Source organism: Diadema antillarum, unplaced genomic scaffold, assembly GCF_040938485.1.
Source record: "Diadema antillarum isolate AM-2024a unplaced genomic scaffold, OU_Dant_1.0 scf00000167, whole genome shotgun sequence".
Lineage (NCBI taxonomy): Eukaryota > Metazoa > Echinodermata > Echinoidea > Diadematoida > Diadematidae > Diadema > Diadema antillarum.
The window spans coordinates 2,263,201-2,396,544 of NW_027271056.1; the positions used below are offsets into that span (position 1 = coordinate 2,263,201).

General features: G+C 39.5%; 5 protein-coding genes and 1 non-coding gene across 6 annotated transcripts; 3 read left to right on the forward strand and 3 right to left on the reverse strand.

The window, feature by feature from the left end:
- The first annotated feature begins 15,727 nt into the window (after positions 1-15,727).
- LOC139722539 (IQ calmodulin-binding motif-containing protein 1-like) lies at positions 15,728-31,078 on the forward strand. The gene is made up of 12 exons (XM_071633828.1): positions 15,728-15,838; positions 24,009-24,171; positions 25,226-25,452; positions 25,731-25,830; positions 26,413-26,583; positions 26,907-27,015; positions 27,485-27,594; positions 28,297-28,439; positions 28,781-28,929; positions 29,288-29,419; positions 29,575-29,731; positions 30,876-31,078. The coding sequence occupies exons 1-12, from the start codon at positions 15,733-15,735 to the stop codon at positions 31,076-31,078; spliced, it is 1,770 nt and encodes a 589-aa protein (XP_071489929.1). The 5' UTR covers positions 15,728-15,732.
- A 4,418-nt stretch (positions 31,079-35,496) lies between these two features.
- On the reverse strand, positions 35,497-42,908 carry LOC139722540 (single-strand selective monofunctional uracil DNA glycosylase-like). Its single transcript, XM_071633829.1, has 3 exons — positions 42,676-42,908; positions 37,400-37,839; positions 35,497-36,461 (listed from the first exon to the last, which is right to left on the reverse strand). Exons 2-3 carry the CDS (start codon positions 37,796-37,798, stop codon positions 35,934-35,936), a joined length of 927 nt encoding a protein of 308 aa, XP_071489930.1. The 5' UTR covers positions 37,799-37,839; positions 42,676-42,908; the 3' UTR covers positions 35,497-35,933.
- A 91-nt stretch (positions 42,909-42,999) lies between these two features.
- Trnat-cgu (transfer RNA threonine (anticodon CGU)) lies at positions 43,000-43,071 on the reverse strand. The gene has a single exon. It is a non-coding gene; the product is annotated as a tRNA-Thr (tRNA).
- A 513-nt stretch (positions 43,072-43,584) lies between these two features.
- Positions 43,585-76,603, forward strand: LOC139722572 (protein timeless homolog). Its single transcript, XM_071633863.1, has 32 exons — positions 43,585-43,627; positions 46,532-46,674; positions 47,104-47,257; positions 47,903-48,080; positions 48,787-48,888; positions 49,726-49,881; positions 50,474-50,607; positions 51,428-51,692; positions 52,234-52,346; positions 52,732-52,836; positions 53,820-54,005; positions 54,604-54,694; positions 55,287-55,320; positions 55,721-55,904; positions 56,722-56,802; positions 57,268-57,365; positions 57,617-57,676; positions 58,083-58,161; positions 64,178-64,385; positions 65,136-65,284; positions 66,666-66,757; positions 67,381-67,442; positions 68,087-68,148; positions 68,859-68,938; positions 69,647-69,834; positions 70,649-70,691; positions 71,305-71,454; positions 72,188-72,256; positions 73,089-73,207; positions 73,809-74,236; positions 74,956-75,827; positions 76,452-76,603. Exons 2-32 carry the CDS (start codon positions 46,563-46,565, stop codon positions 76,601-76,603), a joined length of 4,806 nt encoding a protein of 1,601 aa, XP_071489964.1. The 5' UTR covers positions 43,585-43,627; positions 46,532-46,562.
- Positions 76,604-83,206: 6,603 nt separating this feature from the next.
- Positions 83,207-101,606, reverse strand: LOC139722541 (T-complex protein 1 subunit epsilon-like). The gene is made up of 11 exons (XM_071633830.1): positions 101,417-101,606; positions 94,524-94,584; positions 93,465-93,629; positions 92,609-92,807; positions 91,780-91,972; positions 91,106-91,255; positions 88,764-88,883; positions 87,987-88,172; positions 86,089-86,226; positions 85,232-85,412; positions 83,207-84,043 (listed from the first exon to the last, which is right to left on the reverse strand). The coding sequence occupies exons 1-11, from the start codon at positions 101,519-101,521 to the stop codon at positions 83,922-83,924; spliced, it is 1,620 nt and encodes a 539-aa protein (XP_071489931.1). The 5' UTR covers positions 101,522-101,606; the 3' UTR covers positions 83,207-83,921.
- Positions 101,607-101,925: 319 nt separating this feature from the next.
- LOC139722542 (sperm microtubule inner protein 11-like) lies at positions 101,926-104,409 on the forward strand. Its single transcript, XM_071633831.1, has 3 exons — positions 101,926-102,309; positions 103,568-103,706; positions 104,292-104,409. Exons 1-3 carry the CDS (start codon positions 102,045-102,047, stop codon positions 104,338-104,340), a joined length of 453 nt encoding a protein of 150 aa, XP_071489932.1. The 5' UTR covers positions 101,926-102,044; the 3' UTR covers positions 104,341-104,409.
- The last annotated feature ends 28,935 nt before the right edge of the window (positions 104,410-133,344 follow it).

A 133,344-nucleotide genomic window follows, 5' to 3' on the forward strand; every position in this document is an offset into this window, starting at 1 on the left:
CTTTGTTTTTGGATGTTTCAGTCATTCCAAACCCGATATTCAGCAAATAAACTTTGAATTCCTCTTAAAATGGTATGCTCTGTACTATATCATATGTGTTTTCTTGGTATCTCACAAAAAGTTAAAAGCCCAATTCTCATCTCCACCAATACTGTACCATCCCTTTAAACATCATGCTTGAAAATGTATTGAAGTTGATAGTCTTCAGTAAGATGCATCCTCTTACTAAGATAAAGGAGGTATAGTATGTGATACCTCCTTGCTAAGATGCTTATGGTGATTTTTTAGGTGGGTATTGCAAGCTTGCCTACATGCTGATCTTAGAGTGTTTGCAAGAGACATGCAAAAAGGCAATTGTCAATTGTAATGTATCCTCAAATGGGCCAAAATTAATGTCTGCACAAAATTTAATCTGAGACAACAGGTATTACCCCATTTTTCCCCATTGAGGGATTGTCTTGCAGAACCGTATCAATTGTCTTTTAATGTTTTGATAGTTTTTTTTTAATCAATCTATAATTTCATCAATTCTTATTTGTTGGGAAGAAGGTGTGTTTATGCTATTTTCAAAACTAGTGTGTGCTTTATGCTCATGAACAAGCAATCTGCTGGCTGAGTTGAATTGAGTTGGATTGCACGCGACGAATTGAGTATTTTTCAAAATATGTATTGAAATCAGTGATTTGTAGTTATTCTGTTACCACTGCTTTTATTAGGAGATACAGGATTCAAAGCAACTTGTGATTGTCCATGTATGTATGTATGAGGTTCCATATTTTTCTGATTTGATCTGCACATTTCCCCTCAGTTATATAATTTGTCATTACTTCATGTAACATGTATTAGGCAGTTGGTAATAAAAACAGCTTGCTTGTTTTCATATTTCCCCAATATTCATGATGTAGTAAATATGCAAGCCCAGTAGGAATATCATTTGCAGGTGAACCTTTTTTTTTTGATGGTCTCTACATCCTTTATAATAACCATTCAGACAATCAGATCATCACAAAATTATATACTAGTACATTGTTAGTCCTCAGCATATATGAGTTACTTATTATATCAGTTTCCTTGAAATGTGATTGAAAATAATGGGGGAATGTAACCTTTATTGACAACTTAAAGTCAACATATGAGTGTCTAAGTTGTAAAATATCTCTTATTTTGTATCAAAGGAACTTACTAGATGTTACTTTCTATGAACTATTTATATATCTTTCTTGTAACAAAGTGTATTGTACATTGAAAAACAAAACAAAACAGAAGTGCATTGTAAATCTGGCAATCTGTGTGTATGTTGTGTATACTAAATCTGATATCAGAGCTATTGTAAGCTTCTCCCTTCAGCGTGAATGTAATATAATAGGCTAGCTTGTGATGACCTATACGTGTATAAAGCGTTCAGTGGAGCTATAGAGAGCGTTGATCTATTGTATACTGTGTGTAAATGTACATACTATTAAACAATTTTTCATTACAAGGTATGTGTGTAATGTGCATGTTTCTTTATGACTCAACTTGATAGCATACTTGTCACAGAATAGTGTCTTCCTTTCTGAATCTCACGCTATTTGAGATATTTTTCCACAAACAATGTTAGTATTACAGATTCCTGCATTCTGAAGACCATTCCCAAGGTCACAATGTGTACCCCCCCCCCCCCATGAATTGATTGGCAAGGTTTCCAGTAACACAGAACTGAGGGGAAAGTCGCCAATGCTGTGATAGACAGGACAAACACTTCCTTCCACGTTGGCACGGCTATTATAATTGTGCTTTATTTACAGAAGTTGTCCAGCAAGTTGGAACAGTTTCATGGCAGCAAAGACCATCAGCGTCAGGTATGTTTGATACGGATTAACGGTTTAGTTTCAAGTCCCCGGCCGTGGCGTTTGATCTGTCACAGCACTATTCTCCCAGTGGCGTCACATGTTAACTTCGTGCCGAAACCATGCCCATCGGGTCGTTTGCCCCCGCCAGCGAAGTTGGTCTTTGCTCCACGTGGAATCGCTGAGGTGTTTTTAGTTTCAAATGCCGATCTTGGATGAGAGGGTGATGGTGGCGTAGAGGACGAAGGTGGCTTGTTCGTGAAGCGTGGTGGCGGGGTGCGCTCTGTGAGAAAGATTGCAAGAGAGATAATATCATTATTGCTGATGACGATAACGATGGGTGCCTGATATGCAGTGGACAACGGCTAGTCCTTTGTTGCCTGGGGCATCTTGCCCTTATACCAATTGTCACCGCTATGTTTATTGTTACTACAGGAGGATATTAAGATTAGATCCTGTTTTTTATTCCAGCAATCACATTCAAACTAATACTTGTATTTGAAAACAAAAACAAAAACTATCAACCGGTACTAAAACACGGAACGTAGAGTGCATTATTATGATAATGCTATTAAGATCATGTATGTTATACAGGTACATGTATATACAGCTGATGATGAGCTACCATCGTCGTGATCACAATCTTTGTTTTTGGTATTTGTTCTGAGTCGTCAGGAATAGATAATTGTCCCTTGTGAGCTGCATACATGATGTAAACTTCTGACCGGAATTAATGTCAGACGGTTGCGTCAACTTACTTGGATGTTGTGATAATCCACTTGTATTTTTTGTGTCAAAGGATGATGAGGCGGGTCCCTTTTTGGATGTGGACATTGGCTTTGGCGTGTTTTGGCCGCTTGATGCGTTGAAACGATTCGTAGCGCTGCTCCCCAGAGACGCACCTTTAGCCCCTCCTGCTGGAAGATTAGCCTTGGCTCCAAAGCCGCCCGGCGTTACATTAACAGAGCCTGGCAATGCACTTGCTGTTGGCTTTGGTGCGACGTAGGTGGTACCGCCGATGACAGGCGGCATCGGAGGTCCACCTGTGTCGGTTTGGCGTGGCTGCGATCCTGGATGAAGTTCACGCCATCCGATGCGTTGTTTGTTGGTGCTCACCACCCGACGGTGCTTACCCTGGCCGACGCTCATCTCTAGCTTTGTGTTCTCCAGAGCAGTTACCATGTCCAGGATCGCTTTCGACACCTGAATGAGTGCACCAATAGGAGATGTGAATGGATTGATGTATTCAGCGTATTCAAATGCTCTAAATGAGTAACTCGGGGTAAATGATGTTTTTCGCAATCAATTTATAATGAACTACCCTTTTTTTGGAAGGGGGGTGGCGCAAATATCTGTAGCCCTGGAAAGTGCAGTCAGTGAACATCGGCAGTTTAGTGCTTCTTCAAGAAAAAATTACCTGAATTACCTACGACGACGTTCACGCTCTCATAAAGACTTAACAATTTTGACTACGGGATCACCTCGAGTTAAACAGATATAACTTGTGTTTTCAAGATAGCTCTGAATGCAGTTTGAGAATCACTCTTTAAAGGGACACCAGTCAGAAAACAAAAGGTTGAGCTAGGTACATAACAAACTTACTCTACTATGTTTATACATACCTTTGCGGATTCCGAATAGAAGTCGTAATGTGCCGTAAAGACGGATTTGAAAATGTCAATGACAAAGCCTCCGCGTCTGTTAAGGAAATAATTATTTTCAATGTATTACATGAACAATTCTGGCGCTATGTAGTCTCAGTGCTTGTACTATGGGATAGCTTTGAAGTAAAAATCGCTAGTGTTACGATCACTTTCAAATATGAAATACATGTACATGTATGTTCAAGGTGTCAGGGTTAAACTCAGGGGCACTATTTAAAGCAAAGTGCATGGAATGTGCAATGCAATGTGAAAAAGACTTAGGAGTCAACATCCGCGATACATCAATAAATTTCTTTGTATGGTGTCATAGACCTATACTCTGTCAGAAGCGATGCAAATAATGCGTTAAAGAAAAGTCAGTGGTATCTTGATGTGACGGGTCTTAAAGGGTTAGCGTCGCTATTAATTATGGAGGAGTTTTTCCGAACCATATTATGCACAATAGCATTGTGTGATTAAATTAACAACACCACCAACAACAACAATAACAACAACAACAAGAAAAGAGGGGGAGGGGCTACCCGATATACATTATAGTGCTGCAAACGTGCCTCTCATTCAATTCACAAGCGCTTAATAAACTGGCTTATTAAACCCATGTATGCATTCTAACAACGGAGGTCAAGATTCCTGCTGATTTTTTGATACATTAATACTCTTCCTGACAATTTTTCGACATGGTGAAAAACTGAAAAAGACAAAAAGGTACATTGAATAGCTTGTCCTCACAGAAAAGGGGTCCATTTAGAAGTTGTCTGATGTTAACCCGACATAAAAACAATCACAAATAAACATGCAAGCAGGATACCAGGGGTTGAATTGTCTGGTTGCTGGTAGGAGCAGGTGAGTTGAATAGGGAGTTTGTTCCAAGGTAATCAAGGCAAATTATCAGTCTGCAAGAATCTTTAGCATATTGAAGGAGGCAGACTTAAACAGAAGAAGAAAAAGAAGAAGAAGAAGGAGGAGAAGAAGAAGAAGAAGAAGAAGAAGAAGAAGAAGAAGAAGAAGAAGAAGAAGAAGAAGAAACCACTCATAAACAACAAGATTGGCTACAAAGGAATTTCATGTATGGTATAATCTCTTTGATTGACTACTAGTGCAAGGCTTATCGCTGACATTGCCACGCCCACATCATGGTGTCGTCACAAAGCATTCGAATGAATGCCTGCATCGCAACGCGCAGTCACATAAATGTCGGGGGGGGGGGGGGAGGGGAGAAACTTTATCGACATCAATGATCCGCGTCGCCCAGCATACATACTGTTCAAATAATTTCGCCAAATCGTCCACCATCTCATCGTTGACGTTTCTCAAGTTGCCTCTCCGTTCCTCGGAGTCTCTCTGCAGCTGAATGACGAAGATGATGTTTTGCGACGATGTATGAATTATTATTTTTTTATGAATATTCAAGACCCTAATCTGTACATAAAACGGAGATCATCACTATTTTGCAACAAAAGAAATCAGCAGGGCAGATGAACTTCAAAATACACCTCGTTATCCCTTTAGCTGTGACTCGTTTTATGAACAATGTTAGCATTGTAAATTTCCCCTGTTAGGACTAAAGGGCTCTACTGTATATCGTGATCGAGGATTACTGCGATGCAATAATCATAATGAAATGTCTGTCTACGACAAATTAGTAAACGGCTTAACATTTTGATAGCAAGAGAACCCGAAAAAAAAAATTTCAATCTAGTTGATATATTCATGATCCTGCAGTCTCAACTAAGCGTCATTTTCGTTAAGCGACTTTGTTGCAACATGCATCGGATGAATTCACGCCAGTGTATTGTTTTAACGACCTCAATACAACTGTATGTTGCTTCATAGGTTTTTGTTTGCAATCATTAAAGGGATGGTGTAGTTTTGGTTGAGACCTAATTTCAGGTTTCTAACATTTTTTGGTGAGATAATGAGAAACCTCTTATGAAATATGAAAGATCATGTAATTCTATGAGGAATTCAACGTTTATTTGATGAAAATTGGTTTTGAAATGGCTGAGATATCCAAAAAAGGGCGATTCTAATAAAGTGTGGGACCCACACTTTATTACGATTGTTTTGTTTTACTTTGTTTTTAGATGTTTCAGTCATTTAAAACCCGATTTTTATCAAATAAACTTTGAATTCCTCTTAAAATGGTATGTTCTGTACTATATCATAAGTGCTTTCTTGGTATCTCGCAAAAAGTTAAAAGACCAATTCCCATCTCCACCAATACTGTACCATCCCTTTAACAATTACGATAATGTGCTTAGATGTTTATATAGGATAAATGCTATTATATGCCTACGTATAACAGTGATATAATATCCAGAAGTTGATACCTGTGATTGCAAGTCTTCGGTGAATCTGGGACTCAAATTTGTTGATTTCTAAAATTAAGGAAGAAACAAAAACGCACAATTTAACGTACTGTAACGAATCGCATAGGACTGCGGTACACTCACAGAATCACATTCTTGTTATCAACAGCCAACGCCTCGTGCACTAGTCGAAAGTTTGCTACTTTTTTCCGTTTGATAAAATGCAATGTGTACAGTAACAACATCTTAATGATAAACAAAAATACATGATCATCGGGGTGGGGAGGGGGTGCATTTCATGAAGCGTTTTATCAGTTTGTCGGACAAATTTGTTGGACAAATTTGCTCTCAGCCAGTCAGATGCAAGGGTTTCTGTATAGCTTATAACAATGTGTCAGAAAAAAAAATATATATATATATGACAAAACGCTTCATGAAATGCTCCCCTGGTTATATCATGAAAGTGCACATAATTCCAAGCTAAGCTGATTCTGCAGTCATTCAACATGTCCCACAATATCATTATAGAAAGCAAGAAAATATAAAAACTCGGAATCGTCATTCGTGCGTCAAACCCCCAACACGCAAGATTAAGAGGCTTAGATGTGATTTTTCGATAAGGTTTTTCTATTTTTTTTCAAAGAATGACAGACTGACCTCCCTTACTCTGTTGATCAAACTTCCTTCCGTTAGTTTCGTATCTGTGCGGATGAGATATTTCTATGGAGACGAAGAAAAATATGAAATGGGATTACAGATAAGAAAAACGGACAACATGAGAGGTTATACAAACGATTTCCGTCGTCTGATATCATCAATACTTGAAGAGTGTGATTGCAAAACAAGTTAACCTCTTTCTATTCAATTCAATTCTATTCAATTATATTCAATTTGCGATATTTGCGATTAACACTGCTTTTAAACAACAACAACAACAATAAATATGGGATGTTTTCATCATAATTGCAAGAGTATTCCGTGTTATGTTACAAGTGAGGTATCACAAGAAAGGTTCTCGATCTAAAGATGGACTTACACTTAAAAATTTTCAAAAATGGCGCTTAACCCATTTTCTGACCAATCCCCTTCAGTTTTTAATCCCCCTGCGTGCCACATTCACTTCCTGACTATAGATTTGTGTGTAAAATTGTGCACATTCGACTCGTTGACAGAGAAAGGGTTAATAATGGCATGTTTCAAAGACATCGCAATATTCGAATCTGTGGCATCACGGAAGTGTTTTTTTTTTCTTCAAAAAGTTACCATTTCAGAGTTTTTTGACATACATGTACAATTCACTGGAAAGTTACCATTTCAGAGTTTTTGACATACATGTACAATTCACAGGAAAGTTACCGTTTCAGAGTTTTTTGACATACATGTACAATACATTCACTGTCTTCATGCCGTCTACTATATAGATAAAGCATCAATTTTGGTTATTGCTATACAGGAGTTCTAAACATGATGAAATTACTTCGGATTTTTTTTTTTCAACTCAAAGACATGTGTCACAAAGTTTAGGTCATATTGCAGGGGGGGGGGGTCAATCAGCTCTCCCTCTCTCTTCCTCACATAAATATGGTATTACAGTATACTGTACTCTTTCTCTATCGCACACACACACACACACACGCACACACACACTTTCTCTCTATGTGTCTGTCTGTCTCTCAATCTTCTTCACTCGTGTTTTTTTTCCCTATAATGCGCCCGAGAGTTTGAGATTGACGTGGTATTCTTCAGATCGAAACAGTTTAGAGTTTGATAAATATTAGCACCATTATAGCACATTGACTTCATTCTAATCTGACACGTCACAGAACAACAAATTAATAATGAATATGTATACAACTCGATATCATCTGCACATACACAACAGGTAGAAATCCGTATGAAAAATCCGTATGAAAATGAAAAGGATAAGGAGAGACCTTTTTCTTCTGTCTTTTTTCTTTGCACAAGAGACCTTATTGCACCTCTATCTCAACAGGATACTGATACAATGTTCTAACGTGATAGGCCAGATAGGACTGTTCAATCATGTTGACATCATAAGAATTCCTATTAAAAAACAAACAAACAAACAAAAAGTTAAAGATCAGGTTACACGCACATATAGGCTTATGGAGAATTCGGTCGTTTTGAATTATCTATGGAGTAGAGATCTATAGATACTGTACTACGTATTAGAAAACTAATCCCATTGACACCACTCCTGTGACGAGTTATTGAGTATCACACGTGTTTACCGCACCTCTGCCTCTACTCCAAGCTGGTCAAAGCGGCGCACCGGTTCTTGAAGTTCGTGGGTGTAGCGAGTCATTAAATTCCAGATGGCGTCACTGTCCTAGTTAGGGAAATAAAGAAGAAATATTAAAATACTGTTACACTTTTTACACGAAAGTAGATGTGTATATCCATTAAATGAATGACGTGGCACTGCATTTACAGACATCGCAGCAGATATTCGAAACGACTGAACCTCCAATAATGAACCCAGAATAGAGAATATTGTTCCTTTCTATAATCATGCTTTTCCTTTCTTGTGTTAGATAGGTTACCAACATGTCATAAAAACAATCAAATGAAACAAACACGCAAACAAAAGAGCTCTCATAAACGGTAAGGCTCATTCAAAAAAGTGCCGGAATCAATTTGTGCAATACTGTTTAGAAAATGAACGTCTTACCATTTTGAAAAAAATTGTAACATCTATTAAATAACTATTTCCTTACAACAGATATTCCGACAACGGCGAGTGCAACAACTTGAACACCATTGTCTTACCTTCAAAGCGAGTTTAAATTCACTGTGTTGTGGCCAGAAGTCTTCGTAGAAATCTGCCAAGCAGTCTGTGACGTTCTTCAGGGTAGTCTTTGCTTCTGGGATTTAACAATGTAGTCCGACACATTAAAAAAAATAACAACCCAGATTTCTTGTTCTCTATGATGGCATTAAACTAAATCTTCCTCCAAATACTTTTACTATTTCTAAGAGAACAGAAATAACTGGACAATCATAAATTGCGTAAACATTCTCAAAAGGCCATCGTTTTTCTAATCTTTTATAATGATTTTATTATTCTTATGTTTGATTATCGTTCTTATTATTCTTATGTTTGATTATCATTATTATTATTCTTATGTTTGATTATCATTCTTATTATTCTTATGTTTGATTATCATTCTTATTACTCTTATGTTTTATCCTTTTTATTTTATCGTTATTCTTATATCTCTACATCAACATTATCACTCTTTAATCGCAACTGTTTTTAGCTATCTTCCCGTCTCCACTTCATCTAGGAACAGTTACTGCTGTCTTGCGATCACCACACCACACATTGCTCCATTTCAGGTTTATTGTTTTCTCCTTGTGATAATGAACACAATTTACTGTTTTGCCAATTCATTCGATGGATGAGTAAAAGTAACATATTTTATATAAGCATGATTATATCAACAAAGGCATGTATGGTATATAACAACAGTTTGAAATATTATGAAATTTCTACAATGTACGTGCATTTTAGCCCCTTTCCAACATACTCATATGTATCAAACGAAATAGGACCCATCCAAATCGTATTCATCCCGATATTTTTATTTGTTTATTTGTCGTTGCGTGGTGTTTCCTTTGTGTCGGAAGAAAGGAACTACGTAGGTGACAAGACTTACCCTTCAGAGCTGCTGAGTATTGGTTGACGGCTTCTTTCAGTTGATTGACCTTGGAAATCTGTTGCTTGAAGGAAAAATGGTAGTCCTCGAACAGAATGTCGCCACCGGTGACGCCAGCGACTCGTCGTTGCTGTCATAGACAAGATGATGACAATTTATCACTATCAGAAGAAAAAAAAATCTTTAAAAAAATACACGCGTAATACCAAGTACAGCAAACTAATTATGGTGATAATGATGATGATGATGATGATATAATAATGATAATAATGATAATAATAATAATAATAATGATAATAATAATAATAATAATAATAATAATAATAATAATAATAATGATAACAATAATAATAATAATAATGCTTTCAGGGCGCTCAGTGCTAAACACGGCTCTAAACGTGTTTGAGATAAGAAAAACGCAAAGTGTGCGAGTATAGTCTTAGGAGGTTCTGCACAGTATAGGAAGAAGAAGAAGAGGTTGCGGTAACTTAAATACAAGCGACTGATATATCCCGCTTCAACAGATGGTGAGATCTTAATCCATGTAAGGAGAACAATAAACTATACGGCATGCACGTCCAAAATGTTGGAAAATCAATGTCTTGACACTCCATGTATAGGCTAGACGACAAAGTTGAAAAAGATGACAGCTCACATGCAGGAATATAAAGAGAGAGAGAAAAAACAACAACTCTTGCTTGCACAAACTGACGTTTATAGAAGCAATGTACTGTGGGAATTCTCAGTGCAATAAAAGCTGTGCAAATGGCAAATTTCTGTGGCTTACCTGGTATGGGCTTCCTGTAGTGTTAAAACTTTGTGTCATGGCCGATACGGGCGTATTACACGTCTTGAGATGAATGAGAATTTTTGGTAAGAGTTATACTGTAAATCCAGTTCGGGAATGAATTACAATCATCCTTTAAAAAGAGTAGGTACAACTAAGGCAATAGTAGATTTATTGGGCTATCATGAGTAAGACACAGAGTGAGATATCATGCATGGGCTGCTGCGGCTGGGGATTCAAATATTTCTTTTCAACACAGTACCTAACCTACAGTTCTGAGATTGCTAGCTGAAGGCGGTTAAGGTACCCATGACTGCCAAGAGATACGTTTAGTTGTGTTTTGTACACTGTCAGGACTACTGGATGAGGCGCGTCCTTTTATTGCGTTTGCGCGCCGATCCCTTTGTTGCATCATAATGTACACTCTCTCGGGTGAGTGGTTAATTGGATGCGCCGTGTAGCCCATTTTTGCAAAATTTCCTGTTCTCCCGCTTGAAATGATTTCTTACTTAGTGTCATTGTATGTTGAAAACAAGCCTTAGATAGCGCGAGATAACATCTAGAACCCTAGAGCTGGACCGCGGCCACAATTAAGGAACTTCCCGCTTCGCGCACACCAAGTTGGATCTCCCTTTTGCTAGGGCTTTCAGGCGGGAGAATATCCAGATCAGAGGGTGCTTGGGGTTGGAGTCTCTGTCATTTGTGTTATAAAATGGACCCGTAGATTCATGAAATACAACCATTTTCCCCATCATGCATCCGGTACACCTAAATATACAAGACTTGAGCCATTCGTTCGGATTTTACCGGACGCATGTATGTCCATGTGTTCGGATTTTTTACCGGACGCATGTCTCATGGTGGATCAGTAAAAAATCAATGCATGACAATCGACCAATCAGATTGCAGAGATTCTAAAGCCCATTTTATAATACTAGTAATATACATTGATCTATGATGAGCGACAAAATCTCATTATAAAAGCTTGCTCATGTGAACTTGAAAGTTGCATTTAGCATCACGACTTTCATTTCCTATTGCGTGCTCATGATTGATAGGGTACAAGCTGTAGCAATGACAACTGTAGCTATTGTTCATCGAGTTCTCTACAGATCTTTTGCACAAAATCCCACCTCGTAAGAATAGAAACAGACAAGAAGAGAATAAAGGAAAAGAAATAAGGCGAGAGGACTGAGAGGAAATGATACATATAAATATGTAGACAAGGACGAAATGAAAACAAAAGGAGAAATGAAACGAAACTTGAACAAGGGGGAGAGGAGCTTACGAAACAATGTGCAAAACTTTCTGATTGAAAAGATGAAAATCTCACACGCCATTCATTGGTTTAATATGATGACCGTCTTCCAAATTACATTACTTCTCTATGTACCACATTTCTTGGTGAACACATTCCGGAGACATGCACAATGTGCAGTGAAATTGCAAAATAACACAGCTATATTTTGGTGTGTAGTTGTGTTTGACGTGGTATAACTACAGAAATCAGAAAGTGGGGAGAGATCGACGGCGGGAGAAATAAAAGGATATAAATGATTCAAAAGATTGAGAGAGGATATTGATATTTAAATAGAAGTGCATACAATAAAGTGGACAAGTGTCATATACACAGGAGTATGTTTGGGTATGTATGTATGTATGCATGTATATTTTTATATTACTTCATACACACACACACACACACACATACATATTATATCAGGGCTTGACACTTAACTTTTTTTTTTTCTCTCTCTCTCTGGTGGCTGTTCGGGCCACTAAAATGAATTTGAATTTGACATTTCGGTGGCCCCAAATAAAAGGAAATATAAATGTCAAGCCCTCTTACACAACATATGAGGTGTGATACAGTGTATATGAAATAGCAATGTACATGGTGTAAATTCAAAGTTACACATACACACACACACACACACACACACACACACACACACACACACACACACACACTTATACAATGTACATACACTTAGCCAAATTCTTCAGTTAGGTTCCATGTGAGGCCACTGTTGTTATCTTTGTGTCGGTTGAAAAGACTGTTGAATGAGAAATCACAAGCAATTAGCATGGCACATGTAGTACAAGAACACTTGCATATGTGCCCACAGCACCACTAAATGACAGAATACATAATGTACATTACACAAATTATCAAGAGCATATCTACACTTATATAATCAAGTACATGTACAATGTATACAGTGAATATCACTTTTGCAAATTTATTCAGAACAAATTTGCTTCATACATAGTCATTTAAAAAAAAAAAACAGAAGTGTCTTGAATAAGCAAGCAGACACAGTTACACATTACGGTCATCTACATGTCATGCAATATGTGCAGGGCAATGTATGATGAAGACTTATACATAGACAAGTGTCTGCTTCAGTGCTATGAAGGTACAAGTCTGTAACACAATCATTGTGTATGTTATATCAGGGAGGTTGAAACTCTTTCCACCTCCCTAATGATACTCCCCTCAACAATTTGTTAGAAGAAAGCCCACAAAAGACATCACAGTTCATTGCATTGATCATTAATATCTCACTAATACATGTATATTGTGAGGTTGACTTTTTTATTTTCTCTTCAAATGCAACAGAAGTGACTTATGAGGATTTACATTATCTGAGACTAGGCAACTGGATGAATTGACTCTGGCATAGCTAAACCACTGAATTGTCACAGGAACTTCTGCCTCCCTGCATACAGAAATAAAACTACTGCTTCATTAATGGATGCAGGAACTGGTATACTATAGGCTTCTGAAACATACAGCATGGCTCATTTGACAGAGCCTTTGATACCATGAAGTTTTACACTGTACATACCACAGTGTATACTGCTCGAGTTTGGTTACTTTGGGGAGTACGGAAAACATACCAGTTAAACACCATACACTACATGTATCATGCAACATTGCCTACTTATCACAAACACACATTTCAAAGAGGATGTGTAGTCATTGTGAAGCCCTGATATGCTAATGATTAAGACTCATCTCCCCCTTTTTTAAATTCTATGTTAATTTTTAAACAATTGTACTGATTGTTAGTGAATGCATAAAGACCATATCAATCCTTCACAAGAGTAAATACAATGATGACGACCACTTAGTAAGGGAAACTGCTAGCACTAAAAAATTTTGGATTATCATGAACATCTCCTTGAAAAACAATAAAACCATCAGCATGTGGTATTATTTCTGACGAACCATAGGAGTGTTACGGTTTTTGATTGAATACTGGAAATCCACACAATAATATCACATAATTTGATGTATATCAAAAATTTATAGGTAGGTACAGACTTTTTTTTTTTTTGTCACAACAGATATATCAAAATGGTGTATACAATACAATAGTTGTGATGATACAAATCAAGAGACTTTCATTTTCTCTTCACAGGCAGACTAACAATGGTAATGTACATTGTATACAATACTGTATTGTAAACTGTGATTGATGACGGTGGAAGCATACTTGTAGCTGCAGTACATAGAATTTATCTTGCAAGCTTAATAGATGAAGTTGCATAAAGTCTGTTAATCTCATTCAAGAATTAATTTCCATGATCCTGGTTTACTCTGGGATGACATCCATCATACATATATGAAAAAGGACAAAAGGTATCATGGATTTATAAGTTTTAAAAATGTGATAATGACTGTCTCATAGGAGTATGACTAGAGTAATGATTTGAACTGCAAATACAGCATCTAACTTGTCTGCTGCAGCAGCATCTTTCCATCCAGGGTCAAATTATGCTGCTGTGATATAACTAGGTATCAAATGAACATCAAACCATGGAGTATTTTAACTTGTGTAAATCCAACACTTGTTTCTGGACACAGGGTACCACACTGATCAGGTTGGAAAAACTGATGCAAACAACCCGTTACAGGTTCTTAATCCAAATCAGTTCCTTGATTCTCAGCAAGGTAAAATAACAAAAACCTCACAGACATTGTCTGCTTCTCCTCCCTCCACCTTGTCCACTTGAAGACTTGACCACTTCTTTACCAAGTCTTGTATGACCACAAGGGAATTCTCACACATTGTCCATCATCTAGTAAGATCAGTTCCTATGACTTCACCGCCTCGGCCTCAACTCCTCCCACTCCATCCAAGTTGGCGGCAGTGAGTAAGGCTTTCTGCCTCTCCTTCCTTGCCTCCATCATGTTGTAGAACCTGCTGCCAAGAACCAGCGTACCATAGACAGTCAGTCCCACCATACTGACTGCAAATGTCTTGTAGGCCAAGTCAGCAAGCTTCTTCCCCGACGACATACTTATGGTCAGTTAATTATGACCCAACTGGACAGACCAAAATCAGACGAGATGCAGATCAATGCTCACAGCAATGCTTGTTGTCCGTTATCTTTCATGCAGCATCAATAACCCTGTGGAAAATAAATACAAAAAACATATCCTAGTCACTTTCAAACAAAAGTATTTTCTGGTCCACTCCAATGTCTTCCGACACTTCATACGTTACAAAAATATGGGGATTCCAATTGCCACAAGTATGACCACTGAAATAATCTATGTGAACAGATACCTGACAGCTTGTTGTGCATCTTCTTCAGCTGCAGCACAATGCACATTTTACAATCAGGGAGGTGCAAGTTTCAGCACAAATTACAGCTGTTTCATTGATTGTGTTTGCACTAGGGACACCTCTGAAAGTACAAATGAAGACAGGGTAAAATTTTAGATATAAAACTGTTGTAAAATCAAACATGTGTAGTTGCTGTTAGCTATAATATTCATAGACTCTAAATCATAATAATAATTTCGACTTCAGGCTGTAATAAAAATATCTTTCTTCCGTAAAATTTAGTATAATTTCACACACAAACAAGCTCACTAGTCACTACATATAGGCCGAAAATATTAAAGAAGAACAAGAGTAAAATGCCTTAGCTATTTGGTTTTTTTTAAATAAAAAAAGTACAATAAAAAGCCTTGTGTTGAAGTTGTAAGTTGTATAAAGACTTACAGTAGATTCTAGGCCTATCTGTTCTGCAGAGCCACGGCTACTACAGTGCGATGATGCTATGAATGAAGAGAAGTGGTGATGCTGAACTGCTGGCTTGGCCTGATTTGGGCCTGATGCTGCTAGATGCTGTGATATGTGCAATTGTGCACGCATTGCATGTGTACATAACATGTTACATAATCACTGGAGTAAGCTGTGTATGACTCACAAAGAAAGCTAGTAACCATATTTTCCATATATTTTAGGTTTATTATAATTTTACAATAACGTAAAAAATATAAGCTCATAAAAAAGTATTCATCAATTTATTTAAACTATAAATGAATAATCTTTTTTGACAATTACTGAACGAGCCACATTGTTTACAACAACTTGAATGGTTCCGATTCCCACAGCGAATAGGATCGGATTTTTGCTATTTCCCCCCTCTTAATATCCAACAATGGCAGAAAATGACCCCTTAGAAGATAAAAGGGTTGAAGATTTAGCATCACATCTAGCAGAGACTACTGATAGGAATGTCCCGAACCTTCTGCTCGCTCTACAAGGTAACGTGAGATTATGATATATTCTGTAGTCCCAACTGTTGAAAACTCTGTAGGTCATAGGACTCGCTGCACTGCCAATTCTAAACCGCACTGGCTGCGTCGCGGCGACCCTAACCCTCCCTGGGGCGCTCCTCCACACAGTACGGCGACCCCATTTTACACTCGAACAAAGTATTTATGTCTCGACTAATAACTGGGAAAGAGTTCCTTATGTCCCCCCCCCTACTATTTTTTTTTTTTACTAATCAACTGCTAATGCTGAAACTAGATCTACGGGTAGATCTATAACTGAATTAAAGGTTAACGTTAAATCTATGCCATTTATGGGAAGACTTCCTTTTGAGACATAACCCTAGCATAAGTCCATAACCTTTATTTAGTTTATTATTAGTAGAAAAAAAATAGTAATTTATTTATTTTGTGCAAATTTAGTGTGGGGGGGGGGGGGACGTAACGAACTCTTTCAACTCAGTTCGGGAAACCCACTCACAAGGGGGGCCCCTCCTTATAAGTAACCCGTCCCCCTTATAAGTAACCCCGTCCCCCTTATAAGTAACCCCCGGGGCACCCCTTATAAGGAGTCTCCACGCTTTTTTGCAATGCAACGCGGCGCGGCAATGCTTGAGTGCAGACGTGGCGACTGAGTACTGTACTCAGTCGCCACGTCTGCACTCCAGCATTGCCGCGCCGCCGCGCCTGGCGACACTCACGCCAGTAATCGCTCGCATTTCAGCATTCGCATGGGTCGTTTGACATCGCATTTAAATCCATGATTTTAGATATGATGCCTCAAACCGATTTTGCTCAAATTTCGTGAGTAACTAGGAAACTTGTGAAGCTTTATGGACATAATCAAGCGAATTGCCGCAGTCCTTTCATTTTCGCGTTGCATTGCAAAAAAGCGTGGAGACTCCTTATAAGGGGTGCCCCGGGGGTTACTTATAAGGGGGACGGGGTTACTTATAAGGGGGACGGGTTACTTATAAGGAGGGGCCCCCCTTGTGAGTGGGTTTCCCGAACTGAACTGCACTCTGTAAATTCTATGAAATTTGACATGACAGTCACAAGCAGGTCGACGCCTTTTATTTGCTCTTTGAATTACTTTTAGAAAATAAATTTACAACGGCAACAATCAATATTGTTGTTTGTATAGCTATAGTGTTTGTATAGCTATAGTGACCACACGATCCTCCTGCAAATGCACCCAATTTCTCGCAAGAATCAAAATTCAAAACTGGAGATACAACCACGAAAGGAACAATGGTGCATGGTGGAACCAAAAGGACCAATAATCAAAACGCATCAATGTGAAATTTGCTGGGAAAACACGGTCGTTGTAAATCGAGATCTGGATGTGACTGAAGTGCTCATCAGCTTAGTCCCATATGCTTCACTACGTTATGTTGCAGCAAAGCATCGTCAAGAACACCCAGGCCAGGGGTGAGTTTCCCGTTGGCGAGGTGAGGTTGGCTTATTGTATGAGACTACCCGTACCATCTCATCTTTGATATCATCATTGATATTATCCCACTGTGAAATACCATGGCGAAATCAAAACGCAAACATTCTTTGAAAACTAACACTTTCTATGGAAAACACGGAACTGAAGACTTCCGTTGTAAGCTCCCGAAACATATTACCAATGATAGCATATACACTGTGTTACATCATCTCCTGAAACATGACATTGGGGATGCAGCTCTGGAAGAGGAGCAGATAGAGTATCTAACTGGAGAACTGAAAATGATATATGCAAATCTAAACGTGGAAATAGCTAGACATTACAGCAGTATTGCCATCCAAAATGGCCGCCACCATTTCAGCAGGGTCACTTCCAATGGAATTCTTTTCGACAATACGCTATTAGATACATCTATTCAGGGCGACCCGTCAACCTCCCCAAATCGGATCAGCAATACTGCCACACCTGCTAGCCCTATTGTCATGTCTGACAGTCCCAACGCCCATGACAATGACCATAGCCCCGTGGATTCTTCAATGTGTCTCCAGAATTTATCACTCCAAGTCAAACACCTCTCGAAAGAAGTGAATGATCTTCGGGTGCTCGTCAATGCACTAACTCCACAAAACAATGAAAGTGACCGGCATGTAACCGAGAGAATCAATGGCCTTACTACTTCAACGGGGGAGCATCAAACATCTGCCCAATATCCTAGTGCTGACGAACAACTGAGAGCTTACCGTGACAAACACAAAGTACAACATGCCTCGCTAATCACACCCCAATCTGTGACTTCAGAAGGAGCCTCTCTTCTAATCATTGGTGACTCAATGACAAAAAAGATAGTACCTTCGAGATTATCAAAGCGACGACGAGTTGCTAGCAAATCCCTCCCTGGTGCGCGGATAGAGGATGCATTTGAGGCAACATGTGCAGCGGCCAATCAACATCAGCCTGATGAAATACTCCTCCATCTGGGGACGAATAATCTACCCCATGACGATGACAACGAGGTGATTGTCAAATTAGCATCTCTGGCTGACCAGATAGTCGAGGAAACTAGTGCTTCTGCCATCACACTCTCATCGATCATACATCGCGCAAATGAAACAACAAAGGAATTCAGCAAAGTGGAAGATGTAAACAGAGGTCTCAAACTTCTAGCCAATAAGCACGGCTGGTCATTCATCGACAACAGCAACATCGACCCTCGCTCACACCTGTCGGTAGATGGCGTACATCTAAATGGCTTCGGCATTCGTGCTCTCGCTATAAACTACATAGCACACATTCGCGGAAACACAACGCGTATCACCGATGAGTCATCGCCGAGTTTTTGGCAGCACCATCATCAGAAATTCCGTCGGAGACCGAAAGGGAGGGTATTCCCTCGCGATTGGATGGACAGTCTGGAGACCGCCAAAAGGCTGCTGAACCCCAACCACTGAACTTTGATGGACAAGTATATGAACACCTAGTAGATGGTCACATTCCAAATACAGATTTATGTGGGCTGAAAATACGTCACCCCAATGTCAACTCGCTCCCCAGTATAAGTCGTGAGATTAAAGCAAATTATTTGATTAGTACTCAACTGGAAAATTTTACCGGATTGAAAGTAGCACATATTAATGTCTGTAGCCTCCTGCCTAAAATAGATGAAATTCGGTATATTTTGATTACATTTAATTTTGATATTTTGTGCATTTCTGAAACGTGGCTCCATGAACAAATTGGAGATCATGAGATTCTGATAGAGGGTTATGATATTATAAGAAAGGATCGTGTGTGTAAAAGAGGAGGAGGTGTTTGTTTATATGTGAGAAGTTCTTTAACTACAACCGATAAAAGTAATTTTATTGAGGAATATGATATTGAGTCAGTATTAATTGAACTGAAATGTAAGAAAATGAATTTATTTTTAAGTTGTATATACCGTCCCCCTAATGCTGGAAATGAGTTTTTTGAGATATGTACCAGTATGTTTGAGAAATTATTAATGGATAACAAGGAATTTATTATTCTGGGTGATTTTAATGTTGATTATAGTGGTGGAAATAACTCACCAATTCATGCATTAGAATGTCTTTTCTCTTTACATCAGCTTGTCCACAAGCCAACACGCGTTACCGCCTCCTCTTCTACGTGTATTGACCTTATACTTACTACAATACCCGAGAGCCATATTATAACTGATGTTGCACAGATCTCGCTAAGTGATCATTACATGATTTTCACGTGTGTTAAGTGTTCGGCTAGAAACTCAGGCCATAAATTGGCCCGTTTCAGAGATTACAGTGAATTTAACTGTGATGATTTTGTCAATGATATATGTAACTGTGATGTTTTGACAAATCATCAAGGTTTCTCATCTCAAATTATTTGTGATGATATTTGGCAAAATTGGATAAATGCATTTCTGAAAATATGTGATAAACATGCACCAATTAAACATATTCGAATAAAGAATAGATATAATCCATGGATAACATCAGAAATTATAGGTATGATGTATAAGAGAGATTACCTTAAACGCAAGGCTACATGTGCTACTTCTTTGAATGAATATCGGAAACAAAGAAACATTGTTACTGATGCAATTCGTAAATCAAAGAAAGTGTATTTAGCATCAGTTTCTGAAAAGTATAAAAACAACCCTAAGAAACTTTGGAAGGAATTACATAGAGCCACGGGTAATTCGAAGTATCTTAATAGTGTTCATAATGAAATAAGTCCTGATAAATTGAATGATTTTTTTGTAAATGTTGGGCAGAAAAATTTTAATTCTTTTGATAATGCATCATTATGTTGGAAAAACCCGAAATGTCTTTACGAATTTAGATTCTCTGATATACAAGAGGATGATGTACTAAAGATTTTACGTGAACTGCCCAAAGACAGTAATTTAGATATTTTAGATATAGATAGTAAACTTTTGAATATTGCCGCATTATATATATCTAAAACTTTGACTGGTATTTTCAATGGTTCGTTAAAGACTGGACTTGTATTTGAAGATTGGAAATTCTCCCATGTCACCCCTATCTACAAAGGGAATGGAGATAAAGAAGTTTTGTCAAATTACAGACCGATTTCGGTTGTCTCTCACGTTGCAAAAATTCTTGAAAAATTTGTCCAAAAGCAGTTCATTTCTTATTTACTTCATCATGAATTGATTACTGTTGAACAGTCAGCATTCTTACAATATCATTCAACTGTTACGTGCTTGCACAGAGTAATTGATGACTGGCTTGAAGCTCTAAATGCCCGTGAAGTAGTGGCAGTGTGTTTCCTAGATATATCCAAATGTTTTGATGCAATTTCACATGAATTATTACTTTTGAAATTGCAATATCATGGAGTTTATGGCACTGAATTATGCTGGTTTGAGAGTTACCTGAAAGGAAGGAAACAAGCAGTATGTTTGAATGGAAAGCTATCAAAGCCAAACAAAGTAACAATAGGAATCCCTCAAGGTGGAGTTCTTGGACCCATACTCTTTTTGCTCTTTATCAATGATATCACTCAGAGTGTTAATTCAGGTATCTGTAATATATACGCTGATGACGTTGCAATCTACAGCTATGGGCAAAATGTGAATGATGTTGAAATAAAGCTTCAAGCCTGCATTGATGAAATATATAGCTGGTATAGAAATAACAAATTGAAAATTAATGCTGGTAAAACAAATGTAATGGTTGTATCCTCACGTTTTAAACCTAATTTGAAGGATTTGAATGTGAATCTTAATGGAATCAGACTTAAACAAGTCGATTGTGTAAAATATTTGGGTGTTAACATAGACAGTCATTTGACTTGGGATAATCATGTAAAACAGCTGTGTAAAAGCTTAGCATATAAAGTGTTTTCTTTACGACGACTTAGTAGCACCCTTGACACTCGGTTACTTAACATCCTATACAAGTCTACCATTCAACCATGTTTTGACTATGCTTGTTCTGTGTGGGGAAACTGCTCCGCAAAAAATCGCGAATCTATACGACGCATTCAAAAAAGAGCTGCCCGTGTAGTTTCCAAACAATTTGGATATGGTGATATAAGCGTGACTGAATTGTTTAACCAATTGAAATGGCAGAGCCTAGAAACCCGACGTGACTATTTTCTTTGTATGCTCATGTATCAATGCATTCACGGTACAGCACCAGTCAGGCTTTGCAATGAAGTAGAAATGTATTTTGATAGACATGGCCTAAACACAAGAAATGCAAATTCGTTGAATGTAGTATTACCGAAGCCAAACAATGAAATGTTTAAACAATCTTTCAGATACGCGGGCTCCATTGCCTGGAATTCTCTTCCCACTGAATTGCAAAATGCACCAACTCTTTTGACTTTTAAAAGGTTTTACAAACGTACCTTTTTTAAGACATATATTGTGAAATAGCAGTTCTTAGTTATTCAATGCCTTGAAATCTATGTATACAGCCGTCACTACATTTTTATTTTGCCTAATGTCGTGTATTTGTATATCCAATGCTGATTGTAAACTTTTTTTTTCCTTTATTTGAATTTTGTGAGCTTTTCCTGCACGGGGATTCCTCGGATATTTCATTAAGTATGATTTTATATTTTCAATGATTGATTGATTAATTGTTATAATGGTTATTTTGAACTGCCGGGCTGTCACTTTTTACCAGTCACCTACCACACATTTTCATCTCTGTATTTCAGTAGGCCTATACATAGAAATGGAGGTTGTTGTATCGCATTTTTTTTTATTGACACGTTTATGTACATGTATACATGTAATGCCATCGCCAGAGTCGTATTAATGTACTGTATATTACGTTGTGTTTCTAGAATGTGTATTGTATGTGTGCATTGTTTGTGTGAGTATTTGCCTGTGATATGTCATCTTGTGTTGTATCACTGCATGTGGTGCGAGTGTGTGCTCGAGTGAGTTTTGTGTGTGGTGTGTCTGTTGATGGTGTGCGTGTGTAATTGTGTGTGTGTGTATGTGTGTGTGTGCGCATGTGTGTGTGCGCGTGTGTGTGTGTGCGCGTGTGTAAGTGAGTGTGCCGTGTGTGAACTGTAGGCTTGACCGAGTGTCTGGTGTTGTATAAATGGGGTTGCTGAAAACTGCGTGTTTCAGTCTTGTGTGTATTGATTCTGTTTGGTGTGAATAGTGGGCAGAATATACTCCAAAACTTAGCATTTTTCATATTTTTTTTTTTAACGAATTGTGCATTTGTATCCCAGTCCGGCAGTCCTTTTTGTTCTAAATCTGTTGAAAATGATTTTTTTTTCTCTTCGCTTTTTGATGGTCTCTCTTTTATAGTATATACATGTATCCCCTGTGCAGGAAAATGCATTGTTTTTACACAGGACTTCGATGTAAAACAGCTTTTAGCTGATCGTTTTTATCCTGTATAAATATGTTTCAATAAATAAATAAATAAATATTCAACTAAAATTTATCCCATTTTTATGTCGATTTCATGTTACATTTGACATGTGTAATAATAATGGCATGATATTACAAGTAACAAAATCACAACATTTTTTGGCAGAATTTTACATTCATTTACACTCTTTGATCCTATTGAAAAAAAAAGTAAGGCCAAATTGTGATATCTAATCAGTCCCCTCTCGTTTTGCGTGTGCGTCTCCAATATGTGCAAAGTCTATGGAGGTTGAAAGAAGTCCCCGGCTTTGACGAAATGAATGGCAGTGAATGGAGTGGTGGACTATTTCGCGATAATGCCAAAAGTAAATTCAGTCCTTTTTCTCCTTCACTAACACTACGGATTAGAGTGTTTTGTTACCCCTAGATTAACTGTGAAACACAGCCCGAATGCTGAATGTGAAGGGTTCCCCCAGTATAACTGTGTACAAGGAGCGCCCCGGGGTTACCCCCAGATAGGCTCAGCCTGTTTTCATTCTCATAGTCTATGTCATGATGTATCATTGTGTATTGTATCACAAAATCCCATCTTTGTCAAGTCATAACCCAAACTCCATACATCAGCAGAAGATATCATTATAGATTACTGTTGTACTTGTAGTTCTACTCAAACTCTGTGTCCCTGAAGCAACAGTTGGTTCCTACAAATTCTCCCTTTATCCCCAAACCACTTGCATAGTTGCAATTGCATTTGTACCTGCTACATACCAGCCATTGCAATTATTGCCCCAACAGGTGCTTCTTTCCAGGATGGCAGGAGGCTGCCCTTCCTGTCACCAGGAGGTTGAAAACTCCTGTGGTTTACTTCCATGGTGCTGTAAATTTTACAGGAGAATTTTTAGTGTGCACATCACTGTCTTTATATATTGACTGCACCATAATCACCTACTGTAATACAGCACCTCCCATCCCAGTCGGAAAAAGCTGCTTCAGGGATTATCTCATCAAGATACAAATGGGTGTATGTGACTAAGGTTTCAAGATGAATTAATGATGATGTCTTTTCTTAAATGATTTCCCAATCAATCATGATACCTACAATGAACATACATTATGGATACCTATCCTAAGGCACAATCCTGTAAGTATTAAATACAGCCCTAATTGTACCTAGCTGTATTCAGTTCCAGATTTCATTTTCTTCTTGAAATGGCTGGATCATGTCCTGCACAGGGATTTTCTAAATAAATTTATAGGGCTCATTTTTCCAACATCTGTCCTATCACCCTATTTGGAAATCCAGAATTTGCCTTTCTCTCTTTTACCATTTTTGCACAATCTAGATATTCTTGACAGTGTTGTACCAGGATCCCAAAGAGCAGAGAAGATAAAGAAGGAAATCTGGAACTATGAGTTGCTGCAGAGTGTTCTGATAGCTCTGAGGCAAGACTTCTCACAGATCAATGGAAAGTGGAACACAGCAGCTGCACTGGCCAAAATCCTTGCGTGAGTGACAAACATGATAATGGCTAACGTCAACTCCTTGCCCTTTTGGACTGTAATTCGAAGTGGCGAGAAAGTCACATTAACATCTAGAGCCTCTACACCAGTACAGATTTGTTTTTCATGGTAGATTCATGTATTGCATGTCTTTGTTTGTACATGATGTTTATTGTTTAGATGAAAATTAGTTCCATATTACACTGTGCATGTATGAAACAAGTAAAAGCTGTGCAAACACAATGAGGCCAGATCAGCATTGAAATTACACGTGTATACATTTATTAAAGGCGCATAGTTCCGGTAGTGTAGAGGGCGCTGTTGATGATACTGCCGATCACCGTTAGCATTGATACGAAGATTGCTGAAGTTGAGCTGTCATCAAGAGTAAAGTGCGTAGGTGTTGTTAGGTAACGTTGCCTTCGTTGTCTTCTCTGCGCATCACGCAGCCTGTAGTAATGCCAGGGTGCGTGCATATGTGCTTCTTATTATGACATTATGAAAGGAGTTTGCTAAAGTTGTAATCCCCCTCAGCCGAATCATGAGCCGAACTGTGATCGGACCACTGACTACAGTGGATCAGACTTTCTCAGACTCGGGGGAAATGGGTCACAGTGTAAGCGCTAAAGAGGGGTCGATAGCGTAGGTCTCTATAGGAAACTTGCGCCATGCGCCCGTGTACGTATTTGACTAAACCACTGGGACTATGTGCCTTTAATAGCCCCATTGTCAGAGATGAAAAAATCCAGTAGTAGTATTTCAGTGTATATATTCAAGTAATTATACTCATTGCTTCAATAGAGTACATACATGCTAGTGTTTATTTTTATCAAGTTTTCTAGAATGTTCTGTGTTGTTAGTTGATAACTGATTTCAGTTTGATTCAGTTGATTATCTAGAAAGAGAAAGAGCTTGGGAGTATAGAGTAATACCACTGCCAAAGAAGTCAATCAATATAGTAGAAGTAGGTCAGTTTGTATTGTGTGTTTTTGTTGTTGTTGTTGTTGGGTTTTTTTTTCCCACTAGAATTAATTTTTCACCAACTGCTTTCCCATGCCAGGCATTGCTCTGTTGGGCTGGACCCTCCTGATTCCCACGAGTTCCATGCAATCTTTCTACCAGAGGCTGCAGAAAGGCTTATCATCCTGTCACGTAATATCCAGCATCGCTACTGCAAGATCCCAGAGAAAACCTTGACCCTTAAAGATGACCTGATAGGCAACTTCAAGGAGGTGATTGAATCGCTACAATGGCTTTACAGCGGACACCTTTTCCTCACAACCAATGGTAAGCAACCAAAATGATACCTGTAGCGCCAATTTTGGATAGTATAGGACAATATGCTAGCAGATTTTTTATTTTTTTTAATTCATTTTTTTATTTCCATTTTTATTTTGTCTTTTATTTTTTGGCTGTGGCATGCTTAATTGTAATATATATTATACATGTAGTTATCATCAGTCAGGCCATCTTTCATGATAGCTTAACTTGCTGCATATAAAAATTGTTATACTGATCAATCTATAAGTGAAAGATATTGTATTTCCATCTGTCTCTGCCTACAGTGCTGAGGTCGAATTACCTGTTGCAGATGTTGATCACGGATGACAGAGAAACTAGTGTCACGCTGCTTGGATTGATTCAGAGTGCAGTGAGAGTGAACTCGTGAGTTTACATTGCCTCTTTACTTACTATGATGACAATCAAGTTTATTGTGGAATTAGGCCAATAACATTTTACTGCCATGAAGGTTTTGTCACATGTTCTAAATTTGGGGGGAAACCAGAGTCACCATCTTCGGCATTATATTACTCTTTAGCTGTTTGAGAGTGATTGATAAGAAGAAGTGTGCTTTTAAGTTAGTGCATTTTAGGCCCTTGCTCTTATGAGTGCTTGTGTTACAAATATCCTTTTTATGTGCCTTTTTTGTGTGTGTTGTTGGGTTTTCTTTACCAGAATGAATTGACACTATGATAGCAGATTTCTAATTGTTTCATGTTTTCTGTCATAATGAAATAAAATGAATTTGAACACAGAGAGGCACTGCCCTTCAAAAAAATAAATTAAACCAATGTGCTGTGCACATTGAACAAAAGAACAACATCAAAATCAAAACATCAAAAGGAATTAAGTAGCGTCATCATTTATCACCACACCACTAGTAGCTGCATTTCAAGCAGTCTTGTATGAAAAAGAAAATAAACTAGCATTTTGTGATCCATTCTACACTATTTCCAATGCTGTCAGAGTGGTGCTGAATACGCTTGATGAGAAGGTTGTGCACAGTCTCCTGGATGAAATCGTCTTCAAATTGTCGGCCTTCAATGATGCAGAGATTGGAGCGGCAGCCACAAGAACCCTTGTCAACATTGCGGCCAGCCATGAAGCCCTTATCAAGTTGTTGTACACAAGATACAAGTGGGTGAAACCTAAGCATCTCTATTCAGTATACTAGTATTTGAGCAAGAATAAATATGATGTATCTATTGTTCTCTTCATGGAGATACACTGTATAAGTCTGTATGATAAAGTTCAAAATTAATGAGCATGGTTCAATGAATATAGGAATTGTACTCTGAGAAAATGTGGTTCACTGATTAGCAGTATCTGACGTTTCAAGGTGTAGATGATGATTTATATTTGTAACATGAAGGTACTGCAAATTAGAGTTTTAATTTCTGATGTATTGTTCAGCTCATGATGAATAATTCATGGAGTTGATGATCTGTGGTTTGTTACAGGGGATTGAGACCTCTGTTGAGTCGCTGGACAGGTCGAGGATTTGGTCGTGATCTGAAACGCCTTCTGTCTCTTCTCGATGCAGGGTCAGCACAACAGGCTGAACTACAGGTGTGCACAAACTCTTTGATTTTGTTCGTGGAACACCTTTTTCAATTTACTATAAATTTTGAATGAGGACATTTTTCTGATGTCATCAATCCTTGACTCAATGCGGAGAAAATTCAGATGCATGTACTTTGGCATTGTTGCTTTTTGGATGGAAATCATCGAACTAATCTCTTTTTTAACTGTATAAGGCAAATACGATTTCAACATGGGAAGGTAGGATTCCTTATTCCATACACTTCTCTTTTCTCTTGAGCACACAGTAGGCTGTTGGTGTTTGTTTACATGAAGGCCACCATTTTCTGTCAGGCATGTAAGTTCAGTAATACAGTACTGCATGTTTTCCATTGTAAGTTATGACTTACCTGTAGCAACCATTAATGTACTTTATACTTGTAATGATCATAGAAGTCATCATGACCATGATCACCGTTATATATTCATATGATCCTTTGACCTTTTCTCCTGGCAGAGATTACATCGTGCAGCCACCACCTTACAGGCAATATGGCGAGGAATTCTACAGAGGAAAAAGCTGAAGAAAGCCAAACGGGGCATGTCCACACTCCAGAGGACTTACAGGTGGAGCATTCAAGTTCCCATTTAGAAGAAATCTGTTGGTAGTTAAAGTGACAAATGTGAATTGACCTTACAAAGGTCTGGATGTGGGATCACCTGCCAAAGTTTCCCAGAGAGGGCACAGACATAACGACCCTGTGATTTGAAAGGAGCTAAACACAGCCATAAAATGATGGCAAATCACATTCATTTGTTTGCAAGTCTGCATGTAGAAAGTGGTCCCAGAAAGAAGTCAGTTTTTAAAATCTTATCTAATGGACAGGATATCATGTTTAAAGGGATCGTATAGTTTTGGTTGAGACCTAATTTCAGGTTTCTAACATTTTTGGGTGAGATAATGAGAACCTCTTATGAAATATGAAAGAGCATGTAATTGTATGAGGAATTCAACATTTATTTGATGAAAATTGGTTTGGAAATGGCTGAGATATCCAAAACAGAGCGATTCTAATAAAGTGTTGGACCTACACTTTATTACGATTGCTTTGTTTTACTTTGTTTTTGGATGTTTCAGTCATTCCAAACCCGATATTCATAGAATAAACTTTGAATTCCTCTTTGAAATGGTATGCTCTGTACTATTTCATAAGTGTTTTCTTGGTATCTCGCAAAAAGTTACCATCCCTGTACCATACTGTTCCATCCCTTTAAGGTACTCTTATAAACCTAAAACTGTGCATTACAATCTTACTTCTGTTTATGTAGGCAAAAGAAGGAGGAAAAGTCGAGGGTGCACGAGTACGAGAAAGAGCAGAGGGAGCTCCAACATCAGCTGCTGATGGCAAGAAGAAAGGCCATCCGTGAGACAAGGCAGAAACAGCTGGACATGATCAGTGCCATGCACCCAGGTACAGCCAACTTCACGTAAGGATTAAGCTATTCAATCATTTTTTTGTTTCAGATACAGGGGTCAATAGAAGCAATGAATACTGTATATAGCATCACACTATGAAATTTCCGATCAAACTAGATATGAAAAAAAGAATCATCCTACATGGTATTCTATATTCATATCATGATTTAACATCTGTTGAGTTTACTGTGACATTAACAAGAAAAGTATTTTTAGGTCTTGACAAGATAAATATCTATATATAAAAAAAAGAGTCTCACTCTGATAAATTTGACTGATAAATCGTTTATTACAACGATATATACATGCATTTTTATCATTTTGATTATTCTTCAGCTGATGTAAACAAGTACCTAGCCCTGTCACAAATCCAGAGTGCAATAAGAATTCAAGCCCGGTGGCGAGGGGTGTTGGAGAGACGTAAACTGGGTCTTCGCAAGGCGTCTGCTCTCCAGGTCAAGGCAGCAATTACTATCCAGAGACATGTAAGTTTGGTGGTGCATGCAATAGCAAAAGCTATTTGTATGTGTGTGTTTGTGTGTGTGTGTGTGCATATGTGCATGTGTGTGCGTCAGAGTGAGTGTATGTGTATATGTTTCTGGATAATATTATGTGTGTTTACTTTCTACTTCATCACTATTGTTTTCAACATATAATGTCAGTCATTGACAACTGACAAGCCACGAGCCACAGAAAGTGATTTCCAGTTTATTTTTTAAAACAGAACCAATTCTTCTATAATCATTGAAACACTATATCAGTAATGGTCACAAATGCTATAAAGCTATGTTTTTGTTACCGATGAAGTCACCTCTGCTCATTGTTTTACCTCTCCCTGCTCAGGTGAGGAGATTTCTTAAAAAGCAAGAAGAAAAGAGGAAAGAACCATTTCTATGGCAACCCCCTCCAGGCCTGGATGATGAGAGGCGCGTCGAACTGCAGAGAGAAATTGACGAGAAACGCAACAAGGAAAAGGTAAAGTACTGCATACAATAAGAGAGAGATGGGAAAGAAAATTAAATTACATTATTGTTACATTTTTTTTCTTTTTTCTTGAAGAAGCCATCCTAATTTTGATCTCCTCTTCTTCCTCCTTCTCCTTCTCTACCACCACCATCCTCTTCCTCCAGCCCAAAGAGTTAAGCCGTGAAGCCCAAGAAGAGCTCCACCAGCAGGCCCAGGAGATGCTGCTGAGGTATGTGGCCTTCCGGGCCCAGCACCGCAAGAACTACCAGAGGAGGGAGGCTCTCCTTGCTGCCCTCAACACCGATGCAGACCTGCTCACCAGTGAGTTGTCACAAAGAAGTTTTATTTTGGGGTGAGAGTTTTCCTCAGTTTGTTTCCCTCTGTACAAATGAACATTGTAAGATTGCAACTGTTGATCTTACAATTTCAGTTGTGATCTTACAGTTTTCATTTGTACAGAGGGAGACAAAATGAAGAAAATTCATACCCCATATCATCACCCCAGTGCTTAATAATCTCTTGCTTTCAAGTTTTATTTTATTGATGATTTATAGTCAAGGGTGAAAAAAAAATAGATTTAATAAATCTGTGCTGTGATGCAATGTTTTACTGTTGGAACTAGCTTACTTTTGCAAGTCCTTCCAACAAAAATGACACTTGTCTAGTGTTGCATTCAGATGAACAATAAAGTCATATCTTGTTCTTTGAGTGCCATACATGTTTGGTATACAATATGCCCATGTTCTGGCTTCAGTGATGTTTGCTTGACAAATTGTTGTGTTTAGTCACAGTTAGCTTATTTCATTTCCAACTTCCTCACCTCAATGCTGAATTTCAGGTCAGAATTCTGTGTAAGAAGAACAATGTTTCTAGTTCCCCTTTGTAGGTGTAAGTACCCTCTACATAATACCATACAACATTGTGAAGCCTATCCCTTCGATGTCATGCACACCAGGGCCCCACTGCATTAAAGATGTTAGAATAGCAACTCTTGCTGGAATGGCAACTTCCCATACCAACAGCCAATCAGGAAGCAAGATTCCTGCCATTACTACAGTATGACATTAGCCATTGTAGCAAGAGTTGCTATCATGCATTCATAACAACTTTTTTTTTTTTAATCATAAAATGGGGCCCAGCCCCTAGTGTGTTTATTTTTTCGTTGATCTACATGTATTTCATACAAGTCGAGAACACTTATGGGTGAAGAAATAAATTACATCACCATTACACATTTCTTATAACATGCTTCCTAGTAAGACATGCACAGACCGTTCCCATTTCCATGAATCTTTTACATTGTTTGTCATAGTCTGTGTTATGATTTTGTCTTGTGCTTACCCACCATGTTCCTTACCTACACTGTGTATACATGTACATGTGTACATTTTACTTGTTATGGTGTAATGTAGCATGTGAACCCTATCAATTTAAAAGGTTTCTCATGCTCCTTCACTCTAATCAGATGCACCCAAAGTGGATGTTGCCACCAATCGTGATGTCTACACATTCACCAGCCACTCAGCACCCATTGCGGCCAAGGCACTGGCCAATCATAGAGAGGAACTCCAGTTGCTACGGCAACCATGGTGGCGGAAACTTCACATAGAGGAGAAGACAGATGATGAGATAGCCGAAGAGTACGACACAGAGTTCAAGATTCTCTAGCAGTGGTTGATTGATTGTGAACATTTATTAACATCATATTACTGATTGAACACTTCAGTGAATTTGAGAACTGAGGATCTCAGTATGTAGCTGAAATACAATGATTCATTCCTGAGTTGCATCTAAAACATCCCAAGCTATGTGGTCCGGTGGAAGGTAAATTCAATAAAATCTGCATATGTGAAAGTCATGCATGTCAAATTTTGCTCAAGTGAAAATGAACTTGCCCTTAATATAACATCAAATACAGTCACCCTGGTCTAAATTGATTCCAGTAGGGACCAGTGAAAATCCTACTTTTTTTGTGTGAATTGTAACTTACAGAATTTTCTTTGACTTGGCCAGTCTTTTGACTTGTGCGAGGTCATCTAAAGCAAGGTTGACTGTACTGCCAAAGCCACAACAGCCCAAGTCAAAGCTTTTTCTCCAGCCTTGATATATTTGACTAATGCAGAGTTGACTGTACACAGTTCAGCCTGCATATATATACTGTAAAACATGATATATTCGCGGCATGAATTTTTCGCGAATTGGAGCCGACAGCCTTTTTTGCGGCATGAAATTTTCGCGAATTGCCACTGGCATTCAATGCTTAATGTGTAGACAAGAACTTTCGCGTGCATTTTAATTTCGCGAATCTTGGCGCTCGCGAAATTCGCGAAATTAAAATGCACGCGAAAATTCCTCGTTTTACAGTAGTGACCACTGAAGGGAAACATAAAAGGTGTCCCATATAGACAGGTTGGCAAGTAGAAACAGGTTTGTGGCCAATTTGATTTTATCACACAATATCCATACTAGAGGCATCACATGCATGTCTCCAACACAAACATTAAAGCAAGAGGCATTACAGTACTAGCAGTCTTGTCTCAGACGTGAATGAAAACAAAAAGTGTTTTGTTTGTAATTTCTCTTACACTCTGTTTATACTTTGTTTTGCCCTAAAAACAAAACAAAACAAAAAACCAGACAATGCTCTCAGGTGAGAGAGAGAAACTTGCAGAAAAGTTAGTACAGGGGAAACTCGATAAAACGAACACTGCTATAACGAGATATCGGTTATTACAAGGAAACTTTTGTGCTCCCGACTTTCCTTCCACACAAGTCTATGTAAAATGCTACTCTCATAGCGAGATCGGCTGTAACGGAATAACTGCTATAACAAGATAAATTTTGTGATTTCTCAACAAAGAAAAACATAGTTATTCAAGCCTGTTACAGTGCACTCCTGTTATAACGAACAGGGTTATGACAAAATTCCAGTCATAACAAAGTAAAAATTCAGGCTGCAACATTATCCACTCTTTGTAGTTTTATTGTTTATTTGTTCGGTTATAATGAAAGAAAACTGCCGGTCCCGAGGACCTCAGTATAACGGGAGTTCACTGTATAGCGAAGAAAACTGCTTGGTCCCGACCTTCTTATTATATCGAGTTTCCCCCGTAACTGGTACTCTTATAGATAGGGCTCAACACATAGTTCTGCAGCCACTAAGCGCAACAGTGAAATATTGCCCATGAGTAATGGAGTAGGTGGCCACAATACGCAAAGTCTATCACACATACAGGCGTAATGTACTGTATATGATTTATCCGCAAAAAGTTTGTTGTGGCCAAATCATGCAGGTGGACTCTAGAGACATTTGGCCTCTGAAATGGGCTTGCCTGTACCTGTATCTTTTCTCCATTGATGAATACAGCTTTGTATGATGCCTTTGACAGTTTCACCTTGATCATTTCCCTCCAGTACTTCCTCACATTGATTGTCATGTGACTATGAGAGTATATATGTATAACCATTACGGGTTTCCAGTTATCACTCATTTCAATATGTGTTAGTTGACACAATCTGACCATGTAATTGCACAGAGACCAAATCACCTTGACATTCCTGTGTATCATAGCTATGTGTGTAAATATTATCCAGAATACATGTCCCACGGGCATATTAGATAAAAACTTAACTAAATGGAATGTATTTAACAAGCAACAGACAAATTAGAGTTTTAGTGATATGTGATCAAATGTTGCAGCCATTTCCCTCAACTTGAGCCAAGAACATGGAGGCTAATTGAAACTAACAAAGATTTACCTTGATAACACAAATGTAGGATCACCTGCATAAACATCCTCCATAAACCTACATTGTTTAAATACAATGTTACTTATTTCATACTTTCTCCATGGTAACTCTGGGGTATTATACACAATATAAAGTGTACGTATTGTCTAAAATATAGCAAATGTCCAGAATATACATGTCCCAAGGGCATACTACACGTAGATAAAACCTTATATGGAATGTATTAAACAAGCAACAGGCAAATACAGGTTTCAGTGATATGAGATCAAAGTTACGGCTACTCCCCTTAACTTCAGCCACTGAACATGGAGACTGTTTGAAACTAACCCAAGATTTACCTTGATAACACGAATGTAGGATCACCTGCATAAAAATCCTCCATAAACATACATGGTTTAAATACAGTGTTGCTAATTTCATACTTCTCCATGGTAACTCCATGGTATTCTACCCAGTATGAAGTGTACTCATCATCTAAGATGCAGGAAATAAAACTCTTCAAGACTGAAAGAAAACTGTGTCATGTATTTTTCTGTAGTATGGAAATGAGAAGTATGCTGGTACTAGGAAAGAGATGTTATTGTCACATGAAGCATGCAAGGCATTGATGAGGTGCCCATTGCAGTGTAAATTATATTGATTTAACGATACATGTACATGACTGACCGCAATCAATTTATCTGTCCAACTTCACACAAATTTCAATCACTCTCTTACCTTTGTGTCATTTCTTGTATTCATTACAACTTCTAATGAGTTGTAAGATTTCACACGTTAAATACCACATCTTATATTTCTTTGGCACAAATGAATTTACAGCTCAAAATCACATAAAAAGGTGTAATACATGCTACATGTAGTTGGCCAATGTTATGTTAATAAGTAGTTGTCTAAATTAATCAATACCCCCTATTCAAAGAACAGACCACAAGTTCACATATATTTCAGCTGTCGGTAATTTTTCTGTGTTCTTCTATTTACTGACTTTGTAAACTTTGTCTTTATTATCAGTTTCACCAAACATAAAATTACTGTTAGCCTCTGCCTCCTGTCAAATAGAGAAAAAAAAAAGATAAGCCTCAAAAAGACTGATAATCATCATGGTAACAGCACAAGCCCCTCTGACAATGGTGAACCACATGTCAAACCATACTGTATACAGGGAGATGGAAGAGGGATCTCTTCCACCTCCCTGCTGAATATCAACGAATCCTGTAATTTGGCTACTGGTGTAGCATGACAGGTGCTCATGATATTTCTTTGCACAATTAAAAATGGAAATAAAAAACAAAACTGTGTGAAATCCTATTGTAACTGAGCCAAAGGAAAGAGTGTAACATTGTATCAACACTACTTTTTTTTTGTGAGATTACCAGGTATATTTTATAGACGTTCATGTGTGTTCTATACAAGAGAAAAAAATACAATCGTACTGGTAACAATGAAATGGCGGATTAACTTATATCAACTTGCTCAAGGTGAACTTAGGCAAGGTTGACTGCAGACATTCATTGCTGTGATACCTATAGTGTACCCGCTTTCAGACTGGTTTACAAACAGTCAATGAATACACAGAAATCTTTGGCCATGTACAAAATGATGTGAATAAACATACTTGTTTTGTCCCATTTCAAGAGGAGCAAATCCATTGTCACAATGAATGATTCCAAGTGAAGACACATCATCAAACCTCAAAAGCTGACAAACAATACAAAATGTGATTTTCCAATGATGAATCAAGTTGCTTGCATCCATACTTTTCTCTAGCACGACCAGATTATGCATGACTTATGGATGGATTAATAATGCTAACAGCAAAACAAAATCAAGCCCAAGATGTTGTAATGATCACGTTTGGCTGATACAATTGTACATGTAGGTAAAAAAGTAAAAAATGAGTCCCTCTGCAAGAGACATGATTACCAGCAAGCTGCCAGTGTTTAAGACATGCATGCAAAAATATCAGCTACAGCGCTTTGCCCTACACTTCTTCAATAATTTGAATTTATGAATACCGGTAGCTCCTGTGAAGACACATCTCACAAATGGATGCTGAGAAATAATTGTCAGTGATTCTGTTGTAACCATTTTCTTTCAGTGTCATTAAAGTTGTGCATTATGCTGCTCAATCCAGTTGTATTTTTTTAATACAGTGAACATTGAGAAAGTATATTTAGATTTAAACCACCAGTCACACATACTGTACACATCAGAGTGAAATTTACCATAAGCTATTAATACACTATTTCTTTAATAGCTAGCTAGCTCTACAAACAAGGAACTTACGAAGAGGACAATTGCATCACAATGTCTCCAACAAACATTACATGTACATGCATTGCTTACATACTGTAATTACACACTTGCTCAGAGCAGATAGTTTTTTTACATTTGAACGTGTCACGGATGCAAAAACACACACACACACACAGACACAGACACACACACAGGGAAGGTTGTCTTAAAAGCATATAAAATACCTTTCCTCAATTTCTAACAAACAAAGCAAAAGTATGCTCTTTGGCTGCCATGACACAGAAACATGATTCTTAAACCTATTCCTTCTCTCTCTCCATTCTTCCTCTTTCTCCATCTCTCTCACACTGGAATATTGTAATTGCTCAATTTTGTCCTTTTTGAAAGCCTCTACAATGTCTTACTACAGGACTAGGCGCTGATCTGAGTTGAGAAACTGAGATACTGTAGACATGAAAATGCTAGAAAAGGTTTTAAAAAAATTGATGGGCTTTTGGTTTTCAACCAATGACACATTTCACTCAAAATATTTCATAAGTTCCAATTCCCTGAGGCTTTTCTTAATGATTCCATCCCATCCCTTGTTTGCTGCTGGGTTGATGGGACTTGGATGCATTATTGTCACCACGGTAACACCCTCCATCCCAGCCTTCTTCAGTGCCTTCTTTGTCTGGTCCTCTGCAAACTTTCCTATCCCGACTACCACCTTCACTCCATACAGCTTGATCAGCTTGCAAAGGTAATCGTTGCAGATATCGATGAGAGGCTTGCGCACATCAGCCTTCAGTGAGGGAGGCGTGATGTTCTTACTTGTTTCTGTCATGAACACAAGCGGACAGTGGTTATACACGAAACATTCCCGAAAAAACGCGTCTGGAGTCTTGCACAGATCCTTCCACAGGCTCCAAAAGCGGGAGCCACTAACCTCGCTGCGCTTGCACTCCAGGCCCTCGATGATCCTCTTTGGATGCTCCTTGGGTGGCTTGCCAACCTTGCCTGTGATTTCCATCCAGTCCTTCACAAAAGTTGTCTCTCCAAAAGGCACCTACAATGTAACATGAAATATTCAGTAAATTCAAATATAAATTAGTATTATGCTCAATTCAGGTCAGGAAAATAACCCTATATTGACTATTCATGACTTCTTTTTTCAAAAGTTTTTTAATGATCATGCCAAAACTTAGTGATATGTGTGAAAAGAAAAATGCACATAAGCTACTATGGTCTAATATTTCTTCTAATATCCCTTTTACAAATGTATACATTGTATCCCCTAACTATCCACATATGAGAGTAATGCAGATAAATCAATAAAACATTTCATTTACAAACTCTAAAAATGATGCACACTTTATATTTTTTTTCTTACAAGTGCCTGTAAAAAAGAAATAAAAAGTCTTGATGAAAAAGATCTGATGATGGGGGGGGGGGGGGGGGGGGGGGGGGGGGGTGGGAGGGAACTCCCGAGAATGTGACCTTTTGACTATGCCCTAAAAATAATCCATATCATTTTGAATTCTATTCAAAAACTCCAACTCTAGTTTCAATGAAAATATCATGCAGATAATTGCAGTGTCAAAATTGTGAGGATATATTATTCTAGTCCTGCTCCAATTTTATGACCAAATAATGCAGATCTATTATCCACACAATTTAGTTCATGAAATGAATTACGTGTTGATGAGTTAAGTTCTTTTAGAATTTTACATACTGGTACATAAATGTATGTATTTCTTTCCTCACATTTAAATCAATGCTAAGAATAACAGCTGTCACTGAAATAAATTTGAATCAGGATGCACAAAATGAATACAATTGTACTCGATATCTTGGTGATAGAAATTGTCCACATAGTACATATTCCAAGACAACAAACCCATCATGGTTTCTTTTCACAGTCTGATGAAATGAGAACTAGGTATTTTTATACAGTACCCGGTAGTTCTTATATTACTGTATACAAAGATGTGTTCTTTCACTCACTCCATTTTGCGCCATGCCAAATGGACCAGGATTCATACCCAGGAAGAGAACAGACTTCTTGGAGTTGCCATACTTCCGGATGTAGCAATCGTGGGTCTCTTTGGCATAGACGAGGGGATTGTAGATGTAGCTGACCGGGTCGCCGAACTTTAGCGCATCAAGCTCTTTGACCATCTCTTCCATCAAACTTATGAAATCCTTGGCAATCTGGTTGTCGGATGAACTCTGGGTCACACTTTTGGCGGGCTGGGTGGGAGGTTGTGTTACGGGTTGAACAGACCCTTTATCACCATCTGGTGATGCTCCAGGCACAGTGTCATCCTGTGGCACTCCATTATCCACTGCCCCATCATCCCCTGCAGGAGCACTAAGCTTTACACGTTTGGATTTCCTCGGCATCTTAGGCACTGATTTCAGGCACTAGTACCAGTAGCTAATGTCTGTAAGAGGATGCAAAATAAAATACCAATATCATATTGCCATGTATCACTGTAAAGGCATCTTCTGGATACTGTAGGGTGATAGCCGTAATCCACCAATTCCCTTTTTTTACGACGTGAAAGACTTGAAAAGCTTGTACAATAGGTACAATGTAGGCACACATAAAAATAAAACAACTGTTTGCACCTGCTTGATCATTTTTTCTTGATACGCATGATTACTTGCAGTCATGAAAATTATCATCAGTTGGCCATCATTGAGCAAGCCAATTGTTGATCAAAACACAATGCCCACAAGGCAGTACATTGTAGGTAAGACTTTCACCATGGTGTTTAAAATAAAAACATTCCTCAAGTTTGTTTTCTTCTCTACCAATGATTTTTTAATCCGGTTTTAAAAGAATGATGAGTATAAACATTTTTTTAAAACAGTGTTTGTGAACTGCTGGCTGGAAAATGATTTCTGTTTAAATCTGTAGTACTGGTACCGGTACTTTGCACTTTCTGCACCTTTACCACTTTTATGTTTATATAGCGATATATATTCCTCCATCAAAGAATGATAAAAGAAAATATATATGCGAGTTTCTAGCCCGACCAGACGCTGTGCGCTGTCAGTATTTATACAGCGACTGGGTTGTGTATAGTTAGTGAGTTTCAGAATATGATATGCATTATGTATAGACCTGTATGAATATATCAATAATCTGTTAAATCAAAGTCAAAATAATCAAATTTCAAATTATCACTTTATAAGGACACTTAAGTTTGTAAATTGCACACAGTAACAATCAAAAGTTGGCATGTACAAACAAGAGTGAAATCAAACTGAGAGCAATAATGGTAGAAGTTTCATCGAATTCCAATTCATTCATTCATTCATTTATTTTATTTCCATACAGTCACTTGTTTCAGCCACAGGCTGTTCTTCAACAAGTCTGTGCATCTTAAAACAAGAGACCCGCGGGTCTAGCGCTCACCTGAGTATCGCAAGTTCACCTTTCACGCAGTCACTAATCTAAATTATTCACAGCTCTACCAAAATTTGACCAGGCATTCTCAAGTAGAAGATGAAAATGTACAATAAGGGCCCAATTTTTTTAAGATTCCTTAATTTGGGGGGATTGGGGGCCCCCTGGGGCCCTCTGGGTGGGGCATGGTGCCCATTTTTATAAATTGAGATCCTGACCCCCTAGGGATGCTACCTGCCAAGTTTGACAAAAATCCATCATGAGGTTTTCAGGAAGAAGATGAAAATGTACAATTCAGGCCCCCATTTGGACCCTTCCAACCACCACCCCCCCCCCCCCTACCCAAGAGGGGCACCCCTGGATCTCCTATGAACAAACTTGAAACTACAGTCATTAATGTACTCACTCATAGTATTATCTCAGCTCTATATATAACTTCTGATTCTAGAGAAGATTTATAAAGATTCCTTCATTTGGGGGATTTGGGACCCCTGGGGGCCCCCTGGGTGGGGCATGGTGCCCATTTTAACAAATTGAGATCCTAACCCCCTAGGGATGCTACCTGCCAAGTTTGGTGAAAATAGGTCATGGGGTTCTCAAGAAGAAGATAAAAATGTACAATTTAGGCCCCATTAGGACCCCTCCTCACCCCCTCCCTCCCCTGGGTCCCAAGGGGGGCACCCCTGATTCTGCCATGAACAAACTTGAAACTACAGTCATCAATGTACTAACTCATAGTATTAACTTAGCTCTATCACTTCTGGTTCTAGAGAAGAAGATTTTTGCGGATATTCCTTAATTTTGGGGGGTTTGGGCCCCCTGGGGGCCCCCTGGGTGGGGCATGGTGCCCATTTTCACAAATTGATTTCCTAACCCCCTAGGGATGCTACCTGCCAAGTTTGGTGAAAATGGGTCATGGGGTTCTCAAGAAGACGATGAAAATGTACAATTTAGGCCCCATTAGAACCCTTCCCCACCCCCCTCCCCTGGGTCCCAAGGGGGGCACCCCTGATTCTGCCATGAACAAACTTGAAACTACAGTCATCAATGTACTAACTCATAGTATTAACTTAGCTCTATCACTTCTGGTTCTAGAGAAGAAGATTTTTACAGATTCCTTAATTTTGGGGGGTTTGGGCCCCCCTGGGGGCCCCCTGGGTGGGGCATGGTGCCCATTTTAACAAATTGAGTTCCTAACCCCCTAGGGATGCTACCTGCCAAGTTTGATGAAAATCGGTCTTGGGGTTTTCAAGAAGAAGATGAAAATGTAAAAAGTTTACGCACGACGCACGACGGACGACGGACGACGGACGACGGACGACGGACGACGGACGACGGACGACGCACGACGCACGACGCACGACGGACGCCGGACGAAGGGCGATCGCAATAGCTCACTTGAGCCTTTGGCTCAGGTGAGCTAAAAAACAGTTACGGTACATCACAATTCACATAATACAAAAACATCACACACAAAATCATACTGAAAAAGAAGAAAAGGAAGAAGGAGAAGAAGAAGAAGAAGAAGAAACAAAACGAAGACACTTGACTGAGTTTACAGACTACAGATCACATTCCCTATTATTTATTTACAGTGGCGTAACAAAAAGCCCGGAGCTGACAAAAGATTGTGATTCAGCGTGATTCCTGGTTAGCATTCTGAATATAAGCAGGATGTGCGCAGTGTACTCAGAACATCCGAACGGCAAAAAGAGTAGCTGCAATGTTGTGCAATGTGATGTAAAATGTACACCTTTGTACCTTACACTTCGTTATATCAAAACTAGATCATTGATTTTGTAGTGTTGCTTTTACATACTATTCTATATCAAAATGCCTTGCATTGCCAATAATAAGACTTGACCTGGGATATTTCCTAACTTTTCCATGTATTTAAAACACACACACACACACACACACAAACACAAACAATTAGGGGATGCTCTAAAGTGCAGATTTTGGACATCCTTCCCCCGCTTGATCACTTCGACGCCCCCTCGCTGGTCATACCTCCCCCAATCATGAACATAAACCGACACCCTTGACTACCAGTGGCGGATCCAGGGCGCCCCCACTTTAATTTCCATTTGAAGCGAAAAAATGTAGCTACAAACGGCAGTTTTTGGACTGTAAAATGTCAATATGTTCAAGCTCGCTCGCATTTAATCGCTATGCCATTCTCCTAATGTTGCTGCCAGTAAATGCCAGCAGTTGCGCCAGGGGCCCCGCGCCCCCCTTAATTTCCAAAGCAAAAAAGTATAGCTACAAACGGCACATTTTGGACTGTAAAATGTCAAAATTTTCAAGCTCGCTCGCTGCACTCGCTCGCATTTAATCGTTATGCCATTCTCCTGATGTTGCAGCCAGTAATTGCCAGCAGTTGTGCCCGGTGCCCCCCTTAATTTCCAAAGTGAAAAAATATAGCTACAAACAGCAGTTTTTTGACTGTTAAATGTAAAAATTTTCATTTAATCTTTTTGCCATTCTCCTGATGTTGCTGCCAGTAATTGCCAGTCAGTTGCGCCCGTTGCGCCCTCCCCCCCCCCCCTTAATTTCCAAAGCGAAAAAAATATAGCTACAATTCAAACAGCAGTTTTGGGACTGTAAAATGTCAAAATTTTCAAGCTCGCTCGCTCGTATTTAATCGTTACACCATTCTCCTGATGTTGCTGCCAGTAATTGCCAGCAGTTGCGCTCGGTGCGCGTGCGCCCCCCCCCCCCCTTAGGACCTTAATTTCCAAAGCGAAAAAATATATAAACGGCAGTTTCTGGACTGTAAAATGTCAAAATTTTCAAGCTCGCTTGCTCGCATTTAATTGTTACGCAATTCTCCTGGTGTTGCTGCCAGTAATTTGTCATTTCGCACCATCATTCCATAATCCATGTAAGGAAAATTTATAATGTTGCTCAATGACTGTGCTGTGGAATGTATCACAGTCAGTCCGTTATGTATTGTACCAGTAAATGTAATGTTAGTCCATATTAGTATCAAGTTTGCAGACCGACAGCGCACGCACACACACATACACATGCATGCACGCACAAGCATACACACCCTCAAAATTACTTTTCCACGAGGTGCCTCCCCCCCCCCCCCCCATGTCTTGACCCACGCCACGGTACACCACTGTTTATTTACATGCATAGACTTTTTAAGAATAATCTTTAAAAACATAAACAAACACAACCAAACCTGGCACATTCAATTCACAACTAACGACCGTTAAGCCTGTCTCAAAAATGAAATGGGTCGCCCAGCCATCCACCTATCATCAATGGCAGTTAGTTTCTATAACTAACTAGTAGGCACCAGCCACTTCGTGGTATCTAAATTGGCTATTCTACTTCTAGCCTATTCTATGTCCAGTGGTCCATGCTCGGATGAACCTGCCCTGGCTGGGCCTTGGCCCTTGCTTGTCTACCGCTAGTGGCTGGAACTTTACGTGGAAGTTCGGTGTGCCGCGATGCTAGAACGCTTGAATCTGACTCTACACTATTTCCAGAGTAGGCAGAGACTCCAACTCTCCCGCCGAAAACCCATTTTTGCAAAATCTCCCGTTCTCCCGCTGGAGATTTGATTTCTCCCGCCCTGACTCTGTGTCTCCCGGTGGAAAGGATTCCTTACTTATTGCTATCGTAAGTTGAAAAAATAAGCCTTAGATAGCACCAGAGAACATCTAGAACCCTAGGAACTTCGCGCTTCGCACACATAAATTTGGAGTCTCCCGTTTGCTAGGGGTTTCGGGCGGGAGAATCTCCAGATCAGAAGGTGCTTGGGGTTGGAGTCTCTGTATTTCTACAGCAAAGTCTGATAAGTCGGGCTTTCGAATGGTTAGCATGAATCTTATCTTGCAAAGACACTTACCTCACCAACCGTACCCGTCCAGCAGTTCGGATTTTCAGTGAAAAATCACTCTAACCGCGAGGTTTTCTATCCCTCAACCGGTACTCGGTTCCGATGATCAGTCAGCCAGCTGCTCCGCTCCGCAAGCGCGAGCTCCGGTGGCGGGGCCGGGGATCCGCTCCGCTCCACTGCTAAGTGCTAGCTAGCTAGCGCGCGCTCAACGTTTTATGGACGACACAGATATTGGGTCAAAATATCAGCTTCTCGGACGACTAGAATCTAGGTCAACAACACTGGGAGAAAAGAAAAAAAAAGAAGAAGAAAAAGAAAAATGTCATCAAAATTAGGCCTGAGAGGGATTTGAACCCTCGATCTTCTGTTTACGAGACAGACGCCTTGCCACTTGGCCACCAGGCCTCGCTGAGAACGAGCGATATCTTTTGAGTATATATATAAAGGTACCTCCATGGTGTAATACTAGCACTGAACAAATAAAAGTCATTCTGCTCAGGGAAACCTCATAAAATTACACATTAGGATTTATGATACACTAATGGAATGACATCACGGCCTTAAATCACTACTGGACATTACAAGATGCTATAAAATGCAACGAAGTAACTATTTTTCTCATTTTTTTTTTCCCACAAGAGATAACATCATTTCTACACCTAACAAAACCAAAGAGATTTTCCCCAATATAGCCCTCTACACAGTGGTTACATCCTAAAACAATATTAATTTATGTTAATAGAGAAAATCTTTTTACTAATTTGAAAGTTAATACATAAGTTTTAATATTTTTTATTTCTTCAAATGTATATATATTACTGTAATTTATGCTAATATATTTTTTTTTATCAAGTGTAATTTTTCCACATTTCAAATACATGTGATTAACTCCTAAACAAATTTCATTGCACTGTTTTCCCGCGATGTGGCGGTAAATTTGTATTCAGCAGTGAATGTTTGGGTACGTACAAATTTTCACTATTTTTGCCAAGTTAGTATGATATTGTTCTATTCAATCTACACCAAAACGTTTATCGAGAATTCACTTTTCACTTTTCAAGACGTTCTCTTATCTGCTTTGTTCTATATCTAAGACAACTGTGACATGACGTTGTGGAATCAATGGCACAGTCCCACATACGCAGATAAATGTATGGCTACCAAAAAAAAAAAAAATAAATAGCATTGCCATTGGGCTGGGGTACCACATCGTAACCCTAAGGATCTGTAGCTTGTTTATTCGAAAAATAATATAAAAAATCGCCTAATTCTTACCTCAAATAGGCCATAAATACTGCAGTTTTGAATGTCGTGACCGTCTATGGCGTCTCGTTGATTATGAATCTCCGTTTTAAAATAGCGCAATTTTAGTGCATGCAATCCGTTTTCTTCGCGCAGCTTAATAAAACTAAGGGTACCTAGCGATCGGCACCCCTTTCCCTCCCCCTCCATACGTAATACACGTGAATTTCACAGCCATGCGTCGTTACTGACCAGATGTGTAATTGAAACGTGTTTAGTTTGGTTTGTTAGTTTGTTTTTGAGTTTGATTTTCGTTTCTTCTTTTTTATTGTTTTTATAGCTAATAATGACACTTACTCCCGCGCGAACCTTTTCGTACTACACGCAGTTCGCACACAGCCATAATACGCAGGGTGCCGATGACAAACCCCAAGGTACCCTGCCGATAGGTGGTACCCGTACCATATATTGTACACAATCACAATAATGGAAAATTGTGAGATGATGACATTATCAGCTCACTCATTTTGCATATTCATATCAACTGTACGAGAACAGTTGTGCTGAAATTTGCAAAACTTCACAATTTAATAACTTCCCTAATTTTTATTTATCCAATTTTGATCAAATTGTCAGTGTTGGCTGTTAATTTGATTTGAAAATTTAATGTTGTATTCATAAGATTTTCCTTTTTTTTTATCAGACCATTCCTATACTGGACTGACTGGAATTTTTCTTTTATTGTCTTGTTGATATTTCATCACAAATGCATGGGATAGCATACACGTGTAAATGACTACCAATGATACCTGATGGTAATGATTATGGAAGGCACTTTTTCTACTTCCGCCATGAAGTGTCGCCGGAGGCATTACGTTTTTGGGTTGTCTGTCCGTCCGTCCTTTCGTCCATAATCAATTATGTGGACAGTGTAACTAAAAACATTTGAGGTATCCTAGTGAAACTTGTCATAAATATGTATGAGTGGGCGAAGTTGTACCTATCAACTTTTGTGCGCACATGCTCAAGGTCAAAGGTCAAGGTCAAATGCTCAAAATTTCACTATTTCCCCCATATCTAATTATGCAATGCCTGAAGGTATTTTCTTGAAACTTAGTGTATACATGAAATACCAAATAAAAATTCTCCTGAGAGAGTTTCGGGTCATGAGGTGAAAGGTCAAAAGAAAATGTTAAAATTTCACTTTTTTCTCCATATCTCAGGGCGAGAGTTGGCAGCCCTGATATCTCACAAATGGTTCAAGGCCGTTTCATGGAACTTTTAATAGTACATATGCATACTGACTTGCAGTGATCATCTAGGGAATTCATGGGTCATGGTTCAAAGGTCAGGGGGTCAAAGGTCAAAGTCGATAACTCCTCAAAATTTCACTATTTCTCTCTTATCTATGCAATGCCTGTAGGATTTTCCTTGAAACTTAGTGTATGCATGTATTATCCAATAGAGATTCTTTTGGAAGTTTCTTGCTAAAATGTCAAAGGTCAAGTGAAAGTGCTGAATTTCACTTCTTCCTCAAACTTTCAAAAGGGTCAAAAGTCAACTAAAATCCTCAAATACCTGCACTCTGAGACAATGTAGCCATTCATCCAATTAAACCTAATTCAAGGAAAGTGAACTCAACACATTTGTGACAAACCTGTCATTTTAATATTTTGCCCATTATGTGAAATTGTTGTCACACATGGTTGTGACATGACACATGAAACATTTACTTTCCTGGGTAGTGTATCACACATAATATGTTAAAGACTTGATAGTACAGTACTCTCCGCATAATCGGGTAGGCTCTAGCAGAGCGTTTCTTACCCGATTAACCGGAGTACCGGAGTACACTGCACCAAACACTTACACTGTATGCTTAAAACGCGTGCTTTCACAGCACATTATACATACCTTACACTTGCTCAGTTACGAGCAATAATTTACACTCGATTTTATGGACAAATGTCTTTATAAAACTTTGTCATTTGACCATGGTAACACGCAGGCATTTTCCGAAAGGAACACGTCTCTTTGCGTGCACTAGTCACGTCAGGACGTTGAGCTACTTTTCGAGAAGTGCCTGAGGAAAAGGAAATTATGGAGCTGGTGCATGGCCTAATTTTCTTTGCAAACTTCTCATATTGTGAATGTTGTTGCATGGAGCTACCTTGTTGGTCCATGGTTGTTGCGGAGCAAGGGAGGAGCACAAGTGTGTTCAACTCCTGTCTGTCTATGCAGTTGTGAGTGCCAGCTATGTTCGTTTACGTGTGGAAAGACGGTACTGGTACATGTGTTTCCATGTTTAATCACTCCCCAAGTGATCGGTCTCCTTTGCAAATCAAGAAGAGAATGCGATTAGCAGTGGAAAATTTGACATTCATGTTTCTTAAAGTGTTATGTCTGCGATAAAATGTGGGTAGAAATTAGATTAGAAGAAATTGTTTACCCATTTATGCGGAGAGGCAACCCGATTATCAGGTAATTTTAATGTGCATTGGAATTGATTTTGACATTACTACCCAATTAAACGGAGTACCCGTTTAAGCGATACCCGATTACGCGGAGAGTACTGTAATATATACCATTCATGCATGTTTATTAACTCTGCCTTCTTCCACAGTGAATGACTGGTCGGTGAAAATTCCAGCACAATGGCTGTTGATGTTCTCAACCCCATTAACATGAACTGTGAGCTGCTTGCAACATGCAATGCCCTGGGCTATTTGGAAGGGAATACATATCAGAAGGAGCCGGATTGCTTGGGTGACTACTTGATTTTTTTTCTTTTCAACCAAGCAACTACTTTTTGTCTGAAATCTCCATCTGCATGTGTCACAAGCCCACACACTAATGGTTTAGTCTGTAGGATGTTCAGCATGTTATGGTCCAGGGGTTTAAATGAAGATTTTAGGAAAGTGAAATTTGTCTTGGGGGATCTTACGGTGTAGACACTTTGAGGTTTAATGTGCTGAATTTGAATGAAAAGACTTAGAAGAGACAGTGTACTCTCATTATTGCCTAAAAACTACATGTACCAGTACAATACTAGGTATACTGTTTGTCCCTTGTTCAAAGCTTCACGATACTTTATGTGTAGCGAGTGAATGATAGTGAATCCCTTTGTAGTTGAGCCTGCTGCCTGTATTTAATCACTATTTTTAACATCTATAACTATGCAATATTCACTCGCAGAAACAATCAAGGACCTGATTCGTTTCCTGCGACGGGAGGACGAAACATGTGCTATTCGCCGACAGCTGGGCCATGCCCAGATTCTGCAAAATGACCTCATTCCACTCACCAAGCAGTACCACAAGGAGGGAGAGCTCTTTGAAACATCCATCAGGTAATGTGGGTTTATGGTTTTGGAATTATGGTAATCTATTCTCATCTGTATATTCCACGTTTTAAAGCTTGAATTGAAATTTTGAGTGTATATAAAGGCAGCTGCTTGTATTACCATCTTGGTGAAACATCCTCTGAAGTAACAATAAGGGGGACATTACTGTATGAACGATTGAAGAATCATTTAAAGTTGTCATTATGAGGCCACAGGGTTGATTGATTTATGCTTGACAAGCAGTACAACCTTTTGTTTTAAACTGTATATCAGAGGAATCAATAAATGCAGGTGCCTGTTCATAGATTATTTATTTTGTTATAAGTATGTTTTATTGTTTCACAATCATATAAAATCACAACATTTACAAATTATTAATTTGCAAACACCAGATTAATTGTGTGTACAGATATGGGGTACCCGGTACTTGCTTGAATCTCTATTATCTTTTTGGAGGTTTGTTACTAGCTTGAGCTGTTTTGGTTCAAGTTAAATAATTGTGAAGAATAGAACATTGACTTCCAATATTGCTCTGACTTTGATACTTGATATTGCATGTGATAAATTTATGAACTGTGTACCTTACTTATGGTTTATGCATCAAAAACAACAAGTTGATGATGATTCCTGCTCTTATGCTTACTCTCCTAGGCTTCTAGTCAACCTGACACAGCCGGCTGAGTTGTGCTTTCAAAATGTTCCCAATGACAAGACGTTCCAGAACTACTTCTTGGAGGTGCTGTCCCATCTCCAGGCCTACAAGCAGGCATTTGCCTGTGAGGAGTTCATGACAGTCCTGGCCAAGAAGCTCAAGAAACTGCTTGATATGGTAATTAAGGCTTCTTCTCCTTCTCCTTCTTAGAATAAAGATTTAAGCTTGGAATGGAACATGGTCAAGATATGATTACCAGCAAAGGATGCATTATGGCAGGTAGTCTGGATAGTTACAGAAATATCATTGGTAGTGAAAGTGTGACTTCCTGTAATCATTATTTTAGTGTCATCATCCCATTGACTTTTACAGGTGAATGACAAGTCATTTCTCACTATTGTAAGAGGTGTATGCATTTCTAGCCATTGTGATGCATTTTATTAGGTACACAATCAACTACCTCTGCTCTTCTACATAACCTTGAATGTGACGCAATTGTATGTGATTGGTATGTCAATGATAATCATATATCATACCTATTCGTATTTCATGATAAATTACTGGGATGTAACCTATCAAATAATGTGACATGCTATATATCTTTTGTCTTTCTGAAAAAAGCAAGCGAACAAACTTCTGTCATATGAAGTTGAAAAGCTGCCTAGGAGAATATTTGACACTTTGTATCATCATGATATCGAAATCAATCAAAGCTGTTTCATTTCTGCAGCAAAAAACTATGAAGCCCTCAAGTTCTCATAACAGCTCACCTTGCCCCAATTTAATGTCCCTCAAAAAAGAATTAATTAGAATGCGATTTGACTGCATTCTACTAAATTAACAAATCAAAGTGGCAACTTTCTCACTATTTCACTTTCCCCAGGAGTGGGAGAGTCGTCGAGAAGACCACACCTTGTTGATGGAGAGAATTCTGCTGCTTGTGCGAAACATCTTGCACATTCCAGCTGACCCAAATGCTGAAAAGGTAAGTCTTTCTTCCCAGACTGTTGGTTAAAACTTTGTAACAGACACAACAAAATATTCATTACATCATGTATAATGCACTTGACTTGGACAGCAATTTGTTCATAATGAAATGTAATGATATATGATAAATAAGGTCTTATTTACCCAGGATAGCTTTTTCAGTGTTGCCACTGCTCTACCAGAAGGCCTTAAATCATTAAGAATTCTGTCTGAAATATATGTCACTGGCTAATCTTCACTGATGCACATACTGTGTCATTTGTTTTCATGCAATTTAAAAACATGTTTTTCGCGATATGTGAATACGGAAGTAATTTTAACCCGTTGAGGATGAGTCCCGAGTATACTCGGGCAAGCGTCTATGGGAAATGTGTGTTGTAGCAAAATCAAACCGTCCTCAATGGGTTAAATAGTGCATTGTTAATGTCAACCTCTCTGTCTCTACATGGCTAACTTTCACTCTTGTTTGCCTGTCCGTCTGGGTGACACGACATTTGCTCCTGCGACAATTGCTCCGGTCTTATTATCTCTAAGGACTTAGGGTTAGGGTTAGGGTTGTGATAGGGTTTTAGGTTAGGTTTGATGTGAGAATTAGGATTAGGGTTAGGGTTATGTGTATGGGTTGAATTTACGTTTGGCTTAGCATGCAGATATATCATGGGAGTAATTGTCGCAGGAGCAAATGTCATGGAACCGTCTGTCTGTCCCTCCGTGTTTGTTATCGGCACATTCCCCCAACCCCCACCCCCCCAAAAAAAAAGAATAAATAAATAAATGAATAAATAAATAAATAAAATCCCCTGTACCATTCTTTTCTCTATCTGTACCATGACAGAGGACGGATGATGATGCCAGCATTCATGACCAGGTGCTGTGGGCTCTCAACGTCAGCGGCATGGACAAGCTCATCCTCTACATCGCCAGTGCTGAGGGCGAGCAGCAGTGGTGTATGCATGCCGTCGAGATCATCTCTCACATGCTGCGGGAACAGGTGACTGATCAGCCATACATACAACAAACTCCACAATTATAAAGTATTTTGAGAATCGGGATGTATGTGCCCTATTAAGATAATTGTGCTCAACATTCTGGATCCTGCATCCTGCAGTAATATTAAGATCTTAGGTTCGATCTTACAATGTCACTGGTTAAATGTTGCTTGATTATCATTCTGTCCTCCTGAAATTTCCATCACAGCAACAATTTTATTTGATATGATTTGATACAGTTTTCCTGTTCTCCCGCAGTTATGTATTATTCCGATGACACATATAATCAACCGGGTTTTTTTTCCCTTTGTTGCTCATTTGACTCTATATCTTCAGACCCAAATTCAAAAGTAAGATTTTTGTGTCTCATATTTCAAACCCTAGTTGACCTTGGCAAATAAGAATGGCAAGACTCCTTCATTTTCATATCATCCCCACAAAGAAATTTTGCCTGCTCCACTGCTAAATTTGTTTGTTGATATGTGTGTGTGTGTGTGTGTGTGTTTGTGATCATGATACAAATAAGTTGTATTAAGTACTTAGCCAGTCAACACAACTTGTTTAGTGTGGTCCTTGCTTTCCCATCTGATACAGACACCGGAGTCCCTGGCCCAGGCAGGGACCAGCCAGCAGGCCAGTGAGAGGCAGCGAGAGGCGAGAGAGCTGGAGCAGCTGAGGCAGAGAGAGATGGCTGAGAAGAGGGCTAGAATAATGAAAGCAAGCGGCAGGTACGGTGCATGGGATACCAGAACATAATGGTGATGACAATCATCATCATCCTGATAATGATGATTTTGAAAATAGTAAAAATTATAACAGCGAGAATAATAACACAGAGAGGACATCAACAAGGAAGTCTTATACCATTGTTTGTCTGTTTTTTTTAACTTTATTTGTGTAGGAGCACAAGCACATATGCTTGTGGTCTTTCCAGAGACTCCAACCCCAAGCACCTTCTGATCTGGAGATTCTCCCGCCTGAAACCCCCAGCAAACGGGAGACCCAAGTTTATGTGTGCGAAGCGTGAAGTTCCTAGGGTTATAGATGCTCTCTGGTGCTATCTAAGGCTTATTTTTGCAACATATGATAGCAATAAGTAAGAAATCCTTTCCAACTGGAGACATTGAGCCAGGGCGGGAGAAATTAAATCTCAAACGGGAGAACGGGAGATTTTGCAAAAATGGGTTTTCGGCGGGAGATCTCCCGTCGAAAACGGGAGAGTTGGAGTCTCTGTCTTTCTTTTAAAGAAGTAAGCTTTTGCTCTTTGGTACAATATGTCTCTGCAAAGTTACAGGGCAATATTTTATCATCAAATGAAAATGTTTCATGAAGTAGTAGTTTAAATCTCAGAAACCAACTGGTTATTGGTATTTATGCATGTGGTGATGTGTGGAAAGGAGCTATGAAAATGTCTAATCCATTGTTGGCAGGTTTGAATCATTGCCATGATAAATAAAGAGGCTTTTTGCACTTTTACAGTAACATCACTTCCAATCTCCATTATGCATTGAGCTCAACTCACTCATGACAACAATCTTTATCCCAAAGGCACTCCCGCTTTGGAGGATCATTCTACATGAAGGACTTCAAGTCCATCAGTGAACGGGATCTCATCTACCACCGGTCACTCCAAAATGCCAAGACCATGACCTTTGAGAGTGAGAAGGGCCCCACCAAGAAGCCCAAGAACCGGCTCCCGATGATGGACAAGGACATCAGTCGTCGATCAACGCTCAGCATCCGATTGTTTCTCAAAGACTTCTGCATCCTGCTCATGGACAACTGCTACAATCCTTTGATGAATGCTGTGAAGGTTGGTACTGTAACTCCTGAAATTTCAGTCAGCTGGGGAAATAGTACTTACGAGAGACCAGGTACTTATTAATTTTAGTCATGAATTGCTACATTTGATAATTATCTTTATTTGAGTAGTAGCACATTGTTTGAAATGAAGGAATAATACACTGAAATTGTACTAGAGATAGTAATGAATTTTGCAAGAATGTAAAATGACATGAAACTGATCCAGGTAATAATGATATAAAAGATGAGAAAGTGAATGAAATTTGGAAACAAAGCAAAAATCAATGCTGTGGCACTAGATTTATAATAGAAGAATGTGGGGTGTGTTGACTTATTTCTGATTTATTCTCACCCTTATACAGATATCATACATGTAATGAATGCATATTATATGATGATAATGTTATACAATGATTATATTAACTGGCCCAAGTGAGTGGATAATTTGTATAATATGACTTCACTCTCAAGAATTCATATGCTCACAAATGAAACTGCCCTAAATGCTCACAGTGAGTAGTAACAATACTGTTATTTTTGCTATCTCTCAGGACCACATTCTGCACCACAGAGCGCAAGAAAACGATGAATCCTACTACCTCTGGGCCATGCACTTCTTCATGCAGTTCAACCGCCATCACAAATTCAGGATCGATGTTATTAGGTATGACATCAGAAACAAAAGATCAAGTTTCAAAGGATGTTCTGTCGATGCTAAGTCCATCTTTACTGACGACTGCAACTTGGATGGTAAACGTTAAAAATGTGAAATGTTTGGGACATTGATGCATTAAACAGTGGAGATCACAAAGGAAAAATAAGAATTTAATTCTGTTCAGTGGTAATCCTTTCCTTCCTATCATTGCAATGTTATATTTGCGTGAGAAAAAAAAACCAAAAAGGTAGAAATCTGATTGAATAAGTTTTTTTTTTTCTCTTCAGCCCCTTTTTCATGAGTTCTGAGAGCAAATCCTGATCTGAAAATGTGAAACATAATGTAAACATGTTTATTGTGCTGTTCCTCATTCCCTCTGCTTTACAAACTACAGCGAGACATTCTCCGTGCAGACGTTTCACTATGTGGACACTCAAATCACCAAATACCTGGACATGATGACTACGGACAAGAAAGAGACCACTGCTTGGTCCAAGAGGTCAGTTTTCAGCTGTCCAGTTTGTTTTGAATAATCCAAGCAAGCACATACTTAAACATTCAAGATAAAAAGTACACACATAACACAGTGACTGTAATAAAATGTGCAAGTCAATATTATTTATAGCATTGTTACTTGTGTTAGGTTTGGAGTCAAAAGGGGCCTGAGCTTTCAATCCTAGCAGAATCTTCATCAAAGGCAAAATGACAAACAGGCAGGGAAAGCAATCACATATACATGTACGGACTACACACAACAAGCACAGTCAGAGGAGGGCTACGGACAGTTACAGAACAAAGAAAACAAAAGGGAAGGGTTGGAAGTCATGGGCAAGGAGCCCAGGGTAAGTAAGGGAGGGGGATTAAAGCAGGAAGGTAGACAGACAAAAGGCAGAGGAGGGTCAGTGGTGATCCCAAGGATCATAGGGGGTAACCTGTGAAGGATAAGGATGAATAAGGAGGCGACATCAAACAAGGTAAGGAACAAGAGAGGGATAAAGAATAGAAAAAGAATGAAATAGCAACAGCATGAGTAAAGGGGTAGCGAGGCTGAACAAGTAGTGAGCCCTAACCTGGTGTGCAAAGAAGAGGCAACAAAATGAAAGTGAGAGTCAGCCAACAAATGCAAGTTACTACCATATGTTGGGTTTGATCAGATAAGCATTCAGTGGGGTTTTTTTAAAGCATTTTCTGATGAAACAACAACTTTTTGAAAAAAAGTGTTTAAACTTCCTTGTCTCTCTGACATATTATTAGTTCATCCCTTCAAACCAGAGAGGGTGTCAAATTTGTAGAACTGCGAGTCCTTGATTTGAATAAATCGATGTGAAAGGATTTGTTTTTAAATATCTGAGAAAACATTCTGAATCTATCAATCAAGCGATTTACAACATTGATGCTTTAGATCAAGAATGAGGAGTCTTGCCTGTGTTTTAACCATGCAGTCACATGACAATGTAGTTTGTGCTTTTGTTTGTATCTCAGAATGCACCTGGGCCTGAAGGCGTACAGAGAGCTGCTTGCATCGCTGAACGAGATGGCGGGACCCAGCAGCGCCCCGGAGCTACGGGAGTCTGCCGACGTGATCCAGAATAATCTCTTCTATGTCGTAGAGTACCGGGAGATCTTCATCACTCTCCTCAAAAAGTTTGACGAAGTCAAGAACACGAGGTAAGATTTGTTAGCTCCATATTCCCTTCAAATTTTTGGCAAACACTTGTGGCTGAAGCTACTGGTCAATCTAATAATGATTGGGTGGGAGAATTAGTTATGAGCAAAATAACGACTCCACAATTATCCTAAAACACACACATACACTAAAAGAAATATATGTTTCCCCAATAGTTGCTTTCATGTGTTGCTGAAATACTGTGATTTTTTTTTCATTGTTTCTTTCTACATTCATTTATGTATACATCACTTCTTATCAAATTTGTATGTTTTGAAATACAATGTATGTTCATATGTGTAGACTGTTGTTGAATGTTGATTTAAAACTGCTATCTTTTACCTGACAAGATCATCAAGGTCACCTGTTACCCAGCCGCAAACAATGTGATTCTTGGATAAGAGTGCTGGAAGAAAAATTGCCAAGTATCTAGTGTAGCGATATGGGTGCAAATCTAAGCATGACATGACCACCATGGCACTTAAGTCAGAATTTTAATTGAATCATGTAACTGTGCAAGGCAATGTGTCCCTTCCCACCAGTGACCTCTTCTTATAAATTATCTCATCAATGCAAATGACTGTTTATTTCTCATAAAAGGACGTATCTCAAAGATTTGGTCGAGACAACCCACATTTTCATCAAGATGCTGGAGAAGTATAGCAAGAAAAAGAAGACACTCATGGTTCAGGTGAGAGCAACAAAGAACATTTCTTTTATTTAATATCTTTGATTCATACATGTACTATCAAAAAACCCATGGGCATTTATAGTAGACATGAATTTCCAACACATATGCCCATACAGTGGACAGTGCATACGAGTGCCATAAAATCCCTCATAGCTTCAGAGATTCAGGACTCTGCATTATCTGAGGTGTCATAAAAAAAAAAAAAGTTGACGTTACAGAATGTTTTTCATATCTCCGTTGTTTGTGTAGTGTAAGGAATAGTGTTGATCTGATGTGTTGGCTTGCTTGGTTTGTGACTTGTTAAATCAGTTAGCTCTTTGCCTTTCTTGATTTATTAATGGATGATGTTTAAGCATTCATCCAGTTTATCTATCCTCTTCCGAGAAATTGAATAGAGTAAAACATAAAGTTGAGAATAACCATCTATAGGTCCACTTTATTTGGCCCAGTTTCTTTCAGATTGTCTTTGTTTTCTTCTAGCTCTGAATCTGTTGACAAAAAAAAATTGCAGTTTCAAAGAGATGAACATTTGCTGGAAGTCATTTTGGCTATGCTGTATATAACATATTTCTGACCTGTCTTATCTTTACAGAAAAAGACCAAGAAGAAGGCAAAACGAAGAAAGCGTAAGTAACAATTTAAAATGAAAATGAAATCAAGGTACAGAGATAATGATATTGATATGCACACTTTTTTGTGTGTGCATGTTTATCTAGGTATTTATGTGATGTATGAAGTACAATGGATGTAGATGATTTTTGAATGACTAATTTAAGTATTAGTATATTCCTCACAGACAAAGTTTTGGGTTTAGGATGATGCTCAAAATATCAACTATGACCTAAAAGTTTGATGAACAGTCCTCTGTTTTATCTTAGCACCACAAAGTAGTTAAAAAACACTTTAATAAGAAGTATGATATGTTGTCTACACTGCTTTCCAGTTCATCAGCTCCCGATCAAGAGATGATCAATATTTGCATTACAAGCACTTCCATGAAGTTTACTTTGTGTGATTTGGGAACAGGTCGTCAACCCCAACAGGAAGCTGGCCAATCCCACAATGCCCAGGAGCAAGAGGACCAGCTTAATGATGTCTGGAATGACACCCTGGCCAGTGAACTGTCCGCCATGTTACAAGAGAGGGAGGACATTCCGGAAAACGTCTCTCCGTTCGATGCTGCGTCGGAGGTGCCGATGGAAGAGCAGAGGTGGGAGTCTGCTCACATCTCTATTTAAAAGATTGGCAAAGTGGTATTTGCTGGATTATGGATGACTTAATGTAAATTTTGTTCCGAGGGAAATACATACTTGTGTATGTCTGGTTATAGGAGATTCTGGTAAAGTGGACAAGGACCTGGATACTCTGGCAGGGCAGGAGATTTTGGGTCTGAATCCTGCCAATAAGTGCTAGTGTCATTGGACAATGTTTTTTAACCTATGATGTACCTCTTTACCATGTGTCAAAATGGAAACCTGGCAATGATAAGATAATAATGACTGAAAGACTCTTAAGGAGAATAGTGATGTCACTTGAAGAGGCTGTCTTTGATATATGAGATATGCTACTATCTGTATTGTCTAGAGACCTTTCCATTCATTTAAACAGCAATAGATTGACACAAGACTGATGATTACCATTGTGATCACTAATTTATGTGTGTATCTCATTAATAATTTCTAATTTGGCTGTGTAGTTAAATTGACATTTATCTTTGACATATAGCAATACTCAGATATAGATAATGATGCAACATCATCAAAATATGAACTAGGGATGCAAACTGGTTCATTTAAAGCCAGCAGCACACTAAACAACTCGGGACTATACGACTGACAGACTTTGGATCCGAAATAAATCACAATAAGTTCAGAATAAACACGCTTGTTTATTTCAGATCCAAAGTTTGTCAGGTGTATAGTCGTGAGTCGTATAGTGTTCGGTGGGCTTTAGCCAACTGTTTAAATCAAAACTTAAAAGAATCATACCCATCCATCTCCTCACTCCAATGTTTCTGTGCAATGCAGGACGGAGGCCATGGTGAAGATCCAGCAGAGTTTGAGAGCCGGCAGAGCTGGGGAAGCCCTGGCCCTCTTCAGGGCCTCCAGGTAGGTACCAATATGGTCCTGATTTGTAGCGAGCCCTTTGGTACTGCTTGGACTAACAGAATAGAGGCTAACATAATGACATAGTGTCTGTTCAAGTGCATGAGTTTAGACCCTTTTTAAGTTTGCAGTTGTCTCCTGTCTCACTTGAGCATAAACTCGTAACTTTTAAAATGGATCAAAAAATTAACCAGCAGGCTACAAGCTCTCACATTTTAGTAACAATGTAGCAGTTAATTTAAGGGAAATGTCACATGATATCTGATGAATTTTCAACAAGTATCTCTTTCATGGGCTGTGAGCATTTCCTATTAAGATATTTTTGAGAACTATCAAAAGCATGTAAGCTATGCCAGAAATTTGAAAGTAATCTCTGAATGAGATGATGTGTGTGCAGAAGAACAATCAACCTCAATTTCTCTCCAAGCATCAATTGGATTCAATTCTATCTACTTTTATTGTTGATAGGGAGGTGTGGCCGGAGGGAGATGTATTTGGAGCATCTGACATTGAACCAGAAGATGAGTTTATGGCTCTACGCGAGATCCACTTCACAAACCTGAATGGTAAGTAGAGTTTCTGAAGAACACTTCATAGCACTAGGGGGTTACAGCCTGTTGAAGTAGAAAGACAAGCCCATTTAAAACAAACAAACAAACAAAACAGCAGAACATCACTCTCAATGTCTCAAAGCCATTTTTTTTTTTCTGTTTAGACATAAAGATGATGCCATGAAGAAGATTTCCATCACGCTTTAGTATGATATTTCTTTGCCAGCTCATTACAAACATTTTGTTTTTTGACTTGATCATTACAGTACAGCAGCCAGAGCCAGCACAAGCGGACACCGTGGAAGAGCAAGAGGAATATGAAGAAGGTAACAACAATCTTTTCACCGATGAGAATGAGAGATGTAATGATAAAAGCACTCTTCATCCTTACATTTAGATCTAAACCTTGCAGTAAGATTTCTTCCTTTAATTTTTGTCATGGAATGCGTGTAGTGTAAATCTTGAATATCCCAAATAAAGCATGTTAGCTCAGGAATGGAAGTTTTTTAATGGTTGGTGGAATCTGTATTGGGTATTGCCTTTCTGATTTCATTGTGTACCTCCTGTATTTTTTTTTTCTTTATCATGGTGTCATGATAGCCAAATAATGCCTCCCATAATGCATCATTGTGGGTTAATGACCTCACTGTCAAATCAAATAGGGTTAGGGTTAGCACTAACTGTTTTTTCTTACTCCCATTCTCAATTATTGTTGTTTTCTTTGTGACTAAGATGAGGAAGATGAAATGGCCATGGAGGAGCAGATGACGAGAGGAGAGGAAGAGTTCAACTTTGCTGGATACATCAACAAGTATGACATTTTGATCTCATTAGTGTTTATTATGATTATAATTCATAGATAATCTTGATGATCAAGAATTATTTCATATCTTATAGTGGCTTCTGATTATATGCAGTATTAGAGAAGTGTTTTTCCTGCTCTGATTTTATACGGCAGTGATGAACGCTGTGATAAATGCCACCCGTTCCCTTGAAATACTTTCAACTCGAGTGCAATTCTGATTTTTGTCCTGTCATAACTTGTGCTAATTGTAAGTAGCACTGACTTCATAAGTCTTTCTCCTTTGTCCATGTATGTATTGATGAGTATTCAGTTGAATGATTTTTTTTTCTTCTTTTTTTTAAGGCAAATATGAGGTATCTGTGGTATTTTTAACTTATTCAGCATTATTTTTATTTGCAGTGAAGCATTTCTTATTAGAATTTGTAGGAAAATAATTTGCGAAACCTCTTCATGATTTTTTTTTTTTCTGAGGGGGGGGGGGGGGAGGTTGTCAATGGGAAAATGATTATCATAATATCATTGAGAGAAAAAGAATTGGAAAAACTTCTGCCTGAAAAACAGAACAATTGCTGCAGTAGTAATGGTCATTGTGAAGAACTTGCGCATGACTGCTGCTATCTTTTAAGCTCGTGAGGTTCAAAAGTGAGGTTTACATCTCCTGTGTTATTTTTGATTCCCAGTGCAAGGGACTGTCTTTGGCATGTCCAACTTGTTTCACCCACAGATGTGTGTAGAAAGGAATGATATCACCTTGATCCTAATGAGTATGCTTTTGTTATTACCTTGTCAACTTGTCTACATCCGTAATAGATTTTAAAGAAGGAGAAGTGTATAGCTGTCTCTCCCTATTCTGCACTGTGGAATGAAAGTTGTATTGATGCTGTAAGATTTGCAAGCAATCATGCTAGAAGCTGTTAGTAATGACAACGCTGCACACTGGATACCAATTGGTCTGACAGACAGGTCAAACCAGTGTGCAGTAATGCGACCCTGGAGTTGATAGATCGTAACCACAAGTATGTGTTCGTGTTATCTTGTCAAGTTGGTGTGCATGCAGTCACTGACCTTTTGACCCTTTTGACCTTGATAACCCTTGCTGTAATGCAGGCATAGAAAGGTAACTTTGGATTTTCCCTGCACTTTTTGTTTTCCCAAGAACACTCTGAGGTGTACTATTTAGCTGTCAACATGGCTGCAAAGTACTGGTAGCTGTCTTGCTTGCGTGCTTCTCTCATTTGTTAGGGTTGATTCACTCCGTTGCTGTATTGCTGTGTGTTTGCTAGCGTGTATGCATTGGCAGTGGGCAGGTCCTTCTGGTCCTGTACGGGTAGTGAGACGTCCCCGCCCTCCACGAGTCTCCCGCTGCCTTGCGGGCAGTTTTTTGGTTAATCAAAGGCTAGGGAGTAAACCTTATCCAAATCCGGAGCGGAGCCCCTAAGGCGGTTAGGTGTTGCAGCTTCATCATCTCTCCGGCAGCTCCTGCAGTCCAGTTGTGGCTAGGATGTGTCGCCCTGCGTCCCTCCTGGCTAGATCAGCTGGACCGAGAGGGGGGTCCTGGGCTTGGGCAACCCAAGGCCTCCACAGTTCTTCTTGCCCAGGATTCAGTGACTCCACCCTCCATCTCTTCTCTTCTTCTCCCAAGTCCTGAGGCGATGGGCGAGTGGCGACGGTAGCAGGTGCAAGATGGCGCTGGGAGCTTCTAGCCATGGACCTACACTCAGGCGGTCAGGGCAATAAGGATGGTCGTTCTACAACCTACCGGGGCAAGGGCATAGTTCGGCAGCCACTCTGACGACGGAGCAGCCCTCTTCAGGGACAGCACTGCTCCCCCCTCATGGGGAAGGGTCTAGAAAAGGTGACCTAAAAAAAGCTTGCCTCATCTCCATCCTGTCAGCATACCGCAGCTGACTGGACATCTACCACGCGGTCGAAATACAAGAGAAACACGAAAGACGAACTCAAAATCATCCCGCCGGAAAAGCACCTTATGTGTTGGAGCCTGGAACATCAGGACACTCATGGATAACCAAAACTGTGACAGACCAGAACGTCGAACAGCACTTGTAGGTCGAGAACTGCTGAGATACAGCATCGATATTGCTGCCCTCAGCGAGACACGCCTTGCAGACACTGGGGAGATCACCGAGGCTGGAGCTGGATACACTTTCTTCTGGTCGGGAAAGGCACTAAATGAACGCAGGGAGGCAGGAGTTGGTTTTGCCATTCGCACCACCCTCGTCAAGAACCTGGGGTCCCTCCCAAGGGGTATCAGCGACCGCCTGATGGTGATGAGAATCCCTCTCCATGGCAAGACGCACTTGTCACTCATCAGTGTGTACGCCCCCACCATGACCTATACTCTGGAGGAGAAAGAGCTGTTCTATCAGAACCTCTCCAAAGTGCTGCGGTCAGTTCCTAAAGACGACAAGCTGCTGATACTAGGGGACTTCAATGCCCGGGTGGGTAGAGATGCCCAGTCTTGGCCAGATGTCATTGGGCCACATGGCATTGGCCATGAGAACACCAACGGCCAACTGCTACTCACCCTCTGTGCTGAACATGGACTCACCATCACCAATACCCTGTTCCAACTGCCAGACATCCACAAAACTACCTGGATGCACCCAAGATCCAAGCACTGGCACTTGATTGATTATGTGATCACCGGGCGCCGTGACATCCAGGATGTTCGCATCACAAGAGCAATGAGGGGAGCTGACTGCTGGACAGACCACCTGCTGCTGAGGTGCAAACTGTCCTTTTCCATTGTCAGCAGGCATAGACGTCAGAAATCTGACGTTAAAAAGAAAATGGATGTCCAGAAGCTAAATGAACCAAACACAAGAGAAGCCCTCATCACCAACCTTGCAAACCAGCTTGAACATCTACCAGCAGAGGAAGACTACGAGAAGGCCTGGGCCAACTTCCGGGATGTGGTGTATGACTCTGCCAGTCTGACTCTTGGATATATGACAAGGAAACACCAAGACTGGTTCGACAACAACAACAAGGAGATCACCACCCTCCTCCAGGAGAAGAAAGAAGCCTTTACAGCCTGGCTCAGTGACAAAGACTCCCAAGCGAAGCGTGACCGCCTCAAGAACATCAGAGGAAAGGTGCAGACCGAGCTGCGACAGATGAAAGACAAGTGGTGGGAGAACAAGGCTGCAGAACTACAGCAGTACGCAGACGAGCACAACTCAAAGAAATTCTTTGCCAGCCTGAAGGATGTGTATGGCTCCACGCCAAATGCAATGGCACCTGTGCGCTCTACCAATGGAACCCTGCTTACTGAGAAAAGCAACATCATACAGCGTTGGAGCGAACACTTCAGCCAGCTACTAAACAGACCTTCTCAGATCGACCAGCAGGCCATTCAAGATATGCCACAGCGCCCAGTCCTGGCCTTCCTTGATGACCCCCCAATGTTGGCAGAAACCCTGAAGGCAATCAAGCAACTACATGCGGGGAAAGCACCTGGTCCTGACAGAATACCCCCAGAGATCTTCAGAGAGGGAGGTGCAGCCATTGCCATCAAGCTGACCGAGCTGATACAGCAATTCTGGGAAGAAGGATCGGTGCCGCAGGACTTCAAGGATGCCAACATTGTGCATCTGTACAAAAACAAAGGGGACAGAGCTTCATGTGACAACCACCGGGGCATATCACTATTGAGCATCGCAGGAAAGATTATGGCCTGTGTTGTTCTGAACCGCATCTCACACCATCTGCTGGACGACGTGGTCTCTGAGAGCCAGTGTGGATTTAGGAGCAACAGGGGGACAATAGACATGATCTTCGCATTACGGCAGCTACAAGAGAAGTGCCGAGAACAAAACCAGAACTTATACATCCTCTTCGTAGATCTGACGAAGGCTTTTGACACTGTCAGCCGTGAGGGTCTGTGGGCTATCTTGACCAAGCTGGGCTGCCCTCCTAAGTTTGTCAGGATCATCCAGTCCTTTCATGATGGCATGATGGCTCGCATTGTGGCAAACGGAGATATCTCTGACCCATTCCCAGTCTCCAATGGTGTAAAGCAAGGCTGTGTGATGGCTCCTACACTCTTCAGCCTCATGTTTGCTACCATGCTCTTCTGTGCCCTCTCCAAGTGTGATGCTGGTGTCAGTATTCGGTACAGATGTGATGGCCGATTCTTTGACCTTAGACGTCTGAAGGCAAAGACCAAAGTCCTGAAGGCCCTTGTGAGAGACTTCCTGTTTGCAGACGATTGTGCGCTTGCAGCACTGAATGAACCAGACCTCTCAGAACTTGCCACTTGTTTTGCAGAAGCAGCAAAAGCCTTTGGACTGACCATCAGCCTGCAAAAAACAGAAGTGATGCTCCAGCCTGCACCTGGCCTGTCACCTCCTGAGCCTCAGATCGAGATCGAGGGCACAAAACTGAACAACGTGGAGAGCTTCACATACCTGGGAAGCTGCCTGTCTTCAAACTGCAGCATGGACAAGGAAGTCTCCAAGAGGCTCGCAAAAGCAGGAACTTCGTTTGGCAGACTTTGGACACGTGTGTGGGGTGAACGAGGCATCAGGCTTTCTACCAAGCTGGCAGTCTACAAGGCAGTTGTCGTCACATCCCTGCTCTATGGCTGTGAGACATGGACGCCGTATAGGAGGCAAAACCGTGCACTTGACCAGTTCCACCTCCGCTGCCTGCGACGAATCATGGGAATTTCCTGGCAGGATAGAGTCTCAAACACTGAGGTGCTTCGCAGAGCCAAAATGTCTGGGATCGAGGCCCTCATCATGAAGGCCCAGCTCCGATGGGTCGGACATGTTGTCCGAATGGATGATACTCGTCTACCAAAGATGATCTTCTTCTCCGAGCTGGCTTCTGGAGCAAGGAGCATTGGAAGGCCCCTGAAGCGGTACAAAGACAGTCTGAAAACTTCCCTTGTTGCCTGTGGCATCTCAGCCCGTGACTGGCAGTCGCTTGCCTCTGACCGCACCGTCTGGCGCCCAGCTGTACAAAGGGGTGCAAGACTGTTTGAGGAGAAGCGCCTCAGGAGCTTGGACCAGAAGCGAAAAGCCCGCAAAGAGAGGATCACGGACCCTACTTCTGCTGTGGCATGCCCAACATGTGGCCGCGTCTGTGCGTCCGCCTTTGGGCTCCGCTCCCACCTCCGGCGTCACTGACGTCATTGTCGAACCCGACAGACTTCCATTATAGTGTTTATTGGAAGAAGATAGATCTAGATGACTTTCTTAACAGAATCATCACCTTAAGCAGGGCTCGACACTAACGGTGGCCCGGGACCACCAAAAACACACGTCGGGCCACCAAAAAAAGCCGGATGTTTGCCTTTGGGCCACCAAAAATAAAAGTTAGTGTGGAGCCCTGCCTTAAGATATATATTGCTTTGTTTTTGCTATGACAGACACTACACTCATAAACATATATCGCACCTATTTCCATCTAAAGAATTCCTACCGTCTCCACAAAAGGACAAAATTCATGCAATGTTTTGCCATTTTAAACTCTGTAAAGTGATACATTACTCAATGCAATCAATATAATGTTGAGTGATATATCGCTAGCCCCTGCATGCAACTATTGCAACCACAGTGCATACATGCATTATGATAAAGGTGGTCTATACCTACTGTATGTGCATGTGTGTGGACGATGCTCAGCTGTTACATACTGTTGACCTGATTATTCAGGTGCAATAAGCATTAAACATACACATATTAAAGTGTATAATCAGGTCAAAATCGTAAATTGTAAGCTTGATAAATGCTTTAAACAACATTGATCATATCTTGATTTTCTCTTCACAAAAATCATAGCCTTGTGAATGATGTCCTATCAGCAGCACATGCTTTTAAAGCGAAAACAGATAAACAAAAAACTTCTTTTTTTATTTTAAACCTGATATTGCAGTCCGATAAATTGTGAGAAGTTGTTTAATCATTTGCTAATTGTCAAGATTAACTAATCTCTAAAATATGTTAATGAATTTTTTGTTTTCTATTAAAAAAAAAAAAACAACAATCTCTGACAGACTCTGTCATCCAGCTGTCATCAAGAGCTACATCAAGCTGCTGGGCAGTTTCCGTAGCAACCAGGCATTCACCAATCACTGCATCATCAAGCTGCTGCACCGCATCTGTTTGGAGTGTGACAAGACCCAGCTCCTCTTTCAGGTGTCCCTCTTTCGGATCTTCCACAAAATCCTGCAGGATCCCCTGGCCAAGACAGATCAGTTTAAGGTACCACTCTCCATCAGGGAACACCTTGGCCCCATTTCATGAAAAGTTGAGATGATAGCAACACTTGCTGGAATTGTAATTGTCATGGTAACAACAAGAATCCAGCTTCCTGGTTGGCTGTTGTTATGAGAAGTTGCCAATCCAGCAAGCATTGCTATCCTAACATCTTTCATGAACTGGGGCTCTGATCATGTTAAGTTGTATCACATGTCAAGTTGTTTTACAATAAAACTCATTATTATCATTAGTTTTGGTGTGTTTGGTTGGTTGATGCCATAAAATAGTCCCATCTTTTCACAAAGGTGCGAAATGACATGGCAACACTAATGGCTTTAAAAATGTAAGTAAGGTCTAGCTTGAAAGAGATGTTATGTTCAGTCTACTCTTGAAACAGGTATGAGAAGCCTTCATCCAGTGGAGATTCTAAACATCTCCCTCTCGCCAAGTCAAGGCAGTGTTTTTTGTTTCTTTGTTTTGTTTTGTTTTTTCTACATATGATTTAAAATTACTGTTTATTTGGAAACCAGGGTATTGCAGGATTTTGAACAGGGAACGTTTATGTCATTCCATGCAAACTCTGAAATTAAAGTAGGAGTAAAATTGGTGATCAGTGGAATAGATGCATTTTCATTTTCAGTCTACTTGTTTTGCATGACCTAGTTGTTGTAGAAACTGGTATCCTTTAGAAATGCAATAACTCCCCTGCCCTCACCATGTTTGTTCGTTGTTGTTTTTTTAATTCAATAACAGGAAATGGCAAAGTTTGGCCAGTACGTTGTGGGTCGTTTCTTCAAGGCCCTGCCGTCCAATCCCAAGCTAGTGGTGGAGCTCCTCTTTTGGAAGGATGCCTCGGATATCTACCAGATCCAAGAAGGCTATGGAGCAGTCCAGCCCAGCAAGTAAGTTTTGGAGAGGACAATATTGGAGCGACTTGGAGCAGCTGGGTTTAGTAATCTTGATGATGGTTGATAGTATAGTCATGGCAACCACTATCAGTCTGAAAGGGTAGACAGTGGAAATGATTGTGATGAAGGCTGGATAGAATTTAGGTTAATGACAATGGGTGTGAGACATAGAAGAAATCATTGTAACTTTATTAGACTGTAATAAGACTAATACTCACATGAGCTAACTGTTTAAAAGTGAATTTTCATCAGTTACTAGGTCAAATTGAGTAATTGTGCCTGAGCTAACTGATGTTTAACTTTATTGGCGGCTAAAATGATTTACTCACATTCTGTCTCTCATGACATTGCCACTACTTTGATGTCATAAACTCACATATCTAACCAATGGTGTAAGCTGGGCATTGGTTTTCTTGCATTCACAAATTGACTGTCAATTTTCTATGTGCCTGTATTGTCTTTTCAATATGATCAGTTGCCATCATTTGTGACAGTGCACCTCAAAACGAACATAAAGTCGCACACACTGATTTTGCGTGAGGACTGAAAATAAGTGAAATGGGTCAACCTAGCCGATCTTGACTTTTTCATATTTTCTGAAAGAGTGGGTCTTCTTTTACATTATGCTAAAATTTGGTATCATAAAACGGGCAGGAAAGTGTGTTTTTTAGCAGTTTATCTCGAACATTTTTGGTAGAATACTGTGATCGGGTGTGTCTTTAGAATCCCTTTTTCCTTTCTGAAAAACCTTGTCCACACTCTTCACTTTCAACTCTAATAACTTTTGAAGGGATAGAGCTACTGCTTTGAAAGTTGGCATTAAGTATGGACAGAATGTGTTAATGAGGCATGTTTAATTTCAGTTTAATCTGATAATCCCTTCATTGTTGTTACTCTGGTGGTTTACTTCCTGTTTTTTGTCCCATTCATCGCACAGCCATCACGGTTTGGTAAAGATTAAGTGCTTGAATAGACACTGTACTTCAGAGCCTCTTTTCTCAGTTCACACTTTTCCTGAGTTTGTGCTTTCTTTCCAATATTTAGATAGGTTAGGAGAGTCCATTTGATTTGAGTTATACATCATTTTAAAGCTTAAAGTCTGCTCTTTCAGAATATGGTCTTAACTTAAAATTCATGTCTGGCGACTTTTTGTTTGTTTTGAGGTGCAGAGTCACATTTATCAATGGCATTACAAAAGTTGTTTTATTTTCTGTATTTCACAAATGTCACAGTGAGATCTTCTATTGAAATACGGGTGAATGTCAAGGAGGTGTAACTGACGAAAGTTTTCGCACAATTGTATAAAAACCATGTCCTTAGCTGTGATTGGGTAACTGGTTTACAAGCTTCTTCCTTTTGTCCCTCATTCACCCAGGAAGAGTAAGGGGAAGGAATGGACGGAGGAGGAGCAGGCTGAGTTGGCTGGCCTCTTTGAGCAGTACCGTGATGTGGATACCAGGGATGATGGTAACTTCCTGAACTTGTTTTAAGAAGACTATAGGGCCCATGAATCGCCAGATAATGTGTGATATTGATACCTGACAGTGTTTTGTTTTGTTTTGTTTTGTTTTGTTTTGTTTTGTTTTTGTTTTTTTTTTTTTTGGGGGGTGGAGAAGGGAGGGGGGTAATTTAAGATAAAATTAGCAGCTTGATCTTCATCACATGCTTTGAGCAAGCAAGATATAACTTAGAGAACCTACAAGACCCTGTTGCATAAAGATATGCAATCAAACATAAGTCAGAAAATCAAACATATAAGTCATATATCAGCCAATCAAAAATTAGGAGGTGGAGGTGCAAGACTTCAAGGTTTAGAACACACTTTCCATCACTCCCTCTCCTGTAGAAAAGAGGAGCATATGGTTATAAATCTTTTAAAGGAAATCTTGTTCGCCTTCATGTAAATTCTCTGTTACTCTTGAATGTAAAATTTGCAGTTTGTGCTGACTGTTTTTGTTTATTCCCACAGCATTTCCTAATTTCTTTATCAGTCACCTAAAGGTTGTACTATATGGATGATGAAGATGTTCAAGGTAACAATGATTTGAGGTGTGCACTGCTTCATATCTATTATTTGTCCCGCACTGTAGGTAAGGACGTGGTTGATCTGATCATGGATCATATCATCGATGACAGCAAGACAAGGAGACAGGTACAGCTATGTGAGAGCTCTCTTGGCTAAGGCTCCAAGGAACCAATCCTCCTTGTGCTAACTATAGACTTAGATCTACTGACAAGCAGTATCAAACATGGTGACATGCTGAGGAATGAACATAGTCTAGTACTTGTGTGCTAGCAGTTGACATACGTGTTCCTTCTACTATCGCCGCTTTATAATAAACACATGGAAAACAAGAGACGATCATTTTTTTATAATTTTCTTTTTGTGGATACACCTTTTGTTTAGAGTAGGCAGTATTGTGATGTTGTTTTTTTGCGAGCTATGTTTCAAAACATGGGAAAGATGATTCATAGTTCAACGAGATGGCCAAAAAGATTCATGTGGATACACCTTGTGTTTAGAGTAGGCAGTATTATGTTTTGGTGACATCCGGTAACTGATTTTGTTCGAAAGAATTCTCAGCAGTATTCTACATTCAGGACTGAATTTAGCTGAAAAAGTAAGAATACATAAAAAATATTGATTAAAAACAAAAATACATTCAGCACTTGTATTAAGTTATAGACAGTTTGCAAGTGTCCAGCTTTGCTCTCAATGTGGGCATCCAAAGCTGCCATCCTTAGTTTAGCACAGAATGTTTTTAGTGAGAGAATTGTTATCTCTTTTTTCCCCAGATCGTCTCCCAGCTTGTCAAGCAAGAACTCATTGACAGTGCCAAGGATCTTAAGAAAGAACAGTGAGTTTCTCTTAGAATGGGATGGGGATGTCTCAGTGCTGATGTTTTTTAGAACATCACCACATGTTTCTTTTTCTTTTTTTTTCATGAGTATGACACCATTACTTCTAAAATCATGGTACGTAATGGTTTTGATGTTTAAATGGGCATTCCTCCAAACCAGCCATTATGATGACTGAGTGATTTCAGAAGTCAGGGCTGCACAGTATAAATCTCAAAAGGGACTCCTTGTGACTTGGGGAAAGCTAGCATGAAGTTTGAATAGCGACTCATTTCTGTGCAGAATTCTCTGCTAAGTACTTGTATGAGTACATGCTGATGTAGAAAATGATGATTCTTTCATTCCTAATATTTGCATGAACCTTAATACTCATGCTCACAGAGAGCTGAGGTAAGAGTGTGTTGACTTTTGGTTCATCCACTTAATCCTGTGTATTAAAAGAAATCATTCCACGATAGATTCACTTCAGTCACTGCACTGTTCACAACATTGAATTGACATAGCTGCTTCTCTTCATAGTAGACAGGTCATTATCTTTATTCTTTAATGAGATTGCATGCATCTGAGCCCCCATGATTTTTTGTTTTTGTTTTAAATAAAGTTGATACAAGGGGGAAAAAAACACATAAATCTGCCCTGAATCATTGAGGTTTCAGATGTTGTTTTAACATCATAGTATGTTTTGTTTATTTTTTTTTCATCATCAAAGTCCAAAGAAATTGAGATTCTGGAGGGAAGAACATGAGTTGGAGTTGAGGACCCTGTTTGAGCAGCACAAGGATGCTGATGGTAAGTTTTTATGTCAAAGGTCATGTCTGTTCTCTTCAAGATTACCTCAAAAAGACCTCTGCCTCTACTCTGTAGCTAGAAGAATCTTAACACATTTAGTGAGAAAAGCCTGTAGCTAGAAGAATCTTAACACATTTAGTGACAAATGCTTGCTTTGAGGGCCATTCTCATGTGTGTGAGTGTTCATGTGACAAGGAATAGGCATCTTAGTCACATGTGAAGAGGGTTAAAGAAATCAGGTGTTAACAGTTCTTTCATGTGCCATCCATTTATGCTTGACATAGAATGTGAACTCCAAAGAAATGTCCACCTCTTATGCATGTAATATCTCGCGAAAGCAGAACTGCATGTGTCTGCTGTAGAATGAACTCTTGACCACTAATGCCTAACTTATGAACTTAAAGTCAACAGTATGCGAGAACAACAGACAAACCACCCCCCCAAAAAAAAAAAAATAAATAAATAAAATAAATAAATAAATAAAATGAATAAAATAAGATAAAATTAAATTAAAAAATTAAAAAAAAAGAGAAAAGAAAAGTATGATAAGTATGGTAACAGGGCTGTGTTTTAAGGACACATGAATGTAAATACATATGTAAGCAAGCCCGATGATATTGAGTCTTTTAGGCCATTGTTTGTGAGGTGATTACAGTCAAATTAGAGGAGAGACTCTCCACCAATTCTTCTTTACCTGAAATCTTTCAGACATTCTTGGTGCCATCCTGGAGCACATGCAGGAGAAGAGGTCTAGGAACAAAGTCATGCAGAAGATCCTGGAACTAGGACTGGTCCAGGACCGCAAGGAGCTCTACAAGAAGCGCAGGAGGAAGGGTGATGGAGGAGATGGAGCCAGGGGTAGAAGGCGGAGACGGGGGAGAGGCGATGGCGATGAGGTGCATCTTCTTTCTCTCTCTTTGCATTTTGACCAAATACAATACTGTATTACACACTCATTAAGTGAGTACAGTGGACTCAGATCGTAACAAAGTCCTCAGGACTGGAAGTTTTCTTTTGTTATATTAAAATGTCTTCATAACCGAACAAATAAACATTAAAAATACATAGAGTGGATAATGTTGGGGCATGAATTTTGACTTTGTTGTAACCGGAATTTCGTAATAACCGTGTTCGTTGTAATGGGAGTACACAGTACTGTATTTACATATTGTACATAGGTGACTTATTGTATAATTTCTATCCACACATTGGTGCTAAGTAGGATGAAAAACCTGCAAAGTCAGGTTTTCTAAATGTTTGTTTGTTTGTTTGTTTTTTTCAATAATGACAGAATGATAAACTAAGGTCAATATATACAATGCAGTGTTTTATGCCTCCGTCCCAAAGTGTGTTAGAGGCATTTATGCTTTTGTACATTAAATAGTTCCATATTTAACTGGTGGTCTGGTTTGGACTTTTCTAATGTAGCTCAGGATTTTATTTCCCAATGAAAATTCACAACAGATTATGTTTCTTGATGTTTTACAAATCTAGATATATGGCTAGATTTATTATGATCATGTAATTGAGTATGAAAGAAAGAAATTATGCACATAATTAGCACAATTAGAATGTTTAAACCCATTGAGGACAAGTCTTGAGAATACTCGGGCATATGTCCATGAGAAATGTGTGTTATAGCAAAATCAGTCTGTCCTCGACGGGTTAGTGACACATTTTTCTTTTTTTTTTTATCACATCCTTGGACAGGACTTGGATGATGAGGCAGATGAATTTGCAGATGGTCTCCAAGGTAACTTATCATATCTTTAATTGTCAGGCTGTCGATAAGAAAATGACAAGATTAATGTTTGAGATGAAGATGGTAATTGTGATAATGTTGCTTTTTTTGCTATACAAGTAGCTGATAATTATGGGAATATGAGTTTCCATAATGATAAGATCATTGTTTCTTCCTTAAAGTGAATGTTAAAGGTTACTGTGATGAGTAGCAATATTTTTGTCTGATGATATGCTAAGAAACATAACATCTGTGCGTAAGTCATGCAGTCAACTCCACATAAATTGAATCGCTGTAGACTTGAAAAGAAGCTTCACCTCGAGCAAATACCCTCATGCCTGTTTAATATGATTAATACACGGTGTCCACATTTGAGTCTGGGGATTTTATGTAGCTGAGGTATAGATTTGACTTACAGAGAGATGACAATAGGTCAACGCCATGACTCAGAAGGATGGGTGTGTATGGCAGGAAGTTATCATCAAGACTTCATGCTGGTAATACAATTGAATAAAGTGTATGTACAAGAAGATGTTCAGATCTATAGATGATAAAAGTGATTAAAAGAGACAAACGTGCTCATCCTCATGTAATTTTGTTTTTGGTACTGCTTTGATTTCTAAAGAATTTCCAGATGATTCTGAGCAAGAATTCACAACCTCTGAGAGTGACGATCACGACGACGAGAGCGAGGATGACGAGGAGGACAGTGAAAAGGAGGATGATGGTGAAGAGAGACAACTCGGAGAAATGGTTACCAAATTGCAGAGAAAAGGTGAGGCTCCATTTCATGAACACACTTTAAAGACTTTACGGGACGAAAGTACGAACAGGGTATCACCTTTTGCATTGGCAGAAATTTGTACTTTGGGGGATTAGCTTGTATTTGCTATTGAGAAAGACTGGCCAAGAGTGCTTAACTATGTAACTAAGCCCGGAAGATGTGCCTGGGTCATCTGACACAATTTTAGCAAGAGAGCACCAAACAGCTATTAGACATTGCAAGGGTAGACCTACAAATATGTGACCACATTCTGAGTTTACAAAATGGCGACACTGCAAATTCCTGAGGATGAAATGTGTAAGCTATTCATGGTAAGTCACTTTGTTCCATGGAATGAAATCTTTGTGACCATAACACTGGTTACTGTGCTGTTTTGGGGTCATTCGTCCATTGATAGAAGTATTATTTGTAAAATTATTGGCACCAGTTGTTTTTTTGAAGAGTATGTTCAATATTTGTTCCCCTATCTATTCCTTAAATACAAACTCTTAGAAATTAAGATTGAATAGTCCTATGAAATTAAAATGTGCTATTTCTAGATCTTGAAAAGAATCTGAATTTCCAATTTTGCAAGTGTGTGCACTCTTGGCTTATTTTTGCATTTTGATGCTGATTATTGAAGGTAAGCTCATGGAATGGTAGTCTGTGAGTTATCATTTGTACATATGATTTGTATGATCCATACTGTGATTGGTTACCTGTCTGTTTGGCGATTATTCATCAGGGTATGTGGAGCAGATCCGCTGGATCCAGGAGGGTTTAAGGAGCACTGCTGGGGACAGAGAGGAGAGTGGTAAGACTTCCCCACCCATCAACATGCATCAAGTCAGGATCAATAATTTCTTTACATATAGGACATATAGATATCTTTGCTGCCCTTTGGCTGATGTCAGAGGTGAAAAAAGGAATACCAGTGTTGATTACCAGAGTTGGATTTTCTTCCATGTGAAGACACAATGTCTTGTTCACTCTTATTTAGATGTCTTGTGCAAAGAGTGTGTACGTCATTTGCTAGGGAGGGATATCAAAATCTGTTGATCAGGATTTACAATATTTCTGTCTCCAATTTCTTATAGTCACAGCTCACATGTGGTTGCAAAGCTCGATAATATGATATTTCACAACGTATTGATGCAAAACCATTTTGTTGATGCAAAATGGGGCAGGGCACTGAATTACTTTTAAAAGACTTAAAGAGAGTGATGTATTTCTGAGAGAAGGCTAATAATTTATATCCTACTTTAGTTCTACTTTGCCAATCAAATGAGGTTTAGCTTGTTTATCTGAAATGAACATTCTAATATTTCAGACTTGTGCTCAAAGTGACAGCTTTGAGCACTTGTTCGTAACAAACGTATTTCACAGCAGAAGAGCTGACGTTCTTCCTGAATTACACTGTTTAGCATATCTAGAGTTCATCAGGTACCCAACTTTACTTGCTGCGTAGTAGGCGTAATATCTGCAGGGCACTGCAAAGCCAGTTTTATTCTACACCTTACCAAAACTTGCAGCCAATTATATTGACTTCACTTTTCCCATGGATGAGATAGAATCTTTTTCCATAGGTCTTCAGTAGTTTGTTTCCATAAATGATGACTGAAAGTTCATTTGTCAACCATGCCCAGATGAAAATCAAGCCGTTCCTGTTGTGCCACTCGGGGAAGACAATGACCGCGCTATGAGGAACAAGACATTCCAAAAATTCCTGAGGAGGATCGGTCTCTCTGAACCAAAGTCTCATGAGGTGAGCTTCCCTTTTCTCAACGAAATCATGGTGATTTCCTTGAAATATTTGATATAATTCAGATTTACAGATGTTGTTGATGGCTAAGATGATTTGTTGCAAGTGTGTTTTACTTGAAAGAGGATTTGAAGTACAAGGTGTCTTGTTGTGAAGGGACTATTTCCACAAACTTTACTACTGGATTTACTTGCATGTATTGGCATTGGCATTACTTATTTTTTATTTTTATTTTTATTTCTTGTTTTGTCTTGTTTTGCTTGTTGGTTTATTTTTTGCTGCTGACATTCAAGCTAAATCTTTCAACAGGAAACGTTTGAAATAGAAATGAATCATTTGTCTAATCACAAAATATAGTAAGTGCAGACACAAAGCTGTTTTTCCCTACTCGGTCATTGCTCAGAGTGCAAATTGCTGCAGAGATGCAATACTTTAATTGTGCCATGTGTTGTAGTCTGCCTAACTAGATAGACTGTGTTTCTGATGTGTGAGTCTTGGTAGCATATCTCTTCTATCTTATGGAATAATCAATAAGGTAAATATCAAAAAACTGAGAAATAAAAAAAGGATCTCTAATCCTTTTCTCTATTTTTTGTCAATGCAGGAGATTTACTGGCGCATTCCTGGTGAGCTGGAGCCCTCAGAGCTGCGAGAGTTGGCTGATACCATCGAACCGAGGGAAGGGGTGGAGGCAGTGACCAAGGACCGGCAGGAGAAGAGGAGTAAGAAGTCCAATGCCCGCTACCAGATGCTGAAGGAGATGGCGCTGTCACGGCGCAAGGAGAGGAAGGAGGGGTCCTCTCGCCGCAAGCAGCGAAGGGAGCGGACGGAACCTGCCGAGACTGGTCATCTGACCGAGGAGACTGCCAGGGCCAGCGGGGTGAACGTCACTGAGCTGTATGACGCTGAGACCGACGTGAGCGGGGATGATAATGATGATGATGATGCGGGTGGTGCAGCACCGGTGGAGTCTGCAGTCCAGCGTTCCAGGATCAAGAGATCACTTCCTACTGACTCCTCCAGTGATGACAGGTGAAGAAAAGATTGACATTTACAGAGACAGAGGGAGAGAAAAAAAATACATAGATATATGGATAGATAGACAGATAGATAGATAGATAATAGATAGATAGATAGATAGATAGATAGATAGATAGATAGATAGATAGATAGATAGATAGATAGATAGACAGATAGATAGATAGATAGACTGATTGAGTGATTGAGAGAGATAGATAGACAGATAGGTAGATAGATTGACTTATAGATAGATAGATAGATAGATATACAGAGATATAAATTTCTGTAAATTCATTGTGTGTTCTCCTCTACTGCTGTGTGAATTACATTAGGCATTCTTTCCTCGGCCACAACTCTCATGTCCCCAGCTATTCATGTAATGTGCAAGTAGGATGCACTTTAAGTGTCACAGAATGACCCATGTCATACTGTCGTTATCACCCATCATATAGCTATGCATTTTGTCAATGTTACTCAAAAGCTTCCTCAGATTTCAGTTAATATAGATGTTTTATGTGTAATTACTTTAAAAGTTCACTGCATATTTTGAAGATCAAAATGTCCGATGTTGCATCTTGATAAGAAAAAATCTTGTTCATCTGCACTTTCAGTCATTTATCACATTTGTACTCAAACAGACAAAATATACACGTCCTTCAAAAAGAAATGATTACTGATGTTCCAATGATTATGATGGTTTGTTTGTTTTTTTCTTCTGTGTCTGTTTATAGTGATGATGACAATCTCGAGACCTTCCTGAACAAGAACAGGGTGACAGCGCCCTCTCAGGCCAAGCCCACAAAGCGAAGTCGGCTCGTCTCCAGTGATGACAGTGACAGAGAAGACACAAATAGGTCAGAAGGCCAAGCAAAGTTTGCTAAACTAGAGGAGAAGTCACACTCGCTACTCAAAGACAATGATGGAAATGATGATAAAGATGGATCTGGTATAGAGGATGTTGAATCAGGTTCTCAACAAATCCCCACCATCACCAGTCAACAGCCCTCTGCATCATTACACCTGGTTCTGAGTGATGATGGTGATGATGAAGGAGGAGATAAAAATGAGTCTGTCAGCAACAAAGCAATTAATGATGACTCAGACGACAGCAAAAGTGAGATTATCGAGATTGTTTCTAGTAAGAAGAAGAGAGCTTTGAAGAAACAGGCACCATTTGACTTCAGCGAGGATGAAGACAGTGATGACAAAGGGGTTAATGACGAGGATGGAATGGAAGATGCTGTCATGGAAACGGGAGCACATCCAACAAAGGAAGATTCTCCCACCCATGACCAGTCTCTGCATTTGGTCCTGTCAGAGGACAGCCCAAGTGATGCCGATGTCACGATGAGAGAGGATGCCACGACCACCATGACTGAAGACGATGACGATGATGACGAAGACAAGGAGGAGGAAGTCGCTGAGGAGAGTGTTACCATGGAAGATAATGCCACCAATTTCCTGGAGGATGACACCAGTAACACCACCACCGACAATGCTGCCAGCTGCCTCGACAACAATGCCACCAACGAGAACAAAGAAGTTACCATGGAAACTGCTGACACTGGAGATGATGAAGAATGGGAAGAAATTTTAGATGATGGTATGTCGGTTCAGTTCTTATTGTTTTTCTGCAACTTCTAGCTCACAAGGGAGGGAGGAAAAGGCATGGAGAGATGGAGATGGAAAAGAAATGTCTATGTTAATTTGCAACTCAAACATTTACCTGATATCATTTCATGAAATTAAGAGGAGAGGGGATCATGCAAACTTAAGTTGTCTGAGGACTCAAAATATTTTCTCTGCTTTTTGAGGATGTGTCAGAATGAAACTGTAGACCTCTTTCTGTCTATTTATACGCACTGTAGACCTAAGTACCTGTTTGGTAACTTTCTTGTGGATGCTGTCTCCCTGAATGTTCCATGTGAACATTCACAGATCTTTCTCAAAATGTATTTTCTGATAGTTACACACCCATATATATTGTAATCCAGCAAAACAGGGTGAAACAGGGTGAAGTCTTTTTGTAATCACTTGTGTGGAATCCCTGATATTATTTCATTCTTGAAGTAGTTAGCTTTGCTTTTAAAGAAGTGGTGTGGAAAACAGTAGCAGACATTTGAATGATGTGCTATCAACTGATGCTAACATCATAGTCATGAGTGAAAGAAAAGTGCATGTTTATTATCAGTTGATGTGCTGCTATTTTCCCTTGCAATTTCTGCAGACAGCGACTTCAACATGACATCCAGCAACAGCGGGGTAGCCAAGGCGATAGAACCCACCCCCGAGGCTTCCAGTGAGAGTGATTCTGATGATGATGTACCTCTCAGGAGAGTTGCTAAGCGACGAGTAGTTTCATCTGACAGTGATGAGTAGTAGACCACCGTCAGCTGTTGGAATTGAGGGGGGGGGAGGAGAAAGGACTACAAACCTTACCCATTACAGGCAGAAAAACTATACTCTATGGAAGTATGTACTTGTATTTATATGTGAGATTTACCTTTAAAAACTGATATTGCAAAGAAAAAAAAAAGTATATTATTGGAACATAAGACATATATATTAAGTTTAGACACAATTTAAAATTAAGAAATAACTTCATACTAGAAGGAAGCTGAATCCCATTGATTACATCCCTAAAAAATGAAGGATTAATTATTAATTATTTTTTATTATTATTATTCATTATTATTAATTAATGCTTCAAGAAGCAAAAAGGGAATATTTGGCTATGTGATGGATGCCACCAGCACAAGTCCTGCTGTCAGCCGAGTATTTGGTGATGAATATCACGTCACGCCTCCTGTGTATGGCTTAGATCCCTCACAGATCATACGAAGGAATGCCCTTGCCTGCACCGCAAGCTACCAATCAGGAATGGGGATATAGCAAGACCTAAGAGATAATCCACCCCCCCCCCCCCCCCCCCCCCCCCCGGCAATGTAGATTTCAATATCATGGAAATTTGAACTCATTAGGGCCAGTATTCCTTGGTATTCCATTCATTGCCATCAAGTATGATAATTGTGCTTCTTACACCACAGTGTACAGTTTCTAAGAGTAGCTATTCACACAGCATAAAGTTTGTGAGCTTTTGTACTACAAATCAGACCACGCAAGACCATACAACATATTTTTATTTTTCAAGTGTAGTGAACAGGAATAAAAATATCTGAAGTGATAGGTGATTTGTGAATACAGAGGTGACATTGACGACTTGTGAAGATAAGATGACACCACATTGTCATCGTGTCAGCAGTAATGGCAGATTCATACTCAAAAGCTGTGGCATTCCCTAGTCAAGCCAATCCTGAACGGGAATGCATGGAGCCTAAAGATACGTGTATGGGTTATATGATACTTGCTCCAGCGACAATTGCTCCCATGAAATATTTTCCCCGCTAAGCCAAACATAAATTCTATCCACAAACATAACCCTAACCCTAAGTCCTTGGAGAAAATAAGACTGGAGTAATTATCGCAGGAGCAAATGTCGCATCACCACATGTATAACATGCAGTGAGAAAGACACCATTTTCTTCACATTGATCATGACCAGTTGGAATACATGACAGGTGTTTTAGTAGCACAATGTGAAATGATGAAGTCCTTACACGCTTTACGAGTACAGCTTGATAGTAACTGTATGTACCATTCATTTATAAGCATTCATTTGAAATTATAAAATCAAGTATAAACAGGTTAGTAGGCCTACTTTCATTCCATTTGTTTTGTTTTTTTGAAGGACTCATTTGTTCCATGCAATGACACTGTGCGATGAAAAGTACTCTTTAAGTAAAAAGTATCATAAATATTTACATATGTCTATGTGAGACGTGTACAGATATTGGCAGTACCCAAATGCACCAGGTATATGCCAGAACACTTGTGGAATTATGTCACTGTTAACTGTTGAAATATACAAAGTGATGTAAAATCCTGTATTTGGACAAAAAGTGTACAGACTGTAAGTCCTACACAGTGCTACACATCTGTTTGTATGTATGTATGTGTGAGTTGTCGATATAAAAGAACCAGCCTTGTATAACAGAACTCTCCCTCCTCTATATACTTGTACATTTGATACTCTAACAGTGCACAAGTTACCATGTATAATACCTTTAATTGCATAATAAATGGCATCCTGCAAATGTACATTTCCAACTCAGTGTCTGTATCACATAAATTAGGTAAACTGCTGGTTATATTGTATCATTTCCTTTTCCTTTTCCCATTCTTTTACATCGTACCTATCAATTAGCTTTGCTTCTTTCTTTTTTTGGTTCACCATTCTTTTTTCTTGAAGTAGCTTCGACAAACCTATAGTTAAAATAAAAAATAAACAAAACAAAGGAAATTTAAAATATTGATTTCATCATGTTTGGACTGGTGTGAATGTCAAAAACTGCATATACAGTCAAACCTGCCTTAGCGGCCACCTGTCTATAGCGGCCACCTGTCTACAGCGGCCACTGAAAAATCCCCCCTAGAGAAAAGCCCTGTTAAAGACCCTGTGTATAGCGGCCACCTGTCTAACGCGGCCAGCGGCCACAAATTGTGTTTCCCGCGGTAGATTTTAACCTGTCTATAGCGGCCACACAGCCGGTAATTCAGCATGTTATTTTATTTGTGGCCGTGCCAGACATTCATTGGCAACGTTCAGTGATCGCCACCATTCATCACTTATTCAGTCATAATAATGCACTAGTGTAAAGCTTTTCTTCACGACTGTACACATGCTACTGTGCAACAATTTCATAAACACCGGCATTGTTCAATGCATGACATACACGTGTGTATACTTACGCATAGTAAATTATGTACATTAGATACTTCTCGACGTATCCAACGATGATATATGTACATGTATAGGCAATGCACATTAAGTTGGATTACCTGTCTATAGCGGCCACTTGTCTATAATGGCCACTTTTTTTCGTTTCCCTTGGGTGGCCGCTATAGACAGGTTTGACTCTATTTGCAATTACATATATTGCATATACATGTATTGCATAAATTGCATATCCATGTATTGCATCAATTGCATATATTTGCTACTTTGTCGTCCATTGCGCAGTGATAAGAGAACATTGTCTAATCACATATGACCCCCTAACCCTGGAGCCCAGGATTTATTCTCAAGATAACAGTACATGTAGTGTTTGCTCTTCATTAACTGTATTAGAACATACAGTATGTCCCCAAAAAAATTACAACGGGACCCCCCGCAATGATATCTTTACAAATAATGAATCAATCTAAATACAAATTCATGATATGAAACTATAACTCATTGCCCACATCTTACAGAAAACCCCATTCAATTTCCTTCGGTGGTCAAAGAGAAATGAGGAATTTTGTAGAGGATGTCAGGAATCTCTTTTGTCCAAGTTCTATTATTCACACACTAGAGCATTGAATTGCTAAAATTGGAAAAATTAGACTCTTGACATGCTTTACAACAATCTACATTTCTCTGTGACCGCTTAACCAAATTGAATGAAGTTTTCTGCAAAATAGAGCTAAGATGTTATATTTTAAGGCCCCGAAGTAGCACTTAGACAGATCGATCATTTTGGATGTTATCAATTCGAAAATTTGATTGTAATTTTTGAGGGACATACTGCAGTATGTGCCACAAAAATTACAATCAGATTTTCGCATTGATAACATCCAATATGATTATTTTCTTTTCAATGCTACTTCAGGGTCTTAAAATATAACATCTTAGCTCTATTTTGCAGAAATCCCCATTCGATTTGGTTAAGTGGTCACAGAGAAATGGGGATTGTAGTAAAGCATGTCATGAGTCTGATTCTTCCAAGTTTAGCACTTCGATGGTTTTGTGTGTGAACAATAGACAGAACTTGGACAAAAGAGATTCCGGACATCCTCTACAAAATTCCTCATTTCTCTTTGACCACTGAAGCAAATCGAATGAGGTTTTCTGTAAGATGTGGGCAATGAGTTATAGTTTCATACTCTGAATTTGTAGTTAGATTGATACAATATCTTTAAAGATATCATTGCGTAGGGCCCCGTTGTAATTTTTTTTGGGACATACGGTATAGCATAATTATGGTACATGTACGCTATGTGCTTAGTCTGTTTGTGTGTGGTTACTGTCTGTAAGCTACGTAGAAATGCAGCACATGTATATTGTATCATACAGCACACAGTATGTGTATGTTGCATCATACCGCACACAGTAAAGCATTCCTTCCTGTTGAACAAGAAGACAATCACATTGACTTACACACATCACGTCAAGTGATCAATTCTATGATCAGCCATGCAACTACTGACACACCGGGATGAAAATGTCGAAGTTTTTCTGTGCAGAGCTAATACGGCAGTTTAAAGTGCAATTATGTTGTAATAAAACATGTTGAGTAAATCGGTAAAATCAGAGAAAATGAGAGATTATTTCATTAATTTGGTATAAAATCAAGTCTTATGAGAGTTTCAATGAAATATTCCCATTTATTTATCTCATTTTACTCTTTGAGGAGTTTTATTGCAAAATGGGCTAAGCGCCATTTTAAACATTTCAAAGTAAGTCCATCGTCATATAGAGCAAAATAAAACCTTTCCAGTAATACCTCACTTGTAACATAACAAGATATATTCTAGAAGTTATGATTGAAATATCCTGTATTTTCTTATCATTTTCTTTGTTTTTTATCACCTTTAATAACAAATATCTCAAATGAACAAGAACGGAGTTAGCTCGTTTTGCGATAAAACTCTTCAATTATTAAAGTTATTTTAAACGTACAAAACGTAGTGCGGAATTAACTGTAAGCATTTCCTCATTTAGGGGCAAACTGTCAAAAGCTTGTCCACATCTCTAGCTACGAATGGAAGCAAAGCTCCTTGATATTGCAGTACAATTGTATACACTAGTTGTGAAAAACTAGGGATGTCACAAAAAGACATACACTAATTATAATGCACACATAATAAAGTGCATTGTACTGTACATGCAGAGTAAAAACAAAAACAAAACATCGAAACACAATCTGGATTCTTTTTTTTTTTTTCTTTATTGTCATGCAATTACTGTCCACACATTGTCAGTACAAAATGAAAAAAAAAAAGAAGAATCAGCAACATACACACACAAACATACACATAAGTCATGTACTGATTTGTTTACAAGTTTTTCTTACAATGGGATTTCAATCTTTACAATGCATTTTGCATACAGAAGAGGAAAAGAAGGTGACAACTATTCATAACTTTGGGGCCTTGTTCCACAACACCAGCTCTACAAATAATAGTCTCTTGCAGTATCTGGAAGTTCCCATGTAACATCTCGGTGTTTCGGTTGCTATAAAGATTGCACTGACTGTAAACAAACAATTGTGGTGTTGTCAGTATGTGTTACCTATCTGAGTAAAGCAACACTGCTGTACATGACCTTTCTCTCACAAACTGCATTACAGCTATTGATATGGATACATCATTCACTATCGCATTTCAGACAGAATGCAGATCACATGTCTCTATGGGCACTGTGCCCGACAAGACACAGGGTCATACCTGACAAGCTTTGCTGTCCAAAGATATCTGTTGTGCTAGAAATACTCAGTCCAACACAAAACATCACAACCAAGTGGTTATTTTTCTTTCAAGTCCACTACCATCAGTTCTCAACAACCCACACTGGATATGTGAAAGTTTCACAAGTTAAATTTCTCAAACCTGTATCCCAGATACAGTGGATTTCACATACAGCCAAAATAAAGCAAACTCACATTGTTGACTGGTCAGCTGTGATGCCTAAACAACAAACAGAGAGATGTTTGTCTATATTTTTATCCACCATGAGAGTTTGAGGATCAAATCAAACCTCTGATTTGACCACAATACAGCATTCTTTACAGACCCTTGCCTTTCCTTGTCAATTCAAGAAACCCGGCAATAGCAAATGGTAAACCACCAAATTTGTGTTTGATTTTCATGGTGTTTTTCATCAAAGCCTGTTCAGCTACTGGATGCAGGTTTGTGGTGGTGTTGTGCTTCTCACAGTGGATGCAATTTGTGTTACAACTTAGGAGTGAAATTAATTTTAGTCACTTTGCTCACTCTGAACACCTGTCAACTCTTATTGGCTACAAGTATTTAGGGTGGTGTAGAGGGAATTTGTAGTCAGTAATATGCATTCTTAATTAACTGTTTCATAACTTAACCTCTGTACTCCCAATTTGTGCCAACATATGGAAACAGAAAGAAACCTGGAGGCCTGGTTACCATGGTTACATCATAAGCTTGTACTTCATAGCATTCACAAATTTGTATACAGCAATCCACAACAATTCTAAATAAGTAACACATACACGATTAACACAGCTTCCATGTTCTCTACACGTTGGGGCACTATTGCATATTCCATAATTAAATGAGGACAGAACTGGACTGCTTACTCTCTTCAGCCGTTGCATACCTGTAAGACATTTCTTGACAGAGGAGTGATAGGGCATCACATCTGCATTGACTTATAATTTGAATGGAAAATCAATGAAGCAATGACTTGGCTATAACGTACATCACCATGCCATCTCTGTTGTGACAATCTGTTCTGAAGTCACACTTACTGTCGACTCACAGATACAATTTCTTAAACAACAAGCAGCTCCACATGGACTGCGCTAGGCAGAAATAATTGAAACATTTACCCATTCTTGTCGTATGACACTTGTATCTTTGATTAACAAGACCACAGAGAGATTATTTCAGATGTTTTCTAATTCTTTTCATGCATTTGGTGAGAATTCTTGGTCCAAATAAAATCTTGCAGAAAATATTTGGCATCTTGAAAATTGCTATGAAAAGCCCCATCACTGAACTGGTGGTTTTTATACAACGCAAGTTCACTTGCTATTCTACACCTGCAATAAATTCAACTCTTTACTGCTGGTGTAATGGGAACACTGATATTTCACACTGTTTTTGATCTCTGCATACATGTATTATGTTCTCTCCCACGATTAGAGAGTAGAATCCTGCAGTTTTTAAAAGTTTCACAATTGCTGAATAATTCAAAGGGTTCAAAATTCAATGTTGTGCAGTACAAGTGGAGATTTTATATAAGTGTCTGACAGTGAGGTTATGTAAATCAATGGCTGACTCAATTAGAGATAGTTTAAGGATTTCTCTAACCACACTCATGTGAACTAAACTGGCCCCTCAAAATTCTATCAAAGTGGAGAAAGTATGTTACATGGTACTACTGCTACCAGTCAGTCACAGGATGTTCTCTTTGGTCCCCATCTAACGGCAGTTGGCCAAAGCACACAAGTTTTCTAACATTCAAACATCAGTTTGCAAGTTCAAGGGATGCGAAGGAGGGGGATGACGTAACCCTTCACACAAAATATACAGTCTGCATCTTAATGTGCCATTCTATCAAGTGAACCAGCTGACCACTACAGACAGACTTTCATAACTCACAAATGTGACAGATGCCTTGGATTGTTGGACGTGGAATATTTGCAAACTTGTAAATAGCAGCACACCCCATTTTATGATAAAGGACAATATCTTCTTTTTTTTTACAGGCAGCCACTGCCAGCAAACACCAACTTCACATGAAGCCCAAATCAGGGAGGAAGATATCGTCATTACAACATGCTTCCAATGCCACAAATAATTTACCAACTACTTAACGTCTACCGGCGATGCCTTCCTGCTACATCCCCTCTGGTGCCCTCACATCATCGATCTTCAGGATCATTCGCACCAGCTGTGTGGCCAGGTTGATCTGCTGCTTCTTGCCGATCAGAGTCTCAAAGACATTCTGCGCCTTCATGTCTGGTGATAAATGATGAGTAAAAAAAGATAGAAATCATATATCATTACGCATTCCACAATCAAAGTATGTAAACCACCACAAACTGCTGAAGACAATTTTCTTTGCAAGCTTTAAGTGGTTTGAAATTGGTCTAAGTGGGATGGCATAGTGTAAGAAGACTTTTACTTTGTAGAGAAAATTTGTTCTGCTTTCACCTCATTACCTAAATATTGGTCTCACAGAAAACACCTTCTTTAAAGACACACACACACACACACACACACACACACACACACACACACACACACATGTGATAAAGCCTTTCAAAGAATGGAATCTCTGCTATTTCTCACTGGGAAGGAGGGGGGAATGAGGTGTTGGAATATAAACATTAGGAATCTTGTGTACATGCAAATGTTTGTCCTTTTAAAATGCATGTTCATTCAAGAGTGGCCATTTGTGATGTTTCTTCAGAGCCACCTTCAAACTCAAAATGATCAACACCATAAACGTGAAGCATTATTAGTGTATAGTTTTTTTGTCAGTTCCATGCACAACTGACCGATCATAAAATTATAACATTCTTATCAATTTTGCTACAAAAATACTCACATTTGCAAGTTTATACACAAACAAAATTCACTGAAATCGGCCAAAGAAAAAAACATATGTACAAGTTTCTACTTTTACAGTAATGTGGGAAATACTGAAAGTAATGTCCCTCCACTGTCTTCCATTCACAAAGGACACGGTTTGTCCATCACACAAAGAAAGAGACAGCAGAGAGGATTATTCTTGCATGATCTCCTGACCCCATACACCATGGAAGAGAAGTATGGGGAATTCCGATTGCCATGCAGACTGGAATATGAGCAGAGCTCAAAAGAAATTGCCGTCACACGCATACTCTAAATGTTCCTCCAAACAAGATATTTCTTGGTCATTTCTTCGCGTTATGTCGCTAACAATGATGACTCCTTAGTAAGGGGGGGGGGGGGGATGTTGGTCAAACCCATGTGGTTCCTATTCAAATGTCTAACGATTAGATAATGTAGATTCCTTATATCATTATCAAACACGACAAGCTGTTGCCAAAAAGCACTGTCAGGGAAGACCAAATTTTGCAGTGATTGAAGGTACAAATTCTGATTTGAAGACAAGACTTGCAGGGAAATGCTTTCCAAAGAATGGAGGGACGGATATCTCACCACAAGTGCCCTTGTCCATGCAGTCAATGCCCAGTCTCGAGTTCTTCTCCTTCAGCTGCCGGGACTTGACCTCCGCCACGGTACGGATGGGATGGAGGCCGCTGTTCTCAGCCAGGGCCATGGGCACGCTCTCCAGGGCGTCGGCGTAGGCATGCATGGCATACTGTTCAATGGTGGACACCTGGATTGGTACATCAGAATAATTTGGCTTTATCAGTCAGTCGCTGGCCAGCAGGTTAAGTTTACTTGCATACCCCTGTTAGCTAAAGATACTTTCCCCTCCAACCATTAATACTATGATAATATTGCATGTGACAGTAGAATGGTGCTGCATGGTGGCAAAACAAGCATATCATTGGAAAGGATGCTGAATTGTGTGCTGAGTAATGTAGTACACTGGCACGTTGTGAGAGAAGCACATCTGCAAAATCGGTGAGCAACAACATTAATCTTGACACACACTAGTATGAAGAATTAGCTATCAAAACCTCATGCCTTTTCATTAGATGAAAGATCCATGTGAATCTAAGTTTCACTTCTGAAGTTATATTTCATTCATATCTAAAATCATTGTGCAATCTGGCATAAAATTACCACTAATTTAATCAAACAGCAGAAATACCCCCCCCCCCCCCCCATATATGCAAACACTTACTGTTACACTTTGGGATATACTAAAGAGTTTTGATCACTAATGATACCAATCAACACATCGAATTACTTGATAAAACTATAAGAAGACTTTTCCATAATACCAAAACTGCCAGATTTTTTTTTTTTTTCGCAGAGTATTTCAGCCAAACTGTTCAAAAGGTGATATTTAAATCCCTTTGAAGTGATCAACTTTCGACACTCACCCATTCTGCTTGCTGACTGACAGCCAGTGAGCATGCAATTTCTGCTGCCCCGCCACCATACACAATGTTGGGACTCTTGACCAAGTTCCTGATGACACACAGGGCATCATGGAGACTGCGCTTGGCTTCTTCAATGATCTATAAGCATCATGGGAAAAACGAGAGAGAAATTCACAATGGCAATAAAATATGCTTCATATCTAAGTTGAACACACCGACTCTTCATTCACATGGATACAAAACGTAATGAGGGACCAGCCACGAGATCAGCATTCAACACACTGAGCTAAGGATGGTTCAACATGAAAATTTTGCTTCAAGTTTACATACTGGTAACCCATTACATACAGAGAAGTATAAAGTGCAGTACAAACAGCACAAAATCTATTGCAGATAAGAAACAGAAAACAGGACAAAAATATCCAATGGTTCTTCATACATTATAAAGAAATAAATCACCTCATTCCTCAGAGTAATCACAACACATGACTGGTCTTTCATCAGAGTCAGATGACTATTAGAGCAATTTTACTTGTTACCTCTGCCAAGGGAAGAGGTTATGTTTTCATCGGCATTTGTTTGCTGGTTCATTTCTTTGTCTATGTGCAAAATAACTCAAAAAGTTGTGATTGGATTTGGATGAGACTTACAGGAAAGGTTGAGAATGACACAAGTAACAGATGATTAAATTTTGGTAGTGATCCGGGAATTTTCATGGATTTTATGAAGAATTTTCTTCAGGAGAGTGCAAGTGCATGTAGATTACAATGACTTGGTACATCTCTATGCATCAAGACAGACAGAAACTTTGTTGGGAGATGGAGTAACTTCCATGCTCATAGCTTTCTGCACCAACAATAATATCACCTACATGTAGTCAGTACGAACAGCATGTCATATGATGGGAAGGTCGCACAGTCCTAACGCAAGTCAGTGACGTGAGTTTTGTCAGAACTCACATAGCACAAGAGGGAATCATGGCATTCATAGCCCAGTGCTATCATCATTCTTGCAAAACAACCTCACTCCCAACAATTGCAATGCTATGTACATCCAGTTTGCAGATTCATCCATGTAACATCATCTCTTTCCACATACGTTGAACCATTCAACTACAAAACAATTTACAGTATGTCTACAGCACCACGGTGACTAAAATATTTCATGAAATACATCAGTAGTTCTGTGGATGTTTTTGTTGAGCGGGAGTAGGCAAGTGAAAATATGTTCTCGCTACAATTTCCGTCAAAGTGTACAAACTGACACACAGGTGTCACAGTGAAGCACATCTTCGACAAGTGTATATGTGTATATGAGCGTTTCTTTGTGTTTCTTATTATTTGTTTGTTGGAAGTGAAATAAATCAACTTGAACTTGAATTTTCGCTATTTTGGCAGGTAGGGTCAATGAACTTGGGAGTTCAAGCTGCGCGTATTTGGGGTTTGTCTACGCGTACTTAAGTGCATGCTCTAGTTTCTGCTAGGCCAGCAAGGCGCAGCACAGCTGGACATTGATGACATAACAAAAGGCTTCTATATTTAGGAAATCAGGCAATTTTCAGCAGGCATACAATGAGTGGAAATCACTAATCTCATTTGAAGAACAAGATCAGTGGTGGAAATGAGCTGGATGGCAGAGTTCTGCACTCTCAGAGTGCTTCTCTAGTTCAAATTGGCACACTGAAAATATTCATGTCAAAAGAGAAACAGATTTTAGGTACATTGGGAGTACAGTAAAACATTGTTTTAAAGATATCTTTCTCTGCGAGGAATCCTTCATAGCACCCCTTACGTTGACAAGCAAATACACATAGCTCTCAGAGCCAGCAAAGAGACCAAAGTTTACAGGAAGTCACAACCAATGCTGTGCTGCCAACTACAAGTCACTGAGCTTCTTACCATCTTGTTGCCTCCTCTGATGAAGATTGTGACGGCTCTGGAGTTCTTGCACTCCTCTATGACCAGCATCTTGTCCCGGGTCGTGCCAAAGTCGATCTCCCGCACGATGCCGGCATTGCCAAGCTTGTCTGCAGTCAGCTCCTTGAACCTGGGCACGATGCGACCTCCCGTTGCAATGGCGATTAGCTGTTGACATGGGGAATATCATTATACTCCACATCATTTCCCATCTACACTGATATAATCATGCGCTCTGTTTTAGTTTGGTTTTCTAAGTGTTAAGGCACAAAGGGACTCTCAGAATGATCCATAATGTACATGTACTCTCAGATGCATGTATTAACAAATCAAGTGTGCTGTTACTATTGCAGTTATTATTTGTAGCATTCACAGTGCCAAAAATGCTCCTTATTCATGATATGGTATTCAGCATCAGGATCATATATGAATGGCCCATCTTTGCTGTCTAATCAGAAAAAAAAAAAAAAAATCAGTCAGGAGATACATACTATTCATTCACAATGAACTTCATGTTAGAAATTTTAACAAACAGTTTCCCTCCATGGGAAAGCAACAACACAAAAATCAAAATGTCTGGAAAAAAAAGTGCAAAAGGGGAAATCTTGGGCAAAACATGATCACACCAACACACATGCATAACACGTTGGATAATCTGAGCTCTCTTTATCAAAAAGTTACAGAGAATTCAACGTCATAAGGATTAAATTAGGTTTCAGCGTGTGTATCATTTACACTCTCTTGCATGTCTCCTCATACCTCAATCTCTGGTCCTCCAACCCAACGAACGGCTGGGAGCTCATTCTGGAGTAGCAGGTGGTTGGCCTCATCATCAAAGCCCCATTGACAGATGGCCAGGTTAGCCCCAGTGGCCTTCACCTGAACGGTTGTCAAAGCACAGATAGAAAATCAGCTATTTGGAACAAGAACAGTTTGGGCGTACAAGGACAGGGGCCTGCAAGTGCATGTAGATTACAATCACTTGGTACATCTCTATGCATCAAGACAGACAGAAACTTTGCTGGGAGATAAAGTAACTTCCACACTCATAGCTTTCTGCACCAACAATAAAATCACCTACATGCAGTCAGTACGAACAGCATGTCATATGATGGGAAGGTTGCACAGTCCTAATGCAAGTCAGTGACGTGAGTTTTGTCAGAACTCACATAGCACAAGAGGGAATCATGGCATTCATAGCCCAGTGCTATCATCATTCTTGCAAAACAACCTCGCCCCCACATTTGCAATGCTATGTTCATCCAGTTTACAGATTCATTTGCCATGATTCTAACATCATCCCTTTCCACAGATTTAACCATTTAACTACAAAATGAATATACAGTACATCTACATCACCCACAGTGATTTAAATATTTCAATGAAATACATCAGTAGTTCTGTGGATGTTTTTGTTGAGCTAGTTTTTCTAGAGTATGCAAGTGAAAATATGTGACCCGCTACAACAAAATGATCCTTAAGTCGGGCAAGGTCAATCATTTGAAAATTGCATGACACAATTCCCTAATCTTTCTGCTTTAAATTGATATATAACATATCTCATAAAAATAATCGGCTGCAGAGATATCGATGTTTAAAAGAGAGCATGTCGAGACGTCTGAGAAATCACTGTTTCCAGAAAAGCGCCCTAAAAGTTTTCCTTGCGACGCAATCACGATCAAGGGACACGCAAGTCAGTAGTCATCTCCGGACAATAGAAGGTAAGCCCTAGCAACCCCCGAAATGCTCATTCAAACACAGCGTCGGCGGTCTCCTCACCGACCAATCAGTGACCAGGATGCCAAGAGAAGCGGCAGGGCATATCGCACCCCGCTAGCTAGCACACACCAGTCGACTGGGCAGTGTGCGAGCTTCACGCTTCGGTTAGCGGCAAGCAGCAAACTGACCAATGAGATCACTCTGGTCGTTGTTAGGGGCGGAGCCTATGTGTGGCGCTCAATCCAAATGTTTGAACCAGTTTCTGCTTCGTTGAAACGCCAAAAAACATGGCCTAGAAAAACGCTATTTTTTGGTCTTTCCTTTCATCATTTTGCTTCAAAATTTTCGACAGATGATAGAAAACATGTCAGACTCTAATAATATGTCAAATTCAGAAAATCATAAGTTTTGACCAATTTTGATGCTCTGACTTCAAACTCAATTTTCACGGCTTCGACCTTGCGCGACTTAAGGACCATTTTGTTGTAGCAGGTCACATATGCTCTCGTCTCAATTTCTGTCAAAGCCTACAAACTGACACACAGGTGTCACTGTGAATCACATCTTTAACAAGCTTATAAACACCTTCAAAAAAATGAACAAAACTAATAACTTGGTATAAACATTTTGTCACTCTATACTTTGCTACTTCACTTTTCTGACAGGAAAATCGAAATAAGGTACCACTTCACCTTTCAAATACTGTATTCAAGTTTTCATGGAACACGGGTTCAAAGTCATATTTATTTGAAATCTCATGTAATAACCCCTAGTAAAAATGAATGCATACAGCCTTCTGACAAATTCTGTTATGTAAACACTGGCAGCTGATTTTTTTGGCATAAAACTGAAATGTTAAAGGGAAGGTACAGTAATGGTGGAGCTGAGGATTTGGCTTTTAAGTTTTTGCGAGATATGAAGAAACCCCTTATGAAATGGTACAGAGCATGCAATTCTAAGAGGAATTCAAAGTTTATTTGATGAAAATCGGTTTTGGAATGGCTGATACATCCAAAAACAAAGTAAAACAAAGCGATCGTTATAAAATGTGGGTCCCACATTTTATTAGTATTGCTCTGTTTTGGGTATCTCAGCCATTTTATAACCAATTTTCATCAAATAAACGTTGAATTCCTCTTGGAATCACATGCTCTTTCACATTACATAAAGGTTTCGTAGTATCTCACCCAAAAATGTTAAAAACCTGAAGTTATGTCTCAACCAAAACTATATGAGCCCTTTAATTACACTTCAGTTGCAATTGATACAGATGAAAAAGACAGGAGTTTAACCACAATTTATGTGCCATTTCTTTGGGGCCTTTGCACAGACAATAAATTAATGACTATGGACTTCATATCCAAGCATTTGCTGGTGTTTACCTGTTGGACCATTTCTGTGAATGTCTCCTTTTCATACTCCCTGAGTTTCCTGTAGTCTTCCACTGATTTGATATCCAGCTTGTGTGTGGTCTTGGGCTTCGGGGGCTCAAAGGGGCAGGTCAGGATGGCAATCTTTGCATCCTTCACTTCCTGTATAGTACAAATTATAACAGGTTAATTACATACTCTCATTTGGGGTTCAGTTTAAATATGAGTATCTTCAGCACTTTCTTGGCTACTAACTTGTCTTTTCCCCAAAGAAAACTTCAAATTGAACTGCTTGTACGAATATCACACACTCTGCAAAGACTATGGAAACAGCATGTCAAGACTACTGCACTATAATATGTTTTGCATCTAATTCCATGATATGGGTGGTATTCACTGCAATATGTCCTTAGATATGCAAAATATAGAACATAGCATGAAACACTTCTTCATGAATCAGTGAAAAAAAAACCCACACAAATAAAAGTCATGCTTCTGCACAACACCAAAAAGCATGAAATTTGGTTGGTTACTAACAGATGGAAAGAGAAATCAAATTCACAGTACAGATTATCCTGAAGAAAACTCACACAATCTTGGATATCACATGGACAATCAAAGAAGAACATAAGAAATGATGAATGATGAAGGTCTGACTTCTGCTGAGTTGGCCACAACCTACATACCTTGGGCATCTGTGGGTGGCTGAAGTCCTTGTCCACAACGACCCCCTTTACCAACATGGTGTCTTCGAGCTTGCCGCCAACCTTGCCATCAACCTTGATGAGCTCAAAGTCGACGTCTCTCCTCGCAAGGTCTGCCACGGACATGATGGCATCAACAGCAATCTCGGCCATCTTCCTCTGGAAGCGATTCACACTGTAGCATAGAGCAGATATGGACAGGAATTTGAGAAAATTAGCTCCTGACTTGGTTATCCAAGTTTCTCTTTCTAAGATCTATACATTTCTGTTGGTGTTTGTGGTAGGAAGTATGCGTCTTTTCACCTGTGTGCTCGAATTACAGCCTCTAGACAAGAGATCATGAACTGCTACAATACTTTTCACTGGGGTCTAGGATTACTGATATTGTGAACAAATCTCAGAAGGGTGAGCACTAAATACAGACGTTTCCATACAGTAACAAAAAAAAAATTAGAATTAAGTCATTACAGTTGTTCTGTGTCACTTAATCCACTTCCACAGCTTTACGCTATGGATGAATTGCCTGATTATTATGCAAGTCAGTGAAGTGAGTTTTGTCAGAACTCACACAGCACAAGAGGGAATCATGGCAATCATAGCCCAGTGCTATCATCATTCTTGCACAAATCAAAAATATTACCTGGCAAGAGTGGTAATATGTTGATACTTCCTTGTCCAATTTCAAGCAAAAAATAATTATAGTAAAAAATAGTAAAGGAATGTACACTAAAACATACATGACTTTAAGTAATATTTGCAAAGATGGCAAACAAAGCAAACAAGGAAAAATTCAAAATTTCACAGTTCATACATTTTTGATCCAAGAGTGGTCATGGCAGTCTGTATAAGGGGCTCCAGGTTGTCGGGTTTGACTTCATAGGCGTCAGCAATCTCGTCGAGCCGCGTTGTTGCTATCCTGGCTGCCAGGTCGTAACCATCTGCAATCCTGATGGGGTGGATCCCCCGGTCCAGGAGCAGCTCTGCCTGCTCCAGGAGAGCCCCAGCAAGGACTGTGGTGGGTTGGAGACGGAAACACGTCAAGGTTGATATTTGCATCATCGCACTGAATTCACATTCATGTCCATGTGTGAGCTTTGTGGAAAAACCCTACAATCTTTTCTCACGTTGGGGACTGTCGGAAGTCAGAGGTACACCTAATACGCTAGAATTGAAGCAAGCAGCAACCAATTCAAATGGTCAATAGAGGACTACAATGGAGATGGGGCAGTGCAAAAATTAAAGGGAATGAACATACAGAGTCTGATATACTATTATTTAACTTGAAATGCTACAAGCTACAGGACACTGGCAGGACGAATGCTTAGACCTAACATACTTGCGAGAATCTTAAAATCAAGGAATGCTGGCAACAACACAAGAAGGAGGGAGTATGTCTTTGCACGACTTCCAAACTTTTGACTATGACCACACTCTACACTGTTTCCCATGTTTCTCTTTGAAACTCCTACACAATATCAGATGTCCTGAACTCTTCAAAATTCCTTTATGGCATTGGTGATGATGAAAATCACAGAAAACTTTTTGTGATGACACCATGTGGCAGAATCCCTTTCCTTCCTACACATTTAACTGTGTGACAAGAAGAACACCTCCCTCATCATTAAGAGGAGTGTATCACTTCTCTCAATCTCATTATGGAGGCTTACCAACTACACCCGTGGTTCCATCACCGATCTCATCATCTTGGGACTTGGACAGCTGCACCAGAAGACGGGCAATCTGGTGATCGACATCCATTTTGTCCAGAATGGTGGCACCATCATTTGTCACAGTGACATCACCATCTGGACTGACTAGCATCTTGTCGAGTCCTACAATGAAAGGAGACAAGAAATGGTATTCGTCACAACAAGTTTATGATTATATCAAACACTCAGTACTGAAAATTATAAACTTTCGGAAGAATATTGGGCACTGCTTGCAACTTCATTATCTGCATGCGTTATCGACTGTTTAATACTTTAAAATGGGGTGCTACAGATTGGGGGCAATTTTGAGCTCATATGACATACATTGTGGTTTATTCATCATCAGGGGAAATAAATTAATTTTCTCAGCTATCAACTCATACATCTTCAATTGTCATAAATGGCAGATACCATTCAAAACAATCTTAACATCCCCAAGCCAATGCTAAAGCAACTTTTCAATTCCACCTACAAAATGTAAAAACATTAGAAAGACTATGTGACTTAAAAAAATACCAGAAATAACAAAATCAAAGAAAGATGACGAAATATGTTGGGCAATATCAAAATCCATAAACATGAAATCACTTTCATGAACATCTTAAAAGCTTTGTGGTGTTTGGAAGCTGCTACAATGGTCAAACTTATTCATATACCGGTATATCTCGTCGTGAACTTTTGTAATTCTTCCAATCAGTAACATACAGAAATTTAGATATATTCCAGCATAATGTTAACCCAAGGAAAAAATCAAAATCAACTTAAAACTAACAGGATTTCAATAGCAAAGTTAGGAATATGACAACTTTTTCTCTGTTTCTGTATGACTTTGATTCTGTTTTTAAATTTTCTTTTTAAGATGCATTACATGATCAGGGAGCAGAGAAAAGCTATTTTCTATTTTCACTTTGGTCAACTCATGAACATATGGTTTGTAAGGTTAGGACAACAATCCCACTGTGGCTGGTATTATACTTTATATTTCACTTGTAAGATTGCAATTTGTATCACACTTACCATTGGGACCCAATGATGTTCTCAATGTGTTTGCAACTGTTTTTGCAGCCAGAATGTGAGACTGTGGAAATAAAGGAAAACACAGAGAGGCAGTTAGAGTAAAACCCCTAATTTTCGGCCGGCCTTGAAAATCCGGACACTTATCACTTATCACAAGCCAGCAAATTCTACTGTAACAACACACGCATATCACATCGTTTCACATACTGGCACACTCATTCACTGCAGGAAAGTGCCTGAGTCACCTCCAAAAATCCATCTAAAATCCCAAATTTTGCAACCAGAAACGCAGAATCACCGCAACTTTTCAAAAGCGCGAACAAATTAGGTTCCGTGTAAAGAATCAGAGTCGCAGAAAATGCGCTAAAAATTGAAAAATTATGCCATTCTGTTGCGAGATTTTATCGCAGGCTCAGAGTGTGATGGTATCCTAAAAAAACACAAAAGAAAAACAAAATCTCCATACGTGCCGATGCAGCAAATAAATGTACAGGGGCTGAATGCAAGTGCAGAGTCACCAAAATTCGGACACGAACGGGTGCCGCAACGTCCCTGATTCAACCTTGCGCCAACAAGGTATGGCGTGCACTCATTTTCAGCGGCCTTGTAATATCATGTATTGACATTGCGCACGTGTCCGAATTCTGGAGAGGCTGTCTGAATTTTGGGGTATTGACAAGGTGATAATATTTGGGGATTCTGCGAAATTGTATGATGTCTTTAACAAAATCAATATTGGGAAAAAGTAGGTTGATATATTTAACATACATTACTAATACTATAGATACAATTTTGTAGAGTACAGTATTCATCGCATAATCGGGCATCTGATAATCGGGATCCTCGCTTAAATGATATACGCTTCCCAGAAACATTTCAAACGCACGTTATTTTCACTGGATAATCGGGCGGGGACCTCTGATAAACGGGACAATTTTTCTTCAAGCGATCTTTGATTTTGTTAATATTTTACACAAAAAATCTACCAAAATACCACAACAATATTTCAAAGATTCCGTTTCAGTTGTCGTTTACAACAAACTTACAAAGCAAGCTTCGGATTGGTGTGTTTTGACCTCCGTCCATCCAGTACATGTACATGCATAGCCACGAAAGCGCCGTGTATAAGTATCCATGCCATTGCAAAGCACATGCCTTCGCAAACATTCTTCTCCCCTACATAAGCAAAGCCATGTGCTCGCTTGCAATTCCTACTCGACTCACATCCAATAAAAAACATGCCTCGCTCATACAGCCCAGGCTGTGTGCGTTGTTTAATCTCAGTCATACACTCTGAGGGCAAAGTCCATTGTTATCGCGTGCCTTCGTATCTTGTTATCTACTGTCTTTGGTTTCAACTTTCAATACAGCTGTACACTGTGATCTGTGTGTACGTCACAATCTTCCTCAGTTGTGACTGGGCAAAAGTTACGTGATTGAAATGGGCTATGAACAGTTACGTATTCAGTGAAATGGGGGAGAGAGTGGGAGGGAGAGCATGAAAGATGAGAAGGGTTCAATGTATGTGCGAATACGTAACGTTTTATGAATCTAGACTATGAGCTGACATTGATTACGTTTACACGCGTGTTTGACAGAAGAATCGAACCCGGTTGCGATTACTCTACATCATTGCGAGAATGCAGGGAGAGCTGGAGGGTCGCGCCGAGGGGTAGCGTGTTGTGTATTCATGTACACTTGTATGTACAGTACGTCAGTATGCATGTGTGTGTGTGTGTGTGCACTACATGTACATGTCGTATGCCGTTAGTGTATGGTGAGTACTCATCGCGAAATCGGGCACCTCGCTTAAAGGGGCCGTGTTTGCTACTCCCAATCCGTCCCGATTATGCGATGAATACTGTATTAGACATCTATTGGAGTTGAACAAATATTGCATAAAAAGCTTAAGTGTCCAAAAATTTGGGGTTTTACTTTACACGTATGATAGCCGCCGCCATGCACCGCAATTCGCTCAAACCACTGTAAATTTATGCAGGAGAGGCATGTTTTTGTACACAACAGTCAAAATTGCATATGAGGTCAATTGTGTGTCTCAGTGTTTGTGTGTTGCATGTGGAGGCTGCCCATACACTACGGTTCGCACTCCCACCATTCATGAGCGATGATGTCATGTCTCACTCGGCGCACTGCACGCACCATGCCGTTTATCCCTACCATAGCAGATGACGGCAAGCTAGTATCGGTTGGTGATCGGTTTGCTATCGCTTTCAACTATGAAAGGTTTTCCCTCATTCAATGAGGGAAGTCATTGGTCAGCTTGCTCTCCCACAATGCCTTTCAAAACAGACATCACTTTCTTCCATTCATAAGCTTTACGTTGATACCATGTACACCTCCATGGCTTATTGGAAAACGACGTACATTTTCCGTATAATTTCGCCCTTTATTATGGAATTTTCCGGCAATCTGTGCCAGGAATGTGTCATCAAAGGAGTAGTTTTGGTCATATATGCAATGTTTTTTTAATCCTCTTGGTATCTTTTTGTGAAATCGCGAGCGATTTATCTGTGTTTTGATACTACTTTTAACATATGCGAGTATGTGCAATGTATATGCGAGGATGTTTGAAGTGCATTCGTCAATGTTGAAAATGCTAAATTTCTGTAGCGAGCAACCTAGCCGATACTTCTGCGGTGCGCTGCGAGGCTGTGAGGATACATACAAACAGGTTACGAGAGCGGGATAGCATGCAGTGACTACACGCACTGTGCATGCTGGCGATGCACAGCTGCGAGCCACAATGCTCACAGTACACATGGCCAATGCAGCTGTGGCTCAGCCAATCAGCAACGAGGTAAGACCTAGAAAGCGCATAGCAGAGCGGAGAGAGCCCGAGAGAGAAGAGGCCAAGATATTTTTAGCTCTCTCTTTGCTGCGATCGCACAGCCGATAGTCCAGATATCAATATTCTGTAGGCAATCGGGAGTTGTGTGGTGGTGTGGCAGGCATTCTCGGTGAGTTCGGAGCGACATGAATTATGCATGTCGGGGATCTGCGCTTGCGCTGTGTTGACTGAGGTGCTGCTTAAACTGTGTACATGGCCTATGGCAGCCAAACCGTAGTGTATTGTACGGTAGTTTTTTACTTTGCATAATTGCAATGAGAGTTCTTTAGAAGAAAGTAAATTTAGAACATTTCTTGATTTCTACTGAATGAGCCTACTAGTCATGAGGCTCTCCGGAGGCCTCGTGAGGCGGAGGAGTGCTCGTACGGGGTAGCAGGTCTCATGAGCAGGTTTCCCGGACTGAACTGTTAGAACTTAGATTAGGGTGTCGGATCATGCCCTTCTATCTTCGTACCATTTTATGCCCTATCTCACAACACGCAACTCCCATAGGACGCCGTGCAAAACGCGAGGTGCGCCGATTTTGGAAAGTGATTTTGAGCCGGATTTTGCCTTTATTGCATTTTCCACAGTCGATGCTGACATCAAATCCTCACAAATTTGGTATCATATGAAAGAAGAAGTTTGTCTCCACATTGTATTATAGCACCGGTACATGAATCCTTCAATAAATTGGTGTAAATGTCGTTACAAACACGTTTATCCCCATATCTCAGCGTCTGCTTCGGTACTTGCACCAGCGTGTAGCATGTGAGTAGTTTAGGATATGCTGAATCCAATGGTGTGGTTATTTTTTCGCTAGCTCCACGTCTTCGACTGTGGATTTTGCCTTGAAAGCACCCCTTGCAATAATTTTTCGGCTGCAGCGAACGCTTTAGGCGTGGCTTCGTATGCAAGGATCCATGGTAACTTTCGCGTATTGGGGCTCATCACATGCATATCTAAATTCAACACGCAACGCAGCCACATGGCATTCGCAGCGCGAAGCTGGATTGCGTGTGTGCATGCTGTGTGTATTATGTTGGATGTGTGTGTACCGTACTTATACATACGGCCCGCCGCGTCTGCCGCTCGCTGCACACCCAGCAAGCTAGCTAGGGCATCGCAGCAGCTGCAGGCATGCATGGCAGCTCTAACAGTTAGGCCGCCAGCAAAAGCCAGGGCAAGCCCTGTCAGTAACGTCAACCGGGCCGCTTGTGTTGCACACCGCGCTACCCCATTCGACAGCAATCAACGCACGATGTTTCATACACACCAACTCCACAATTTACAAAAGGATATTGATGCTAAATGCCATGTGCCTTCGTGTAGACTAGCTTTATACATCATGTATACAAACAACCACAGTCACAAACAAAACACTATTGATAACATTGACTCTCGCTTTTCTCAGACAGAGTATGTTGCAGTTATCACATGAGTAAACCAAGCAAACAAACAAGTTGTACGTAGAGCCACACAGCTGTAAATGATCGGCCTACGCGTGGAAGACACGATTGAACAGGAAACTGTGAGTACGATCGAGTAGACCTATTAGCTACGAATACCGATATTTGTTACCGGTACTGAACTTCTAATCGAGGATATTTTCAAATGATTGCTTTAGCCTGTAGGCTCTTTTGTGATAAAATAATGCTTTTATGAATGGTGGTAATTTGGCATCACTTTCACGTGAGTGGCTGCTGGGCGATTACTAGTATAGTCCCTGTGCATTGATATGTGCTGTGCATGCAAGCTAGCTGCCTATTTAGCTACATGTACATAAATGTACTGATACTAGCGCACCGTGGCGAGGCTAGCTGCCGGAGGCAACACTGCGCGCGCTGTGGTTAAGGCATATGGGCACGGTCGGCTTGCGCATATACGGCATCCTCGCTCTGCAGCGCACATGCATGCTTTCGCGCTAGCTTTACCGCATGGGGTTGCATGCGTGGGTCTGCAATGTAAACAAGTGCGCCGTGTGTGGTATGTAAGGTTAGCGAGCACGTTGTACACACACACACACACACACACACACACACACACACACACATACAATATACAATCATATCACCACATGCGGAGCGACGACATTGTGGGGAAGTGGATTCTGCGCTTGTTACGCTAGCGTTCATCCTAAGAAAATCAGATTTTCACCAAGCCATGAAATGAGATCAATTATCTGTAGTTGTTGATGTAACATACACATAAACAGTGTTAAAATCAGTTGATTTTTTCATTTTCTTGAAAAAATCTCGCATTTTAATAACTTTTCGCGTACAAGTAGCGGTGGCTTTGATTCGCCCATCGTCATATTCATAAGTAGAGAGCTCGCTTGCGCCGAGCCAGCGCGCGGCCGGCCTGCGTGGCGTCCGCGGGCAGTCGTAAATCACACAACACCTATAGTGACTCCGGTGGGAGCAACCGCAAAGCTCTCCATGGGCTGCGCGATCGGGAAGCCAATTTCACTGAAACAGGCATTGCAAGGTCCATTTCGTGTACCATTCTTACCACATGGGCTTACTTGGGGTCAATAAATCTTCCTTTCAAAAAATCACAAAAAACACTTCAATTTTGAAAAAAGTGAAGTTTTGACACTGCCATATTTTGCGCAATGTGGATTTCCCCAAATACACCAAGGTCACGACAAAAAAGTGCAAAATTTAGACTTAGCGTGCTGAACAGATCGTCCTCCTCGGGCTACCTTAGCGGTTGGTAGCAGACTCAAACCAATGTACAGGAAGGCAAAAGTAGTTCAGGTTTGTGATTCGAACATGTTGTTTGACATAGGGCCGTATTACTTTTGAAAAGAATGATATCAATGCACCCCTGTCATAACTGCTACAGCTAGCGATCATCGCCGAGTGGGCTCAAGAGTTGAGCACTGCGTGTGTAGAAAACGATGTACTTGCGCAAGAGCGCCATTTAGGTAATGCTGAATCAGTCCGCGAAACCCGCTCATGAGGACCGCTCCCGCGTACGAGGACTGCCTCGCCTCATGAGGACCGCCCCCACGCCTCATGAGGACCGCCCCCACGCCTCATGAGGCCCGGGGGGAACGCCTCATGAGGCCCCCCTATTCACTTCTATTCATCTCACATCTGACGTATAAATTGTCGCAACTTTGCACGGTGATTTTTTGTTACACACACATGTCCACTATCCATGATGAAAAGAAGAAAAAAATCCTATCTGTTTTTTTTTTCAAAAATCGAGTTTTAATCAACCGATGCAGAGCGCCCATTAAAACATGTGTGTTTTTTAGGGGGGCCTCATGAGGCGTTCCCCCCGGGCCTCATGAGGCATGGGGGCGGTCCTCATGAGGCGGGGCAGTCCTCGTACGCGGGAGCGGTCCTCATGAGCGGGTTTCCCGGACTGGGATGACGAACACTAGTTACGCGTATTTTCTAACCGCTGCACGCTCATTATCCGATCGCTTGAGATCCTCACGCAAATGCAATTTTCCGGGGTAATGATTTGGACACATTTTTGAGTGTGTTCGACAAAAAGAGTGGGTAATAAAATATTGCTGTGATTTGAAAGTTAAATTTCTCGAGATAGAAACATCATTTCGCCATGAAATTTGAAATGTGTTTTAATGATGTAATTCTCTTTCATATGAATTAGTTCTCAATTTTTCAGAGAATTTGAAAAGTTGCAAAAATGCTTCAGACATCCTTACTAAGAGTAAGATCAAGCCTGCACGGCTACGTCTGGCTTCAGTGCCTTCACGGAATTGGCGGAATCCATTCCAGCTCCGCTCCACCATGCATGTCCACGAAGGACAGCGGTAAAAGTAATGAAAAATGATTCTAAAAACACCTCTTGGATTTTTCTCTCGTATAGTGAACTGCACACCCACCAATCAGTTTACACATCACGTAATTTACGGTTAGTGCCTAGTCTACATGGAAACGTTGAAGGCCTCCGCGCACTACTAACGTTAGTAAGTTTAATTTATGTAGTGCACACACGACACGCAATGTGAAGTACTTGGAGGAAATTGCATCAAATTCAGTATATGGGACTACATCTCTTTACTTGCCTTTTGCGCTTCAATTCCCGTTAATCTTGACTTGGAATCCTGATCTTTGATTATGATGAATGGTCTACCATATTCATCGAATGCCAAAGATCCTAAAGAAGCCATGATTTTTGCGTGCAATAAAATGCAAGAGCCAGTGAGTCGATGAAAATGGATTTTAGGGAGGTGTTCTTCACACCCTCACGTGAATTTTTCCAGAATCCTCCACCACCCAAGTTTTTTTTTTTTCTTCTTTTATCTTTGATAGGGCCTTAGGCTCGCCGTAAATATCTAGCTCAAGAAATTATTTTAATGTTTATCTTTTTATCAATATTAAGTTAAAATTAAATAAATCTAAAATTCAGTTTATTTATTTCAAAATTGAAATTACTCTTTTACAAGTGATATAAAGATATATTTACTCATTAGTGAGAATTAGAACAGTAGGCGTAACCGGGGAAACACTGCATAACAACCATCGCGTAGCAGTACAGTGTAATCCTTCTGCTACAATATCGGCGTCCAGGGGTCCTGTAAAAGGGGAGGCTGCATTGATTTTTTGCAGTTTTTCTTTCCAAAAAGTAGGCTATTACCACATCGAAAGTGGTGTCTCCTTGCTCTAGCATCGCTCGTCAAGTAAGAGATTAACATGTCTTTCTTTAATCTGACAGAGCTCGGGTACCAGTATCCGATACGGGCTCAGGTGAAGGAACCTAACCCTGTGTACACATACAATCTCTCCCATCGGATCCCCGAGGGTTCCTACGTGTCCTTCCGACCCGAGACGTCAAAGCTACCTCCAATCGACATGCACAAATATAACAATGTCATCGAGCCCGTCGATCACCCAGAACACCACGGTTCTTACGTCAAATACACTGAGAGGTTGCACAAGCACACGCGATGTGCTAAAGGTAAGTTTTGCTCCTCTATTGGCTCTATAACTCAACAGAACTTCAGGTCCATGACCACGTAAATTGTAACCTGTTGTTAGTGTTCAACACTCACCTACAACAAGATCATGAAATTACAGTATGGTAAGGGTACCACATATCGGCAGGGTACCTTACAAATTTGTAACATCAGTACCCTGCGTATCATAACTAACTTAGCATATATACCCAGTCATTGGGTGTCCGGACAGGTTGTGGGACCGGACGCGTACTGTAAAGTGCGTCTGGTTTGACAATGACGCGCCTACATAAACACTTGTTTGTCAGTTAGGAGCTGCGCGTAAATGCGTATTCAAAGTAGAATAAGCAAGTCAGTACGCGAGAGTCTTAAGTGTCCGGACACCCAACCCCCCCATCCTAGAACGAAAAAGTAAGTACCGGTATGCATGGGATTAAATGCCATATAGATTTAAGCTAGATGTCTATAACAATAATAATAACAAAGAAACAAAAAAGAAAAACTCATAAACAAACTACAAAATTAAATATGGTTCAGTTACACATCCGCTTACGTTCTAGTAAATTGCGAACATGATGCATGTGAAATTCATGTGTATTTATTACCTATTGAGGGAAGGGATGCCGATGTCGAGGTACCCAAAGCTGCGCAAAGAAAATGCCTCAATTGCACTAAAATACAGAGATTATCAACAGGATGGTCACAATATTTGAAACTGCAAATTTTATGGCATATTTGAAGCAAAACTTGGATGAATTTGTTTTATACTTTTGGAATAAACAAGTTGCAGATCCTTATGGTGGCGATAGGTGGTACCCTCAATCATACACACTAAAATTTGGAGCGAAGTGCAGAGAATACCATACCACACTGATGTGCACAACATCCCATGATGCACACCCTACACTGAACAGTTGGACTGACCTTGCCTAGATTTTATTCTACATTTATAATTCAGCATGTAGTAAACTAGCGATTGTACAGGACGGTATATACTGTAGCTTACAATAACATGCATGGTGTGATGGCTATTCTGCAGTTTTACCCAAGTATCATTTTCCTCTTTCTCTTTTTTATTTAACACTGATGAAGCAAAATTAGCATTTTGAAAACATAAACATAAAAAGTGATTTTCATTGTTTATAATTACAACTGCTGAACAGACAATCACTTCATCACCTGCAAAGTCTGAGTGTTTCTGAGTGTTCTATTTTCCCAGCTACCCACCGAGCACGTCTTCGAAATTTGCTTTCTCAACAGGTCCTCTCGACTTGTATCGCAACCCAGTCACCACAGCTCAAATCCCTGGCAGCTGGTATCACAAGGAGATCCCTCTGAAACAGAGAGAACCCTGGACGCACGTTCCACGACACATTCATGTTAGCAGTGAAATGACCAAGTAAGTCCTTCCTCTGCACTTCATACTCTCACTTATTGTTTCCTTTATGCAGGGTGCTACATAACTTTATTTTGCCACTTGCCCGGTCGGGCAAGCAGATTTTGAAATATGCTGTGAAACACTTTCCAGAATGATAATTTTACTTGCCCGAAAAGAAAGTCCAAAATATACGGAAATAATATAGAAAATCATGTGTAAGTCAAGGGCTGTGTAAAACACTAGCACTTGAATAAACAGCACAACAAACTTGGTCTGATCAAGTGTTGCCGTTGAAATGCATTGGAGCTTCTTCACGAAAGTGTTGGAAAGTTGCTGAAATGATGTGTTGCATCACTAAACAGCCATTATTGTTGGGCTTCTGTATGGTTGACTTTGTGGGTTTGTTGGGGGTAATAGTGAAAAAAACTGTGTCTTCAAAACTTTTTTGCTTGCCCAATTCGGGACAGTATTTGTTCTCATTGTTCAAAAACACTTGCCCGCATTTGATTTTTACTTGCCCCGGGCAATCGGGCAAGTGCTTATGTAGTTTGAGTTTATATGTGCACAGGTTATTGATTATTCTCCTTTTTCTGTTCTCTGTTTCAGATTTGTAAAAGAGATGAGCCAGACAAACAGAGAATTCTCATTATTCTAGACCAAGGGTCCTGGAATGCATGGACTCATTGCAGTGAAGTATACGAATGAACTTTTGAATGAAAACCTGTGAAGATTTATCAGCACAGTGAAGCAAGCCTTTGATCAAACACCTCTTTGATGCAAGCTCCTCTGACACAAAGTTTATATATTTCCTGATGAAATGCGCCGTGACTACATACTGGAAATAAAGGGAAAGCTAGATATGCCCAACTTGAGAGCTGAATGAGCTTCATTTTTGCAAGAGTACTGAAGAGGGGTAGGAACTTTTCCATAGCACTGTGAAAACGTCCTCTGTCTATCAGGCCGACTGAGCTTCCATATATCCAGGGTCATGCTGCCTACGGCAGTGCAAGCTAATTTAATGTCTTTTGCTGGGATTGTTGCCCACATGCTGATGTTGATCATGATGGTTTATGTCACATTTCGTGATTCTTCATCAGTATCTGTATGCCTATGACTGCTTCAAGACAAGATGAAAGTATGCATCCTCAGTATCTGTTGCCCGTTTTGCTTTTCTCTTTTATGGTCATGTGATTGGATTGCCTTCATAGATCTGACAACAGTCTGTTATCATCATATTTTGTGATGTGTATCATATAGCAAATCAAGTGTCAAAATAATGTGAAATGTTTGTTGTCATAATACTGTGAAGTTACAGAAATTAAAAAGAAGCAGTGATATCATTTCAAATGAATGAATAATAATATCATTAAAGCAATTAAATCATGTCCTGTTCAGTTAGCTAGTAAGATTTGAGCTAACTCTAATAGTAATGTCAAATTATATCACTTTTTTTATGATGTCTAAAGGGAAAAGTCGGAGTGACTTGTAGAAATGTCATAATGTTTCATCTTAAAGTAACCATTTAACCCTTTCTGTGTCGTGGACTTTGAACAGTGGGTACAATGCAATGGGTTTTCTCTGCCAATCAGCACTCAAATCACCCAAAAGGTTAAAGGACAAGTTCACCTTCATAAACATAAGGATTGAGAGAATGCAACAATATTAGTAGAACACATCAGTGAAAGTTTGAGGAAAATTGGACAATCGATGCAAAAGTTATGAATTTTTAAAATTTTTGTGTTGGAACCGCTGGATGAGGAGACTACTACAGCTTGTGAGTCATATGCGTACAACAGTATAAAGAAAATGTAAAAGAAAATTCAACATATTTTCACTTTTTTCGCATAATAAAAGAGCTCTTGACTTGCCTCTTTCTAAAGGCAGGGGGAATAATATTACCCATAACATTTGTCGGTAACGAGTCAGGGGAATGTGTACTTTTTTCAAAAGATGGCATTTTGTGAAATTCTCCTTATATTTTCCTTATATTGTTGTACGCATGTGACATCTAAGTTATTCATACACTGGAGTAGTCTTCTCATCCAGCGGTTACTGCACAAAAACTTCAAAAATTCATAACTTTTGAACGGATTGTCTGATTTTCCTCAAACTTTCAATGATGTGTTCTACTAATATTGATACATTCTCTCAATCCTTATGTTTATGAAGGTGAACTTGTCCTTTAATTAACCACTATTCTCATATGGATATGAAGTGAGACTAATTTTGAAGTATTGATATTCACTTTGTTCCTTTGTACTTCGAGTGATATGAGACATAAGAGCAGGAATATTGCATAGAATATTGCAACTGGTGGGCCACTTGTACATCTCACCTATACCCATGTCCTCCTGGCCAAAAGAAAACAACAACAATGATGCCTTCCTGTGATGAGGTTATATGTCAGTGAGGGATGCAAATGTAAAATCTCCAGTCCTCCCAAGTCAATCCACTATTAGTATTATTTTTTTTTTCTTGTGCCATTGTGTTTCACAACAAGCTTTCGTTATTCTGCAACAATAATCATGTATGATACACAGCTGTTGAAGGAGAGCCAAACAGGATTATTATGCTCGCTGTATCCTGTCAATAGAGGGCGCACTTCTTCATTTCTGTGTTTGCTGCCTTTACTTTGTGTACAATGATCGTGTCAGAAACCTTCGATTCTCAAATACAGAACAATACTGCGGTAGCTGTTGGTTTCTCTTTGTGTGATCGTTTACTGTGAGCTTGAACAAAGATTGCATAATGTATCAGCAACATGATCAAATTAAAAGTTTTCAATTCTTTCAAGATCAGGTCAAACGGAAAGGTCATCTTGGCCCTGTTTTATGAAGAGTTATGATTGATTCCATAGTTGATTTCTATCATAAGTCTATGGCAGCCTGTGTGGTAAGGAAATTTATAATCGATTATATCTTTTGATAAAACGGGGCCCTCCAATTCTTTTGTAGTTTAGTCAGGGTGGGAATGGCTGCCTAAAAAGGTGTCAGCTGCAATGTAGTCTAGATAGATACAGGAAGGAGTTCCAATGTGACAACATAACATTAACATTGAATAGTTGTGATTGAAACCAAAATTGACCAAGTTTGTCTTAACAATACATAATCAGACATTCATACATTAAATCCAATCAGGCCTTACACACAGTTTCCCGTTTATCACAACCAGCTATCTCATTTTTCTGATTTTGATTTTCATAAGGATTTACTCTGCCTTCACAAACACGTACGACGCACACACACACATACACACACACAGTGCATGCTATATTCAATGTAGTTTGCAAGTGCCGCGTCAACCTACGTCAGAAGTTCGATTCTGACGAGGGTCTAGATTCTATCTAATGATAGCCGACTGGTACCTGGGACTATTTAATTGTATTTCTGTTACGATATTTTTTTCCATTCCGTGACAGAAAATATTCCGATGTCATATTCATATTGGGGGATATACTTTCAAGAGTAATTTGAATTCTCAACTGGATAAATGGATTTATTTGAAGTAATGATAAGTGTATTATGCAGGCAGTGGCTCAGTGCCAAATCCATTGGCTTTTACGAACTTGCCGTAGAGGTGGGTATCTTGCGTGGAGGGTTCAACCCAAATGCTTTGCACGAAGATTGGCAAAATGCACCTCGCATACACTAAGTGGAAGGAGACCGAGATTTTCCGAATGACACTCCACCTGACCGAGTGAACGTTCTTTCGATTTGTTTCTGGGGACTGGAGCTAGGAAGGGACAAAATATTATGTCATTCATGATCGTTTTTACGAAATGATGTCACTTTGACTCGGTTTATTTGTTGCTGTGTCCGTCCCCCCCCCCCCCACCCGACCCCCCCCCCCCCTATCATAATGTATGAGATAATGGGCTGAGCACAGAGCCAAATGAATGAACTTTTGTACTTGTTACAGGTTATACAGTATACCCAGATATCTCTAGATTTCTATAGCGTGATAATAATTGTGATACAATATTTGAACCCCAGCGCAATGTTATTGTTTACAATGTACTCGTGCATGGCTATCACTCGGAGGAGATGTTACGTTCTTTATGAGTAAGTTGTTTCAATTTCAGAATCACAGTAATGCAGGAGGTGTGAGAAACTCACAAAGATGCGGGGCACGAATATGAAAGTTAGGCAAATCTGTTGAATGTTGGCATGGTATATTCTAACATGCAGCTCTGTATTACGTTCAAACGAGTCGCCTGGGTCGCACGACTTCAAGATGTCTTGCATATTGCACAGTCTTCGCTTACCTCGTTGATAAAAAGACATTTTTTTTTTGTTTCTTCCTTTGTTTGTTTTTGTAAAATGTGCGTCGATACAATGTCTTCTAATGGAGTTCGAGATACCAATTATGAGGCCACATTGCCATGAAGAGATACTTATTGTCTTGATGAAGTCCTGGGGAAAAAAATGCTTCGTTAATGACGACAGGTCACAAACAGAATACTCAGAAGTACTCAGCCACACGGCACTCGTTTTAGATGCCCTCAGATAGTTGCAACATTTGTGTTACTTGTCTCATTGCGCTCGAATTTCACCGCTTTACTGCTGTTTTGCTGTTTTCTTCCAAAACGATGTTTTAATGTTCCTTTTTGTTCTCATTGTAAGCGTGTAAATTGCTCTATGCTTAGATAAATCAATCTTTGTTACAACAGTACATGTACACCCGATGAGCGTTTGACACGCTTGTTCTTATAATTTTGAGTTATTTTGTAGGTTGCGAGTCCTACATTGATGTAGGCCTACACATTATTCAATAAACATTAATTGCGCTGTGCATTGCTTTCAATTAAGTCACTTGTAGTTTCCGAGATTTCGCTGTGAAATAATGAACAAACCTTATGGTCGCATTGTTCCGATGCACTGATACACGCCTTCTATATTTAAATGACTGGTGAATTTGCTTTTTTTTTTGTTGAAAGAAATGTTTTCGTAAAGGACAAATTAAGCAAACCAAATTCTGCATGTGTGTGCTATACAGTTGATCACGTATGTCAGCAAAGACGAGGAGAAGGTGGATTTTAACGACTTCTCAACATTGCGAGCCACATTGTGTTTCCGTCTCCACAAGATGAGTATAGATTTAATATCTACTACCCCCCCCCCCCCCTCCATTTGGAACGCGATGGTCATCTAAAGCGGAGATTATTAAAAGAATGATGATAAAGATGACAATGACCAAGACCAGTGATGATGCTGATGATGGTGATGATGATGATGGTGATGATGATGATGATAATGATGGTGATAATGGCGATGGCGAATGCGCTGTAAACCCGCCAAACACATGACACGTTTCAGCAGCAGCCCACGACAGGGGTGACCTGGTTTCATCAAGGTGTGACTGCTGAACGCTCACCTTTTCATTTCCCCGCTGATCGCGCCAACCTGGCATCGCCTGATCGCCGGGCCCAGCCGCGGTAATAACGCGCATGATGCCGATCAGCGGTGATGAGAGCCGACGTCGAGTGAGCCACTGATGATGATAACCCAGGGATGAACAATCCATTATCATAACAGACACGAGATTAGTCTTCGCCGTCGATGGCAAGAGCAATCCATCAAACATGGAGATAGGTAATCAAGATATAGAAACACATCATTCACCTCTAATGATTCAACATGATGCGCGAGTAACATGGGGTGAAATTTTTGGCGTTGGCGGCAAAAAGATCAATCGAACATTAATTGTAACGGCTCAAATTTGCAACAAAAGGGGTTTTATTTGGGATTTGTGGATATTTAGATCATTCGGCCGTTTTCCGGGGCTGAAATTGATAATAGCGAATGTTGGCATTGTGTCAGGGGGCAGGTGCAGGAATGTTTCAGTAAGGTCAGTCCTCAGATCCGTATCGTCGTTGCCGGACAGGTGTGTTGGCGGTAGCATGCATGAAGGGGGGGGGGGGGGGGGGGCAGGACTGGAGGGCTATTGCGATTATAATAGTAATATCATTATAAGGGGTAATTGGCAGATATAACTGCAAGTACAATAAGCTGACGTGGTACTTTTGGCTCATCGGAAACGGCACAGGAAAAGATTTGAAATTGTCATAAAAATTGTTTGAGACGAGTGTTACTCGTATGTGCACCAGCTTTCCGCCAACATGGCCAAGTTGCCTGCGAGACTCCAACGACGTGTGTGTGTGTGTGTGTGTGTGTGTGTGTGCTTCAAATTTTACGACTAGCGATTACTCTTTCATGGAAGCAAAAAGAATATTCTACACCATCGCCCGTTGAAGTCGGGTAAGTAGTGGTAGTAAACAGCTCTTGAATCTCAATCAAAATGCGAACTATGCTGTGTCAAAGAACTCAGAAACGGAACCCTACCGCTGAATATCTCCGGTGTGCCCTGGAAATTTCCAATGTTCTCGCCCTGAAAGCCGAATAAAGCCTGATATGGAGGACTGGAGAAGATGTTTAGGCAGTCGTACCCCGAGGCTACAATTAAGACAACGTGTCTAGCGGTGTTGTCGATGATTAGCCAAGCGCCCGCGAATGTCAAGTTTTCAGCCATCGGGAAATCTGTTCTACGTCGCCGCACCCCCCCCCCCCTTTTTTTTTTTGTCCCCACTCCCGACTGCTCTGTATATTTCAGTACACGACGAACATCCTCCTCTAGGCCCCTCGTGGTACCGAGGCATAGGACGAGGGAACTTGTCCCCGTGAAGGATGGGGGGGGGGGGGGGGATCAACCCCACAGGGTGTAGGGTTTGGAGGACTCGAGTGAATCCACATACAAACGTACACGCACTCGGACGCGCACACACACATACACCGATCATCACACATAAGTTACACAGGCAAACAAAGTCACTACATGTATAACCATATTCCTGCACAGTGGATCAATGTTATGAATTTATGAATACTCTTAACTTTTAATGGTTTGATTTTTACGCTCTGTAATGCACTGATGCTAACTTCAATATGCACTGACTCCGCGTGTATTGATTAACACAAAATTATACCGTATAATAGGCTCAACCGTTGTCTACGAGTAACATTTTGACCAATGTCCGAAGAATTCGTATGTTTCATGCTGTGTCGTGATCATTATTAATGCAACAATCCGTGTGTGTTTCTCTCAGTTCTATGTCACCTTTGCCTTCTAGAGAATTGGTGTATCAAAAACGACGAATTTCCACGTCCACATCTTTTAAAATGAGGTGACTGAAGATAGCGGTGACAGCGGACCGAGGCTAAAAATTGCGGAATAATTGAGCAGCTTCGGCGACAGTGATGACGACAACGAAATCTGTAGCGATATGATGTTGATATCGGGTGTAAGGCTGAAAGAAAAAAAGGCAAGAACAAAGGAAATTATCGTGTAAATAAAACTTTCCTTTTTATCCTTTATTTCAAACACTTTATCTCACTAACCATTAATTTTACTGCTTTCTGGAGTTACCATTTTAAGAGATCCTCCTTGAATTCAAAAGAAAGACGACAACAGCGAGATACTACAAGCTTGATTTGACCAGACTAAAGCCCTTCTCCGATCGTCAAACCACGTTTCAGTGTCATCATAACGTAAGGAAGACGTCACCAAACAAAAAAGGTTACTAAGAGTCACACTCAAAACGAACAACTTCGTCAAGTAATCAATAGCGCCATCTTTCGAGAGTTTTTTTTTCGGTCTTCGTCTTTCGACGGAAAGCGAAGGTTGTTGAAACAATACTGTACGACTTGAACAAGACGATAACATGTTTTGAACATAATCATTTTTAAAATCTTCTCGTCTTTTTTGTTTATTTCTTGTTACTTTCAAATATCAACTATAGCATATATCCTATAGCCTTTATACGCATGGCATGTCAAATTATGTTCGGCAGATTACTGTGAGGTTATTCTATCAGCGATAGTTATTTCTACTATGTTGTTAACTGACCTTAAACTGAAAATACCAAATAAAACCCAACAAACAGAGTAGTAGTCTGACGTGTCATAAAACATTGCAAGGGAAAGTGATCGAACGTTTCAATTAAAAGCATTATTGATTCAGAAACAGAACATGGTAATAATGTTTCTTTCATAGCCTTTCCTGTACGAAAGGAAGGCAACTGAGAATTCCAATCTGTACATTCCACGTTTGATGTCCATTTACTTTTGACACGAGTGTATTTTCAAATCATGCGAGTAAGAAGAGTCCTACTGAATTGCACCGTGAAAATACATACAAAATCAACAAGAATACCAGTTTGGATGAAATTGGTATTAATTCATAATGATGGGGTTCTCCTTCGTGTATATATCTCTTCATCCTATACTATAGATAGAACCGGCAATATATGGTCTTCTTGTCGCTTTCAACAGAATGTAATATTTCAAAGAAGTAGCAGGAAGGAACATTTTCTCCACAATATAGTGTTTCTCCAGTCTGCAGGAACAAAAAACAACAGTGACGTCGTAAGAAAAGAGGTGTTCAGCAGGAGAAACCAAATGAATGGGCAGTGATAACGATCACTGTATGGATGAATGAAGCTTCCCAACGTCCGGGGCCTCAGATTGTGATCGACTTCTACCCATGCCGCGGTTCTCTCGACCTCATATCCCTATTCATGCTTTCATCTTCCCTCAAGATTTTGTGGCATTAACCCGGCAAATAAATCCCTCAGAAAATATCCGAAGTGACGAAGAGAAGGAGGAGATGAAGAAGAAGAAGAAGAAGAAGAAGAAGAAGAAGAAGAGAGGGAGAAAAAAGCTCCGTGCAATTTAGAGGGAAATTGTTCGGTGCCAAGGAGGATTAACACCACCAGAATAATGAGAAAATGAATAAGAAAGGACAGGAGAGAGATGGAGAGAGTCGGGGAGAGAGAGAGAGAGGGGAGAGGGGGTAAAAAGAGGAGGGGGGGGGGGGGGGCAACGGAGGCAAAGAAAGGACGAGGGAGAGAGAAAGAAAAGGTGCTCACACTTTTCGGGACTATGGTGTTTTCACTCTTTCACCGTACCTGACATTGACGGATTACGGCGTAGAATTCCGAGCCAGCAACACTTTCATAGTGGCCGTGGACATTTTACAGCTTTCCTTTCTCGATTCGCATGACGCGCGGTCACCAATCCTATAGTTGTGTTGTTACTTTTTTTTTTCCTGCGCTTTAATTTCAATCTCCCTCTCATATTTTCCCGCACGTGCCCCCATGGCCACAATTACCCTGATGAATACTTAGGAATAATTAGCTATTTGGAAAGCAAAATCTAACTGTAGCGATCCAGTTGATAATTTTCTCCCTTTCTCGCTTTCAAATCTCTGCGGCCCGACATCTGTCCGAGAAATCTGTCGCACCCAAGAGTTATGGTCTAGCGGAAGACGTCATGTGCCCCCTCTCCAGGTTTTTGACTCCTAATTGCTCCGATTTTATTGGGATTAACATGATTCTTGGGGTGGTTGTCACGGTCCTCCCGGCATGTATGGTCCTCCACTGATAGGGAATGAACTGTTCCGGTGATGGCAACAGATTCTAATCGGTCATTGGTTTGCGACCAAGGATTCAGTAACAGTTACACACAGAAGTAAAGGGCGAGAACCTACGTGGAGTAGCTGTCTGAACGGGTGCACGTCACGAGACCGATACCCACGAGTCATACAGGCCACGAGTCATAGTGCTCACGAGTAATACAGCCCATCAGTTATACAGCTCACGAGTCATATACAGCCCATGAGTTCGACCCTATGCTAACAAGGCCCATTGCACTAGACCGACTATCTGTCGAACTCGTGGGCCGTATGACTCGTGACCTGTATGACTCATGGACCTTTTTTTTTCAATGTCGAACTCGTGGACTGTATGACTCGTGGGTGTCGGTCTTGTGGGATGACCCCGTCTGAACTTGATCATGGCGTTATTGAATGTAGGGCCTATATAAGTATGTATAGATGTATACATGTACTTTGATTTCAACCAATGCTCAACCGAACACATAGTGCCCTGTCACCCTTGTATAAGATCTTTTACCTGGCGACAGCCTACTCCATTGAAGCGCGTAGATTGGATTTCTTGTTCATGTCGTCGGATATATTCTCTTTGGTCAGAAAATGTGAAATTGATCTGGGATATCGAACTGATCCTTCAATGGTCTGCCTTGACATTGTGTTGGATAAATGTCACAAAAAATGTAGTTATTGGAAGTTTAATAATGCATTTTTTTTTAAAGAATCTGAATTTGTTGACCTTCAGAAGTAGAAGGAAAAATGAGGTAACCTTGCAGTATCTTGATTTTGATGGTCTTAACGGTAAACAATATGAAATTGTCAGTAAAGGTGACTAAAAATTAATTTTGTAATTGATGATCAGTTGTTTTTTGATACATTGTTGATGGAACTGAGAGCAGTGACAGTGCTGTATGCTATTCGACAGAAAAAGAAGGTGAAAAGAACAGAAAATGATCTTGTTAACGAGATAATTGAAATAGAAAGATTCTTAGATCAGAATATAAACACTAGAAAAAATATAGACATTGAGAGAAGAACTGGAAGAACTTAGACATTAGAGATTAATTGAAAGGGCAGCAAATAGACAGCTTCAAGAAATACAATTTTGGGGAACACCAGCAGAGTATTTCTTGAATTTAGAAAAACAAAGGATAGCATAAAAAAACATTTGTGAAATTTATAAATTAATGATAATGGTACGGTGTTGCAGAATTAATAAGATAATATGAAAGAAGTTGTTTCACATTTTTATGAACATTTATAGACTTCACGCAAACTGTGATGCAGAAGAACTTTTTTCTCATGTAAGTTAAGTTCCTTTCCAATATCTCATAGATGAAGAGCAAGCTTTGTTAGAGGGAGATTTCTCTTAAAGTGAAATTGAATATGCATTAAAGAACATGAAAAATAATACAGCTCCAGGGCAAGATGGATTTACTGTAGAATATTTCAGAGTATTCTTTGAAGAGTCATGCACATATTTATTATGATACGTAGTATGAACTTTACCTACACTTCTGGAAATTTGTCCATTTCACAAGACTGGTTTGATAACACTACTTCCTAAGGGTGATAAAGTAAGACAATTTATCAAAAACTGGAGACCAATTTCATTGTTAAATGTTGTTTATAAGATAAAATCAAGTCGTAGTGCCAGTAGACTTAAAAGGATATTAAATCAGATTATTCGTGTTAACCAAACAGTTTTTTTTGTTTTTTTTTTTTTTTTTTGGGGGGGGGACGATTTCTTGATGAAAATATTAGAATTTTATATAATATATTTGCCTATACTGAAAAGGAGAAGGTCCCTGTGACGATTTTGTTGATTGATTTCGAAAAGGCCTTTGACCGTGTCTCTTACCACTTTTTGCTTAAAACCCTTTCTTTCTTTAAGGTTGGTAATTCTTCCATTCATTGGGTAAATTTACCATACAATAATGCGTATCCAGGTGTCCTGGTTAATGGGTAAGTGACACGCAGATTTCGCATTGCAGCACTATTTATCGTTTAGATGGTATACAATGTTAGTTTCCACAATGCACTACATTATTTTTTATTCATTCGGAAAATGTAGTGGAATGAAAATCTACTTGCGGAAAGCAAATGCAGTTTTGATTGTGTATCAAAAGGTAAAGATGATCTATAAACAGAAAGACAAGTGCATTTTGTGAGAGATGATCTTTCCGTTATCTTGGTACAGACTTTCATGTTGTAATTGACAAAACACCTGATTATTATGACAGAATTTTATAAAGTAAAACGTCAGATGATTTCTTGGATAAAACAAAACATTACAGTTTTGTGAAGAGTTACAGTTACCACAGTTTAATAATCTTTTTATATCAATGCAAGATCCCTTCAGCTAAGTTAATGAAAAACATAAAAACTAAGTTTTGCCGTTCATATGGAAGAAAAGGAAAGATGAAATTAGTAGGAAACAAGTTGTTGGTATATAGTTATGAGGAAGGGGATCTTAAGATGCCAGATGTTGAGTATATTGGTATGGATATGAACATTGGTTTAGGAATATGGAATGATGTTAGTCATTTAATGCAGTCATTTATAACAAAGCCATTTGAACGATTAATATTTTTCAACTTTATCCCTTGAAGTTTTGCAGTTGCAAATCGATTTTAAAGGAAAGATGTATTTTATGCCATGTCCCTATTATGTCATGTAGAGGGATCTGATTTCTTTGCATATCCATTGTGGAGAAGTCCAATTTTACTCAAATTGGGCCAAAAACCTGTACTTTTTAAATCACACGGTAAGTCAAGTAATTAGGTGTCGGTATGGAGTTTATTTGGAAAATGTGAAAAAAAAAATATTATACATCCATTATTGCCGGCACATACTAAAATACTATTAGAAGAATTAAGTGTGTAGATGCATTTATGAAAGTATTCTTGGGAAAAAAATGTATACCCTTGATATTTATGTTCTAAATGGGGAGGACATTTGGATAGTCCCTCTGAAACTTTAGATCCATTATTGCCGGCACATACTATAAATACTGGTACAAGAATTAAAAGAGTGTAGATGCATTCATGAAAGTATACTTGAAAAAGAATTAATACCTTGATATTTATGTTCTAAATTAGGAGGACATTTGGATAGTCCCTCTGAAACTGTAAGAATGGAAAAGTATCACTTCATGACATTTCGTTTCACCCTGGGTATTGGTTTGAGATATTTTCGGTATAAGGCAGTAAATATAGGATTTTGTTTTTAAATAAACAACTGCACAAAATGAAAATAGAAATGATAAATGTTCGTTTTGTAAAGAAGAGTTGGAAGATATTATACATTCTTTTTATGAATGTGAGATTACTAAGTCAATCTGGAATGAAAACAGTAAAAATGTGTTTAATTCATCTTGTAAAGAATCAAGCGGCGAAGATTATAGTGTACATGTCTGAGGGAAAATAGGGCGCCGCTCCGTGGCGACCGACATTGGATATCTGGTCTGTCTATTTTTGTCAAGTTTCTGTATTAGTTTTCATTATTACCCGGGGATACTCACCAAAATGGCAGGTATACAGGTAATGAGCATCCTGGCCATTTTTATGGTGCATATATACGTTACCGTATGTTAATATGAGTGAGTTTCATTCGTATTCTGTGATATGTCTGTGGTGTACCTGTGATGTATTGAATGTTTATTTTGTTGTGATATCCCATGTACAAAGAATTTCCATACCATAGTGGACAATAAAGTAATCAATCAATCAATCAATCAACTTGTGAGGCGATGGCATCATTACTCCATCTGATTTGCACGGTTCTGAGCAAACTGATAATGATGATGATGATGATGATGAACAGCATTTATATATGGCGCCAATTGTCCTTAAAGAATATCCAAAGGCCCCAGACCTCCACAATAATTATGTCAAACATTATTCACAAAGTTGCTGGAAAAGAGAGGTCTTTCGTTCAGAATTGAAGATATCAAGAATGTTCTAATGAATTCGCTGTTTATCAATTTTTTCCCCGAACTTCTGTAACATTTTCGTGAAACTGTTCATGCTATTTTTCTTATAAATATTTACTGTAAATCAAGGTTATCTTTGACATTGAAGCATCAACGTAAGAGATCGGCACTGAATGATGAATAACTATGATCCTTCCATTCCTGCTGTCACCATGTCATAAATGACCGTATCATCATATACAGGGAAACCTCGAGATAACGAATACTGATATAACAAGATATCCGTTATAACGAGGAAAATGGTTAGGTCCATCAACCGTCTCCTTATCATTCATTCATTTTATTTAACCACGGTACTAACATCAGCCACGGCTGTTTTTCAGTCAGTCCGTGCAATAAAAACAAGTATACATAACGTGATTCATCATCATCATAGATACAAAGCAAATAAAAACTACATAAAACTACACAAATCCATTAATATAACATCGTAGGCAAGACACAAAACAGGCAAGACTATCAAATTACAAAACAAAATAACATTTCATTAAAATCATAGATATCTTAAAATAATTGATTAATAATTACTTGATTAATAAAACAATAGAATAAGATAAAACACAAAATTACCGAAATAATATCTAACACACACGAAAAACACATTTAAGACTATTGATAACAGATTGCTGTAAAACGAACACTGCACATCCCCTCTAACTACCCTAACCTACGCGTACACACACACACACACACACACACACAACTGCAACCCACCCGCCCCTGCGTATATTCAAAACAAACTCTTTAATAAAATAAAACATATAATCACAAATATTATCTGGACATTAAAAATTCCTTTGCTCTAACTAAAACACTTTCATCCTCATTTACTCGCCTTTTAAACTCACCCCAATTTGCTACCTTAATATCCTCTCTCAAATTATTCCACAGTTTTGTCCCATAATAAGAAATACTCCTTCGTTTCAACTCCGTGCGAATCGGCGGTAATATAAAATTCTTTATCGTTTGTCTTAGACTGTAATTATAACTCTTAAAAACAAAATGACGTCGCAAACATAGAGGCACTAAATTATGAACTACTTTATACATAAAATAAAAAACACGTTTAATCTTTCGATCTTGTAATCTATCTAATTTAAGCATATCATAAACCGTATCAGAAGAAACTGCCCAATCTACTCCCATAACTGCTCGCACTGCCCTATTTTGTACAACCTGTAGCTTTCGTTCAAAACCCTTTCCCACATTTCCCCACACAATACTACAATAATCAAATTTAGATTGGATAATACATTTATAAAACATAAGTGCGGTTTTTTTACCTATAAAATACTTAATCCGCCTCAACAAATATACATCTTTTACAATCTTTTTTCTTAACGTTTCCACTTGAACTGACCAGTCAAGGTGTTCATCAATCATAATTCCTAGATATTTTACATGCTTTACACGTTGTATTGTCTTGCCTCCAATAACAACATCACGTACAACAACATCTCTAATTCTCTTCCTGAATCCTACCAGCATAAACTCACATTTCTTTACATTTAAAACCAGTTTATGTCGGGTCAGCCATCGATTTACCAATTCTAATTCTTCATTTAAAGTGTCCTTACGGTATTGCACATGTGTACTCGTCGGTTCTTATCATTGGAGAATCGACGTGAGAGAAACCTAAGCCAGATTTTTGAATGGCAATTACATTTACGTATCATTTAACTAAATGGAAATCTCATGAAAGGAAGTAGAGAAGGAAAGATTCACGTCCATGAATGTAAAGAAATTAGAGTAAGGAAGAAGAAATGAGCAGAAGAACCAAAGAAAGGGAAAAATAACAGAATAAAAAGAAGAAAGATCATGGCAGACAAAATGACAGATTGATCGATAGCTAATATTTGGCATGATGGATGAATGGACGGAGAGAAAGAAAAAAGAAATATGGATAGATAGATACATACATAGATAGATAGATAGGAAAAACTAGAAATAGTGAACGTTTCAAGTCCATTTAATGATCACATTATAAACAGCGGTTGACCCAGACTCGAAAAGGGGTTGATATTTTAGCAGAGGCTCTACAACAAGTCCATCTTTATGGGTCACGACAGACATCGTGTTGACGAACTTTTCGCATGATTTTTCGCGACAGCATCCTCATGGACAATTCGTAGAGCACGTCGCCTGGTCTTGCTGGGATATCGTTCAAAATCTCAGCATATTGTTGGACGCTTCCCAAGGGGCAGACGACGCAACCGGTGTCGGGTGGTATTTCGATAATCGATCACTGCAATGATTAATCGCTCGTCGTCTTGGGAAATTCGCGTAAGACAGCTCTCCCCCTCTCCACAACCCAACCCACTCTCCATCTCTCCTTCTCTCTCTCTCTCTCTCTCTCTCTCTCCCCCGCTCTCTCTTTTCTCTCTCCCCCTACCTTTCTTTTTTCTCTCTCAATCCGTCTTTCTTACAAGTTCATTATCTTTGTAACACTTGGTTCTTCGCGTGTAATTGGTGTCTTCAAGAAACGCGCCAACAAAGAATACAGTCAAAGAAAGTCGCGGTGAAAGGATGCAACAACATGTTCCCGGGTCAAATTATCTCCTCAGAATAGCGACAAAGGCCAGCGGTAATTACCGTTTGGATTGGAAATGTAAGCGCTGAATTTCACGCTATGTGTTCGGTTGATAACAGGGGCGGGTAACTTTCGGCGCATTGTTTTCTTCCTCTTTCTCGAGAAGGAGAAATCGAAGAGCCGGTACGCTGATCGCTCCTCGACTCTGGAAGGGCGGGACGCATTTCAAAAGGTGGAAGCCGGGGAAGTGTCAGACGTTGATTGGGGGAATGGGTCTACCCGTGTGGCGGGGCGAACTCAACTCTGATATACCGCTTGCAGGTAAATGAATAGAAGCACTGCGGCATGTCGACGCTTAACTGTATGCATCCAGATGGCATGTGTTTGAAACCTTGCAGAAAGTCACCACTGCATTGTCTGTGACCGCCATCTTGGCACCTCTCTGATACAGCATCTCCCGTCTCTCTCTCCCTTTGTATATAATCAAACGGAATACATAAATAGGTGCGCGCACACACTCACAAACACACATGAACATGCATAATAATGGGATACACGCATATAATTTTGATATAATGCATAATGGTTAAGTGTTGAAAATGCCAAACAGAGAAAACAAACAAACAAACAAACAAACAAACTCGCCGGATAGTGTTTCTTTATCTCAGTAAAGTAATCCAACCCCTATACTATTTCATTATAATACAGGCGGAGGAAACTTCGTTTGCTATCAGTTAATTATGTAAGGTATAACTCTCCTTGTTATTACGTCATGAGACAATGTGATATTTGGCGGGGACCAGAGCAAAATACAACATGACCCTCTTTCCTTTACCGAGTTGACGGCATCACTCCGCCGTATCTGTCTTTAATACATCATGACACGCTTTGTTCTCTTACGATACTTTGTTTTGTTTATATTTGGGTATATCAAAAACATCGCAGATAACTTTCTCTTTTCTTTTGTCGTTGTATTTCATACTTTAGGGTTATAATCGCCATTTTACTTGACGGAAACATCTGCTCTTCTTTGGCTCGTGTGTGGAAGTGTTTGATTTCTGTGCGATATGCTCGGGGCATCAACATTCTGCGCGATGACCCTGCGTCTTTCGCTGAAAATGATCGTATCATGTCACATCCCAATTCCATATCATTCAATGGACTCGTTTGAACAGGAGACAATTAGCACACTCCCACAGAAACTCCCACTCCGGTGCTATAGCCTAAAATAATAATAACATCTATATTAAAAACGACAACAACAACAACAAGCAGACGAAACACTGAGTAGCGAGTATACCGCGGCACGAGACCCGTGGTATATAATGACCGATTTGTACCAATTATACCCAATAATTGCGATAAAAAACACCATGGGACCATTGACCACTCGGACTAGCAAAGCTTAGGCAATATGCCCAGCACGCACAATACCCAGTATCACTGTCTTGAACAGCCTCTGGCGGGCCACGCCGTGGTTAGTGGAGGCGGTACAGCCGGGCCGTATGTATACTTGCCAGATCTGGACATTTCACGCCTGTAAGGTTTGGTGCTCAGAATTTGATCGTAGGCGTATCACTTTCACTCCTCCGTTAGATGCATGGCGTAGAGCTGACGAAAGGGGTGGATAAAAATAATGAAATCGAGGAGAATGAGAGAAAATAATGAATAGGTTAGAAAAAGCCGGTGGCAAAGATCAAATAACTGCTGAAAATCATCATATTCTGCATTATGGAGTGGGTGGGATTGGTGGTCGTGTCTCTGTTTGGTCAGTCTTAAAAGTCGTCTGCAGTTGTTCATAATCGACACTCTTTATATGTCAACTTTCCACCGGAGGCTCTGGGAGCTCCTCAAAATACTATTTGCCCACACTTTGAACCGTGAATAGTAAAAAGAACAGGCTATGGTACATCTAGATTGTCTTGATTACTCCATAGACCAGACGACAAATAGACAGAAGAATAGAAGAATGATCAAGACAATCATCTCTTCACCTGCACAAAATCATTTCCAACTGAGAGTAGCCTGCGTAGCAGGCGTACACACACACGCGCGTACACACACACACACACACACACACACACACACACACATACAGGATCGTATATATATATATATATATATATATATATATATATATATATATATGTATATATACATAAGATACATACATACATACACACATACATTATACATAAATACATATATACATATACATGAGGAGTTCGAGGAAATATTGGAGAACATTCGGATGGTTTCAAAATGAAAGAAATACTAGTATATGGTTTGTAAGAATTTCTCAATGCGTGTACTTTATGCTAACAATGTAACCTCCATCTCTGTTGCTCATGAATTCAAAGCAGTAGTGGCAGAGAATGAAACCAAGTAAAAATCACTAATTCTATTTCTATATCTGCAGACAGAAGAAAGGGCAATAGATACATACACCGAGGGAGATTGAAACTTTTTCCATTTTTCGGCGCCATCTAATCACGAAGAACTGAAAAACGCCCCGCTTGAAATCACATGACGAAATAACAGTAAGTTTGAACAACCTTTAAAGATCGTATATCCCTTTTGCAAACGTCACGAAATGTTTCATAGTTTAAGAATAATGCCTCTCAAGATCGCGTGTAAAATCTTACGAAAATGCATCCTAGATTTTACCACCAAAAAAAAAAGAGAAAGAAATGAAAAACTAACCCTTTGTCACTTGAGAATACTTTCCCATTTTGTACCGAGAATAATGGTTGGATATTTTTCCGGATCTGAATCAATAAATTCACTGGAAATCTATAATAATGTTCCCTACCTCTACATTATACTAGATTAGGAAAGGGATCTGATTTTCAGGGTTGCAAAAGGGACACACGATCATTAAAGGACAAGTTCAACTTCATATACATATGGATTGAGTGAATGCAACAATATTAGTAGAACATATCAGTGAGAGTTTGAGCAAAATCGGACAATCCGTAAAAAAGTTATGAAGTTTTTAAGTATCTGCGCAGTCACTGCTGGATGAGAAGACTACTACAGTGTACGATGTCATATGCGTACAACGATATAAAGAAAATAAAAAGAGAATTTCACAAAACTTCACTTTTTGAATAAAGTGCACACTTCTTTGACTTTTTACTGACATAGAGTAATATGCTAAGGGTGATATTATTCCCCCATGCCTTCTGAAAGAGAAAAGTCAAGTGTTCTTTTGTTATGCGAGAAAAGTGAAAATATGTTGAATTTTCTTTACTCTCTCTTTATATCGTTGTACACATGTGACATCACAAGCTATAGCAGTCTTCTCATCCAGCCTTGAGTGAGCAGAAACTTCAAAAATTCATAACTTTTGAACGGATTGTCCGATTTCTCTCAAACTATCACTGATGTGTTCTGCTAATATTGCTGCACTCACTCAACCCACATGTCTATGAAGGTGAACTTGTCCTTTAACCATATTATATACTATAGGAAATACGATAAGATCTATTCATGAACTCGCAGACAAAACTATACACACATAAAGCACATGTCGATGGCATGCACCTTTTAATGGTGCGAATCGTAACTTTCTGTGTTAATGGCGCCTCTTGCTAAATCAAAGTAACAAACAAAAACCACTATATCGTGGTTAACTCTGGCATGGTTTCTATTTCATGGGAGATAATGTAAAGAGAAAATGGTATTGACATGTGATAATGTAGAATTTGAGGGAAGAGGTTCCCGCAAGTAGGGTCCAATATACAATAGATCATTCATGTATTTTGGAAAAGGTTTATGTATATGCAACTTCTTGTGCATTTTTTAAAAACTTTTCAAGGAACACCACAAAACTATCCATAAATGTTTTGATAAGGTGTAATGTTTAAGCAAAACTTAACTTTTTGTGTGAGTGTGTGTGTGTGTGTGTGTGTGTGTGTGTGATTTGTTAAAAAAAATGTACTGTGTGTTGAAAAATATGATTTAGCAGCACAGGAGAGAAAAATATTACTGACTATTTTTCTATATTGATTTCATTGTAAACATGAGCCTGATATCTAATGAAATTCAAATAAAGAATATCATAAAACAAAAAAAAGTGTGTGTGTGCGTGTGTGTGTGTGTGTGTGTGAAGTCATGAACTTATTTGACATGATACCACAAGCCAAATGAGAGAAAATGATGAACCCACAACATACTTGGTATTTTCATTCTATAGAGCTTTGATAAGTAAACTACATACAATCACCATGATTAAAAATGCCAAATCTGTGGCGCCATACCAATGAGTGCATTGGAAGTATTCAAAATCATTTCAGATTTATGATTTATTTGATGCTTATATATCAAGAAACCAATCTATCATCGGCGTAAGTACCATCCAAAGGACTTAACAATGAAGATGAACGAAGTGCCTTGTCTATGGACGCGAACAACCACTGCAGTAAGGGGGCTCGAAGCAAGGACCCCTTAAATGAAAGTTCGTGGTTTTACCTACTGGACCACCGTTGCTACTAAACGCAAATGTCGCAGACAAAGGTAATACCGAGGAAACTAATCAACTCGAATTTTTCACTCTTTTTTTTTAAGGAACGTAGTGATCCTTTGAATTCCATCTTCCCTACTATGATATCTTCGGGATTTAGATACGAAGTGTATTTGCCAAGTGTTACTAGCTCGATGGTGTTACTTATTTGGGTAGTGTTAGTCCGTCTTGCTAGTAATAAATTGCATGTACACCAACGATTACCAAAACAACAGCAAATAATAGTGATAATAATAATAATAACAACAATAATAATAATAATAATAATAATAATAATAATAATAACAAAACAAAATACTAGTAGACGACACTCCAACATCTGCTTCATTTCTAAATGAATGTGTTAATAGAGTTTGAATTGATATCAAGCTATACTGCCACCGATGCAACATGTCCCTTCTCAAATAACCACAAATAGTTACAACAAAAGTTAAAACATTCACAAGTGTACATCTCCGTACGACATACACACACACACAGACACCCACAGACACACACAGACACACGCATAAAAACAAGGTGAACACAAGGTTGCACTGAAAGGATTGGTCGTCACACATGTCAACTGGGGTCTGCGCGCACATTTTCTTGAGCCGCGCGGTCCTCCTACTCAATCGGAACCCAAAACCAACATCAACAATCAAACGCCATCTCTTAAAAGCGAAACCCTTGAAATCTATACACCTATTTTCACAGCGGCGTCTCACGTCACCAAGAGACTGAAAAGGTGCCGAGTAAAGAGGAGAATAGAAGCGAAGGAGAAAGAACAAATGAGAGCGAGTTTGTAAGGAAGAAAAGCAGGAGATTTGTGTCGGGCATATCCCTTGCGCGTTCTTCATCGTCACTCCCTATTCATTAACACCTTACAATGGGCGGATCACTTTTTCCGCCTCCGGAATTAAGCGAACTCTTATGGCGAGTTTTGGAGTGGCTATTGATCCTTTTCTTTTCCTAATAGCGAGCTGTAAGTGAGCCGAAATGGTCCTTTCTCGTTGTTGGTGTATAGGAGGGCACATACGTGAAGAAATTGTACATATGCATGCTAGCGGTTATAAATTTTACTGTATATAGACGATACAAAAAAAATGAATCAAGCAAAATGAAGAAGACGCGATTAATGTCTCTGAAGTGTCTGTGTCACCTACCTGCCCGTTCTTGCTAGAAAGGTGAGCTACCTCCTCAGCGCTAGCTTGTGTCAATCAAAAAGTAGTTTGACACCGATAGATAATCCAGGAAACCCCGATGTCAGCATTGTGGCTTTTAAAAATATTTGCAAAAAAAAAAAGAAGAAGTTTGTCGTAGATTCCTTTCCTTGTCGATCTGTTATAAAACAAAATCTCTCGCTCTCTGTCTCTTTTTCTCTCTCAGAATTCTAAGCATCTTTTCTTCTTCTTGTTCTTTTCGAGAACTGCTCCCTGTATATGAAGATACCTCACGAGGCGCTGTCAGGACAATTTTAATCGTTTCAATCTCACGAACCTGGGACCAACATTATACCATCAACATACCACCTTGGTTTCTCATTATGTTCAGCTTTTCTGACATTTTCAATATTAGGCATCTCCCTCCTCCCACTTTTCTCACCCCCAAAAATGCATGGTCCTCTTTTGTGAGCCCACCCCCCTTCCTAGCCGCCGCCTCTCCCCCCTCCTTCCATATTATTGGCACCCAATCCCTCCCTCTCAATCGCGGAGTTCCCTTTGTAATGGATCCCGAGCCGAGGGCAAGTCGGGGGTGTAGGCAAACCGTTTAATCCCACAAACTTGACTTCTTGGCGTGCGATAGATTTCTCCCTGCTATTGTTTGCGCACCTTCTGTAAGCTCTGCGATCGGGAATCGGTTACACAGTGCCGCTTAAACCCCGCCCCGGGTCACTCAGTATCGTACTTTCTCAGATGGAGCAATACAAGGAGGGGAGAGCGAAGAAACAAACACTCCAAAAAAACTTTGGCGAAAAATAACGAAATTATTCCGACACTCTCTCTTGGCAGAATGCATTTGCTATGGGAAAATCCATTACAGAACGATACATTTCTACAATCAAACATGAAAATGGTGTAACAATAGCACCATACACGCATACGCGCACACGTTCAACTCGCTCATGTTTCTCTGCTGTTCCTCGATTTAAAGCGCAGGACGAAGTAAGGTCTTTTATAAAAATTGTTATTGCACGAAAGGTTCGTGTTAAATTTAGTGATCACTCTCTTTGATCTAAATTGGTCACCACCCCCCCCCATGCGCGCGCGCACACACGCACTCATACACACATATACCCTAACACACTTTATCGCACTGACAAGCATTATACTCATGCCCTATAAGGTATAGCATTGCTTTATTTGGATACAAACGCTCTCGAGCGTTCTCTTTACGGGTTTTTCGAAGCTGGGAATATTCCGTGTAGTGCTTTAAGAGAGAGGAAAAACGACAACAACAAACAAACAGGAAAACTAATCCTGAGATGGAATTGAATAGTCAATGCAGTTGTTCCTAATATACCTGACGTCATTAGGTGAGAATTTAATGCGCACTTTGTCTTCAAATAGTCCTACGTTTCCAGTGAGTTGAAGGAAAACCATGTTAGATTAAAAAAAAGGAGTTGCAGTCGTACACTTTTGACCCTCACGTGATAGAAAATGCTCTGAACAAATTTTCATGAGATTTGTTCCTGAATGAATAGAGGAGGATAGAATCAAGTTATAATGTTGTGGGAACATTTATGTTAAGCATTCTCCAAAACGATCGCAAGGCTAATTCAGCGCAACAGCAATGACACATCCCAAGACGGAACGATGAGTTTCTTGCAACTCAATGGATTATTCTGGGGATGACTCACACTAAAGATGAACTTTACGATACAAGCCCTGATATAATTCATCGTCCGACTCATAACCTCTGATCACGGAGACATTCTGAGGGGGAAAAAAACCCCGAAATGATCATTAAGCGCTGAAGGAAAGTCAGGCTATCATAAGAAACATTCCTGCCAAGCATTCGTGATAAATCAACGTGTACCAGGCGACAACCATTCTTTTGTAAATGCATGAGTGATCAGAAATGAGCAAGACTGAAGACAAGAGGTTAATTTCACGACTTCAATAGTAATGTACTTAGTTCCAGACTGCTATAATTGTAGGTTGCCTTATGAGCTATTCATCTTGTGCAGTTCCTTCGACACAGTAACGTGAAGTTCTTGGGTTAGCGGCAATAATTTTGTTGGTTTTGCAATTACCACAGCTACTTGTCCCCCAAGGACCCTTGAAGAGGCTTGGAATCTTTCTCACCTTTTCCCCTCTCCCTTCCCTTTCCCTTTGAATTCATTCTTATCTCTTGGGCCGGTTATTAAGATGTACGAGTGTCCTAATAAATGGCGAAGTCACTACGTTCCCATGCACTCATCAGACAATGTTAGGTTCCCGGGGCAGCAGTCGTTTGCAACATGGATTTAGCAGAGAAAATCTGGGGTGAAACATAGTCATTCGTCAATACAAAGAACGTGGCAAAAATACAAGCACAAGGCTTTCTTGCCGAGAGTATCCTGAATCTATGGCTTTATAAGAAAGAGACTCCTAATTCGTCTCGAAAGAAAACGTTCAATACGAACTACAGTCATATTTTGCCATTCATGAGACATTACAGAAGACGATGTTCTTCTGTTGGCATTTTTCTTCGGTTTTATTGTAGTAACGAATTGAGATAGCACTCATCAACCATTCTATCAATAATTTCGCTGCTCCTTGGCATTGTCACTCTTATTCTTGTTACTCCCCAATTTACTTCATGAGCCAAGTTCGTCGTTGCAACGTTCGTTACTTTCTCCAAAACTCATTTTAATTGCACCTGAGGGTGTGTGAGCTAATGAAGATTCGCCATCAACATGGATTAAACCTTTTTCTCCCTTTTCTGACAAGATAGGTCGAGCTCATCACAAAGATGACAAAGCGAAGCAGAAGAGTTGTGGACGGAAGCCGACTTTGCTTCGAATGTCGTAAGCCTTTGAGGGGTAAGTGCAACGACCGAAGCGAAGGTAAACTCAAATTGACCTTCGTTTGGGGAAAAATGAACGACATCATCTCCCCCTGCTGTATTGAATTAGACAAGCCTTTATTTTTTTTATTGGATCGTTACAGACGACTGAAGAGAAATGACATTTACACACAAGAGCAAAGCAAACAATAAACAACAGGCAGACAAATAGCATACATTCATGATGCTTCTGTTTGAAAGTGATGCGGGCTAGAATCCTGAAGGTGCTTACTGACAATATAGGTCCAGGGATTATCAGGGAATATGGTATCTTGTTGGTAACAATGTACAGGAAGACACGCCGAAAAGTAGCAAATCAAAGAAGATGGCTGATGACGATGATGATGATGATGATGATGATGATGATGCTAACGCTAAATATGATATAAATACTAATACAAATACTACTATCACTGCTACCACTGTTGCTACTACTACTATACTACTACTACTACTACTACTACTACGACTATAGTATTATAGTAGTGATCATGATAATGTTACTATTAATAATATCAATAATATATGATAATAGCATTAGTTGTAGTTGTATAACAATAATTGCCGCAATTAATATGAAGTAGCAAAGAAGATGGAGAAAGATTGAACGTCAAAAATTATCTTTAAACCTTAGTAACTATCGTTCCAATCACCAGGCATTTGATCGCTTACATTCAGATTCTTTGATAACTGTTACATAGATCCACGTATTTATAAAACTTAATTCATTTATATGCCTTCATTTTTTTTTGTACTTACGAAAGACCACATGGGGCCGAGGTGAACAAAGTAAAGATTTGATTAATGACAGATAGAGCACAACATAATGTAAGTATCAAGCTTCATGTTACATGAGGATGTCGATTTAGCTCATAAGCTCCCCTGATGCTCCACGGCAACAGTGGCATAATATGGATGATGACTGATAGGTTAGGGAAGAGACAAAATGTTCCTTCTGAGCGATTTGAAATGTTTTTGACGGAGGTTATAATTTTAGAGGCACTTCTAAAGGCCTACATCCCCCAAAAAATAAATATATAAAAACCGCATTTCAGAGTCCGAGATCACAGCGTGCTGTGTAAAACCAAGATCAAAAGTTATCATCTGTTAAGCTATTATGTTTTTATCAAAGTACTTTGCGAGCGCATTATGATCTTCAGCCTAAATCATCGGCGGTAGCCAGTGGCGGTAGCCGGTTTTTCGTAGCATCACCATAAAGCCCGACTCGTACATTATAGCAGCTTACATTGCACCTTTCTTCCCTGAATTCAATTTCAATTTCAATTCAATTTCAATTCAAAGTTTATTTCATTTTTCGACAAAACATATGTTTCACTTCCTTTGATAACAGAGAATAAGGTAAACAGAATATTGTGAAATGAAAAGACTGTACAACAATTGAGGACCTATAGTAATTATACATTGTATAGTAAAAGAGAAACAGAATTAGAATATTTAAGGAAGCATTATTAGTCGCTCACTACTGCTGCTTTCGTTAAAGCGTTCGTGCACATTGTATAAAATTCATTTAAATCGATGGCGCTAAAAATAATGTAGTCATTCTGCCGTTTGTTCTCGTTTGGCGTTTGCTTATCCCAAATATTCATCCAGTGGAAGACTACTATGGGATGTTCTGCCCATTGGAGAACAACAAAAACTGGTCCACTCAGTGATCATGTCTATTCTATGTCCGACTGGTAATTAACCAACCATAATTATATAAGAATATACTGCAACTGATTTACAAATTGCCCTACATCGACGTCAATTTGAATGATAAACACATCGCTAACTGGCACGGTGTGACACTGGTTTATGTAAATTGAATAGAATTTACAATGTATTTCATTTCCATCAGCAACGGAAAAAATACATCTTTTTCACTGGCATGTATAACAATTTGATATGCACAAGAACAAAACAAACAAACAAAAGGAAACGCAGTATTCTTTTCATGAACTGAAAATGAAAAAAAAAAAGTAGTCTTGACCTGTAGTGCAATCTTGAACAAGCTGATAATTATGATAGAAATGGAGGATCCACCAAAAAGCTTTCTCATGAGAGAAATATAGAACAAAAAATATAAAGCTTATTTGACGAACATATAAACCAAACAATAAAAATAATCACGAAAGAAATGCCGACTGGCAATCGATCGACCGTTATGATAAAATAAATCCCTCATTATTGCATGGTTAGACAATATATATCATTATATATATATGCCTTGACCCAGGCCTATAAGTGTCTACCTTGTAATACTGGGGTAAGATGATAGCAGGTCTTCTTTTTGACCAATGACTAGACCGAGGCCATATCTTGAATAAGTAAGACATTTCTATGTTTATTCATTATCATTAAAGAAACTCACAAAAAATAGCAATAAAGTGTTGCGCATTGCAAATGTTGGCAACGAATTTACCGTCCAGTAAAATATTGTTTGCTCTCGCCCACTAGTGAATATTATCAATGTTGAAATCATTATCTAAATAGTAATCTTAAACGCTATCATTGCATACTTTAGGACCATCAAGATAACCATCATCATTTAAAGAAATGATCAGCTATTTGTATATATATATATATATATATATATATATATATGTTATACACACACACACACACACACACACACACACACACACATATATATATGTATATATATATATATATATATATATATATATAAACAAGATTGTACCGGGCATTTAAGTACCTATTGAATTCATCCGTTAATAGGTCAACGTGATTGTGCAGGGGACACTGGATTGGATCCTATAATTATTGATCATGGAATATTGACATACATGATTGTGTGAGAACATCATTAAATAATTCTATAGCATGGCTGTATTCATTCTGAAAATGTTTTGCTCTGTAGTTTACTTCTGCCTCTACAGGCTACTTTGATAATGAGGGATGACTTATGGAGGGCATTATTCCTAATATCGGGGAAAATATTTTGCGGCTTGTGAACACAACGGGATAATCAAACACACCCTTTGGCTATGTATGCAAGACGGGTGTACGGCTGTTTCTCAGATATAGGTAGCTGTTCATCGTTTGCGTTACGCGCCGAACAAGGAAAGCTGGCCAAGTATTATTGGAGCTCAGCGAAGTGAGCTTTTGGAAACGCTCGTGGATATTTTCAGTTTCCCCTTATTATGTGTCAATCTAATCGGGTAAAGAATACGGAAGAACCCAAGTTCGGCCAAAGACCTCGCCACGTTGCGCGCGGGGAACTCTCAAAGAAATCTCGACCATACATCCTGCGGGCAGAATATCGTCCCTTTTGGCGACCCAAATCCGCGGCGACAGTTGCAAGGGGGAAGGCGAATAGTCAGCATTCACTCAACGGCGGAACAGAAAAAGTGAATCAGGAACGGGGCGCAAAAGAGAGACGTGGTCCGTCATATATTCTCATAATCTATTATTATACCATTGAGAGAGTATCGACAAAGAAAAATGAATGGTTCAATAGCAATACAGGTAGGCCTGGTCCATTGTGTCATATCATAAAGGGGACTGTTTTAACTCATGAGACTTTGGCGCGCTCCTCCACGACATGCAGACGGTCGCTGAACCGGGATCGGCGATATTTTTCTCTCTGTATGTCTGTCTGTCTGTTTGTTTGTCTTTCTGTCTCTCCCGCTCTCTCCTTCTCTTCCTCTCTACATCTGTCCCTTCTTTCTTTCTTTCTTTCTTTCTTTCTTTCTTTCTTTCTTTCTTTCTTTCTTTCTTTTGTTCCTGTCCAGCTTTTGACAGCAGACTTGATATACCGACCCGATTAGACGTGAGACTTGAGCTCGACCGCCTTTACAATCGTCTCACAAAGAGAAATGCCTCTAAAACCATCGAAAAGGCTAAACACTCTAAACATGCACCATTTGGAGTAAAATTAATGATGGCTCACCGTCAAGTCGACAGCACTGTGACAAGCAAACAAAAAATGAGAAGAAAAAAGGTTGCATACCAGTCAGCAGGGGTGTCTTTTGTTGGATTGTTGTGTCTCTCTTGTTGGCCCGAACTTATATATTGACTAATTCCACGTTTAATCCATCAATGTTTGATACATACGACAGTGATATTGCATATAAGTTTGCAAGAAGACAACGCGGGAGAAAGAATGAATCGATTCACAGAGGAGCTTTGTTTTCGTTTAACACCACATGTCCTTTTGACGATACCTGATTTGGCGTGACGAATGAGTACTAGGGTTTAGTTTAATGGCTTCCTTTCTCTTTCTTCAAGAATTGACAGATAACGATCTCTCTTACGTCTATCACAAGTGATCAGCGACTTCATTGTGACTACTATGACAGCTGGTAATCAATGTATCAATAATTGACTCAAATGATTGCTGTATTTTCAATGCTCCCTCTTTTACACAATCTCCCTATATACAACACATCTTTCGTCAGATTTTGTTTATTGTGTTTAATTCTAGTTTCTTTCTAGTCGTTTGCTTTCCCTTCGACTTCCTTCCTTTTCGGTTCTTTTATGAGCACTATAAAAGTGAATAAAAGAAAAAAAACTGTCCATGACAACGAACTGAAATGACACTAAAGCTGATTGTAAAAAAAAAGTGAAAAAGAAATGTGTCTTTATTCCTCTATATGACTTCATGCGCATCTGAAATAAATCGCACTGATCATAATTCAAATGATCAAAAGTTTTAGGTATAATGAAAGCGATGTAAAGCTTGTATAAAAGAAAATTCGAAAATGACGAATAAATCAAATCTCAAAGAGTAGAAAACTGTATAATTTAGTACTTGTTTTCCATCCGGTCGTTGAACATGCTTATAGGAATCGTTGTCGCTGCAGGGTTTCCCTGTTTAGTGTTAAGAGCAGGATTTCCTTTCACCATTGAAATCCATGACAAACGAGAAACGGAATATAAGGCTCAATTTTTCGTCTGCGAAAGAGAATGACAGAAATTACGAGGATCTTTTGCAAATTATTGCACACTTGATGAGCGCAGCGGGACCGTTCGCGCCTGCTAACATCCTCCGTGAAAACGCGGCGAAATGTCGTCACGGAACAATGATGGTTATGTGCGCTGAACGCGCGGACGCGACGCACACAATTTGCATGCACTACGCGTCGATGGCGGCACTAAATCATACCCTCGTCGC

Coding starts and splice junctions, on each gene's coding strand:
- LOC139722539 (XM_071633828.1), top strand. CDS start 15,733: ATGGCAGAAAATGACCCCTTAGAAGATAAAAGGGTTGAAGATTTAGCA. Junction 25,831..26,412: donor AGTGCAGTGAGAGTGAACTC/GTGAGTTTACAT, acceptor CAATGCTGTCAG/AGTGGTGCTGAATACGCTTG. Junction 27,016..27,484: donor CACAACAGGCTGAACTACAG/GTGTGCACAAAC, acceptor TTCTCCTGGCAG/AGATTACATCGTGCAGCCAC.
- LOC139722540 (XM_071633829.1), bottom strand. CDS start 37,798: ATGCCGAGGAAATCCAAACGTGTAAAGCTTAGTGCTCCTGCAGGGGAT. Junction 36,462..37,399: donor TTGGCATGGCGCAAAATGGA/GTGAGTGAAAGA, acceptor GTTACATTGTAG/GTGCCTTTTGGAGAGACAAC.
- LOC139722572 (XM_071633863.1), top strand. CDS start 46,563: ATGGCTGTTGATGTTCTCAACCCCATTAACATGAACTGTGAGCTGCTT. Junction 49,882..50,473: donor CTCACATGCTGCGGGAACAG/GTGACTGATCAG, acceptor CATCTGATACAG/ACACCGGAGTCCCTGGCCCA. Junction 72,257..73,088: donor TGGGGACAGAGAGGAGAGTG/GTAAGACTTCCC, acceptor AACCATGCCCAG/ATGAAAATCAAGCCGTTCCT.
- LOC139722541 (XM_071633830.1), bottom strand. CDS start 101,521: ATGGCTTCTTTAGGATCTTTGGCATTCGATGAATATGGTAGACCATTC. Junction 88,884..91,105: donor TCACAGAAATGGTCCAACAG/GTAAACACCAGC, acceptor ACAACCGTTCAG/GTGAAGGCCACTGGGGCTAA. Junction 88,173..88,763: donor TTGGAGGACCAGAGATTGAG/GTATGAGGAGAC, acceptor CCATGTCAACAG/CTAATCGCCATTGCAACGGG.
- LOC139722542 (XM_071633831.1), top strand. CDS start 102,045: ATGTCTTTCTTTAATCTGACAGAGCTCGGGTACCAGTATCCGATACGG. Junction 102,310..103,567: donor GCACACGCGATGTGCTAAAG/GTAAGTTTTGCT, acceptor CTTTCTCAACAG/GTCCTCTCGACTTGTATCGC. Junction 103,707..104,291: donor GTTAGCAGTGAAATGACCAA/GTAAGTCCTTCC, acceptor TCTCTGTTTCAG/ATTTGTAAAAGAGATGAGCC.